Source organism: Anastrepha ludens, chromosome 3 (genome assembly GCF_028408465.1).
Source record: "Anastrepha ludens isolate Willacy chromosome 3, idAnaLude1.1, whole genome shotgun sequence".
Lineage (NCBI taxonomy): Eukaryota > Metazoa > Arthropoda > Insecta > Diptera > Tephritidae > Anastrepha > Anastrepha ludens.
Genome location: NC_071499.1, coordinates 2459116 through 2603294, shown reverse-complemented (window position 1 = coordinate 2603294; position 144179 = coordinate 2459116). Strand labels below are relative to the sequence as shown.

Sequence of the window (144179 nt, the reverse complement as noted above, 5' to 3'; positions counted from 1 at the left end):
ATTTTGTCCCCTTCAAAGTAATCTCCATGAGGTAACACTTCGAAGCACTTCAAAAAAAATTTTTTTTTATCTTGTTCAGCTCCTCCTTCGATGCCGTCTTTTTCTCGTCAATCGTAGCGTCCTTTCATGGGTCTCTTTAGTTCCAGGAACAAGGAAAAGTCACAGGGGGCAAGTCTGGGGAATACGGTGGCTGTGTCATCATTAGTGTGTTGTTTTTGGCTAAAAAGTCGCGCACAAGCAAAGATGTGTGAGCAGGGGCGTTATCCTGATGCAAGAGCCAATTTTTGTTCTTCAACAAATCCGGGCGTTTCTGGCGGATTGCTTCCGGCAAATTGCGCATAACTTGCAGGTAATATTCCTTATTGACCGTTTTACCCTGTGGCAAGAACTCATGATGCACAGCGCCCCTGCAATCGAAGAAAACGGTAAGCGAAACTTTTACATTCGACCGAACTTGGCGCGATTCTTTTGGTATTGAGATGATTGAACTTTGATTTCCACGTCATAACCATAAACCCACGATTCGTCACCAGTTATGACCCTCTGGAGCAAATTTGGGTCGTCGCGGACAGAGGCCAACATCTCATTAGCAATGCTCTTGCAATGCAGCTTTTGGTCGAAATTGAACAATTTTGGTACGAATTTTGCGGAGACCCATCTTATGCCCAAATCATTGAAAAAAAAACGAATGGCACGAGCCAATCGATATGTCTAGGTCCTCAGCAACTTCTCTGACGGTGATTCGACGATTGGCCAATACCATTTTCTTCTTTCTTCACTTCATACATTTTTTCGTCTGTTGTTGAAGTACTCGGGCGTCCGGCACGCGTTTCGTCGTTCACATCTTCTCGGTCTTCTGAGAACATTTCGTACCCCCGATAAACGTTGCCTTGGTCCAAAGTAACTTCTCCATATGACACAGTCAACATTCGGAATGCATCCGCGCACTTAATTTCGTTTTTCATACAAAATTTGATAAAGGTTCTTTGATCCATCTTTTTGAATAGGTAAAAGTCGAAGACGAGCCGAAACACGTCCAAGCAAAGCAGCTGTCAACAATGAACTGAACATTCAAAATGGCCGAACTCGTCGGCATGAGTGAGAGACATGAGTTCCAACATATCGTCACAAAAAAATTGAAATTTGAAAATACGTAACCTGCGAAAAGCGATTGAACAAACACTAAATTGATGATAATAAGATGCGGGCAAATGAAACTATTTGTGAGTACATATCCATTATTTTTATTGTTAAGTTTTTAACTATTCCGGATTTACTTTGTCGACCCTGCACAGAAGGCTTGCAATTAAGATATTTGTACGTTTATATTGTCTGTTTGATTAAAATGCCAAGCGTTTGAGATATTCAAAAACCTTCTTACACATCTATGTACATTTGAGTACTTGCATGCATGCGCAGAGTCCATAAGGTCTGCGTTCACTTTACAATTATTTTTAAATTGTTTAAAAACACAACATAAATTTATTTATCTTATTTAATTATCTTCCATTTCATTCTTAAGTTACAAGTGATTGCAACAACATGTAAATATAGCAACCAAAAAATATGCGTTCACTTTGTTTCTTTTAATAATACCGTTATTTTTTAGGTCTTTCTCGTTTTTGCTCAGTTTTCATTCTTTGTTGCCATAGCTTATCGGCTAGCAAAATCAGTTGCACATTTTATTTAAAAGTGGAAATAAATTGAAAACATGGAAGTCAAAGGAAAATAAATTAGTGTATCGAGAAGTAAAATTTCAAGCGACCCGCGATTTTGGCGTCCAAGAACACTATCGGTCCGAAAAGACAAAGGTTAACACTTGTATTACATCATCAAAAATTGTTGAAAGCGTGAACCGAACATTTAAAAAAAGTATTAGGGAGGAAACTACTAGAAAAGTCGTAGACATTTAAAAAAGATTTGTAAGAGACAAATATAGAATTATATAGAATTATGCAAAGGTAATATTCACGGATGAATCTTCTTTTTGGGCGAATATTTGCATACTTGGGTCGTGGTGTACTGCTCGGTTAAGGTCCACGTTTGAGGCTGCTTTTCCAAAAAAGGATTTGGCCTTTTATTTGTGTTTACCGCCAATTTGAATGCTTTTTTGATGAACAAAATTTACCAAAAAGCATTACTGTCGTCAGCTGCGAAGCTGTTTGGAAGAACCAGCCAAAGCTCCCGAGCATTGAAGCCGAAGGTTTGTGGAGTGAAAATAGCAAAATGGGATTGAAATGTAGAGCTGGCCTTCACAGTCGACTGATTTGAATTCTATTGAAAATGTTCGGACAATAGTTATGAAAAAACTCAAAGGAACACAAATATGGACGGTCAAACAGTTTTCAAGGAGCCGATTTCCTCCACAGCTTGCCCAGAGATTAACATAATGTATGACTCGGGGATGTGAAGGCATAATAGCTAATTGTGGAGACTATACATTTTCGTACAATTAATAATTTGCGCACAATGCACTTATTTAGAATCGAGTCGTCAAATAATCTAAGTTAGGCGGTCACGCTTCTTTTAGTAAATGCCGAAATTACAGTTGATTTCGATGTTCTTCTTTACCATTAAAAAAAATATAAAATTTGGTTATTTAATTAATTTTATTTAAAACAATTTTTTTAAATTATGAAATACTATTGATTTTATTTTTTATTTTTACTGCCCGATGTTTAAGCTAACTTGAAGGATCGGCTTTTTTGCTAAAACATACAGTCGACAAACAAAACTGAATTAAATATAAGTGGGAAATAAAAACTCGCATTTGACAGAATCAGTTGCTGGGCTGACCGTACAGGGGGGTACTAAAAAAATCAACGCAATGTTTTTTCGTTGCTATCTGAACAACGACTGATTGACGAGTGTGTGAATGCATGTGAAATGAACGACTGCCGAATCCCTGTGACTTGGCAGCCCAAGTTCTCCTCACAGCTTTGGTGACATAGTGACATATTGGCCAAAACTTGTAAATCTATCACCCTTGAACGCGATAAACCTTTCATGCACTTATTTTATTTTATTTGTGTAGTTAAACGGGGTTTTTTAGGAACATTTCTTTGTTTTGTTCTGTTAGTGGATTTTTTATGTTGTTTTTGCAAAATGAGACCAGTAAAAGGCGCTTTGCTCTCGTCTTCTTCAATTTGACTATCTCGTATTCGCTAATTTCTTCCGCGTTTGATTATTCAAGTCATGCTTACCATGTCATTAATGTATCACATCTGTATGTGAATGTAACTATGTATATGTATTTAAATGGATATGTCTCCCACTATTTGCTTGAGACAGAATAAAAGTGTAGGCATTTTAAATAACCGAATACGATAAAGGTTATAAGCATTTAACTTTAGATTCCATTACAATTGATAGCCTCTGGTCGATAACAGCACAGGAAAAGAAAAACAACGAGCTGCAGAGATACGAATATCGTTTGTGCAATCTAGTTTACAAGGAACACTCTTAGGAATGCCATGAGCAGAACTTTTCAACGAAAATGGAGTTTCGCTTTAGTTATCGAAACACTTCTTGCATCCGGCCAGTCCATCAAAGTTAATTTCTTTCGCACGGCAATATCGTTAGCAACAGACGAAAAATACATCCAAAAGCAACATTGCGCAGGGCCCGCGACACTAATATGCACACACATACATATGCACATATAAATAAGTTTAGATAACAATAATAAAACTAAGCACAAAAAGTGAAGAAAATGCCTGCACAAGACGAAATATATACATTTTTCATGAAACTCAAGGTTTTCGGTTGTTAGACATTGGAAAGTGTTGTATGAGCATTAAGATCCATCGACCATCGACCACTGGCCACTGGCCACCTGTAATAAACCGTTGTAAGTCGTATGTAAAAGGAACACGTGTATGTGTGTATATGTGTGTATGCAGTAAATCGAACTGTTTCAGGACTCGCGGGATGAGTTTGCTTTAAATCATACATTTGCTGAATTTTCTGGACTAGTTTTAAATCGGTTGAATTTAAGTCTACTTATAAAGGGTGGTTAAATTTCAAGGGCCGGTATTGAATGTGAACCACACCTAAACGTCAACTTTCTTCTGCATTTCATTTGACATTTTTTAATTTCAGACTAACTCAACTTGAACCATGGAAAGATACACAATCGAGCAACGCGGTAAAGTTATTCAGGCTTATTATAAAAACGGGCGTTCAAATCAAAATGCATATCGCGCACTTCGTGATCTTTTCGGTCAATTTAATCGTCCAAATGTGCGTACAATCGGAAAAATTGTGCAAAAGTTTGAGCAAACCGGGTCTGTAGGAGATGTGAAAACACCAGTGCATGCTCGTACAGCTCGTACTGCAGAAAATATTGCTGCTGTTCGCGATAGTGCGGTTGAAGAGCCGTCCACCTCAACTCGTCGTCGTGCCCAACAATTGCACCTCTCACGCTCGTCGTTGATGAAAATTATGCATAAAGACTTGCATTTACACGCTTACAAGGTGCAACTGGCTCAAGAACTAAAGCCTCTTGATCATTTCAAGTGTCGTCAGTGGTCAGAATGGTGGCAGGAAATGGCAACAGTGAATGACCAATTTTCGAAGAAAATCATCTTCAGTGAAGTTTAACTCAGTGGAGTCGTCAATAAGCAGATTTGCCGCATTTAGGCGAATGACAATCCAAGAGTGATTGCCGAAAAATCAATGCACCCACAAAGAGTGACTGTTTGGTACGGTTTATGGGCTGACGGCATCATTGGGCAGTATTTTTTCCAAAATGAGGCCGGTCAGGCAGTTACTGTGAATAGTGTTCGCTATCGTGAACTTTTTATGGACCGAATTGGAAGATATGGATGTGGACGATATGTGGTTTCAACAGGACGGTGCCACTTGTCACACAGCTAACGAAACAATGGCTCTTTTGCGCGAAAAATTTGATGGCTGACTAATCTCACGTCGCGGGGATGTCAATTGACCGCCAAGATCATGTGATTTGACACCGTTGGACTTTTTTCTTTGGGGTTATTTGAAAGAAAAGGTGTTCATCGATAAGCCAGCAACAATTCAAGAGCTAAAGGATGAGAATTTCGGCACATTAATGGCATAGAACCTCAATTATGCCTCAGCGTAATCGAAAATTTGGACCATCGGATGGAGGTGTGCCGCCGAGGCCGCGGCGGCCATTGGGCCAATATTTTATTCCATACGTAATTGAGCCATACTAGTATTATCGTAATAAGGAGAAATGACAATAATTTCCTAAAAAAATGTATTTTATTTAAAATCAACGCCGGCCCTTAAAACTTAACCACCCTTTACAATGACCTATACATTTTTGATGCACACATCGTTTATAAGTAAGTTGGTTTTTCTTGAACATTTTCTACACAGGATACTTTTGAGGAAATACCTTTCTATCGGGTGTTTCTTTAGCTGCATAAGCACTATCGATATCGATAAGTGTGGTTTGACAGCTGAGAAGGGCGAACTGTGTTGACATTTCTGTTCAGTGAGGTTTGGCAAGTTATCATAAATCGTTTAACGCCAGAACAACGCTTCTAAATTGTGGAAATTTACTTAAAAAGAAAAAGGAAAATCTGCGCGCGGAGTTCATTAGGCACTGGCGGCATCATCGGCCCTTATTTCTTTCGAAATTAAGAAGGAACTGCCGATACGGTGAATGGTGAACGCTACTGAGTTAAGCTAAGTGAATTTTTGCTTCCAAAAATTAATCAACTAAACATCGCCGACATTTGGTTCCATACAGCGCGCCTAAAAATCGAAAAAAAGCCAACACTGACGCCAAACGGCCAGATTTATAGGAAAAAGTAGTCAAGTGGCGGCCGTCGTATCCGAATGGGTTGGTGCGTGACTATCGTTTGAAGTCAAGAGAGAACGTAAGTTCGAATCTCGGTGAAATGTCAAAATTAAGAAGATATTTCTCGTAATTTTTGTTACCTCCTTTATGGCTTAGACTTCTGCTTGGTAGACGCTACAGTGGTCCGGAAGTCAGACAGCTTGGATGCATCGTTGTACAAAATTTAATTGCCGTCTTCTCCTTGGTCTTTGAGTTCGCAACTCTCTTCTTGACGGGATGTTAGTTTTAAGGAGTCTGTCGAAGGTGGTCTCGGGAAAGAGCAGTTGCTTTCTTGGTTATAACTACTCACAGTATGTAGTATGCATGTGTGGCCGCACTCCCTGGTCTTCCATAGCGTCATACTGTTAAGTCTAAGCGCTGAAGAGGCGGCTACGTGTTTTCCTACCTGATTTAGAACACCGGTTGAAATGTAAATTAAAACTGTCCGAGGCTGCTCAATATCTAAGGTGTAACATCCGTTGAGCACTGGTTCGAAAACCGCTATTAAGTGGATAAAAAAGAACTAGTATTTATATGAACCTTCTCCTATTTTTAGTGCGCATATTTGTATAAACAGAAAAAAAGCTGGGTATTGGAAATTTGAGTTTTTTTAAGTACGTAACTTTATGCGATAGCAAGGTGCCACAACAGTTTGATACCTCAGCACCAAAGTGCAATCGACCATTGACAATTACTACCAGTGGCAGTAGCAAACTGGTACAACAACAATAATAATGGCTAAAATAGAAGCTAACGGCAATAGTAATAGCAACAATACCAACAATTACATTGATAATAACAAATGCAATGGCGAAATAGAGTAATTTATTTGGTTAGCGTCAGATTTGGCAACAAATGCGGTTTGACGTCGCTGCTGCTATGGCAGACAGTGTTTGTGGAAGTGTTTTTGTAGCAATTTCAAAGGTGCTCTCCTATTGTGCTGGTCGTGAAGCTAGTGCAATTTTTGTTGTTGCCGGTAACTGCCAATGTGGTTGTGCTTAATAAAGCCAGCGCAGCAACAACCACAACCATGGCAAGGCTGTGTGCAAGTATAGTTGTGCGAATATTTTTGTGTGCATACTCGTATACTCGTGCATATGTACATATTGAGGTATGTTGTTTTTTTTATACCCGCGCACATGCGTCCAAGGGTGTTATAACTTCGTTCACAGAACGGTTGAATGTAAAGGCTTAAAGGAATCGAGGCAGATATAGACATAAACGTAATAGACAATATACCAAAATGCTCAGAATGATGAAAAAACACGACTGTCCGTGTGTTCGTCTGGGCACCATAACTCAAGCAAATGAAACTTGGTATACTTATGGACCTTTGCCCAAGATAGTTTGGTATTGAAAATGGGCGAAATCGGTCAATAACATCGCTTACGTCCCCTTAAATGATAAGTTTGAAAAAAGCCAAGCGCGTGATATCTCCATTATAAATGAAACCAGATTACTCAAATTTGGTACAAATGATGAACCCTCGCCCTGTTTTGGGTAAATGTATGTACCATATCAACGACTAAATAAAACTCTCCCAAACTTGGTACACGTATTGCCCGCCACCTCCGTTAAGGAGGCTAGGCAGTGCTGGCTGATATGTAAAAAGATCTCACTTAGACCTGTAGGGTCTAGTGCTATGTATTTGGAGCCGAAGATATTATTTTATGTAATTCTTAATCCACGTCTTCCCGAGTTTTAACAACCCGTTCAGCCTTTTGCAAGCAATAGGGATGAAAAACACATTTGTCAAGTCCTACAAAGAGCAGGGCAGTGGCAAACTAGGTGTTCTAAAGTACTCTTAGCATTCGCTTCGCTGTATGTGTTACACGCATCACTCTGAACTAATCCCATTTTGGCTGCGTTATGTGGGGCAAGACAGTGTCCTGTCAGTACTCCAACCAATATGTTGCAGTCGTTCTTAGAGAGTGGTAAGAAAAAGTTTTCAGCTCAGTTGTCAGAAAGAAGAGTGATGGGTATATGTCTGATATGTCGTTGTGATGTCGAGGCAAGCGAATACCTTTCTTAGCGGCTCTCTCTAACCTACAAATTATTGAGACCTGCCAACTTTTTATATTCAAATTAAATTCATCTAAGTCCTCTGATGTTACACGCTATAACTCTCATTGCCATTGAGCAGCCAACTCAAATTAAATTTTACTAAAATGTTCGCGGGTATATAATTTCGGTCCGGGCGGAATTTAGCCTTCCTTACATGTTTGGTTACATGTATTTGTTTATATGCATAACCCCGAGAAGCAATATGGGCCTGCATTTGTGTTGCACACAGATAAACACATACACATGTACATAAACCGTGTAGAGAAAACCTATGTCAAAGCGAAAAATGTCTAGTTTTGGATTCAGTTCCAAGCCATCGCAATAGCAAAGCGAAATGGAACCTGCACTAGTCATGCCTGTGAATCCACTAGATGAGCAGCAACGCGGAACCACTGGGGTTTCCTGCAGGATAGAAAGTAGGTGTGCAGAAATAGATATGCTTGCAAAAATGTCTTGTTGCATAGACACTCGTACACACCTATGAACATCCACATGTGAATTCATTTGCTTCTATGTGTCCCGGACGCAACGCCGCAACACCATAATTTACGGCGCAAGACAATGGGTTCCGGTTCGACGTGAACCATTTGAAATCCCTTGTTTGCTGTGTTTGCGTTGCTGTTTATCATGGGCACATGAAGGGGACACAACGCTATTCTACGCCTTCCAGTATGCTTCGAAATAGAGCTTGCACAAATGGCATAGTGAAGTATGGTAAGGTTGGCAACATTTGCAGCCTCGGCAGTCACATCCGATAACAAATTATATGCTTGTAGCGTGTTGCTAGCCACATGCACATTTCAAATGAATGCAAGTATGCATGGGCATGTGTATGTATGGGTTTACATACCAACTTAAAGTGCATAAGTATGCAGCTAGTCAGTGGCACATGTTACTTTGTTTATTGGCATGGGAGACCCAGCGTGGTAGTTGCACACACACTTTCTTACATAAGTACCTACATAAAAACAAAGTTACATCATGTGTAGAAAACGCGTGTTTGTCAGAATGTTCGAGATAATATGATAGTTATTAAAGACCACGCAATACTTCGGAGCTAACTGGCCCAGCGAATTAGTTTCATAACTAGGAGAAAAAACTGTACAAATATTTGTTTTTAAAATTGCAGCGATAATCTGAGACGCATGGGCTTGTGTGTGACTATCCGTCAGTATATCCTGCGGTCGAAGCCTACTGTGGGCGTAAAGCAATATATGATAAAAAAAAGTTTCTATCTAATAGCAATCGCCACTTGGCTAAGTATTCATCTTCTGAGGGTGTTCTGCTTGGGAAAAGTTTCTCATAACAACCAACTGCTGTTCGGCATACAACTTGAGACCACTCCTTTTGTTGAAGAGGCTCAAGACGCTCTCAAAGCATCATACTACACAGGCCAAACACCTAACATGCTTATATATATAGAAATGTATACTGTTCTTGCGCAGGTGAGAAGACGAGTAAGGCGTAGTTTCGCTCGCTGTTCCTGAACTAAATGCAGTTACGACAAGAAAAACAAGAAAAAGTCCTAATCGGGTGCGATAGGAATTTGTAAGGAATTTTTTTAAACTTTATATTGTCAAGTTTTCGAAATTTGTCTTACAAGTTTAAAAAAGGTAAAGCTCTAACACGTTTTGGGGAGACAAGTTCCCGCAATTGTAATAGTCTTATCACACTGATTTGCATTACAACCGGGCACTGTCGAATAGGCAGACACGCCCAGAGGATGGACGTGCAATCGCATGAATTCTGCAGAAGCTTTTAGATGAGGAAGCGGCAGAGACGATCTCTCGCCTTCTGTGTCATTGTCCTGGTCTATCGTAGACGTAGATTTACCATTTTAGGTAGGCAATTTTTCAATGAATTGGAAGACCTTAGCTTCTTGTAAATCAGGGATCTTCTAAAATTTTTGAAAAGTTTTCCACACTTGTTTTAAGAGAGATGAGGACAAGTTCCCCACGCGGCATCACAATGGACTATCAGCCTCAGTGAGTCCCACAGTGGCCAACCGCTTCAACCTTACCTAACCATGGATTATTATTTACAGGGCTCAGAGTACATGTAATCAGTTTATCACCGTCGATGAAGTAGGAAAAGGTCCACAATAATTTTTCAAACTTGTACACCTGTTCACAAGGCCTTTGATGAGCTTGTTCATTAACTGCTTATAAATGAATGTTTAGGTACATATACACACATGTGTATATGTATGTGTGCAACATGCAAATATGAGCTTACTTACATTGTTATACCCTAACAATGAGTCTTAAAAACCTTAAGATTCATAGTTTTTGACTCCACACTGAGTTTTCTATTTTATAAATTTATTACTTACTCACAGCCAATGTAGGTATGGCTTCTTTTTATTATGCATAAATAATATTTAAAAAATAAAAAATAAGGACACTTATGTTAGGTGTGACGCCAAGCTCACCCTACCCATTTGTGTTTCGAAATTTGTCTCACAATGTTGCCTCCCAAATGGAGAGACCTACAGTTTTAAGCCGACTCCGAACGGCAAATGGTTTTTATGAGGAGCTTTTTCATGCTAGAAATTCACTCAGAGGCTTGCCATTGCCTGCCGAAGGTAAGGCATCGTAACAAAATCATTTATATAACTATTTATTTTAGTATCATCATTCACAGCATTACAACGCGGGGTGCGTCAAAGCTTCCTTCACAAAACTCCTCCAAAGTGTTCTATCTCTTGCTTTTCCTTCGTAGGTGCGAATTCCCATTGCTGTGAGATCGCTTCCTACTGCGTCTATCCATCGGTTTCTCGGTCTTCCCACGTGACTTAGCCACCGTTTACGCTACGCCTTGACAAAACGCACAGCTGTCTCGTCTTGGATAAGTTCGTTCAATTCCGAGTTGTACCTAATTCTGTAGCTGCCATCTTCATTTTTAATGGGTTCGAACACTTTCCTTAAAATTTTCCTTTCGAAGTTAGCAATAAGCGCACTGTCGTTAATTTTCATAGTCCACACTTCGCAACCATATGTCAAAATTGGTCGTATAAGAGTTTTATACATGGTCAGCTTCGTAGATCTAGATAAAAGACGAGACCTGAACAAACTAAGGTGTGAATAGTACGCTCTATTGGCGGCGTTGACGCGATCTTTGATTGCGGGTGTTGAGTTACCGCTAGAAGTAAACATAAAACCTAGATATTTAAATTGTTGCACCGCTTCAAAAGTATATGCACCTACATGAAGATTCTGTGCATTTGTGTGCCGTCTTGATTTCAGCATGCACTTCGTTTTACACTCGTTAACGAAGAGGCCAATATCGTTGGCAATTTTGTCAATTTTTAAAAAGGTTTCATTTAAGTCGTTCGTGTTCCTCGAAAGAATGGCGATATCGTCTGCATAGGCACATATTTGCGTTGTTTTAATTACAATAGTAATGTACCACCTTTGTTGAAAATGGCAGAGGATAGTGCATCACCTTGTTTGACACCAGATTCAATTGCGAATGACTCTGTGAGCTTCCCTTGGATGATTAGCCTTATAAGTTTTGCTGGAATTCCAAGGCTAAGCAGTACGTAAAAAATTTTATCTCTCCTGACGCTATCAAACGCTTGTTTGAAATCCATAAAAAAGGCAGTGAATATCCTTTTCATATTCGTGGTGTTTTTCAAAGATTTGACTGAGGACAAAGCACTGGGCGATTGTGGATTTTCCCTTGCGGAATACACACTGATAGTCTTTAATAATGGTCTCTGCATATTCATTGATACGATGATGGAGGACATTAGTAAAAACCTTATAAGCAGAGTTAAGCAGTGAAATATAGTACCACGATAATTTTCACATGCTCTCTTGTCTCCTTTTTTGTACATCCCAGTTAATCAGAGGGTATAGATTCTCTTTCCTATGCACTTGTACACCTCCTTCTTTTAAGAGCTCAGCCGCTTTAGAGTCTTCACCGCTTGCTTTACCGTTTTGGAGTTTCTTAAGAGCCACAACGACTTCGTCAAATGTTGGTGGCAGAATACTGTTTTCAGCCGTAGCTATATGCTCCCAAGGTGAATTCACGTCCGGGTGATTCTTATTTAAAAGGTCGTTAAAATGCTTACGCCATCTTTCTAAAATCTCTTGATCTGTTTGTAATATTTCTCCGCTTCCAGATAAGCACATGTTTATTCTGGGTTGAAATGCTGCAGTTTGATCTTTAACTTTTCGATAAAAACACACTACGTTACACTTTGAATTGGGCTCTATTTCCTTGATTTTGTCTTTAAAAGATTCCCTTTTCTTTTTATATATAACTTTTCTAGCATTTTTTTCTTTATATTGCATATTCAGCATGTGCTCTGCGCGTGCCACATGCTATATAATTGCGCCAACTTTTATTTTTTGTATTTATAAGCGTTCTGCACTCCTTATCACACCAATCTTCTTTTGTCTGCTTCGGCAGGTAGCCAAGAATTTCTTTGGCAGTACTGGTTATCTTATTTGCTACATAACTCCATTCTTCTAAAGTATCTTTCGGATTAAGTTCGGCAAACTGCGCATTCAGCGCATCTTGAAAGTTGCTCTTAACTTTTGTATTTGACATAAGTTTAGGTATGTTATATTTTTGTTTCTTGAATTGATGAAATAGTGATCAGAATCACAACAAGCCGCAGAGAGCGTACGTCGAGTACTTATTTGAATAATCGCATAGTAAATATGCATCCAATCATCATCACCATCATAAATTCCTAGAGTTCCAATGTGGATCATAGGGCCACCTACATCTAAAAGTAGATGAAAAGTATTTCAATAACCTGCAAAATGTTATGCAAGTCTTGGCTCTTTGCGAGAATTTAAAATTAAATTATGACTTTCTTTAAATAATTTTTAAGTTTACGATTTATTGCTTCTAAATAATGACTTATGTTAGGACCAAACAAGAAGAAATTCAGAAGATATATCTAGTCATAAATTACTTTACTTTCTCTTGGAATTTGCAGTGAAGGGTATACAGTTGCTGCCGCTGGCTTAACTTTATATTCGATTCTTTTCGTTCTACTATGCGGTATCCGAAGCTTAGCGCCAGCTAACCGGAAGGAAGGAAGACAACGTAAGGCAACGGAAGGAAACACTAAAATGTTATTTTGGAATTATTACGATTGGCGCAAGTTGTGGTTTCTTACCAGTGCCAATTTTTCAAGACATGTGCTCACATGTATACATAACAAATATCAAATACATACATACATATATGTAAAAGTATTTGTAGCTATGTATATACCTACATTTCTGGATATGTATGTATCTGAGTGAGAATTGCAAAATATGCAAAAAATTTGGCAGTGAACAATGAAATAAAAATTTAATCTCTAGACCGTTGACGCGGAAGCATACTCGGAAGAAACATAACACACGCACAAGAAAAGATTTGAAAAGGTCTAAAAGTAACCGAGCTTATTTTCCATTTTTGAATATGTCCAACTCCAAATTTTGGAAAAAGTGAATGAAGCAGCGTAAATCACAACTTTACTGCGTAGAGGCTTTAAATGATTCAGTATGGAGTTTGATTTGGTTCGTATCATACGAAAATGCAATAACGAAAAGTAAAGTTGTATTGGTCTAAATCGCAATGCAAATTTACTGTAAAATGCACGAAACTATTCACTAACCATAAGAGTTCACTTTTATAGAACTTGCCACACGAAACAATAATTCGTTGACGTTGTTATCTAGGATTGTCTGTCGCCGCCGGTTGCATTGCGCGAAACTAAAAAAAACTTTCACAACCCTCAGCAACCAGAAATGTGTTGGGCGAGGTCATGACAGACGTGAGGATAAGCTGTTGGCCATGGAAAGGAGTAGTTCTGTAGTTATTTGAAGGGTTGCTCGATCCGCCATCTTTTGTGCATTTGTGCGTGACCGTATGTGGGTGGAATGTAGCCATGTGATGTGCGGTAGGTCGAACAGGGCGATTTGTTTTCGTGCGAAAAGGTATAAAGGCAGACATTTGCATTTTAATTTTGTTTCTATAAGTTTGCTTGGCTGAGGGAATGTGCCCGGTTGTATGCAACGAAATTGTAAACTTTGTACAATTAAAAAGGCGTTAAAGTGCAAAAGTCATTTAAGCCATCTTCTTGGCGCCTTCACCAAGTGTTCTAACCAACTCTAATTGGGTCGCCTTTTTGTGCATTCTTCGCGCTATTGCCGAGAATGCATTTGAATCATTTGCCTTTGGTGATGCAACCGTCGAGAAACAAGTGATAAGTGGCAAGTTGCGCCCATTTATAACACCCCCTTCTCTGAAATTTCTCATTGTCCTCTGTTAATTTTAGTCGAATTGCAGATAGAATCGCTTTGCAAACGGAAGTTGGCAATGTTTCAGAAAAACAGCCGTATGTTTCGCCTATTTTGTGTACATGTTCCGGAAACATGCCTCGTCCTTCGCTTCGGAGTGCATGTGGAATGCATGAAATTTTGCACTTGCCTAAAGTTTGTTTATGATACTTAATTGCCTTGAAGCTTGTTAGTAGACCAAAAGCCAACTATTTTCCTCGTAAATTTAACAGGTGCAATTAGCTTGCCAACTGCATTGCCAACTTACACTCATACGCTGTTTTACACACGCACACTATCATGAAGCAAACACTCACCTTTGCATTAACAACTTATCTGATTCTTTTATTGCCAATCTGTTTGTAGGTGCGATTTGAAAATATAAATCAGTGCGCCCTACGAAAACTAAAAGAAAAGCGCTCAAATTTAAAATTTTTAAATTTAAATTTTTAAAAGCTTAGGGCTTTTGAATTGTGAATTTTACCTCCATAGATGTAGTGGTTCACAATACATACAAGACATAAGACCCTCACCTATGTCACTATTTTTGCCCATATGGATGTTATTAGCGCTACAATTGGCATCCGGATTATACCTCCACAATTCCATTTACTACCGTAAAAACCAGAACAAAATGTGTACAGGATTGACATCACCAGACACCAGGTGCAATTTAAATCGGTAAAGTGGCGCCATTGGGTATTAAGGTCTAGACAGTCTAGAATGGTAAACAGTTGAAAACATCGGATAGAAATAGGGAAATTCCCAAATTGTCTGTTGAGCAAACATGTGGATTGGATTATCGACACGTTTAGTTCTGTTCTCATTGATTCACTGGCTAAGTCGCAGTAAGCATCCGTAAGACCTTTTGCCACACATTGAGTTGTTGTGACTTTATGCTATACCTACTGAATGTTGCATGACAACACTCAGTCCTCCGCTGACTTTTGATCTTTTGAGGTATTTTTGGTGTACTGCGATTTTAAGTGAAAATTGGCATTGAACGAGTGAATTTAGCTTGAACGCAGTTTGGTGTTTTTTCTGCCAACTTTCTTAGGGTTAAGAGTACTAATTTCTCATTTCTTAATAACGCCCATATAATTGAATACTCAATTAATAAAAAATATCTACCAACTGTTCATCGCTCTTCTATTGTCACTAATTTGTCTATTTTCAATGATTTTTACTGTATTTCTGCCTACCAGAACAGTTCTCAAGTTGATACAATTTATCCAGACTTCTCTAAAGCGTTTGACAAAGTATCGCACCCAATACACTTGTGGGTTCCTGGGTTACTATTTGAAAAGCTGCATATGTATAAATATATTATGTATCATTAATTATCTTTTTCAACAATTTTTTGATCAATTTAAATTCTCCCACAATTTAACGGGCGCTACCGAATGATAGTCACCCACTCACCCATTCGGCTACGGCGGCGTCCATGCATACATATATCAATCCCAAAAAACTAATGACAACCTAAAGAGCACACTTCACACCCAAGTATCCGATGAGAGAGTGCGCAGAGTCCTCAGGAGTAGGAATACTGACGGTGGCGTGGAAATGAAAAATAAATAACCCAACACCTATAAAACGAACAGCTTTGGGTTTTGGAAAACCGTAACCCTTACCAAAAAAGCAAGTGCAACAGTTTTGGATCGGATGATCGTCGTATGGTATGGCCGAGGTAAACTGAAGAGCTGTGAATCAATGTTGAATGCCATGTTTGTATGTATGTGGATGGCACGGACAAGCATCTTTATTTGTCCATTCTCAAGGAAAGTTTACATTGCAGTGCAGAAAAAATTTGTCTGCAACGTGACGAGTTTTTATTTCATGCGACCTCAAACATATAGCTTAGGATGCTAAACTGCCCATGCTTCTCAACACAAATCATCTGTAAACAGCATACCAAAGCCATGACATAAGCCGTATAGAAAATGTTTGGGCCGGTCTCAAGGATAAAGTGCCGGAACATAACATTTCATCAAAAAGTGACTTTGCTCGGGCAACGGGAAAAATACCTTCCTGCTGAATTTCGTTGAAAGTGGGAGAATATATACCGAGAACTTACAGGCTGTTTTCGAAAATAACTGTTATAATACGAAATATTAAATAGCTTGTAAATATGGTACTTTTGTGAGCAATCAATTCTGATTTTTTTAAGCATTGCTAAGTTTATATGAAAAACAACAATTATTATTAAGTTTTGCTGAAATATTTATGTAATGCTAACCTTTAGTTTTAGCCTCTAATATCGAGGATCGCTTTTTGGCGGGGTCAACAAAAATTCCTCTAAAAACTACAAACAATTTAAAAAAGCGGATTCCCAAACTTCAAAAATATAGGTATACTAGCATGTTCTTGTTTAATGCCCGTGGGTTTGGCTTATATCGATTCGCAGAAAAATTTGAAAGTCAAATTTGGCAATTTTTGGACATAAAAAAATAAATTTATTGAAACAGTGCTTTTTACAAATATAGTTAATAGTTAATTTCATTGTACAGAGCTAAAAAAATACTGGTGAGTAGAAACTAAAAAAAAATATTAAGAGGTGAAAAATATACTAGCATTTAGTAAATTAAATGTATCAAAATCGCGCCGACGATGAAACCGCCTAAAGGCGGAACTGGGCACTGCGCTCCAAATTAGTGGTCATTGAGTGCTTTGAAGTTTTCCTGTTTTTTTTTCATTTTGTTGTTTTTCTTAGAAATGTCGCTACAAAAATTAGCGGTCTATCTGAGGAAGAGATGTTGGCGATGGTGAATGAAATTCCAACCGATGGCAAAAATACAGCAAGTGAAGAAGAAAGCGATTCCGATGACGACGACGAAGAGGCTGAAAATTACTCAATTTTGATACGGACATCAACAAATGCCTCAATTCGACAGATACATTAATAATTGTATTAAATTTGAGCACCCTCAATGTTTGACTCCATGCCATCAAAAGTCGTACTTGAAAAGATCTCAGCAAACACTGTTTCGCATTTTCACGGATGACTCCATGACCGAGCATGGCTCCGGCTCTGGGGTCTAGGTGGAATCCAGCAGGACAAAACTGCACTTTGCTCTTGTAATGCATGCATCTGTGCTTCAAGCGGAGGTGTATCGTATGCCGTTCAAAAAGCGATGAACTTTGTTGTGGAAAACCGATGGAGAGGCAGATCTATATATGTCTGCAGCGACAGTGAAGCTGCGCTCATGGCCTTAGACAGCCCTCAGCCAAATCCGGGGTAGTCGAGTCCTGTAAGTCCTGCACCTGAACTATGTCGGTAGACATAATAGCCTGATGCTAACATGGGTCCCGGGACACGTGGGTATCGTGGGTAACGAGATCTCTGACTCCTTAGCGAACATGGGCTCTGAAGCCAACTTCTTTGGCCCAGAGCCCGTTTTGCCACTCCCTTTGGCGGCCATCAAAGCCACGGTTAGGAAATGGACTAAACTTATGTTACCTGTCATGTCCGATGGACTGTCGCAAACCCTCCTGTCATTAATCAGAAAAGTGTGCAGACGGCTGGTTGGACTGATGATGGGCCACTTTCAGTATACTTTGCCCAGCTTGTGAAGAGGAGGATGAGACGGCGGACCACTTCCCGTGCGTCTGCTCCGCCTTTGCTCGCATCAGGTTTGAGGTCTTTGAGGTCTTAGATTTAAAGAAAATTAAAAGGGAATCCAAGTGTGGTCCAATGGACTTAATTAATGTCTGAGTGCTGCACTTGCTAGTTGTCCCGATAAAAAAAAAATTGTTTTTGAAACACATGCAAATTCAACTGCATCAGAGGAAAAAACTGCAACCGCTTCCGATCCGGTGATTCTGTTGCTCTTCGGTCTCAATCAAGCAAACGTCGACATAAACCTCCCACCGAGCTTGGATTTGAGGGTGGCGAACCTGCTGTTCCAACGGGTGGTGTTTTTGTTGGTAATTCAATTGAATTAAGCATTTGTGTCTACATGCGAAAGAGCTCATGTTCTAATGCCACAAGGAAATGCCAGCAGGATTCAAAGTATTCAGAACGCCTTTTGATTGCTTCAAATAGTTCTGGACATATGAGTTTCTAACTGTACGGGTTTAGTAATTCCTTACTTGTTTGAAAACTTCATATACGCAAATGAACTTTTATGCTCGTCAAAAAGAGGTCGAAACGCTGTTCGTAACAGATGGACCGCGTACCGGTATCTAAATGGTCGTTTGTATTGGGGAAAAAATTCTTTTGAAAAAATAAGGAGTTCGATGACCCGAAAGACATTTAATTAACTTGGTAAACGACTGCATTTTAATGATAATTCGTTCGCCATTCCCAAAGATCAGCCGGGTTATGAGACCACTCATCAAGCACTTTCAAATTGCCCATGCATCAAAGACTGTGTGTTGATGAGCAAATGTGTTCGATAAAAATGCAAGGCAATCCGACCCGCCAATATGTGCCAGCTAAACCTCATAAATGGGAAGCAACATTTTTCTCGATTCGACAGGATTCTCATATGCTTTTGAAATTAGTCATTCTTGTGCAGACCATTGCTTCCACAACTACAGTTCTTCACTCCGATCGATCATCTGCTACGCCTTTCCGGCTTCTCATCAATCCAGCGTTTGTTTGGTCTCCCTCGACCTCTCGGCTATACTGGCGCTGGGGATCACGTCAAAGATACTCCTGACCTTGGTGCTGCATCAAATGTCGTTGTAAGACTTTCTCAAAATGTTCTGGACAACGTCAATCTTATATCTATTTTGATAATTTTTACACTTCGCTCGCCTTGGTTGTCTACCTTTGGAGCCGTATTATTTACAGTTTGCGGACTGTGCGAGTCAACCGTGTGCCAAACTGTAAGGTGTCTTCTGATGCTGCTCTTGCTACAAAAAATGCTTTGCATGGCAGCTTCCTATGTTGACATCTCTAATGTTCTGTGTTGCGACACAAGAACAGCGCGTTTGGTATCTTCTTCGAAATACAGATACTCAATCGAGATAGATTGCACAAATGCTATAAATGAACATAATCGCTACATGGTCAGCGTGGATTTGATGGACGGCCTTATGGGGACCAGAAGGGAAACAAGTCGCACATTTTACAATATATTGGATATGGCAATGGGAAATGCGTATATTTTATATCACCGCCTACATAAAGGAGACAGACGCTTTCAACCGCCTGACTTTCGTAGTGAAGTCGTTGAATCCATGTACTGTAATAAAAAATAATTAATATCCAATACAAAAAAATATTAATTTGAAAAATTTAAGCGTAAATGCTAAAATGCTTGCACAAGCTAAAATAAGATTCTAATAAAAAAACGGACTTCAAATTCATCATTTTGACTAAAAATTTGTGTAAAATTAACTATTAAAAAATATAAAATCTAAAGATTTATTTAATCATCTTATACTTACCATATGTGAGTTACTGTAGGTACAATTTTAAGATTTTAGTCAGACTAAAAGAACAGCGGCTCAAATTTAAAAAATCTAAGTTTAGGACTTCTTGAATTCGAAATTTCACCTCCATAGATGTAGTAGCACTCAATACAAACAAGACATAATGCCCACGCCTATGTCATTATTTTTGCCCATATGGATGTTATTAGCGCTACAATTGGCATCCAGATTATACCTCCACAATTCCATTCCAGGATTGACATCACCAGACACCAGGTGCAATTTAAATCGGTAAAGTGGCGCCATTGGGTATTAAGGTCTAGACAGTCTAGAATGGTAAACAGTTGAAAACATCGGATAGAAATAGGGAAATTCCCAAATTGTCTGTTGAGCAAACATGTGGATTGGATTATCGACACGTTCAGTTCTACTCTCATTGATTCACTGGCTAAGTCGCAGTAAGCATCCGTAAGACCGTTTGCCACACATTGAGTTATTGTGACTTTATGCTATACCTACTGAATGTTGCATGACAACACTCAGCCCTCCGCTGACTTTTGATCTTTTGAGATATTTTTGGTGTACTGCGATTTTAAGTGAAAATTGGCATTGAACGAGTGCATTTTAGCATGAACGCAGTTTGGTATTTTTTCTGCCAACTTGCTTAAGATTTTGAATACTCATTTGATTGAATTAATTATTAATTATAAATGACTTTGGTGAAGTGATTTTCATCATACATACAGTGACTCACAGATGATTTCATGCAGGCGAACTACTAAAACTTCGAGTGCTGTATTTTGAAAGGTAAAAGTTGTTCTTGAAAAAATTTAAATATCAAATAAGTAATACGCAATTGCAGTATACAAAAGTAGTTCATATATTGTTTTAAGCTTTACATAAAAAATTAAAAAAAACAAAAACGCAGAACAGCTGAAAATTTTATTAAACTAATGATTTAAAAATGATTCAGTACTTTGTGTGGTATCCTTTGGTTTTATTAACCTTTCTGGCATTGACTCCACTAGCTTTGTCGTTACTTCCGGTCCGATTTTGTTCCACTTCTGCAAACTTACGGTTTTTATCTGATCTCTATTGCTTATGAGATGTGTGCGGATTTTTGTTTCCATAAATTCTCGATGACGTTCATGTCAGGTGATTGAGCCGGTAGTTGCATTAAAAGTGAACAGTTCCATATGAGCCATATCTGCACGATTGCCGCCTTATGTTTAGGGTCATTGTCCTGGTAGAAACGGAAATCTTCAGGTATTCCAGCACTTTGGGGTAGATTAACTTTTAGAATATTGAGGTACATTGTTTTGTCCATAATACCCTCGACAAACACTAAATTTCCTACTCCGGCTGCTAACATACATGCCCATACCATTACATTGCCACCACCATGTTTCACAGTCGGTTTTATGTTGCTTTTGTGGAGCTCTGTATTAGGTTTCCGCCAGACGTAAGACATACCATCTCTCCGGCGAAGGCAACTCGACTCAATTGATTTTCTTTTTATTTATGAATGGCTTCTTTCGTGCTATTCGACCATTAAAGTCCTTTTCACGTAGTACCCGTCGCACTGCTTCGACGGAAAATGCCAATTTGTTCACTTCCTGCTGAATTTTGATTAGCAGTTTTGGAGCCGATAGCATTGAGTTTTCTTTTATTTTTCGAACAATTAAACGCCCATCACGTTCGTCAAAAATTTTAATATATGTGGGGCACATCGGCCTTTATTTTGCACGCGTTTTTCCTGAACGAAGCGTCATCCAATGGATGACGAAACCAACCGTCAGCTGGTCCAATAGCGGTTGGTGCGTGCGTGGGATGCTGCGAAACGTGTCAAAAAAAATGTTAACAGTTTATTTAATACAGGCTGAAATTTTTTTTGTGTATTGTAAATGAATCAAAATTACTTCAATGTTGTATAAGTGATAAGAACAAAAAACAAAAATACGATGAGAGAAAAATTTTGGAAACGAGCCAAACGCACTTTTAGGTAAATTTTACGAAAATGAGCGCGGGTATACAAAGTGCGATACGGACCGAGTTTGGCACTTCCTTACTTATTTATTTTTATTTTTATTACCACATTTAAGTATACATATTTCTTTGGTTTTTTTCTATTCAACTTGATAGAATCTTGAATTTCAAGTACAGCAGCCCTTCAATTTGCACGGTACTCAAATTACACGATTGCGCTTTTACGCTTTTTAAAATACAGCGAAAAATTTTATTTGGTTTTATTGCAAAACTACCGTCATTATGCCATTTATCAGTATCACGGAACGTACTCTTTTAAAAGCTCGTTCAAAGTTACCAAACGCACCCTATTTCAAAACGTCAATCGCAAATAATGGGTTTTCCAATATCAGGTGTTATTGGTGAATGGATTGCGTTATCGAGAGATGATTAACAATTTTTTATGTCCAGAATTTGTTGGTATTTATCTGGACAACGTTTATTTTCAACAGGACGGCTCTACGTGCCACACAAGCAACGAAACTATTGATCTTTTACGGGAAAAGTTTCCGGACCATGTTATCTCTCGAAGAGGTGATCACAATTGGCCACCGAGATCTTGTGATTTAACACCTTGTGACTTTTTTCTTTGGGGCCACGTGAAAGAGAAGGTCTACGTCAACAGCCCAGGGTCGAATCAAGACCTCAAAGATGGAATTCGAGAGGCTATCGAGGACATAGGGCAGCCACTTTGCAATTCGGTTATGGAAAATTTGATGAAAAAGATATTGTCATGTAAGCGTGGTCGTGGTGTTCATTTGCCTGATGTTATTTTCACTATTGATGCCAGACCTTTCTCTTTATATTGAAATAAGCATCCGATCATTTATATTAAAAAGTAGCATTTTTTTTTCGAATATCAAAATAACACCTCTTATTGGAAAACCCTTTATTAAGGTGGTGGCTTTGTGTGTGAAGAAGAAAAACTTCTTATTAAATTCTATAGTGCTTCAACTTTATTAGAGCCCTATAATGCCGACAAAAAGAAATCCCAAGGTAAGGAAAACAAACAGTTTGGGGGGAAAAAATTTAAATTTTAGACAAACTAGAATTAATAAAGGAATAAATAAATTTGAATTGTGAACTAAAAGAGTTGACTTTCTGAGAAATTGTCTACTAAATATGCAGAAAGACGAGTACAAATCGGTCATGAATTAAACACAAACCTGTATTTACCAAGTATAATTCTTAATTTCAACTCCAAAAGCGAAACCAAAATAGTTATTATTTCATTAAAGATTTTATTGCATAAAATTTAATATTTTCTAATGGTCAATATATTAAACTTACGCTAGATACAGTATTTTATGTAGAACATAATTTTTAACTAGAGCTTAGCGTTATTTTGTCATAACTCCATTTTTTATTACAAATGAATTTTCAATTAAAATATTAAATAAGAACAACTTATAAACGTATACATATACACACACATGTATATGTTCAGATATTTATTTATATTTATTAAGAAAGCTTGTAGTACAAATAATTATTGCAAATATCTTCTGGTTCTAGAAATACAAAATTTAATTTTTAAATACACAAAATATGCATGTATTGGTGTGCACACATACACCTCAACCGAAAAAAGCAGCGAGATTTTATTGGAAAATCGAAAACTGGCCCAATTGTATTCATGGGACGTCTTCCTAGAGTGAGGGGATTGCTTTTGAGACTTTGTCTATTTTACTAAAAGCTCGCTTACCGTTGCTAATACCGAAACACAACGAAAATATTGAAGTCGAAAAGAAACTACAAGTGGGTCTGAATAAATATAATCAGGGCTAAATTTGAACAGTACAATTAGGAGAAGAATGCGCCCAATATTTTGAAAGTGATCTGTTACGAGATAACTGATGGTTTTCATTTGAACGATGATTAGAATAATGAAAATATATCATAAAATGTAAGTTCTGTACTAATCTGGCCCAAAATTGCTTGTTTTCAGCTTTAAATGACTCAGACCATTTTCAAAACCAGCTAAATAATCAACATAAAATACAAATAATTGAGAGCAACAAAAGAAGAACTTTATAAAAACACAAATTTAATAAAGAAACGCAGTCAAAATGAATTATAAGTTTTATAGGAAACATATGCTTACATTTTTCATGCGATCCAGACCTCTTTAAAAGGATACTGAATAAACTCCATATAACAACAAAGTACCTCACACAATCTAGTTATTTAGGTTATTCGCTTTCAGTTAGAAGAGGAGTTGCCACCGTGTCTTTATCAGTATTGGCTGACTGCTATAACTAATTAGCTATGTTGGCCTTTTTTAAACTTAAGCCATTTTCATATTTACAAGAAACGATTTTCTGAAACAGTGTCCACAGCTTCATTCCCACCAACTATGCAAAAATGTTAGTGAAAATAATAGGATTAAGGTAATTTGATACAAATACAAATTGCATTGCTCTGAAATATGCCTGAAATTTCGTATGTATCTCTCGACAAAGTAGTACTCAGTTTACGTTGTGAAAACACCGCGCAACATGACGCCAGCAACATGATGCAGGCAACACCTATTTGAAATGCACATCTCATTTAAAATTGAGCGAAAACTGACGGTTCGTTCGCATTTTTAAGTGAAAAGTCTTCGCAAAGTGCATTAATTTGTTTAAAAATCTTTTCTTAACGAAATTTGTCAATTACTTCTGGGGCGATGCTCATAAATTTTACGCTTCTTATCATTTGGCAATCAATGATTCTAACAACATTTCACGGCAAGCCAAATGCATGTTGGTGGCCGTGAAATTGGTACTAGCCTCTAGATATTTAGATCACTTTCAAAATTGGCGTAACAGAAAGGCACGAAGGTGTAGTTCCTCGCTAGTAAAACTCGGCTAAGAAATTCACCACACCGCAACCAATTGGAATCGTAACCGATTTTTATTAGTTCGACTAGGAAATTCACCACACTGAAACCTATAGGAATCTTAACTTATTCTAATTAGATCTAATTGGTTTTTGGCTGGTGAATTTCTTAGCTGACTTTCGTTAGCGAAACGGACTAAAACGGGCCGAAACGGACCTTCTTTCTTTAGACATTCTTTGCTGTGAAAATATATTATTAAATATCTAAATGAACTTTTAAATGGTTGCGTCTAACGAATGCACCCCTGGAGTCTATAGTAGTCTACATAAAAAAATATTGACATTAAAAACACTTACGGCCCTGTAAAAAAGTTGATCAATTAATATTTGGTTTTTATCTCATCGATTTCAGTAAGGAAGTTAAACGAAATATCGTGGAATATGAATTACTTTTAGACATCCCAACTAGGAGTTGCAGGTATAAATACAGGTATATAGCGCAAATGCACTAGCCTGTCATCCCAGAGGATGTGGGTTCGAATCCCACGTACAGCACGGTTCTCGACTTTCCTAGTTTCTATAAAAAAAAAATATTCCTGAACCCCAACAATCTTATCCTTCCAATCCTTACTCCCGCTCAAAAGTCAGCGCATTACTTGCATTGTGGCTGCTAAAACAAGCAAAAAAAACAAAGAAAAAGTCATAGTTACACATTGCATCAGTGCCGCCAGCAAGAGGAAGCAGGAAATCGCGGTAATAGCGCAGACACACCAAATTTAGCGAAGTCCTCAACCATCTGTGTGATCCTTCTGCCAGAAAAATGTGACACACAGATGGCGCTTCAAGCAGTAAGAAGGCGTTGTTCGTAATAATACGTTCACATATGCATTAGTCACCTATAATTCCACCAAATTAATCCACCCGTTCATATGACAGATTACCTGCAAAATCTACAATCAGCTGTCAATACTGCTTTGAGAGGTTTTTCTTCATAGAAATTATTTTGGTGGAATATTTCGGTGTTTTTGGTTTCTTTAATTATTATTAACGATATGAAGAAAATGCAAAGAGAAGGAATTTAATAATTTAATTGCGCAATTGGCTGCTAATAAAGTTACAAATACAGTTGGAGGAAATCCGTATGCGACGTTTACTGAGGTTGCAAAAAATTATGGCAGTAATACGCATTCGAAATTCGATATTACATTTTATAGTAAGTAATAAGACGACAAAACGTTTATGGACACTCGCTTTTTTCTGTAAAATGAATCCATAATTAATAATATTTAATGAAAATTGTATTAGAATTATGTTCATTTCATTTAATTTAATTTTTATTTTGATGATTCTCCTTATATTCGTAATAATAATTATCGATAACACAGAAAACACGCGGTTGTATGTCAAAAGGTATCGTTATTATCTAGGATTATTTTATAATCTCAGATTTTGGGAGATAAATTTTGTATGGGAAATCGCGCTTTTTTATTACGGATTTTGAGTTAAGCGCGAAAAAGTAGATCATCAACTTATATGTGAACGTATTATAAGCAACGACAGGTGAGCATTCCCACTACTTAGGACTGATAGCGGCAGGCTAATCACCTACCCTGTTAGAAAGCAAAATATATTAACGAAACCAATGCAAGACTGAGTATTGTCGAGGCCCTATGCTCCCGAGCGGAGTGAACAAGGAAAAAAATACAATACACATATATGTACATATGTATATGTATTATTTTGGATGCTTTTAAGTATCTTTCTTCTTTTTTAAATTACAAAAGGCTTACATTCAATTTGTGTATAATTTATTAGAAGCCTTCAGACCAAACCTACAAATTTTTACTTCAATAACCAAAAATTACTTATTTGATTGATACCTAAATTCTCGCTGCCTTTCCTGCTGTTGCACACACATTCACATACACACCTTACGGTCCAGAATACTTTATCATAAATTTTTCTACGCGAAATCGAATATTAATATTGAGTACTACTCCCTTAATACTTTATATCTATCATATGTTGTTTCGTTCTAAACTCTTAAATTGTTAATACACGATTTCATAATTTCATTATTTATATTTGCCCCCACTTTTGGTAATATACAGGCGATTGTGGCCGATAAACGCAACTATCTCTTTCGCTCTAAAACTACAGTACAATACTCGCTATTTGCTAAATTAAAATTTACTCTCACATACACAATACATGTATAATAAGTTAATGAGCTTTTCTCGTCGCGTGAGCCAGTTTGTTTTTTTGTGTACATATGGGTTTGTGTGTGTTTGTATGTTTGATCACTAGTATACAATATTGCACCTCAATACATTGGACGCATCGACGACTCTGTCAGTCTTCGACTCCCCCGCTGGGCCACTCACATCTTCGCCTTTATCAGTGTCGGTAAGCCATCATTTCCGCGTAGCGCGTTGCATATGGTCATGAGATCCTTTCGGGCGTCTGACGTTGCGGCGGTGGTTGGTGCAAATGTGATGCGGTTGCACTTATTGGTATCGCGTTCGCCTTTTCGGACCCCGCCGGTGATTCTGCGCTGAAATCGCAGTCAGTCGGTGAGCCTTGGTAGGATCGTTCGGATAAGGTTTTTGGTTGTGGTGGTCCTCCGCTGTGTGGAGAACAGCGCGGTGAACGCGCTACAGTTGGTGGTGGTGGTGTGGAGTGTGGTGAGTGGGAATCGGATGATGGGCGTCGACAGAATGGATTAAGGCCATTGAAGGGCGCAGCCAGTAGATGAGGTGCCAAATGCGTGAAGCCTGGAAGCCCCGTTAGTCCAGGGAAGAGCAGTGGATTATTTGGGTGATTTAGAAGTAGACGCGGATCAGCCATAAAAGCTGTGTCTGGGAAATTTTGAGCGTGCGGTATTACCGTCGGCAAATGTGATTTCAGTGCGTCAAAGCTGAGTGGTGGCAAACCGTGAGAACCGGCATAGAGTCGAGCCAAAAATTCGGCTTGAATTGAATTCGGTATACCACAGGCCGGATTGGTAGTACTGCCGAAACCTTTGTTATTGTTCACTGCCATATGTTCGGCTAGGTTGTCGTGATGGTGATTGTCGCCCGTTGATAACAATTTTCGATGCAAATTAAGATTGGAGCTGTGACGGTCCCGGCTTCGTTTCGAAGGAAAGGCAGCATTGCAACCGTCAATATTGCATTTGTGGTGCAGTTTCAAGTGCACATTTTGGTAGTGGGTTTTTAAATGGAAGTGATTCTGGAATACCTCCCCACAAGCCGTGCATTTAAGCGGGTTATCTTTGTCGATGGGCACTTCAGTTTCTTCAGACAAAAAATCTCCATTGGTTTCATCGCTGGTTTGCTGTGGGAGAGACTCAACTGGCACCATTGGAATGTCGGGCTTGTCTCTACACTTTGTTGCATCATTTGACGGAACGATGTTGTTATTATTATTTTTGATTGGACATTCTAATTTGCTCTCATCTTCTACCAGCTCACTTTTTATCCTTAATAATTTATTTTCGTTTTCGTCTGGATTTATCTTTGTTTCTGATTCAAGAGGGTGTTCTTCGACGATTTCCTGTTTGATCGAAGCCAGTGGTTTTTCACTATCACCTGGAGAAGTGGCATTCAAAGTACTTGTGTCCATCGAATATTCTGACTTTCTTCTGTGTGTGGCGGATAAGTCTAATGAGTGTTCCTGTTCTTGTGGTTGGCTTGTGTCAGATCCATTCTGCAGATCTTGTTGTCGTTCATATTCTTCGTCAATCGGTTCTGATTTAAGTTGTGTGTTGGAAAATAAATGTGGGCGTGCCAAAGCCGTGGGTTCACTAGTTGAAGTTGATGGTGTCAGCGGTGGTGACGGAAGAACTTTTGTACTCTCGGTGGTATTCGCAATAGCCATCGTAGGTCCTGGACTCTCGGATTTTCGAGTTCGTTTGGACAAATCTAAAGATGCATTATCTTGAGAATCGTCACCCTTTGTTTCGTTATCCTCAGCCTCAGAACTCGCTTTTGGAACTGATTTTTTCAGCGACAAATCGGCGGCTACATCGTATTCGTTGGAGTTATCACAGGAGTTTTCATCCGATTGCACGGTACATCGAACTGGGTTCTGACTTTTTCGTTTGCGCTTGTTCGATGTGGAGCCAGGGGTGTTTGCAGTACTACTGCTGCCTCCACTACCCACGCCTGGAAAGGTAGAACTTTCGAAATCACCTCGAATGCTGAACGAATCGGTTACACTCAGTGAATCGTCGTTACTTTCGCTGCTATGCTGGTCAGCCACACCCGACTCGACATCGCAGTCACCGCTCGGTACTTTATTGGAAGGTGGTTCTTTGGTATGCTTGTAGTCAGTCGTAGGTGTGGTGAGATCCATATCGTGGCTGTTGTCTCCTATGTCGGAAGCTTCGTCTCCGCCACCATCAGTATTGTAGTCTTCTGAATTAGTTTTCTCTAAAATACTGTCACCTTCATCCCCCACCACCACAATACCCTCTCCTTCGTCATCATCATCGTCATCATCGTCGTCATCGTCCCCTATATGAATTCCACCATCTAATATGCTATCGTCTTCATCATCTTCCAAGTGACCTTCACTGCCTTGTCGATGACGAGAGCGTGTGTCATAACGCCCAAGCATGGCGCTGTCCATGTATGAACGGTGCATGAAGTCAGCTGATCCATGTTTGATATCGTGCATACTAGTCATTTGATGGTGTCTCATATCGGGCGGTGGTGTGAGTAGCGGAAAACTACCAAATGGATTGAGACCCGCCATTAGCCCGTTCGGTGGTTGTAAAAGCAAAGGATGAGGTTGAGCTGTGCGCCCGTCGTGGGGTGATATTTTACGCCTGAGGTGTGGAGAATGTAGCTTTGGATTCGGATTGGCACTGTGGCGATTCCTAGATCGGCGAGAACTGAACATCATACTACAGCCATCCACTGTGCATTTATGCATCTCTCGCAAATGTACCGCGGAAAAATGGATTTTCAGCGCACCTTTGTCACAAAAGGTCTTTAAGCAGACGTTGCATTGTACGCGTTTTTTGCCTGTGACCGGATTAATGAACTGTGTGCCCAAATTAGCTGGTAAAGTGCCCCATTGACGCTTGCCCGGCGAATGAGATTTCCGTCCGGGGCGCAAGCTTACACCAGCGGAAAATCGCGTAAGTCGCTGCGAGGAATGAGAAGACGAATGATCCATGTGACTTGATCGCGATTGACGAGATTCATGATGCTGACTTTGGTATGAATTAGAGATGGCGGTAGAGCCAATGGAAGTGGGTGGAGAAACCGAGTGATGATGGAGGCGATGGGAAGGTGGGTGTTGCCCGTGCAATGAGCCTGCCCCTTCGCGTAAGTGTCCCATATTTCCACTTTCGGTCTGATGTATAGAAAGCTTTGTCTCTTCAGTTTCTGGGGATTTAGATCTTATAGCTTGCTTCCCTATGTTAAGGTTATGATTGATTGTGGGAAAGTGTGACGCCAGGAGACTGTGGGGCATCGGATTACCAGAAGCTGCAGCCGCTGCAGCTATCGCCGCTACTTGATTACTAGTCAAGCCCGGAGGTAAGCTGGATGCTGTTGGTACACCCGTAGGAGAAGTGCCAGGTGGGCCGAGCGTGGGCGGTGGTGGTGGAGGTGGCGGTAGAGGAAATGGCAGCGGATGTCCCGACATAGCCATCGCATTGAAGAACTGGTTGCTTTGGGCTGCAGCAGCCGCAGCTGCAGCGACTGCCGCGTTCTTCTCGGATGGAGTGGAAGCTTCGTTGATACGTCGGCGCGCTTGGGCTAGCATTGCCGCTTGCTGCGCTGCCTGCTGCTGCAGGTGCTGATGATGCGCCAGCTCATTTGGACTCATCCGCGCTGGTGGCAGAGGTGGCAAAGTACCAAACGCCGCAGAACTTATTTTGCGAAAATCGAAAGGTTGCATGCTTTGCAAGTGGCTAAGTGGATTATGCGGGTTGTGAGATGAGCTCATATTTACAGACTGCTGAATATTTCCACCAGGTGTACTCGCGCTGGTGGAAGACGAACTGGCTGGTGAATGCTGTTGTTGCGTGCTTATTGTGCTAGAGCTAGAGTTGGATGTTGCTGGAAGTGGCGGTGGTGGGGGTAGACCACAAGCTGGAGAAGCCTGATTGCGAAAATAATTGCTTAAATGATTTGGCGGTGCCAAACTGTTCCCAACCGAGGCCGCTGCCGAAAGCTTCTGATGCAATTGGGATTGAAGTTGCATCTGCGCATGGGCCAATGAACTCAGATGCATATTCATGGGATGAGCTGCTGCGCGGGGTGGCGACGGACGGCGACTCGGTGACATAACCATTGACGCTGTGGAGGTTGTTGTTGTATTAAGCTGATGATGATGGGCGTTCCGTTTGTTGGACAGTTCGTGATCGGAGCTTGAGCGCCGCACAAGCGCTTGTTGTTGCTGCTGCAATTGTTGTTGGTGTTGCTGATGTTGTAGCTGTTGGCGCTCGTAGCTGTAGACCAGTGCAGCGGCCTGTGCTTGCGCATGAGCTTGAGCGTGAGCGTGCGCCTTCTTCAGATATTCAAGCTCGAGGTCTTGCAGCTGTGAGCTCGTCGATAGCGAATGTGGACCAGAGGCAATGGCGGCGGCGGCAGCAGCAGACGCTGACTGTAGTGTTGCCGGTAGTGGGAGCGGATAGTGTTGTGCTTGCGGATATTGCTGTGCTGGATGTCGCTGCTGGAATCCGTTACTGGACTTTTCCTGATTAATATTCATTAAGCCGCCGTTTTGCGCAGATTAGCGTTATTGCAGTGGTTGCAGTAGGTAAGACTAGAAGTACTCGCTCTACGTTCTTGCTGACGTTATTGATCTTACTGGAAAAGCAGTTATTGTCGTAATGAATGCTAATCGTACACTCTCGAGTGCATGGATACCGCATGGCGATCCCGACACTACCCACAACCAACTCAAAATTTGTTGCTGATAGAATCTGAAAGAGAAAAAAAGAGCAATCAAGTGTTGAATTGGAATAAAACTTTAAATTACATTCATATTAAAAACTAATTCTGCCACAAACAACACACTCAACAGTTCCTCAATTCCTCAGCTCAAACACACTTACGCTCACATACTCGTACATGTTCATAATTCGCATCAGGGCTGTCAAGTGGCTTGCTATGGACCCTTGTCATTGAGTAAACATGTCCATAAAATAAACTCAAACGCTTCGGATTCGACAATGTGATGTGTAAACAAGCGCAACGAGCCATGCAAGGACGCGGCTTCCTCGAACCCTCGTTGTACACCTTTACACCTTCCTGCATAGAGGCGTACGTATTTACCTATACTACCACCACACCTACTTATATATTTTGTGACGTATAAACGTATGCATACAATAGTGCGCATATCGCTTTCTACAAATGCATGTGTGTCCTGTGGCAATGCGACAATTTAGTGGCATTGTGTTCCGCTTGTGAGGAGCTCGAAGCGGCGTGTCACAGTATGTGTTGCGGCTAACACGGAGTGACACTGGAATCGTGGAAATGTTGCGTTCTCGCTCGAGCGCTTGACAAGCAGCAACATATGCCCCACATATTGCACGCACATACTCACACACACGGGGATTAAAAGAAGTCGAGGCTACTGGATGCTTGCGCGAACACTACAGCGCCAACTCGAAATACCGACTGATGAGGTTCCCCAGAGCTTGCGTTTCTTGGCATTGAACAAAAGTACGTAGAACCAAGTCGAATTCAGCCACCTTAAACACGCAAACATGACTACTTACATACACAATCACGCAGCATAGCACACCATGCATATGGGGTTCTCTGCTCGTGCATTGTTTGATCGGTTCGCATTGGTGTACCTTTGGAAATGTGGTTGGTTGTCTTACTCTATTTCGTCAAGTACCCCATCAGCCGCACTTTTGTTATGATCAAGTCTTCGAAATGACTGTTGGTGCGCCAGTTGTTCGTAGGTTGTTGCCATCTTGCTGACCGATTGCTATTTCTGTTATTGTTACAGTCTCGAGTGTCACATATCAGTGAGAGTTGAAGTGCCCATACAAAATTGTCACATCATTATTGTTATTTTTTGTCAAGTATTTTTTCAAGTGCATAGTTTATGAACTCCAGTAAGTATCACTTTGGGAGGTCTTTATACGTCAGTTTTCATATGAAATTCATTCAAGTGCTTCAGTTGACATTACCGTGGGGTCTATTAAATGATTGCACGGGACGAGGTGTAAACAAATAAATTCATATTTACTATCGCTCATTTACTTCAATAGTGGCATAACTCAAAAAGTAAAATGTCAAGAAAAATGGAGTCAAAGTTTTCAATTTACTGCGTCTCCCTAAGTAAAAGCAAATACATAAATATTTGTATCTAATGAGATGTTGTTGAAAGATGACCACAAGCATTTCTGCATTCTTATTTAAAAAATGCTTCTGGATTATGCCACTACTGGAGTAAATGAGCAATATGTATACATGCAAATGATATTTTGGACATGATTTTTAATTGAGAGAAACATTTTTATTTTCATTATTTGTTATTCATAGAGAAGCATTACAAAATGCCTAAGGCCTTTTATATACACGAAGTTAGTTTCTAAATTCTTAACGGAAACGAAATTGATGTTGATAATTGTGGTACATGTTAATAAGAGTACTCAGAGCGTGAACCAAATTCGATGAACTTTGGGAAATAATATCTTAAACAATGTATAATAAGAGTTGTAGGGTCGTAGATGAGCTAGACGCCGCTATGGGTGAGAATCCTGAGAAATCAAACTTATAAAATGGTCTATGTCCTAATGTCACTTATAAAGATTCCAAATTCCACATTTTGGATCCTTCACCACCACTAGACCAGTAACGGAGGAAAAGCATAAAGACGTTAGGTGCTTACTACCATACATCCCTCCACTTCTTCAAGAACATTTTAAAAAATTTCATAATTTCATAATTTCGGTTCATCAAGACGAATAAAATTCTAAATAAAAAGGTCGCATAATGGGAAAATATTTTTTTAATTTATTTAAATCCATTTCATTAAATCGGGAAATATATGACTTAGACAACTTTCATAATTAAGGGGACAAATATCGTCTCTCCATTAAAAATCACCTAGAAACAGGTGCGTACGTTTTACTTGCCAATTTGAATGTAGCTCTGTATGTACTCATGGTCACTGAACTAATTTTTTGCATGCATATGTATACCCACAAACAAACTGTGCTTCCAAGTAAAAATATTTGTTTGATAAAAATAAAAGAATGCTTTGTTTTGACAAAACTGACTCTTCAAAATGGTCCTCCACTGAGTACACAGCGACTGCATCTTTATATAAGCGTGAACATTGAGTGTTTTGTCCTTCAAGACTTCGGTGCTGATGTTTTGAATGACTTCTACGTAACCAATAGGGCTTACTTTAATCGTGAAATGCTCTTTCAGAAAAGATAAAAGCCACATAGTACACAAGTCAAGTGGTGAACACAAGTCAAAATGTCTTTATAGTTCTACAAGCGCCAGCTTCTTCAGAGCCACCTTCTACTCAAGATATCCAACCTATTCCATACTTCTTCTTCTTAATTGGCGCTATAACCGCTTACGCGATTTTGGCCGAGTTCAACAAAGCGCGCCAGTCGTTTCTTTCTCGTGCTAACCGGCGCCAATTAGACACCAAGACACACCAAGTGAAGCCAAGTCCTTCTCCACCTGATCTTTCCAACGCAGAGGAGGCTTTCTTCTTCCTCTACTACTACCAGCTGGTACTGCATCGAATACTTTCAAAGCCAGAGCGTTTGTATCCATTCGGACGACATAATCCAGCCAACGTAGCCGCTGGATCTTTATTCGCTGGGCTAGGTCTATGTCGTCGTAAAGCTCATACAGCTCATCGTTCCATTGCCTGCGATATTCGCCGTTGCCAACGTGCAAAGGTTCAAAATCTTCCGCAGAATTTTTCTCTCAAACACTCCAAGCGTCGCTTCGTCGGATGTTGTCATCGACCACGCTTCTGCACCATACGTTAGGACGGGAATGATGAGAGCCTTGTAGAGTGGTAGCTTTGTTCGTCGAGAGAGGACTTTACTACTCAGTTGCCTATTTAGTCCATAGCAGCACTTGTTGGCAAGAGATATTCTACGGTGGATTTCAAGGCTGACATTGTTATCGGTGTTAATGCTGGTTCCTAAGTATACGAAGTCCTTTACAATCTCGAAATCATAACTGTCAACAGTATCGTGGGTGCCGATACGCGAACTTGGCTGGTTTTTGATGAACCAGTTGTGATAGAATGGCGGCCGCCTTAGCCGAATGGGTTGGTGCGTGGCTACCATTCGGAATTCACAGAGAGAACGTAGGTTCGAGTCTCGGTGAAACACCAAATTAAGAAAAACTTTTTTCTAAAAGCGGCCGCCCCTCGGCAGGCAATGACAAACCTCCGAGTGTATTTCTGCCATGAAAAAGCTCCTCATAAAAATATTTGCCGTTCGGAGTCGGCTTAAAACTGTAGGTCCCCCCATTTGTGGAGCAACATTAAGACGCACACTAGAAATAGGAGGAGGAGCTCGGCCAAACACCCAAAAAGGGTGTACGCGACAATTATATATATAAGTTAACACATCCGGTCAGACAAAGTCAACGACTGCAGTTCTGCACGATCAGCAAAGCTGCAACAATGTTTAATGCCAATTATGCCAAACTCCACAATACGTTGCCGTCAACATTCCATGCGCCGTCGCGACGTTGAAACATAATCCATTCAGCATAATCGCTGACACACGGATTTGACCAATAAAGGAACAAGTAATAATTCTATTTCGCTAATTTAACTTCGTGCTAGAGATCACAAGTGAACAGCCCGAGTATATTAATTATTAACTGGCGCCCAACGTGGGGCCTGCTCATCAAAGAAATCTCAAGCAAGGAGGCAACATCGTTGGATCGACATCGTTGGACTTGCAGACGGGATAAACAGACGAAAAAGGAGAGCTACAATAACATATAAAAACCATAGTTTTAAAGAAATGTGAGTAGAGTGCTTATTTAAAGTAAATAAATACAAAAATTTAAACAAAAAGTGTTTGTAAAGTGTCTTTGCGACGGAAAATTTTTGAATTAAATTGAAAATCTTATGAGTAAAGAAGAGGTATATGACCTAGAACTAGAGGAACTAATAAAAGATTTAAAAAACAAACTAGTGCCGGAACAAACAAAAAATAAAATGGCAGTGAGTGAAGAAAATCTGAAAGCGCTGCTCGAGTATGCAGTAAACAGTGCATTAGAAAATCAAGCGCAATTATTTGAAAGAAAAATGGAGGAAATGAGAAACGAGTTTAGAAACGCAACAGTGTCCGTACCCGAGGTTGAAGTGTTTAAAGATGCAGAAATTATTGTAGGTATTAAATGTGACGAAACACTGGACATAATAAAATCAGTACCAGACTTTGAGGGAAAAATCGAGACTTATGTTTCGTGGCGGAAAGCTGCACACACTGCATATAAAATCTTTGAAAATTACGTAGGAAGCTCAAAGCATTATCAGGCGCTGGGTATAATTAGGAATAAAATCAAGGTCGTCATACGACACTCCACTAAATTTTAAATCAATTATCAATAGACTTGACTTTACATACGCCGATAAACGCCCCATCTAAATAATCGAGCAAGAGTTGTCCGTTCTACGTCAGGGAACCCTGACAATAACCCAATATTCTGAGGAAATTGAAAAGAAATTAACATTACTCATAAACAAAACAATTATGACTTACGATTCTACTTTGGCTGCTTCTCTAAACGAAAAATACAGAGCAGATGCATTGAGAGTCTTCATTTCAGGCACAAAGAAATCTCTCAGTGACATTCTATTTTCAGCAAGGCCAAAAGATTTGCCATCAGCACTGGCACTTTCACAGGAAGTTGAATCTAATCATGAACGCTTCCAATTCGCTAGTAGTTTTGCTAGGAATAATGAAGAAAGAGCTCAGCGTCAGGAACAGAGACAGCAAAGGCAGCCCACTGTAGAAAGTACCCCAAACCAAGTGAGAACTCCATTTTACAAACAAAAAACCCAAAACAATAGCCCGAATATAAAACAAGAACCACCACAGCCTATGGACGTTGACACTTCATCTCGGTTTAGGCAAACAACTCAATACCCAAACCAAGGTGGTTCCTACCAAAATCAGGTGCCAAAAAGAGCAAGTAGTGGAACAGCTAGAACTACCGGTCCCAAACAACAGAGAATTAATCATCTCTCACAAGATGAAAATTCTGAAGGTCAATCGGAACAAGAGTACCAAGCAGTAGCGGAGGCTGAGGTATCAGATTTGGAAGATGAGGATCAGATTCAAGAGGTCAATTTTTTAGAAATTGCTCCCTGTTACCGTTTGTAGAGCGAACGATAACAGGTAGACAGATTAAATTACTTATAGACACAGGCGCTTCAAAAAACTATATAAAACCAATCCCGGAACTTAAAAATGTAACTAAAGTTAAAGAAAAATTTTTAGTTAAGTCACTTCATGGCTTTAACGCCGTTCAAGAGAAATGTCTTATGCACCTTTTTAATACAACAACCACATTTTTTTTACTTCCCAGCTTATCAAGCTTTGATGGAATAATAGGACTTGATTTTTAAAAAAAAATTAACGCAAATCTAGATTTGAAAAATAACGTCTTAAAAACAAAAAATGGATCTGAAATAATTCAATATAAAAAAAGCCCAAATGTTAACTTTACCGAAGTAGAAAATATAAAAGTTCCGCAAGAAATTGAAAAAGAATTTAAGAAAATGTTACAAGAAAAAATAAATGCTTTCGCTGACCCTAACGAATCTCTTCCTTACAACACAAATATTATCGCTACAATTCGAACAGAAGACGAAAAAGCAGTGTTCTCTAGACTTTACCCATACCCATTAGGAGTATCAGAGTTTGTCAATAACGAAACTAATGACATGCTGAGAAACAATATTATCAGACTAATTATTATCTAATTCACCGTATAATAATCCGGTGTGGGTAGTAGATAAAAAGGGTCTAGACGAACAAGGAAATAGGAAAAAACGCCTTGTAATTGACTTTAGGAAACTTAATTCAAAAACTGTTGATGACAAATACCCTATACCGAACATTGTAGCTATTCTCTCAAACCTTGGTAAAGCCAAATATTTCAGCACACTCGATCTGAAATCAGGATTTCATCAAATACTTCTTGCAGAAAAAGATAGAGAAAAAACTGCATTTTCTGTAGGAAATGGGAAGTATGAATTTTGCAGACTTCCCTTTGGTTTGAAGAATGCCCCCGGAATTTTCCAACGAGCAATTGACGGCGTACTTAGAGAACAGATTGGGAAGTCATGCTACGTCTACGTGGATGACGTGATCATATTCTCTGAAAATATGCAAAATCATGTTCACCACATCGCCTGGGTACTAGATAAATTGTATAACGCTAACATGAGGGTATCACGGAAAAAATCTCACTTTTTTAAAGAAAAGGTCGAGTATCTTGGATTTGTGGTCTCCCGTGGCGGTATAACAACTAATCCCAGCAAAGTTGAAGCACTTAGCAAATTTCAACAGCCTACCAACCTGTTCCAAGTTAGATCATTCCTTGGTCTAGCGAGCTATTACAGATGCTTTATAAAAAATGTTGCATCTATAGCCAAACCATTGACAGACATGCTAAAGGGTGATAATGGTAAAACAAGTGCAGGACAATCGAAAAAAATTCCTGTTAACCTTGATGAAAAGCAGATAGCCACCTTCGAGAAATTAAAGAATATCTTAATATCTTATCTCCGAAGATGTAATGCTCCTATACCCTGATTACCAGAAGCCATTCGATTTGACGACAGATGCTTCGTCCTCTGGCTTAGGCGCCGTTTTGTCACAAAACAAGAAGCCGATAACCATGATTTCCAGGACTTTAAGAGGCAACGAATTAAATTTCGCCACAAATGAACGTGAGCTACTTGCAATAGTGTGGGCCCTAAAATCCCTAAGAAACTATTTGTACGGTGTAAAAAATTTAAGTATTTATACCGATCATCAGCCACTAACATTTGCAGTCTCAGACAAAAACACTAATGCAAAAATTAAGAGATGGAAATCCTTTATCGATGAGCACAACGCTCAAATTTTCTACAAGCCCGGTAAAGAAAATTTTGTCGCCGATGCTCTATCAAGACAAAACCTTTACGCTCTCGAAGAAGATGCTCCATCAGACTTAGCCACTATGCATAGTGAGTTGTCATTGACATACACTATCGAGTCTACTGAAAAACCGATTAATTGTTTCAGGAACCAAATAATTATTGAAGAAAGCACTATAGCTTCTGAAAAAATTATTATTATGTTCGGACAAAAAACAAGACATATCATACACTTTTCGAATAGAGAAAACTTAATAGAAAAAGTGTGTGATGCGGTTAAAAAAGAAGTAGTGAATGCAATCAAATGCGACCTGCCGATACTATATTAGCATTTATACAAAACAAGCTAGTTGAGACTTTCCCTTCAACCAAATTTTTTCACTCAAATAAATTGGTCATCGATGTTCATGATAGGAATGAGCAAAAAGAAATCATAGTCGCAGAACATGGCAGAGCACATAGATCAGCGCAAGAGAATATAAAACAAATTCTCCAAGACTATTTTTTCCCAAAAATGACCCGTCTAGCAAACGAAGTAGTTGCAAATTGTAAGACTTGCAGCAAAGGAAAATATGACCGACACCCACAAAAACAGTACATTGGCGAAACGCCAGTCCCTAATCAAGTAGGAGAAATTCTCCATATTGACATTTTTTCTACAGATAAAAAGTATTTTCTAACCTGTATTGATAAATTTTCTAAATTTGCCATTGTTCAGCCCATAGCTTCCAGAACGATAATAGATATTGAGTCCCCCATCTTACAGCTCATGAATTTCTACCCTAATACTAAAATTATCTACTGCGATAACGAACCATCACTGAATTCAGGAACAATAAGGTCTCTTTTAAAAAACCGGTTTAATGTTGATATTGTAAATTCGCCACCACTACATAGTACTTCAAATGGACAGGTAGAAAGATTTCACAGTACTCTTGCAGAAATTGCCAGATGCTTGAAATTAGAAAAACAATTAAATGACACTACTGATATTATACTTCAGGCAACAATAGAATACAATAAATCAATTCACTCAGTCGTTAATAAAAAACCAATCGACATAATTCATGCATCCCCACCAGAATTCGAAGCAGAAATAAGAGAAAAAATATCTAAAGCGCAAGATCTGCTACTGAAAAGACAAAACGCGGACAGAAGAAATATAACTTTTCAAATAGGCGACAAGGTACTTATGAAATTAAATAAAAGACTTGGTAACAAGCTAACTCCTTTGTTTGAGGAAGTCATTGTGGAAGCCGATTTGGGGTCAACGGTTCTTATAAAGGGGAGGGAGGTACACAAGGATAACATAAGATAAAAAAAATAATTATCCTTCCAGTACTTATTCTGCTCTGTATCCTATCTTTACTAGGGTTTGGATTCTTCGCCTTCTACTTCTAGTAGCAGCAGCAGCTGGAAAGATTATCAATTACTCGAACTCGGACTATATTCCCATCATGGACGGAAACGTAGTTATTTGGGAAAATTTTAAAATTTTAAGACATTCTTCTAATCTCACAATGTACTCGGATATTGCCAAGGAAACTAATTCACTTATGAAACATTTCCCACAGTCTCATATGAGACAAATTCTTGAATCAGATTTAGGTCATATTAGGACACTGCTAGAAACGGTTAATATTCACCATAGGCAAGCTAGGAGTATAAATATTTTAGGAACAGCTTTAAAGATAGTAGCGGGAACTCCTGACTTTGATGACTTCGAAAATCTGAAATTTCACCAGCAAAAACTAACTGACTCAATTGAACAACAGGCAGTTATAAATACAAAAGTACAAGAAAAAATTAATAACTTAACAGAATCCGTAAATAAAATAATTAGATTTGCAAAAGAGAAACAGATCGATACAGGAAACCTCTATCAAGCATTACTCACAAGAAATAGAATTATAATCTCTGAACTCGAAACATTAATGTTGTCTATTACACTCGCAAAGATTCAAATTATAAACCCAACAATTCTTGACTCTAATGACCTAAGTCAAATTTTAAATGAGCACTCTACAAATTTAACTATAACAGATTTAATTGAAATAGCTTATGTAAAAGTCTTTTTAGATCATAATTTTGTACACTTTCTTATCAAGTACCCAAATCCTAGCGTAATATGTAAGAAAATAACCATATTCCCCGTTCAACATAATGGAACGATACTTGACCTCGAAGAAAATAACAACGTCGCAGATTGTAGTAACAATATCTTAGCAATTGGAAACTGCACCGCTACTCTCACCTCTACATTCTGCAAACAGCTGAAATCAACAACTTGTGCGCAGCAACTACATTCTGGAGGTATAGCACACTGTAAGACTCGTCCCAGCCACCTGCAGCCACTGATGGTAATTGACGATGGTATCATCGTTATCAACGAAGCTACAGCTACAATACAGATGAATAACAACACGGATAGAGTCATCCACGACACACACTTGCTGACGTTTGATGAGGAAATCTACGTGAATGGGTCTCTCTTTGAAAATACCAAAAACATACTCAGGCGTCATCCAGGCCCAGCAATATCGGCAACCCTAAACATAACTGGCCACCGAGAGATTTTAAGCATGCCCTATCTTCAGAGGCTGAACTTTGAGAATCTTCAATATATTGGAAACATCGAAAAAAAACTGTCAATATGGCCTATGATGTTTGCAGCATCTCTTGTCACTCTGATCATCGGTCTCGTCGTCTTCAAGGTTCATCAAAAGTGCAAAGAGAATAAACAACAAATCTCGATACGAGCTGTCATCGACACTTTGAGGAAAACCGAGGACGGCCTTCAAACTAGTGAGGGAGGAGTTAACACATCCGGTCAGACAAAGTCAACGACTGCAGTTCTGCACGATCAGCAAAGCCGCAACAATGTTTAATGCCAATTATGCCAAACTCCACAATACGTTGCCGTCAACATTCCATGCGCCGTCGCGACGTTGAAACATAATCCATTCAGCATAATCGCTGACACAGCGATTATAGGTCAGGGCTAGCTTATGTTAAGAATATTTTGTCATTTATATTGCAGTACCGATTTGACCAATAAAGGAACAAGTAATAATTCTATTTCGCTGATTTAACTTCGTGCTAGAGATCACAAGTGAACAGCCCGAGTATATTAATTATTAACTTATATATATAGTTGTGATAGAATCTGTAGTGGCCAGATATGACACGTTTTGTACAAACGGCACAAAACTGCTGCCACTGACGAAATACAATTTTGAGCTCTTCTTGCAATATATGGTGTACGTCTTGATGTGCAACTCCGAACGGCAGATATTTTTATGAGGAGCTTTTTCATGGCAGAAATACACTCGGAGGTTTGCCATTGCCTGCCGAGGGGCCGTTTTCTATAATTTTGCTGTTTTATGCACGGAGATTCGAAACTACGCATTTCCGAATTGTAGTCACGAACTAACCATTCTGCTATGGCGGCTGCCGAAATACTCATTCTAAAAGATCTTTTTTAATTGCGATCGCGTTTTACACCAAAAATTTCTGCCGTGGCATAAATAAATTCAAGACTATTTCTTCAACTTAAACATTTTTATTTTCGATTTTTTTTTGCTTTGTTGAGTTGGTATAAATGTTCTGAAGATATGTTTGCAGTATCAATTATTTATGTGCCATATTTAGTTTGTTTTTAATAGATACAAGGGCTATACATATTATATTTTGGTGTGCTCGCCAGTTTTCTGCTATTCAAAAATTTGTTATTGGCATTTTTGGCCAAAACCTGAAAAAATACCTATGATTTGCCATAAATAAGAAGATAAAAACACCAACAAGGCTATACTTTGAGCGTAGAGGATTACTTTGAAGAGCAGTTGATGCGGATACTGATGAGACTGGTATTCTCTCTTCTTTATCTTTATTTAGGAATTTTTGCATATTATTACAACCACTTTTAAAACTAGAGACTGTGGAATAAATAAATATTTTTCGAGAAAAATTAAAAGCGACCTTAATTTCTGAACACACCTCGTATCTATAACCACGTATTGGAACACAAACTCTATTTCAAAAACATTAATGATTTTCTAAAACATTTACGTAATATTTATATGTAATTGTATAAATGTTCATATCTAAGTGGGTATCGACGAAGAAACACAAACAATCATAATGCAGTGGCAACTATTAAAAGCTTTATATGTACATACATATGAGCAACAACAAAATATATTCACATGTATGTACGTATTTATGAGTATGCACGCTCAAACGAGTAAATTCTCAGTCCAGCATAGTGACTTTCAAATGTAATTAACATTAACAATTGAAAAGCAATTTGCCGCAAATGACATTTGTCAAAGCACCACACACACGTCAAGCATCTAAAACGATAATGACGACGAATGATAGGTTGCCAACCAGTTGTCTCACCACGCATACACACACAGATCAGGGGAGCTCAATCTAATGCTGAGTTAGCAGAAGTTTGAACAAAGCAAATTTTTAAAATTGTAATTCAACTGGCTTAGTACTGTTACATGCTTTGGGATAATAAATATAAAAATTTATATGACTTGAATGTGGAAAATAGTTTCTAGGGAAAGACACTGTTCCGATATCTTTTCATTTTGGCTTTTTTTGAGCAAATTTTACATAACTGTTCCCAAGAGCTCAATTTTAATGTATCGGTTTTAACTGTGGGATTAATTGATTCCCAAAATTTTTGTTATCCATAATTCTAGTTATTGAATTAATCTACTAATTAAATTTTTCGATTAATCAAGTAATTCAACCTTAGGATAATCAAAAAATAATTATAGGAATAATCAAATTTTTCGCGAATAATTTCATTAGCGTGTATTTGAAAGATTTTCTTGAAAAAATTTCAATATATTTAGTTACATATGCACATTTTTCATTTTGAATTAATTTTGAGCTTTGGGAATTGAGAGCCTCTTTTTTAAAAATTATACGAAAATGTGTGCCGTTGCTGTTTACATAGAACTTCTGAACAGCTCACATATCTAAAATGTAGGAATCACATAAAGTGGAGGCCTTAAGTCTACATATAGCAGCATATTTTCTTATTTTCCAAAACGAATACTCGTACAATAATTGAAAAAAAATGTTAATGCAATAGTTTTTTGGAACTCATATTTATTCATAAATTTATAAAAATTAAATTCTTTCATTGGCCTTATAACAATATAATTGTCAAAACAACAAAACGGGGTATGACAAAAATTTACATATAATATAATATTGTATATCCATCGGATGTGGTTCACTCAAGCAAAGCAAAAATTGAAAAGCAGCTGTAAAATACCATTATTCGAAAATTTCAGTTGATAAATTGTCGTTGCTATTACATACATGTAACTGTTTATTTTGTTGTTGGTCGCTGGTCTTGTCAAGTAGATAAACGAGATGTAGGTTCCGCTCGACAAAAATCCGATACTTAGTGCTACGAAATTGGTCCAACATATCGTCGAGACATCCGGAAAAAGTGTTTATCCAAGTAGTACTAAAATATATCTTAATATTAGCTGATATTTCAGCAGAACACCACCAAAAGCCTCTCATTTCAGAAAAAATCGTCGCCTACGGCTTGAGTTTGCGCTGACAGAATTGATTTCTGGTCTAAAGATTTATTTACTGATGAATCAAAGTCGTCTATATTTGGAACTGATGGCTACACTAAAATATGTAGGAGAAGAAATGCGAATACGGAAATGAAAAAGTGTATACCAACTGTCAAGCACGGCGGTGGTAGTGCAATGACCTTATCGTAAGTACTATGGACCGATATAAATATAAAAACATGTCAGAACAACATTTGAAGCCATCAGTAGAATGCTTGGGTCTTCAGCAAGGTTGGATTTTCCAACAAGACAATGCCAAAGTGTGAAAGAATGACTCTTATATATATTACGTACCCAGGCAACTAAAAACACCGCCGCAGCATGTTTGGGAGCTTTTCAAGAGAAAAATTCGACAAATAATGGTAACTGACGCAAAATCGCTAAAAAATTTGATGGAGGCATGGAACCAAATACCGCGGGAAGAGCTTACCCAACGTGGATACCTTCTGAGAAATAAGAAAATATGTTGCTGTGTATAGACTTAAGTCCTTCACTGTGGTTTCGTATTTCGATTTACAATTAGATTGTTTTACAGGTTGAAAATTTGATAGCTTTTCAAGAGAAAAATTCGACAAATAATGGTAACTGACGCAAAATCGCTAAAAAATTTGATGGAGGCATGGAACCAAATACCGCGGGAAGAGCTTACCCAACGTGGATACCTTCTGAGAAATAAGAAAATATGTTGCTGTGTATAGACTTAAGTCCTTCACTGTGGTTTCGTATTTCGATTTACAATTAGATTGTTTTACAGGTTGAAAATTTGATACCCTTTGATCGCTTATGAAACAAATTCAGACGCAAACTTCCAAATCGCCGATACACTTAGATATTTTTTTGTCCTCTACCAGAATCCATTGCCGGAACCTCGTTATTTTTACTGTATTTTAGAGTCTAATTCATCAGCTGAGCAATAGATTACTCAACTTACTGGAATATATAATATATAATTGGTGCGTACATCCTTTTTGGGTGTTTGGCCGAGCTCCTCCTCCTAATTGTGGCGTGCATCTTGATGTTGTTCCACAAATTACTCGAATACTCGTAATTAAATAAACGCGCCGACCTAATTCGAATAGTATTCCAATGCACTCGTAAAGTTCTGAAGAGAGGGGATTGTTCCTTTAGTTCAACCGAACAGTCAATCCTTAGCTGTAAAAGTAAGTTGACAGTGAATGATAAAAACTCTAAAGGACATGTAACTTTATCGCATTCTTTTGATTCAGTTTCTTAAAACCATCACATGCTTTTTGTTTTCTAGTTGTTTCAAGCTAGCGAAATGCAGTGCATCGAAGTTTGTACCCCCTGACGCAAACGCAAATTCCAGTCGATGCAAAAATTATAATATAACTTTTGCTTTTATTGAAAACTTTATGTAAGCGCCAACAGTGCGAGACTAGTAGCTTAGTGTGTAATAGTAAATTCAAGTTGCAGTGGCTCGATTGAATACAACCCAATGTGGCCTACTGATGAATGGCTGCGCGTGGAAGCGGGTTGGTGGGGCCGGACGCCTCGCTTATAAGTGTATTAACATTCGTAGCAAACAAGCGGTAAATAACTAAAGTATGTGGCATTCGAAATGTCATTTCGTACAATTTTCATTGTCGCTGCAGCAAATGCCATGCAAATTCGAATACTCGTAGCAGCGCGTCGCGCCGCATGTTGATGACTCTCAAGAAGCATTCGGTTTATCCCGAGACTGTCGCATAACCCGAGGGCTGGCGGTGCTGCTAAGCGTACTGTAATTTGCCAATTACCTTTAACGACAATAATTATAAAATATAAATTCAAATATCTGTATATGCACATTTACGCTGTAAGCTATTAAAGTTTGTTAAAAGCAGAGAATTGTCTCCAGGGTGGATTCTTACTACTCGCAAACACATGCAAACCCATGTACATGCACATATATGTGTCTTCATATGCATGTGCGTAGAAAGATATTTATTTAGAAGAAACTAAAAACAGAGTTTTATTGTTGTCAATATAAGAAAATGTACATACATATGTACATGCATCCAATAATTTTTTAAAACGCTCCTTCTTCGAGCGGCACCGAACTCTGTAGAAGCAGCGCTCTTTTCAGAAATATGGCATTTCTTATCCCTGCAAAACGGGCGCATACTTGGTAGATAAAATTGCCTCTGTCCCATTTTATAACTTTTCAAATTCAGGTTTCGCTGATTGCGTTTGGTACAGAGCTTTTTGGTAAACAGATACCAAACTCGAGAGTTTCTTGATCAGTCAAATGTAAAATTCCCTTTGTATACCTATAATACTATATATGTACGTATGCATGTAAACATGTGCAATTATACAATTCCATATATACACACATTAATACAATCATGAGCATGTATGTACAGTTGTACGTATTAACTGTATATTGAAAGGAATCGATTGTCAATGTCCATTTGGCTGTTTCAAGTCGCCATTTGCCATTGTTGTTGGTTCTCAATTCGTTAACTGACAGTTGCATTGGACCAGATGCACTTTCTTCGTCATCGTCATCACCATCGCCGTAATTCCACTTAAGCTGCACTAGCCCCTCTTCCTTTACCATACTTTTTCGATGGCTCCAACAAATCAGGCCCGCTTGCTGTTTGATCTGTTGGGCCTGCAGTTACTTGTAGCAGTTTTTTTATACATACGTATGTATTCGCATATACATATTTGTTGTTGCTATTCGTTTATATGCACTCATTGCAAATCGCACATGTCAAGCGATGTATGGAAGCAAAGTGGCATTGTTGTCAAGTCATGACATATTCAAGTCGCCATTTACCCGAAAATGCTTTTTTCGATTTTAGTCATTAAATCACGTTGAATTCCACAATAATAGCGCGCTCAATTTGGTTTGAGTTGTGAATGCGCCACGTTGTACAATACGCCAAACGACGTTTTGAATGGACTTTGTTTGCTAAGGTGCTGAGAAGATAATTTAAGTTTTAGGGATACTCTCTTTTTGCTGCAAACAAAACAGCAATTGATAGTGTGGATGATCCAAGACGAGCTTAATCCAACCAAAGTTGTTCGCGGAAGAATCACCTCAACGCAAATGCACCTTTTTTTCGGAAAATCTGGTCATGTCGCAATAGTATCGCTAGAGGAACTTAAAACAGTCAATGAGTGGTACAAAAACATTTGTTTGGCAGAAGTTTTCGGAGAATTAAGAAGAACCAACCCCCGAAGGCGATTCACAAGAGAGTTTATAAGCCTTCAAAAGAAGAGAGTTTATAAGCCTTCAAAAGAAAAATATAATAGATAATCCACCTCTGATTTGGCACCTCATGATTTCTTTTTGCTTCCGAACATCAAAAAAATGCGAGGTCAACGTTTTTTAATACCTAAACAAGCTGTTGAAGCCCTTAAACAGCTTGTTTTGAAGGTATCCTCTTCTGAGTGGTAAAAGTGTTGTGAAAATTGGTCAAGGGAAAGCAGAGTACCGAATTTTGAAAAAAGGCCATTTTCAGTATTATTTTACGGTGTTTCCATTATTCAGTGCAAACTATGAAGGGCAACCCTTCAAATAATTTTCTCTTCAATATATTTAGTTGTTTCAAAGCTAAAAACAGCAGCGGATTACCTTTCGAAAATTTTCTTTTTTTGAATTCAATTCACACAAACATATGCACATAGATGCATACATACTCGTATGTATGTACGCAGCTTTTAGTCCATATTTTACGTCATTCGCAGCAAAGTAATAAATCGATTAAAAACCACAATTCCCAATCACGCATCGTTTTATGTTGACACATTTAGGACTAGGAGCCGATTAATCCAGTCATACATTCACACATGTCCAAATTCCGCGTAAAGCTTCAAAGCGTGACTTAATTAAAAACATACCCTTCAAATGGATTCGTGGAAACGCCACAAGCGCCCAAATACACACACACAAAAGTTGTAGCACGTATCGACTAAGTTGACAACGAATTGTGACACAAAGTAACCAAAGTAATTTGTATTTTGAACTTCTTTGTGTGTTTATATGTGAAGCCGTTGCCTGAATATGATTAACGTGGGATAAAATCAAATTATGCACACTTTGGTGGTCGCGGTTTATCACAGCAGCTCTGAGCGCAAGCCATTAAATGTACAAAGAAAATTTAACTTGATTGCTTATTTTTATTATCAACCGAAAACGTAAAGAAAAATACGTAAAAATAAAATAGAAACCCAGAAAAGTATTAAGAATTATAAAAGGTGTCAACGCGGTTGTACGAGTGATACTCCTTTATTGCTAAGCCGCCACATGCCGTCGCGCATCCACTACCCTTTTACTGGCTACTTTTCGTATGTAAATCAGTGTATGCGTTGCGGCTTCATTAAAGGTGTTACAGACCTAATACAAGACATCGATTTACTGCATTTGTCGATCTCAGCGGACCTTCGGCGGTGTGGCGACAGCAAATACGAAGAATACGAAAATTTAGATGGCGTGCTGGTGTTTGGAGAGCTACTGCTACAGCAAAATAAACAATTAATCGATTTTGCTCGATGCCCCTCGGTGAGCTGCTATTTATTTGGATACCAATTTGTTTGATTAAATACCCCGGTAGCTCATTAATTTATCTTAGGGACTCATTCTTGTGCGTGTATCTGGAAGCATTTACATGAGCATAGCAACCCACAAGCAGATAAGAAAATATTTTATGGGACACATGTGAGAATACCAGGAAGCTGTTTTAGACGCTTACTAATCTGGCGTTTTGATTAAAAGTAAAACTAGTTTTGGCCTCTCTAATTTAATTATCTACGCCACGCGCAATAAACTTAATGGCATTCAAAGAACTCAATGGACGATGAGTAGTGCCGATAGCGCTGTCGCGGCTTCTTAAGTTGGTAAAAAAGGTGACAGCGAAACCAAGTGGGCCAAAAGAAATAGCGGAACTAAAGTTTTAAAACGAGAAGGAAATGAAAGCATCAGCTGAATAGATTTAGCTTGCCAAAAGCGGGAATGGTCGCAAATTGCGTAATACAAAAATTTTATTTATATATGTATGTATGTATATCTGCACCAGCGGCATTAGCCGAGTTCCCTTATGTATGGAATATCAGCAGAGGTTATGGGTTCAAAGCCTGCGCTAAACATATAGAAACTATCAAGCAGAAATAAAGAGTTTTTTCCAAGTGGTGCTTCGGTAATAAAAATGCTATTATAAATGAAAAAAAAAATAAATAAGTGGGAAATGTTATTTACGGGAAATTCATGCATCCCGATTTTTGAAATCCATGACAATAAATCCATTATTTTCTCGGTAGATGGCTGTACTGATCGTTATCTCGTAAACTATCGATCAAACAATTTAAAGTTTATGCTCGTTGTCAAGATGACAAATTCTCAATTGCTGTTTTTTTGTTGTTAGTTCCATTCATTTGTGAGTTACAGGGTGTTAACAATATAAGTCAACAAAGAGAAGATTCGGTACATTCTACAGCTTTTCTTTGATAAAGTCGAAAATGCAAGGACTGGCTGAAATTATAAATGGTGTTTATAGTGCTAATACTGTAGCAATTAATTACGCGCAATTTTGGATTCGTCGATTCTGTTCAGGCATTTTTGAAGTTAAAGATGCACCTCGCACAGCCAAGCCCATTGTCGAAAATGTCGATAAAATTTCAGAAATCATCGAAATTGAAAAAAAATAAATAATCTAGTATCTCTAGTACAAACGAAGCAAAATCACTCAAATATGGTTAAAATGATTATGACATGAAAAGAAATGCAATGCAAGTAAAGTTTTAAAAAATGGGAGATGTCACGACCACATTTGAATAAATGCGTATGTCTCTATAACGGCTTAGTAAAATTCGTCCAAATTTTACGCATGCATTGCCCTACCTCTCATTTTGTTATTTATTTATTTATTCATGCATTCATACGTTCATTCGTCAATTAAAGTACAACTCAAATTGTGGGCAAAAAGTAACGTGAATTTATTTGTCAAACTTCGCGGGATTAAAATTTCGCTCTAGTTATTTTTTTCATGAGTTGGCAGCACTGTAAATAACATCTGGGCCAACTTTCAAGTGAATGTCATTATCAGTAATATATTTACGCTTGTGTTTACCAAACAACCAAGAGTGCATTTTTCGATTTTTACAATGTCTGATTTGATTGAGCAGAGAAGTGCCATCAAATTTTGTTTGCGGAATGAAATTTCGGCTGCGTAAACGTTTAGCATGTTGCAGAAGGCATTTGGTGATTCGACCATGTCGCAGAAAAATGTTTATAAGTGGTACAAAGACTTCAAAGAGGGTCGAGAACGTGTTGATGACTTGGAGCGCTCCGGACGACCATCGACGTCAACAGATGACCAACACGTCAATAAAGTGAAGGAGTTAGTGCTCAAAAATCGTCGGTTGACTGTTAAAGACCTTACTGATATGATCGGAATATCAGAAGGATCTGTGAAAACCATTTTGAAAGACCATTTGGGCCTACGAAAAGTCAAATCTCGTTTGGTACCGAAAACTCTCAATTTCTTGGAAAAAAGTCGTCGCGTTGATGTGTGTGAAACAATGCTTTCGGACTATCAGGACAAGCTCAAATGCATCATTGCGGGAGATGAGACTTGGATTTATGCTTACGACCCTGAAACAACCGACCAATCAAGCGAATATCGTGCTAAAGGCGAGGCCAGACCGAAAAGAGCACGTCAAGGTCTTTCAAAAATAAGGTCATGATGACAGTTTTTTTCGCCTGCCAAACTGTTAATACTCGTAAGGAATATTATTTGAGCGTTATACGTCGTTTACGTGAAGCAATTCGTCTAAAAAGACCAGAATTATGGGCCAACAACTCTTGGTTTTTGCATCACGATAATGCACCGTCTCACACTGCACTCGTTCTTCATGACCATTTCGCCAAAAATTCCACGCATATCGTTCCGCAACCACCGTATTCGCCTGATTTGGCTCCGTGTGACTTCTGACTATTCCCAAAACTCAAGAGACCACTCGGGGGAACGCGTTTCGAGTCGATTGATGAGATAAAAGCTGAATCGAAGAAGGTGCTGATGGCTATACCGAAATGGACTATTTTGCATGTTTCGGGGATTGGAAAAATCGTTGGCATAAGTGTATTTCATCGAGAGGGGATTATTTTGAAGGGGATGAAATTGATTTACAAGAATAAATAATTCACCTTACTTTTTGCCCACAGTAAAGGTGAATTTACTAATACTAAAGCTTAAATATTGTAATATAATTTTATTCATAATTCAAAAAGTTTATTTCCAGATTAAGTTTTGACTTAAAAGTCCCTCGTGAGTTAGAGAATATGCCTAAGGTTATACAAAATTGGTTAGACTGCTCTATACAACGCGTAAGCGACATAAATATTATTGAGATCGGATAAAATCCCCGCCTACTTTTTACCATTTTTTATAAAATTTCCGCCTGCCGTCTAATGCTACAAAGCATAACTCTCATTGTCTGTGAGTTTGTTTGGTTCTAAAAATTAACAGGCAAAAAATGAAATAATTTCCTTCGAGTTTTACCTTTAGAGTGTATAAAAACATTGACCCAAATGCATTCATTTAAATTCGCTTCAGACGTGTTTTTGATTATTTTCACGCAATAAGTTGACTCTAAGTTTTTTATTAAAAGTTCTTCAAAGAAATATTTTAATGATTACTCGCATCAATCCAAATGACAGTAACATCCTACGTAACTAATCTTGTGGCGAGACGAAACTATTTAAAATTTTGCATATTAGTAAGCATAATTAAATTACCCCAACTCAGTAAGAGATTATTTATGTTTGCGTGTATGTATGCGTGTGCGCAACCATTGGCATGTCCAGCTACAAAGCACACCTATCCCCCGCCAAAACCTTCAACGGTCTACCTTGAGTTAGTAGTGCCACTGGCTGTGGTAACTGCACACTTTTGAACCAGTTTTTACTAGACACTCTTAGTCAAAGGCTACTCATGGCGCGCGCTGTTTCCGGTGTTTTTTCAGCGCACTTTTAAAGAGTAAACCCATTTTCACCGTTTTGTTTTATTTTTTTTTAAATAAATTCACTTACTACAATAATATACTAAGAGACAATGACATATATACACAGGGCTGGCGCATAATCTTTTCACAGGAATTGTTCAATATATTCTAGACTGCTCAATAGATTAAGAAAAGTATCAACAAAAAATTAAGATTTGTAAAGTTTAGGCTGTGCCAATTTGTGGTGTACGCCTCATTGTTGCTTTAGGTGTACAAATTAAGAGATCTACAGTTTTATACCACCCCCGAGCGGTAGATGGTATTTATGGTTTTTCCTTGACAGGAATGCAGGCAGAGACTTGCAATTGCCTGCCGTGGGGGCGAGTTCTATTAGAAAAAATTTGTCATTTCTTGCTTCCTGTTTAGAGACTTTTAGTACAAAAACATTATAAATGAAAAACTCTGTGCTCTCGGCAAGTAGAATGCATTTGCTAGAGTTTGAGTGCGGACTGGTACCGTCTAAATTGGTGCGGTTTCAAATTAGCCCTGCAGCTCGACTTAGTGCATGGAATGAGCGTGTTGTTTTTTCTCAGACTTAGTTCAAGATTTTCATTAACAAAAATTACTAACGAACGGTCAAATATCTGTGCACATGGATAGCGAACAAAAATAGAAGAAGAATAGTTTAAAAGCATTATTAATGATGTTACTTTTTGTATATATTTCGTAAGATTTGAGATAGTAGGGAGTGCCGGCGTGAGGGTCATGAAGACGGCATACTCGTTTACCTCAACGGATGTAGATATAGAAAGTTTTCAATGATCGTAATGATCACAAAAACGCAAAAAAAAATTTAAAACAGCGCTTGAGGTTAACTTTGTTAAGCTAAGGCGATTTGTGTGCAGCGTATCTACTGCGGTATGCATGTCGCGGAGACACTTTTTGGACTAATTTGTTGTCCTAATCGCTTTTCTTATGATGTGATAAACATTTAGCCTTGAAGACAGTTGTGGAAATAATACCACAAAATTGCCCATGAGTTTATACAATTTAGTTCGCTAAACGTCAGTGGATAAGTATCGGGTGGTTTTTTAATATCTACGATTATTATAATCTGTTACATAATTTCATGGCAATTGTTTCTTCAATATGATTTCCGGCATTTGACCGCCGCAACTACGAGCTATATGGTCCATTCGATCAGTCCAATTTGTGTCTCCTTTTTCCAATAAATCTGGCCGTATGGCGTCGATGGTGACTTGAATATTGCACTAAATCGATTGTTAAGCGCGCTGTGCGGCAAGATGCGCCGTCTGGTTGGAGCCAAAAGTCGTCGATGCTTAGTTGATTCATTTTTGAAACGAGCGCTCGCCAGTCACCGTAACGGCAACTCCTTCCTCATCTCGAAATAAATAAGCACCAATGATGCCGCCAGTACTCTACGAGCTTCGCGAACAGATTAATATAATATTTTTCAAAGTGAATTTCATAAATTTAGCAGCGTTGTTTTGTGGTTAAACAATTCATGATGACTTGCCAAACCTTACTCACCAGAAATGTCAGGACAGTTGCCATTCTCAGTTGTCAAACCATAGTTATCGTTATCGATGGTTCTTATGCAGCTAAACAAATACCCGATATCAGATCTACAAAAGAAACGCTGATTATGGTACAGTTCACTTATGCTACGCAAGCTTTGCTTATCCTTTTTTTTAAATATTTAAAATCATTAAAATTCAAAAGCACCATCAATATTTTCGAGGTCGGCACTCAAATCCCTTGAACTGTCCTACTGTCTACAAAATACAGTACATTTCTCCTTCTTGACCATGTGGCCATTTAGGTGGTTCTGCTTGCATGTGCATATAGGAATAAAAAAAAAAAAATAGGCTTATAGTTACAACAAGTAAAATACAGGTCTTAGAGTTACGAAATATGTATTTAATTTTTATGACATTACTTATATTTTTTAGACATTAAAAATATTTTATGTTCGTCAGCATTTATTATTTATTTTTTACCGTAACTTTATTAAGATGCAACACACACATGTGCATATAAATAAATACAGACATAAAGGAAATCAAATCATTTATAATGGTTATTATAACCATTTAATGATCATTGAGTCTAACTGTTACGAGTGTCAACCGCATTATATTTGCTTCAAATGGTAAAGGTTCGTCCGATGAATGAATGAGCACACAAACCGAATAAACCGACTGGCTGAGAAATTAGTATACGAGCATAATGAATGAAACAAAGGGAACCACCATTAAATGGCAATTAAAATCGACCCAACAAATCTCATTAACATTTAACGATATCTACGAAGAGTCGATAAGTTACGCTCCCGCTCCCGCTCGCGCTCCCAACCACGGCAGTGCCCTTACAACGCTGATACAGCTTCTAGCTATGCCTTTTTTCATGTATTATATAATGCACGAGCCGTGTACGAGTATGTATGGTGTGATTGGCTTTTTTGCTTTACTGGCAACAGCTTTGAACTGCACCGCCAGCGTGTGAATAGCAACCACTTTGACTGACTGACCAAGTACTTATTCACTTAAGATGTCAGTAAAATGACAGAAAAATGCTTCAATCGGGTTTGTTGACAATCATGTAATGGCGGCTTTATTATGTCAGATTAACCTCTTCTAGCTGATCCAAGAGTTAGGTGCACAGTGGTTAAAAGCGTTTTTTACAAGTGAAGCGTAATCTCGATTTCTTCTTCTCAATTAATTTATAACATGATTTCCCGAAAACTTTCATCAGAGCCTCGCACAAATTTTTTATTATATAAATTATCTTCGGTGGGGTTTCACTCTGATGGCTGAAATCCTATTTGTGCGGAAGGTATTGATGAGAAGGTCCCCTGAAACTATCATTGACTACTCAGGAGTGTCTCAGCGAAGTGTTTTACGTCCCTTACTATTTATGTTATTTATCAACGACATTAACAACGGCTTCTCATTTGCTAATGTTTTGTTACGTGCTGACGACTTAAACATATAATATTTTCAGTTATAAATAATACAACTGACGTATGTAGGCTTCAAGCAGATATAAGGCTTCTTCTATTCGTCACTCCTCGCTATCTCTCTGCTCGGCTAACCAAGTTATCGAGCAAGATTCGCTGCCAGCGAGTACGGTTATATTTCATAAAACTGGTATAGCTCACTGTATTAGCGTTGCCAAGATATAGTACATATCGTCATATGAATTCAAAAAAGCCCTAAGTTACAAAAAATTCAAAATCGACTTTTTAGTTGATTATTATGCACCGTATCATTATACATGTTCCTTTAAAATTTTATAATCCAACAACCAATAATGACGTTGGTATAAACAAAATTCGAAAAGCCGGTGACGGTGACGGTGAATAAAACATTTTCATTTTAAAAGGTTTTTTGCTTCCCCTGTAAAATTTTTAAAATGTAACTTAGGGCTTTTTTGATTTCATGTGACGATATGTTTATTTATACCAGTTGCTTCATCTATTAGCCTAAAAGAAGAGCCTTATAGACAAATTTGTTCTGTGATGTCAAAAATCACCACTTTATTTAAATATCAAAAAATGCCATAATGTCACTTTTTCCAAAATCCCTATTGCCTTTCATACTTCGTATAGCATATGAAATATTGTACTTCAATCTGTTAAAGAAGCTAAAGATTTAGAAGTAATTTTTTGAGAGTCGTTTATCATTTAATAGCCACAATAATTTCAGCTTATCGAAATCATCTTCTGTCCTAAGCTTTAAACGAAGAAACAGCTAAAATTTTACGGACCTTTATACCCAGAAATAGTTTACTGTATTCCTCCGCTCCAGGTTGGAGTACGCCGAGGGAAATTTTTAAACGACAGCATCGAACGCGCGCTAAAAGTGACTCTGAAATGTGTACGAAGATCAGTAGAAATTTCTGATCCTATCCCATCTTACACATCACTTTTGCTAATGATCAACTTGAAGTCTTTAGAAACTAGAAGATTTCTTGTTTGTTTACGAGTACAATGCCATTAAAGGCGACATTGACTGCCCATTTCTGCTACAAAGTATTAATTTTCTTGCATCCCTCAGAATTCATCATAATGCTCTTCCTTTCTATTTAACTAAGTTCTATACAACTTAATGTCGTAATGCTCCTGTTGAACGCACCTTCGTGATTTTAATGAGATCTCCAATTTTTACCTCCCACATTTCTCAGTTTCAAACAAAGAATTTTCTGTACTATTGAACTCTATCTTTCAGATTAGTTAGATGTAAGTTTGTAATTTAATGATATATATATTTTCATTATTTAAATAAATAAAAAATAAATAAACATACATACATATATGCATCTAAGGTTGTGTGTGAATTCGTCTAAGTTGTTATCTAAATGGAGAAAAATGCTAAACTAGCGGAAAGTGTCGGTAATGCAGGGAATAGGAACAATCTAGGTTAGTTTTGGGCACTTTGTTGTAGTTGCTGTTGGCCGTGTTACTATCGTGCGATTCCGGTTTTTTGGTATGAGTCAGATCCAAGTGTAGCAGCAAACTTTTTATCTCTATGTCTAAGATCTCGTTAATTTGCTTTAGGAAAGGCTCACCGAAGGAGCGAAGACTTGCTCTACCTAGTCCTGGACATTCCCATAAATAGTGGAAAAGACTTTCTTCCACCTCCTCCGCTTGACAGCTTCTGCAAAGGGGATTGAAAGGAAGGTTAAGTCTGGCTGCATGACTGCCTAGTGTTACGTGACATCTTTGAGCGAGAGCATCCTTACAGGTGACTGCTATGGATGTTGTAGGACGGTCATGTTTTGCTTGCTGCAGTGCATGTAGTTAATTGTTTCCACCTTCTTCGGCTAAAGCATAGTAGTGTGAAGCAATGGATGTTTTTAGTTTGTTGAATGGGGAATCAACTGTGACCATCTCTTATATGGCTTGTTCCGAACCTTTTCTTGCTAGCTCATCTACTGTCTCATTGTACCTTTTAGCCAATTACCAAGCAATTCTAGTTCCTCTCAGCACTGTTATCCTAGTTTGCTTTACTATCCTATCCTTTCAAGCTACTCTTGCTCCAATTCCTAACAAATTTGCGTGGGGCACACTGGCATAGACAGGAAGTCGAATTGACTTGGATAAGTTGAGCGGCTCCGAATAGAGGCCAGCTCCTATAGCACAGTCATCTTATAACAGCCAGTGTAGATTTCAGTGTCGAATCTACCAATCACCTTTCCTTTCCTACATTCGGCTCTTGGTGGAAAACGTACCGGAAAATCTTTCTTGAAGTTAAAAGCGGGTATTGTGAAGTCTGTGAGGGTCCCTGTAGGAGGATCTTGCTGTGGCCGTGCGATCTCGTTGTCTAGCTGCCTATATCTGTGTCTCACTACATGCATTGTTTTTATATGTAAGTCTAATGGTAATAGATTTGTTAGCGCGTTAAGCTCGTCAGAAGGACTGGTGCTGGCGCTCCTGTGGTTAGGACACCCGCTGATCTTTGTATGTTGTTCAGCTTGGTTTGGTTGTGTTTATTTTCCATAGCGGCCCACCAGACTAGCACCGCATATGTTAGTATCGGTCTTACAATGGCAGTATAGGGCCAATTGGATAGCTTTGGTTGAAGACCCCATTTTTTACTAACATTCTCTTGCCCTTTCAAAGAAAGCTAATCTAGCATTTCTTTACCATGTATTCTACATTGGGCCTCCAGCTGAGAGTGGGATCTAGGATAACCCCTAAGTATTTTGCTTTTTGGGCTAGCGTAAGACTACTTTTCAACCTAAATTGAATTTTTTAGAGCTTCGCAATCGCCGTACGCAAAGATTTTTTGCAACTATTTGTATAATATTCGTGAGGCAATGGCGCAAAGCTATATATATTGCTAAATAGTACCAAATCCACTTCAAAGTTCTTCATTTTATATATATAATATTTGTGTATGTAGATACAAATTCAAATTTGGAAACAAACAATTTAGTTTGTCAAACAAACTCGCTCAGTTTAGCTGCTGTTTTCCGAAATTGAAGCAGTGCTGGAAACCTTCAGTGGAATATTAGTTTAGGTACTAAAATTTAGACTAACTCGCACACAGCCTAAGCATATCATTCATCTGCATGAGAACTGATATGGGTGTACCCTAATAATAACACCTCTAAATTTTCATTTTGAATGGTATTTGGGGCCACCACACGCTGACATTTCCAAGGCCTCGCCAATGAGTCCGCAAGCGCTGTTTAGTCATTTGTCAATTTTTGCGGTGTATTAACCAAAATACAAATGTGTTCCAAAGCACACATACAACCCGCCAGGTAAATACATATGCATATGCATGTATGGCTGTATGACCTCATGTATTTGCCAATCCAATGTGGTTTCATTAAACATTTATTTCTCTAGTCGCTTGTACCGTTTCATTGTTCTTCGGACTTAGCAATGAGTGTTTTTGTGCTACGTTGTCTCACTGTTGGTATTTTGATTGGCTTCATCTGCACCGTCAAATTTCTATGCAGGAACAATAAGGCCAACGTTAATGATAGGAACAATTGATTTTGTGGTTTCTTGCTTTTTGTTATTGCGATTTTAATAATTTTGATTATTTGTATATATTTATGTATGCGCTTTTATTGTTCAACACTAATTTGGGTATATAAGTATATATGTATGTATGCAAATATACAAACACACACATACACACAAATAAATGCCAGATATTAGTTGTTTTATTATGCTTCCGCATTTCATTTTGATTCTATGTTGTCAGCCGTTTCTTAATTATCACTATTGCATGTAGACATGCGAAAAAATGGCAACAAGTTTGCAACAAATGTGGGCGGAACTTGTCTCATCTTCATCAAAAAGTGTAAATAATATAGGAAACGATCTTTTTTTCAAATTTGCATAAATGGAACACTTAATAACTGTTATCGATGATAAAAAGCACTTGGATTTTAAGATGTTAAAATTGTACTCAAATTGTTTTTTGCCTATGAAGTAAGATCGAAAGTGTAGCAAAACAAGTTCAATGTCAAATCACTTGAGATGTTTTCTATATTTTACAGTTTACGTGTAGGCTTCAGACTTTGTCCGCGGTAACCTCCATATCTGTTTGTGTGTAAGTAGGCACTTAAATTCCAATCGGCAGGCAATTCGTTCGACTATATTCTGCATAAGACTTGCATGGGCTCCTCTGACCGTATTTAAGTATATTACTTTCGGCTCGGTCGAAGTCCGCAACTTGTTTGTTCTTTAGCTGAATGCCATCAAGCTCTAGAACCTAAGAACGCTCTGGATTTTAGAGGTGTTAAGCAATGCTATCAGTGTTACTTAAAATCGTTGCATTCATTAAATGACAGTGTCTTACAGTAACTGCAGACTTTCAGTTAATTTTTTTAATAAAAGCTGCAGAATTCTAGTCACTACTTTTTCTAGTTTTCCATCACTGATAAATCATTTTGCAGTAATTTGGTGGACTTTCCTAGAAAGATATTATTTATATAATAAAAAATAAGAAGGCTCATCTAATTATATTATAACCAAAACACATTGAAAAACTTGTACGAAAAGCTAACAAATATAACTGCGCTCATAGAAATAAAAACATGAAAATGGGTTTGTTGATTTATTTAAGATGCTTTCAATTTACTTCAAAGCTGTACTTCAATTATTTTCTTAAAGTACCTAAGCACAAACTCTTTGATTTACTTCGAACAACAGCAATTCTTCAATATTGTTGCCAGAAAGTGGGGAGACTAATGAGGCGTGGTCTCGTGGTCTCGTTACTTTGCTCTCAGTGAATTTGAAATATCAGCTGATTTTCGTGACGTCACTCTAGCCCAACTGGTGATCAATGGGACCAGATTACCATTTTTTTGTGCTCTAGCCTCAGAGTTTTAGTTCTTTCTTCCTGCCATTTTGTTGGCCTCTTCTAATTAAAATATGATGTTTATAATAATGTAAAACATAATTTTTTTTAAAGTTGCTTTAATAATTCACTCAGTTCTATTTAGTTTTATTTTTTTTTTTAACATTTGGTCTCACTTTTGGCGATTGCAATTATTCTTAGTGTTCGTGATTATTCGTGTGTTAAGCGTTAGGAGTTGAGTTTCAATGAGTTTAAAACTATTATTTCGATTTGAATTCCGTGTGTGGGGTGCTTTGCTGGTGTGTGCCGTTTGTTCGTTCCATATACGTTTATTTCCAAGTAGTTCTTCTTCTTCCCCTCGAGCAGTCAAATCTTTCTCTCGCATATGCAGTGTTGCCTAGTTTTGGATATCAAAAAGCATTTAAAGGAAACAAAATACCAACTTTTTATTGAATTACTTAAAGAACTTTGGACGCGGGACAAATAGACTGTATCGAGAAACAGAGTTTTAAAAATCAACCCTTTTTAAAAAAGGGCCGTGAAATACTTTTTTGTTATATTTGGAGTTATGTAACAGGATAAGGTACGCCTTTTTCAAAAAGGTGGTTATGGTTTCTTCAGTATTATCTAGCATTTTTTTGTTTTTGTTTTCTTTGTTTCCTATAATTACACCTCTATGGCTTTAATTCATATCCAGTAAATTTGTGTGATGTCACGCACTCTCTGATGGAGTATTGTTTCTATCATTCTTGGTATAAGCCGTTAGAACTTTCAGTTGAAGTTTTAATTTGATAATTTTTCGTGACAGAAAGACTCTCGGTGGTTTCTAATTCCCTGTGTCCATGCAACTGTTGCTGAGCTGTTTTTTCCATCACCTTAATATTCCATGTCGAAGTATGAAAAACATCTAAGCCATCCATGCAGCTAGCACCTGTATTCTCGACGTCGACAATTATATTTTTTGTGGAAATATCTGCGTACTGTCTTTTGTCAAAAAATGAGTGAAATTGTTTAGGCGGCGTATGATAAAATGAATTCTGTGAACTCGCATATGTTAATGGATGAATGAAACGATCCAAGTTTTTTCGTTGCCACGTCGGGGAGAGATCTTTCAAGAAAAAAAATTAAATCCATAAGCGATCGCATGCTCCACATTAAACGAATGCAGTTGCGTCGTGCTAATGTCATTTTTAATAAAATCAATAAATATTTAACAAACAGTTTTGTGGATCCACAGCGTAGATACGTAAACAAATGTGTCAAAGAGCACAATAAAGCGCCATGTGCCATAGGCTTATACATACATCCATACATACATACATTTCTCTGCATAATTCCATATTTTCCAATAAGTGACGCTGGTGGATAGATCAAACAGCCATTGATCACACTCACTTCATATCCATTATATTTAAATAAGAATGGAAGAAGATAATAAAATATTAGTTAACACTCTTAAGCAGCTGATTAGCAACTCTTTGCGAGGTTGAAATCATTTTTGTCATTTTTATTTACGCACAAATACAAATTCAAACAAGGCACGGAGGGGCCAGTGTGTGGTGCGCTCAAGTCACACCAGCCGCTTGACGATCACATTTTTATCAGTTCAAATATTTATGGGACTCATTAGCAGCGCGGTTTACACGCTTACTGGTCTTGGCTCTTGGGGTGTTGGATGAATGATCGGCAATCGGCGATAGATGGGGACTGTTCGGCTGCGGTATGGATGGCTGATCGGTATGGACGCATGTCAATGGAATATTACGTTAATCCGATGCTGGCTTTTAATTTATTGTTATTGGCATACGTTTATTGAGTGGAAAAATATTTGTTTTCATCAAAGCTTTTTTATTAGCCCTTACGAGCATTAATATTTAATAATAAAGGAGATATTGCGAAATGCTTTGATTTTAAGAAAAGTGTGTACTTAAAGAATTTCCAGCTCTTTGCTACCAGCTAAAAAATTCTTTTAAAACCAATTCGAAATTCTGAATCTTACTCAAATGCTTCTGAAAGTTAAAAAAGTACAAATAAAAAACAGAAAATAAACAAAAATTGTCAACGAATTTGCTCAAGCGTCATTTACCCCATGTCGCTGCCGAGGACGAAAGTTGTGTCATAACGCGAAACTGGACAGCCACCGGTTTGAATAGCAAATTCATGCGCCACTTCTGCTTCACCGCGTGTCGTGCCTTCTGGTGGTCAATAGGATTTGACAATGAACTGAGCCAGTGATGCGCGTGACTGAGCCGAACTTGGCTGCACAGAATTAAAGTGGCAGATACAACCAAAAAATAACAACCACAGAAATAACAAAACCTCGGTTAAGACTCGAACGCGTTGTCGTGACTCGATTTGAAATTGAGCTAAGTTGGGTAGGGCTTTGACTGCTCTGCCTAAAAACAAATAGCCAAATAGTTGGCCAAGTGTGAAGTGACCTTCCGTGTAAGCAAATCATTGCCGATTCGACGTCTGCGTTGGCGTTAATGGTGGCAATATAATTGGTGTTGTTATTGTTGCCCTTCGTTTGCTGAAAAGTGTTGTTTTTGGCGACGAAGAAGATCTTAGATGATGCAGTGCTTCCATGTGAGTAGCCCCATTGCAGTGGTCTCTTGAACGATTGCAGGTTTGACAGATACCTGAAGCGCATGCCTTTAAACGCACGCTTTCGTGTAATCTCTTCTCACCTTCAATTAAGCTTCCTTGGACTTATATCAAATTCTATTCTGTTCTCTTCTGGCACTTCGGTTTCTCACAATCGCATTTTCTTAGCCATAATTCTTTTCCTTTTCAGTGTTTGTTTTGTATGCTCTGAAGCTCTTGCTTTCACAGTTTGTTTGTATGTATGTATGCACATATGTAGTTCTGCACTCGGCTTCACATTTTAAATGATTTCAATGCCTCGCGCTTGTCATTTTTTATACACTTGCCCGTATTTACATTATTTGCCTTTCGAACAACACCCCTCCAGCCTTACTTCCCGATTGGCGTTTTCTTTGTTTTAATTTTTTGCGTCTGTGCCCTTTTTTTCGCACGCTCAAGGCCTGTATTCGCCATCGCCCCAGTCCGTCTTTGAGCAAACTGGCTAGTCGCTCCACACTCCACCGCTGTCTTTTACGCCCGCGTCGAACGACCCTGCCGTTGCCTTCGCGTCTGTCGCTGTTCACTTGTTGATCATTAATTTTCTTGGCATTTCGCATTTCTTTTTTCATACTTCTGAGATTCTATGCTTCCTCGCTTCAATATTTCAATATTTATTTCTTTTTGCTTTTGCGCTCGTTTCCTTGCTGATTTTCATAAACGACTGCCTTTGCTCGTTTGTTTTTAATTAATTTATAAAATTTATCAAATCATTGATTAAGCAATGAGCTCTCTTGCGTACCACCAAGCCCTTAACCAAATTCATGCAAGTGGGTTGCAGTGATGGTGTTTTTGCTGGTGTTGCAGACGTTCTAAGATTACGCTGAGGCAAGTAGTCTAGGCCAGTTTTTTGTTCGTCTTAATTTTTTGTTTGAGAAACCGACCCAGACAGAGTGTCTATCTGAAACTCGTTTGTGATTTTCTGATTCGTCGCCGTTAAGTGGTGTGTGGTGGAGAGGTGCATGGCAATGCAGAAGTCCGTTTAATTCGGTAGATGTCGATTTACATAGATTTTTGTTATTTTTGTTATTTTTTCAATTTTTTATTTCTTTTTTCTGACCCGGTGTTTCCCAGATGATTCAATATCTGCTAAATCATTTTACATTAATTCAGGAAAGAAATTGTCAGTTGCGCGCTTAACAGTTCAGTATATGGAAAAATGCCTCATCTCGAGAATGATATTCTTTCAAGTTTACTGAAAATCGCGTAATCAAGGAGACACTTTATTTAGTTCGCAAACTATTATTAAAAAGTAAGTAAGTGCACGTGATTGGTCATAAACTGCAGTAATCAACATGGCAGAAAACCGCTTTCCACTTATTAAATTCATTTTCCTGCGCTACGGCAGTAATTTAACTTGCGTGGTAGTGCAGTCAAGTGCGCGAGCATTCCACATTTCTTGGTGCCAAACTTCTGAAAGTCCTTCACATGTCTACAAGTATGCGGCACTCCTTTTTGTCAGCAAAATCATGCAACAAATAATATAAACTTCAACAACAAAGCAGTAACAACTAGAATTTTGAAATAAATTTTAAGTTCAATAAGGCTCAGTGCATAGTCCTCGGTTGAATGTTGCCTGTCGCCGTCGTGTCACACATTAGACCTCAGCCAACCAAATTGCTTGCATGCAACATCAAGTTGCCATATTGTCAGTTTGTCAGTTTGCCGCTGCAATGTAAGCACTTTAGTACTGAATATTCGATTTTCTGTTTGTTGTTGGCCACTTACCTGCCCACTAACCCACCATCCCAACAGCCCACCTGCCGGTCTGTTCCCCTACTTTTCGTTTCGGCACTCTGCTCCAATTCATTTCAGAGCTGTCCTGACAGCGCTGACATTTTCTTGAGTGACGTATAAAATGATGTCGTGCCGCTTTGTCGTTACTTTACTGTTAGAGTATTTGTTGTTTTCGTCGTTCGTGTTTTTATTTTCTCCGTCGATGACAAAGACGTCGCCTGGTTGAATTCTTCCAATGGCAGTTCAAACTCCGCCTGCTGGTCACCCACCGCAGCTCCTATCACGTACAGGCACATCTATTATAGCTTTTTCCACAGACATACAAACTAACATATGGAAATATTTCTTGGTACTCGACACTCGTCCATAACTCAACGATTTACACGTGTGGCAAGTCAAACAATTTCACAAACTACGTCCGATTTCGCTCGACCCATTCTCTACTGAATTCCTGGGGCAAATGCAACACTTCGAGTGGATGCAAAGCAGAAGAGACGGAAATATTTAGACATATTTATACTCGTATCTCTGTGCATATATATGTATATATATATATATATATATATATGCAGAGATATGTATAAGTACATACTAGTATACGTGTGCCATGTGCCAGCGTGAAGATCTTTTCATAAATGACCTGCTTGTAAGGCAAACGAATGATTGTTAGAGGAAAAACAAATATGAAAGGTCCAAGTTTACAGTTATCAAGGCAAATTCGGCTGATTTGGAGCCGATTTCCTCCACAACTTTCGCTGACATTAGCACAAGGTATGACTCGAGGATGTGAATCCGTTATAGCTAATGGTGATGACCTTACATTTTATTGAATATATTGGGTATAATAAATATTATTAACCCATGCCGCTATTGACACCGTCGGGCCTAATAACGGCGCTGTTAGTTCCGCCTTTTACAAACTGGATAAAGAGGCAAAGCGAATGGGTCTGGTGAACCAGGACAAAACGAAGTACCTCCTGTCTTCAAACAAACAGTCCTGACACTCGAGTATCGGCACCCACGCCATTGTTGATAGTTATGATTTCGAATTCGTAATGGCTTCATTTATCTAGGAACCAGCATTAACACCGATAATAATGTAAGCCCTGAAATCCAACGTAGAATCACTCTTGCCAACAAGTGCTACTTTGGACTAAGTAGGCAATTGAGTAGTAAACTCCTCTTTCGACGAACAAACCCAACACTCGACAAGGCTCTCATCATGTCCGTCTTAACGTATGGCGCAAAAGCTTGGGCGATGACAATATCCGATGATGGTTCCCGTCGAGTATTTGAGAGAAAAATTCTAGGGAAGACTTTTGGACCTTTGCACGTTCGTGACAGCGAGTATCGTAGGCAATGTAACAATGAGCTGTTTAGGCTTTGCGACGCCATGGACATAGTGCAGCGAATAAAGATGCAGCGGCTTCGTTGGCTGATTCATGCCGTCCGGCTCTGAAAGTATACGATGAGGGAGGCCTCCTCTTGGAAAGATCAAGTGGATAAGGACTTGGCTTGGTGCGCTTTGCTAAACCCGGTAAATCGTGTACGCGGTTATCGCGCCAATCAGGAAGAAGAATGCAGTTTATTAAAATCGAATTGGTCAAATAACTTTCAAGTTCTGGCGGTCACGCTTCTATTAGACAGACTGTAGTTCAAGTTAAACTTATAAACATTTTAAAACAGTCATGACGATTAGGTGGCTCCCAATTCCGGCACTCATGCGATAGGAGTGCAAACGCGGCTCAACCGGAACAACAGATTAAATCGCTTTAACGCATTAATTATGCCAGAGTGAGCGACAACCAACCAACACGCAGAATGGTCTATATATTTTATCTGATTTATTGATTGTAGCAAATTTGTCAATCAAAATCATAAATAAATTCTAATCATTTCAAAACATTTAATTTTATTTCATTACGCTGTTAACGATTTCCCCCTGAAATTGTAAATGGGAAATCAAATCTCATTTGCAATAAACCATAGACAATAGCGCAGCTCACACACGTACACTCGAACCAGGGGTAAGCTGCAGAAGTTGCCATCATGGTGAAATCCAGCCATGGACAGACAACTCAGGTGTGAGGTGGCGTTGGCGACGGTGGTTGACCACCAGTCCTCCACACCTCACTCAAGCACTCGAGACGAGACGCGACCGCCATCAAACGAGTTGCGAAACCAAATCATACCATGGGAACCACACGATTGGTTGTCATTTTGTCAACAAATTGCGAAGCGTATTTGTTGGAGTGCACGCATACACAAGCACACATTTATGCATACTTACGTACATACATGCACGCGCTCGCGAGTGAATGTGTCTGAGTTGAGTTTGACATGGGAACCAACATGGCTATAAGGCGACCATGTGGCACGCAGACGTCGACGGGTAATATGAGTGCCACTAAGCCATACGTGCCGCGCAGGCAATGGTATCGAATGTCGGTAAAATAAGGAATGGAAAAATAATATACAAAACAATGAAACAAAAATACGCAAAACAACATAAATAAAAACAATGAAATCGTAAAATTGCCTGAGGCTATAGTAATTGGTGGATTGGTGGGTAATAACAAAATGCCAAGCGTAGAAGACGAAGTGGCTGGTATATCGCACTAACGTACAACGCACCAACGCACCACTGCTAACATAACAGCCACCATTACATGCAAAGTCAGCGCCAACGAAAGCGGAGCTTACAGCGCCTTACACATTACCATTATCACCATAGCCAGCGCATCGCGAACCAATGCGAGATGTGCTCAAGCAATTCTTCTTGAGCCATCCACTGTTAATGGAGCGAAGGCCGGCCAGGGGAGGCTGCTGAAGGAAATGCGAGTAAGTGTCACTTAAGCAGATTTTTAGCTCTGAGTTAAGCGAATTTACATACACATACCATTCACTTAAGTGTCTACATTGGTGTGGTTCTCCATGCGAAAGTTGGGGCGACACCTAATGCATGGAACCGTTTGATGAAATTTTGTAAGTGCTGCCAAGGGCGTAGCTTTGATTTTGAGTTGGTTGAGGGAGTTTAGGCTCACTAATGTTGCTGAAAGCACTGAGAGTATTTTGCCATGCAAAAGTTCCTCCTAAAAACCATTTGCCAATCGGAGTCGGCTTAAAACTGTAGGTCCTTCAACTTGTGGAACAACATCAAAACGCACACCACAAAGAGGAGGAGGAGCTCAAAGTGTACGCGCCAATTATTTATTATTATATTTAATATTGTTGAAATACTATATATTACTGATTTTTTGGTGAAATCTAGAATCGAGAAAGAATTAAAGCCGTCAATGTGTGCCAGTTGCTGTTAACAGAGCTTTTGATAATTCGGTAGCCAGGATGGGCCTCTGCGAAGCTAGCTGAAACAGCGAAAGAAATGATTTTAGAAATAATGAAAAATATTTGCTATTTTTATTAAGCCATAATTATACTGAAAACTATTTATTTTTGTGAATCTTATTTTACTTTTGATAAGAAACTGGCTCTTAGGCTACAGAAACATGAACAGAAAATGAAAATAATTTTGAAAGTTTAGGGTTCTGCAAATGTATGTAACCTATTGTAAATATGAATATAGTTATAAATATGTTTTTTGGCAAGAATATCGAATGGAAGGCTAATCGAGTCCGCAAAAATCATAGTTGGACTGGAATAAAGAACTGATTTGTTAAAGAAAATTGTAAAAGCGTTTTGTAAAGCACACCCGATTAGCAGGGGTTACATTGTAGTACACTATAACTTCAGTTTCAACACTGCGAAAGGCTGCTCTGTTAAGCGGCTTCCGAATAACTCTTCCATATAGGGTAACTGACCTGATAAAAGCAGACTGAACGGATTAATGATTTTATTATTGATACGATTGTAAATATTTTTCCAAAAAATATGCAAGCTCCCCCCTGCCCTGCCCTGAATACACCCTCAATTGCTGCCGCAACTTCTGCTATCGAGACCTCGCACCTCAAGCACGTGAAAGCAAGTACCAATGGTATGTACGTTTGTAAAAACATCTCCCTTCCAAACCTCCCACAAGTTCACCTTATTTTACGAAAACCTCCACCATCTCCAACTACGCTTTTCGCTCACTGTGCATCCGCCGCTTCGTTCCGTGCAAAGTTGGTATCTCGCTGCTGGCCACGGCACCAATAAAGTATGACTGAGTAAAGTGTGACCTGGAGCGATGCATGCCTGCCGCTGCCATCATTTCTGATTGTGTTGAAAACGGCTCAAGTATGCGGTAATCGGTTTCAATTTCACCGATTTCGTTGTTACGAAATCTGCCGCAGAAGCACAAATCATTAAGCAAAAAAGAAATCAACTACATTTGCCGGCAGTGAAACAAGTTTTCTTCACTCTTCATTTTGTTGGCACGTATGCGGGTGGAAGGACGACAGATCAAGGATGCTGGTGCTGTGCATACCATGAGCGCAACTGCCATAGTTGCAACAACATGACACCAATAGCAGCACATTTCGCGCCCGTACCGCAAACCCCCCATAGGCAGTGCGGTGAAGCGCACGCGGCGGCGTATGTGCCTTGCGCAGGTAATTCAATGTAATTGCTTTGTGACTTATGTGCAATTTTCACTGGTGCTGCAACTGCTTTTGGTGAACCAGGGGGAATCTCAGTGCGCTGGTGATTGGAGCGGCTATGTGGTATCGTGCGGCGGCTAATATATTTTGACCTTGCAATGAAAAAGATAAAAGAAGTTTTGAGAGGTAGAAATGATATGGTGCCGGTGGCCTATGGAAGTTGGCAATTTAAGTTGTGAGACATCACAGACCGGTTCTCCGATCTACTATACTGTGCAAACATTACACGGTAACAAAGATACTGCGTAGGTACATCTTAATGTTGGCATTTTATTTATTTTAGACGTTTAAAATGTGCCGTAAATCTAAAACTGGAAGATTCTTCTCTTAATTTGCTCACAATATTTTATGCACACAAACAGGGTAGGTAGTAAATAAAAAAATAAACTTAATTTCTTATTAAATAAAATAAATTAATGTTGCCTCCAAAAAAATAAGAATAGGGGTCTTCCTTAATTATTTTCATGATGAAATTCAATGAAAATAATTTATTTCATTTCGAACAGTTTCATTTTAATTTATTAATTCATTATAAATTTAAATAGTTAATTAAAATTATAACATAATTAGTTTTAAAATAACAACAATTAATAAATTTACAATAAAATAAAAATTTACATTTAATATAAAAAATTAGTTTAATTTTTAATTTAACGACTAATATTTAAAGCAATTAAATAAAACAATGGGCCGCCGTAGCCGAATGGGTTGGTGCGCGACTACCATTCGGAATTCACAGAGAGAACGTTGGTTCGAATCTCGATGAAAACACCAAAATTAAGAAAAACATTTTTCTAATAGCGGTCGCCCCTCGACAGGCAATGGCAAACCTCCGAGTGTATTTCTGCCATGAAAAAGCTCCTCATAAAAATATCTGCCGTTCGGAGTCGGCTTGAAACTCTAGGTCCCTCCATTTGTGGAACAACATCAAGAAGCACGCCACAAATAGGATTGAGATTGTGTTGCTGATATACAAAAACAATCAACCAATGACACATCATTACCGTCTGAACAACGACTGACTCGAGTGTGTGAGTATATCAGAAATGGCTGACGAATCTCCCCTCACAATTTTTTTTTGACCATAATTAAAAAGCAAGCCTTGTAAATCTATCATCTTTGATGCCATTCCGCTAAGAAATGCGGCTAGGAATTCCACCTTCCAAATCACAATTGGAAATAATTAGAATGAGCTTAGTTTTCCAATTAGTTTTTGGATGGTGAATTTCCTTTTCGAGTTTTGATAGCGGAACGGAACGGGCCGGAATCTGTACCTTTTTGCCTTTATGTTATCTGCAGAACTGTAATGGCAAATGTGTTTCTATTGCTGAACTGCTTTAACTACTTTGCCTAGAGTTGGGCTATTATGTTGCATACAGTAAGGCGCGCAATTAAGAAAAAAAATTTCAATAAATATATTGAAAACAGAGATCAGAAAATTTTGTTTAAGGGCCAGTTTTTCAGTGAAAGTTTAAAGTTTAGTTGAACTAAATTTACTTAATTGGAATTCAAGTGCATTGATCGTAACAACGAGTTTTGGTCAAAAGTAATATTTAGTGATGAGACTAAATTTAATATTTTTGGGCCAGATCGTGGTAATAAAGTGTGGCGAAAACTGAATGTGAATGTGAAGTTGAGTTAAGTTCTGTGATGTCAATGTAATGTAGTGGGGATGCCGAGTGCAAATGGAGTCAGCAACATGCAATTTATTAGAGATAAAATGGACCAACGGCCTTATATTCAACTATAAAGGACAATTTGAAACTTGGGCTGCCGGTCATTATATCTTTCCAAAAACATACAGCTCATAATACGAAACTTTAGATTATATATATTAATATCCCGAATATTTTTGAAAAACGACCTCAGTCGCCGGATCAAATCCGATTGTGGGCAGATTTAGAGCGTTCCATTGAGAATCACGAAATTACGTCAAGGATTAAAGCAGCGATATCAGCTGTGAGAACGCGAAAACTGTTTTTTTCAATACAGAATAGATTAAGAGAAGTTATTAAAATGAAAGGATATGCCATGCATTATATGTGTGTATGGAATTTTTGAAGTAATTTTCTATAATTTTGAAGACGAGCTGGTAAAATATAGATAAAAAGCGAAGGAAACACCAGTCTTCCTGCACGCGCATCCACATAAAAAATATTCTTGCTTAGACAGGAATGGCGCACAAAATGTCACGGGGTCCCTGACGACCAGAAAGGAGGCAGTTTTTAATTAAGCGCCCTTTAAAAAATTTTATTAAGTCATACATATCAAAAAGTATCTCGTCTGTTTTATACTTTGAAATTTAAATATGAATTTGGCAGGTTTTAAGTATAAAATTTTATATATTTACTAAAATTAATTCAACTTCGCATACTGCATAAAAATAATTAAAATTCACAACATGAATCGAACGACTCAGTATAGTAAATTTTCTCTACAAAGATGCACTCAACGTTAACTGAATGCGATATCCAGTTATGTGAGTAAGGTTTTTCGGCCGTCTCTTAATATTGACTAGACTTGACGACTTGTGGTTTCAACTAGATGGATGAGGGCATGTCGCACTGCCACGTCGACATCTTAAGCGTGTACGCGGAGTATTTGGGTAACATAATTTATTTTTCCTAAATTGTGGACCCTCTACCGTGAATTCCCATTTAGAATATGTATGTATGTATGTGCATATTTAACTTGAATTAAAAAGGCAAATGAGACCTGTAAGACCTACACATAGAAATCCATAAATAAATTCGTTTGCATGTATTCCTCTGTAATTATGGACAAATTGTATTAGCGCTTCGGTCCGTCCCCATACACATAACAGTTGCCCTTCAAAGCAACGGCGACATCAATTTACCAAGCTTAAATAAACTCATTTCGAAACCAGTTTCCATTTTCCTTGCCCACTGCCCCCCTTGCAATAGAGTACTTATGGGTCTAGCTGCATTTGTAGTTGCATTTTTTATTATTACACATTCGTCATAATTATTTGCACATGCACATATTAATGTGTGTATAAAGTGTGCGTATGTGTATGTGCATATGTAGTACGTGCGTATTTGTCTGATCGTATAATGTTGGAGCACTCGACGCATCCGAATCTGTTCCGCAATTACAAGCAATACGCGAAGACATTTCCATGGCGATGAAGTGTATAAAGTGTCTCGCCGTAAGTGTATATGTACATATATCCATATGTGAGTATTTATGGCATGTACAAGTATATATGTATGTATGTATATAGCAAATGTACAAAAGTGTATGTACATTTGTATTTCTCTATGTGTTTTTGCCTTACCAATGATATAAATAATGAAGGGTAAAGCTGTGATTTTGATAGAACATGTGGATTCATATATACATACATACACACATACACTTGCACACATGTAACTGCACTTATAATTCATATTATTGCTGTGTGATTATGTTGATGATAATCACACCGGCATTCAGTGGCGCCAGTCGAGAAGTGTGACAGAGAGCAAAGAACTACACTGTGAAAATAAATCCCCCATTTGTCATCTATTGCAATACACATACATATGTACGTATGTATGCATGTACATGTGGATACATTTTCCCTAATATTTTATGCGCCCATTCCAGTTCAGGTATCGGCTACCGAAAAATCGGCTCACTTATGGCGATATTTTTGTTTTGTTGTTGTTTTAGGTTGGTGCTTCGTCCAATGTCCGCTTCGAAAATGGCTGTCGCAACTGTCGCATATGTGTGCACACACATGTTCACATATTTTTGCTTTCGTTTAGATTTGTATGAGTGTGCACGTGTGTGTGTTGGTTCACAGTTGTTTGACAAGCAGGAAATTATATGCAATTACATTCCGTTCGCGTGAATAAATGCAATTGTGCGACAAACGTGTCCCCGACGTACATGTTTTTATTGCCAACACCGACTAGGTACAACAATCCCCATTTGTTGAGCTTTCTGACAGCCAAGCTCGTACTGGCGCTGCATTATCCTTAATTTTCTTGCACGCTTTTTACTGTTGTATTTATTGTATATTGCCGGCTTCTTTTCTACCAAGGGGAAATTTGTAAGGCAGTTTCTATTTCTAAAATTGATTCGTCTAGTCTTTGCTGCCATAGTCACAGTGACAGCTCTTTTCCGCTAAATTTCTCGATGCAAAAAGCCAGTATCATAACGAGTCCCTGTACACTTCAACAACGATGTGAAATAAGTTTGCAATAGTTTGCTCGGAAAATCATCTTTTTAATATAGTTCTCTTGGCAGCTATAATAACAAGCAAAACTATCGCATCCGGGGATCAGAAAACCCGAACGTGTTCGCCGGAAAGCCTGCATCCTCAGAGATGAGCTTTGTAAGGATTTTAGAGCGGTGGCTTCATTAGCCTATTTTTCTTTGAAAACGCTGCTGGAAACGCGATTTTGATCAATGGAATTGGACGATTGCCATATAACCCAGACGTTTCGGAGATGTTAACTGGCCACCTCGTTGCCGCCATTAGCCCTTTTTGTGGGACGCCGTGAACGTCCGATAAATCGAGCAGCCCTTTAACGATTCAGGCCATATGCAGTGCAACCTCTTCTAACGGAGCGTGTGCCCAAGGTACATGTACTAAAAGCCTGAGAATCTTGAGAAGAATCTATTAGGCCGTTTCTCTGCGTCTGTCCGTGCGTTTTTTACCTCTAACAAAAAATGATATATTTCAATGAAACATGGTACGCTTAACACTCTTTGTCTATGGTAATTTGATATGGGATATAAATGGGAAAAATTGGTCAATAACCACGCTCATGCTTAATGTTGGCGGAATCCTATTACGCGAACAATTAATGGTGCGAGCGCCAATCAATAGGACTAGTATTGACTACAACTAAACCAAGTAGTGGGACACGTAAAGTCTTTTGGTCAAAGTAATTAGTAAGTTAACACCGTTACATATTCTCTCCTACGTGTTTTGTGTATGCCTTAATATATCATTAAGTCTTCTTATATAGCATATTCTAATGTTCGAATGTGGATATGTATGTATGTAATTGACATAAATGCTAAGTATAAAAGATTCTGAAATTAATATATTTATCACAGTATCACATCAAATTATTATATCTTTTTAAAACAACACTACACGGAGAACATCTCTGCAAGCAAAAAGTAGTACTTAGGCCAAACCAAGATGTCAGCTACAAATTGTAGCAGAAACTCAGCTTTCACAACTGCATATTTAGAATTTATGCATCGCACTATTTGTGTACTTATTGCATGTAGTATTAATATTCGTTCAAACATCGAAAATATAATCCACTGCGTTAATGTGTATTTTTAGCTTATTTTCTCAAGTTTACAATGAATAAAGAAATTAGAAATATTTAAGCCTTAATTATTTAGCATGTGAAACTTTCTGAGATTCGTGCGATTATCAGCAAAATAAATACACTCAAATATGAATATGCATTAAAAGCAAACTTCCGAGTGCACACCCATACATATACATTTGTGCTTTGCAACATATGTATGTATACAAGCGTGTTTATATGTATAGGTATGTTAGGGCGGGCTAATTTGTGTGGAATAACTGTTTTCGATATTCTTCCCAGCAGATTCCGATTCTAGATAAAAAATCTTAGCAAAGATCCCCCCAAATATTAAAATAAAGCTATATTTAACCCTTCGTCTTAAAGCAACGTGTGGGAGCCGTGATCCTACTTCCGTGACTAAAATGAGTACCTCATATCAGACACGTGATGTCTTGTTCTGGTTATTCACGCAAGGAATTCTACAGGGCAAATACTTAAATGACCAAAATCACAGCTTTCATCGAAAGTGGCTCACACAATCGTCACTCCTTTCAAAAGGCAAGGGATTAATTAGTACGATGCATTACTGTTATTATTATTAGACTACTGCGCACTGCTACCAAAAGAGTTCTATTGTGCAAATCTGTTGAGTTACCCTATATTTTAAAGCTTTTTAAAAATTTTAGCACATTCCTGGGTTTATTGTTCCATAATTTATATGGATGCACGGCACTACCACCGAGGTATAACCGGTTTTTGCCTTGTTCAGGGCATTTAAAAAGTATGTGTTCTGAATTTTCAGTGTCCATTTCACAGTATCAGTGGCAGATGGTCTCCGAGGGACCAATTTTGTTTAAGTGGCATCTCAGGCTGCAGTGACCTGTAAAGTAATCAGTTACTCTGCTGAGCGAAAGTACTTTATCAGAAATTCCTCCGGCGTAAGAAATTGTTTCGCTTGTCGCTGACCGATAGAATTTCGCCTGTGTTCAACTGAATGTCTTCTTGTTCCACCTCCTGAGAAGTTAGTTAATGTGGCACATTGTAAGTCCACAGAAAGGCTCAAGACCAATTAGAGGCATGTTTGCCCCTTTTTTGCTAGATGGTCTGCTATTTCATTTCCCTCATATCCCTCGTGTCCATTCATTACTTATTTCAATAGAAACTTGCATTTAGGTAGTTTTTGGTACGAAGAACTTTTTTTTATATAGAATCACAAAGTGTCGCTGCAAAGCAAATTCTATGAAATTTTTGTATAATGAACTTTTATATATATACGAGGTGTGTTCAAAAAGTATCGCGAATTTTAAATTTTCGCAGGTTACATATATTCGAGTTCCGATTTTTTTGTGGCGATATGTTGGTACTCATGTCTCTCACCCATGCCGACGAGTTCAGCCATTTCGAATGTTCAGTTAATTGTTGACAGCGGCTTTGCTTGCACGTGTTTCGGCTCGTCTTCGATTTTTTCCTATTCAAAAAGATGGATCAAAGAACCTGTATCAAATTTTGTGTGAAAAAAGAAATTAAGTGCGCGGATGCATTCCGAATGTTGACTGTGTCATATGGAGAAGTTACAAAGCCTCGTTTATCGGTGATGCAAATGTTCTCAGAAGGCCGAGAAGATGTGAACGACGAAAAGCGTGCCGGATGCCCGAGCACTTCAACAACAGACGAAAAAATTGATGAAGTGAAGGAAATGGTATTGGCCAATAGTCGAATCACCATTAGAGAAGTTGCTAAGGACCTAGACATATCGAAGCTCAATCATCTCAATGGAAGCTGTCGCACGAACCAATACCGAAAGAAACACGCCAAGTTCGGTCGAATGTAAAAGTTTCGCTTACCGTTTTCTTCGATTGCAGGGGCGCTGTGCATCATGAGTTCTTGCCACAGGGTGAAACGGTCAATAAGAAATATTACCTGCAAGTTATGCGCAATTTGCCGGAAGCAATCCGCCAGAAACGCTCGGATTTGTGGAAGAGCAAAAATTGGCTCTTGCATCAAGATAACGCCCCTGCTCACGCGCCGTTGCTTGTGCGCGACTTTTTAGCTAAAAACAACACAATAATGATGCCACAGCCACCGTATTCCCCAGATCTTGCCCCCCCTGACTTTTTTCTTGTTCCCAAAACCGAAGAGCCCCATGAAAGGACGACGCTACGTTACGATTGACGAGAAAAAGACGGCCTCGAAGGAGGAGCTGAACAAGATAAAAAAATGATTTTTTGAAGTGCTTCGAAGATTGGAAAAAACTTTGGCACAAGTGCCTGATATCTCAGGGGGATTACTTTGAAGGGACAAAATAGATATTAATGAATAAATAAATAATTTTTGAAAAAACACAAAATTAGCGATACTTTTTGAACACACCTCGTACTTTACATACATAAATCAAACTAAAACTTGCAAAAAACTATAAACAATTAAATTTAACATCTGGAAACTTTTTTTTAAATATTTTTCGAATTATATTTTTTCTTACAAGAACTTTTTCACTTTCGACTACTTTATATTGCCATAGCCATAACTATGTTGATGTGCTTCGAAAGGCGTGCCATAAGGAAAATATATGGTCCAGTTAAAACAATAGACGTCATCTACCGCAGTGGCCACAACAATAAAATCGAAGAAGGTCTTCAAAGACAAACTGTAACACGTTTTATCAAAGTCTATCGGGTTAGATGGATTCGACCGACACGTACTGCGTATGCCGAAAGAGCGAAATGCTAGGAAGGCTTTTATTGTAACAGCGATTGGAGGAAGGAAACGAGAAGGCCACGAAAAAGATAGTTAGAAGACATCGAATCAGATCTTAAAGAAATGGACGTACACAAATGGAGAGATGAAGCCAATAAAGTTGAGAAAAATTGTTGATGAAGCTATGTTCCACCACGGATTCTGAAGCTAAGAAGAAGAAGAATCACACTGTCACTTCGTACTGGTTAAAAATAGTTACTTTTAAAATTTGTAGGCTCGAAATGGGCTTCAGATCTATGCTCTAATATCCTTTTTTTCTAAGAATTTTATCTAGAATCAAATCTGTCGGGAAGGATGACGGAAAAAAAGTGGCCCGCCTTAATGTTCATATATATGTATGTACATATACATATGTATAAATGTAGAGGCTTATTTGATTACCAGTACAGCCATTCATGCCGCTTCTTTCCGAAAGTAAGCGTGTAAGCACGTAAAGGTTGTGACACATCGTCATTATGCCGGCTAATCTCAGCTAAAAACGTGAATTAAAAATGTGTTTAGTTTACACTCATTTATATGTATGTGGAAATGTCTACATACATATATAGATATGAGCAAATACACACATACGTACGTGGAAAGAGAGAGAGAGAAAGATTTGCAGGTAGCTGCTTGGAATTAAGTTGAAATGGGAAAAAGTCACAGCTCGGTTCAACCCATTTGCGATAACTAATTTGAAGGAGCTATCAAGATGCATACGAAATGCGATGCACTTGTTAACACAAAGTCGAATGGCAACAAAAACAGCGTAACAACAAAACAGCATCGACAACCTCACCATTCCAATGTAATCGTAATCGTACCGTAGTTTAGTGGCAGTTGCGATGGCTTTGGCGGGGAAGCCAACATCACATTTCTACTTAGTCGTTGATAAACAAGGTGAACCCGATGCTGATGTAGAGATAGGTTCGCGCTATTCGCCGGAGCGCTACAGCGACATAGCGACACTTTGCCAGTATGCCAATTTACACAACAGCCGCGAGCTGCCAAGTTCGTTTTATGCGGCAGTTAGAAGCGTCACAACGATGTGAAGATCATTTGGCGAAACGACATTTGCCACACGAAACCAATTTGAAGAGCACAAAACGAGAAACCAATAAAAATCGTCGCCGCTGTCACACCGCTCGGCAATGGCCGTGGAAATTGCAAATGGCATTCATAGTACAGCTACCAGTGGCGTGTTGCATGTCGTCGCATATTACAGTCTAACAAGGGAAAGGTCAGACAAGCGTAATGCGATCGGATCAGTTAGAATACAGGAGTTGTACTTCAGTGCGGTGTAACAGGGTGGCGGTGCCGATGGCGGCAGTTGTTTAAAGAACAAAAATCTCAAATACATAAATTTAAAATAATTGAATTAATCTTTTTTTGTTGCACGCCAGGGCTGTCGGAAGAAAGTGAAAGGGAGCTGTGGGGAAAGTGCAAAAAGCGATGAACGTTCGGCGGTTAGCCACAGCTGGCGTTCGAATACGAAGTATTGTTAGAGCAATAGGAATGAGTTATTTGCAAAGAAAATGTCATGCCTGTACTGCATATGTTTGTATGTATGTATGCACCCTCTGCTAAAAAAAGTGGCAAGAATTGATCATTTGAAAATCGCGTTTGTAGGAAATGTTGAAATTCAGAAAGGTCACATAAAGTGTAGTGCAAGTAAATCATCTGGGCGTTGTGTGACGGATGACATAATGCATTTTTCGAAAAAGATTAGATTTATGGAAAAAATGGTCGTGTTTGCGCAACAATCACGCACTGATCATTTGATTCAAAACTCAAAACGTGTATAGTTCTAGAACCTTCCTATTCATACGATAGGGCCCCAGCTGAGCTTTTTCTCTTCTCAAAACTCAATTGACAATTTCAATACACCCATTTTCAGTCGATAGAAGATTTGAAAGGAAATGCGCAGCGATAACTGAAGTCGACTACGGAAATGGTTTGAAAATGTTGTGATATTCGATGGTGTGTTCGCGCCACTTTGTTGACAGAATGTAATATATAGCTGGCAATAGCATGCGAAACTAAGAAACTGCTCACATAAAAAATAAAGAAATAATTGGCGCCTGCACTTCTGTTACGTGTTTGGCCGCGCTCCTCCTATTTGTGGTGTGCGTCTTAATGTTCTTCTACAAATGGGGGGACTTACAGTTTTAAGCCGTGCCAGTAAATGGTTTTTATGAGGAGCTTTTTTTTATTATCGTTGTTTTAAAAAAAATATTCTTGTGATCATTTAAAAGGCAGGAGGTAATTGATCTAACTCTATCAAACTCAAAACTTGGGTGGTCAATCAAGAACTGGAGGGTCCTTGCCGAAGATTCGTGCTCGGACCACAGGTACATTGAGTTTCAGTGTGGCGAGGAGGCACAAATGCCATTGCCCTCTAGAAACCCAAGAAAAACAGACTGGCAGAAGTTTAGGGAGGCGTTGCGGGACACTGGCGCTGCGCCACCAAGACTTCGAAAAGAACAGGCCATTGAGGCGGCTGTTGAGAAACTCAACGCTGCCCTAACCGAATGTTTTGAGTCAGCCTGTCCAATTCGACCTCTCCCCAGCCGGACTCCCGTTCCTTGGTGGAATCGAGAGCTCCAGATGCTGAGGCGCGAGTCGAGAAAATTTCTAAACCGGGCCCTCAAGACTAACCTTGCAGAGGACTGGGAGCGATACCGTGATGTTCAGAAAAACTACAAGAGGCTTATTCGGGAATCGAAAAGAGCCTCATTTAGGGAATTCTGCAGCGGTATTGAATCTCTGAGTGACACGGCGAAATTGGTTAGGATCCTGAAAAGGGACCCAACGGCAAAGCTGGGGTCACTTAGGAAATCTGATGGCTCCTTCACGGAGCGAAAAAGTGAGACACTCAGCTTGCTGATGGAGTCTCACTTTCCTGGTAATCAGATAAGCATCAGCCGGCAACAGCCCTTATTGATAGAGGCAGTTCTCAGAGCTGCTACACCTTCTCGGCATGACTGGTTCGTTGCCAGATCTGTGGTGAATGAGACCGCCATTCGATTTGCCATCAATGGTCCGGACCCGATGGCATATATCCTGCCATGCTGAAGGAGGGTGCAGAGTTCGTGACAGCAGCCCTGAAGAAAATCTTCTCGGCATGCCTGGCACTGGCTTACATACCACGCTCTTGGAGGATGGTGAGGGTCGCTTTCATTCCAAAGGTTGGAAAAGACGACTACACCAGCCCCAAAAGCTTTAGACCCATCAGCATGACCTCTTTCATGCTGAAAAGTCTCGAACGACTGGTGGAACTGCGCATACGTCAGAAGTCGCTGAAGGCTCACCCTCTGTCTCTATTTCAGCATGCCTATCAGAGTGGAAAATCCTGCGAGTCGGCACTGCAAAACCTTGTTGCTAGGGTAGAGCTGACCATCGACAGGAGGGACTACGCTGTGGGTATCTTTTTAGACATAGAGGGGGCGTTTGATAATGCCACTTTTGATAGTATGTGTAACTCTGCTAGTAGGCACGGCGTAGACCGGGTGCTAGTAAATTGGATTCGTTCGATGCTGGCCCAAAGAATCATTTCGGTGCGAGCAGAGGAAGATCTGCTGGTGTCATCTGGGGTTAACAGAGGCTGCCCCCAAGGCGGTGTGCTGTCTCCGTTGCTCTGGTGCATGGTAATCGATCCTCTACTCACCACCTTAAACGATTCGGGAGTCTACGCACAAGCATATGCGGACGATGTTGCTTGTTTGGTAACAGGCTCTTCGCTTATGAACATCTGCAGGAAAGTGCAGAAAACTCTGGATCTGTGCGAACGGGCTGTCGGCAAATCCCGCCAAGACTGGTATTGTCCTCTTTACCAGAAGGAGGAAGCTTGATGGACTCGTTCTGCCAAAGCTAAAAGGAGTCACAATCCAGCTATCCAAGGAAATCAAATATCTTGGAGTAATCCTCGATAGTAAGCTCCTATGGAAATCACACGTTGAAACAAAGGCATCAAAAGCGCTGACAGCTTTCTGGCAGTGCAAAGGTGTCTTTGGGAAAACCTGGGGTCTCTCTCCTAGCAAGGTCCTATGGATCTACACGGCTATGATAAGACCCATTATCACCTATGCATCAGTGGTCTGGATGAGCAGACTCTCCCTAGTGGGAGTCAGGAGGACCTTATCGAGACTACAACGCACTGTGGCCATCTGTTGCACCGGAGTTTTTCCGACTACTTCAGGCCCGGCACTAGATGCTCTGATTGGTTTACCACCACTTGATGCTTTCATCCGAGGAGAGGCCTTGGAGGCCATCTGCAGACTGAAACACAGTGGGAACTGGTACGGCCCTTGTCCGGCATTGGAACACAGAGAAGGCATGGACATCGATCCAACGATTCTCTCCATGCCCCTTGACTCCATGCCATCAAGGGTCGTACTTGAAAAGAGATACAGTGTAGTGCTACCAGAGGCTCAGTTGTGGGAAGACTCAGAAAATGAGCCCGGCAAGCACTGTTTTCGCATTTTTACGGATGGCTCCAAGACCGAGCATGGCTCCGGCTCTGGGGTCTACGTGGAATCCAGCGGGACAAAACTGCACTTTGCTCTTGGAATGCATGCATCTGTGTTTCAAGCGGAGGTGTATGCAGTTCAAGAAGCGATGAACTTTGTTGTGGAAAAACGATGGAGAGGCAGATCTATATGTGTCTGCAGGGCTTATGGCCTTAGACAGCCCTCAAACCACATCAGGGGTAGTGAAGTCCTGTAAATCCAGGCTGAACTATATCGGCAGACATAATAGCCTGATGCTAACATGGGTCCCGGGACACGTGGGTATCGCGGGTAACGAGACCTATGACTCCTTAGCTAAGATGGGCTCTGAAGCCCACTTCTTTGGCCCAGAGCCCGCTTTGCCACTCCCCTCTGCGGCCATCACGGCCACGGTTAGCAAATGGCAGGCTGAGAGAGGCTGCAGATGGACAAAACTGATGTTACCTGTCATGTCCGATCGACTGTCGCAAACCCTTCTGTCATTAAGCAGAGGGGAGTGCAGACGGCTGGTTGGACTGATGACGGGCCACTTTCTGTGGGCAAAGCACATGGAAAGGTTGGGCATCTCTGACAGTGTACTCTGCCCAGCTTGTGAAGAGGAGGATGAGACGGCGGACCACTTCCTGTGTGTCTGCCCCGCCTTCGCGCGAATCAGGTTTGAGGTCTTTGGCACTGATGTGTTAAGAAGCGACCATCTTGGCTCCTTGGCACCACAAGATCTACTCAGATTTCTTCGGAGATCGGGTAGATTTAAAGAAAATTAAAAGGAAATCCAAGTGTAGTACAATGGACTCAATTAATGTCTGAGTGCTGCACTTGCTAGTTGTCCCGACAAAAAAAAAAAAAAAAAAAAAAAAAAAGATCATTTAACAACAATAACAATCATTTAGACATTTATAACGAAAATATTCGAAATCAAAGTTCCCCAAGATATAAATTTAATGTGCAACTGCTTTTATCAAGCTAACATTTTTTAATAGAATATAATAATACAATCTGCATATTTTTGAATAAATTACAGACATGTGATTAAAATTATTTTATTACGTTTAAACTGGTTTTGCCTTTGGACATTTTTCAGTTAGTAAATATTCCTTGATATTCCCAAGTGGTCATTAACGATAATGAGCGATCATTAATAGATACTAAATTCCTAATGCGATGTGAATATATAACATTGCAATGGATTGTGGTTTTTAGGACAGCAATGAATAGGTTATACAGTTATCTAAAACTGAACAGGAGCCAGTAACTTGGATTTCTCAGCTCTGTTAATCTGGCAATTGATTTACGCGCATACACACATACCACCCAAGGAAGAAAGATTTACCAGGTTTGGCCAAAATTGTGGGGGGAACTTAGGCTGCCACGACATGGGGATGGTTCGGTATTTCACATACTCGTCCAATCAGTCGTTGTTCAGACGGCAACGAAGTGACATTGTAGGTTTCTTCATTTCGTTAGCACAAGCGTTAGCAAGTGGCGCATAGAAAAAGCAACTGGCATAAATGAACATCTGTTGTGCCAAAAATTGCATTTGCTTGTAGGACAGTGAATTATACCAGTCTAATGAGGTGTAACCGTACTCGCTAGCGGAAAATTTGTTGTTGCCTTCGCAAGCAAATTTTTCGTTAAGTTAATCGTTAAGTGGCGAATAGAAGAGGCCTGAAGTATGTATACTTTCAGGCTGCTTTGTGTTTGATATGGGACAGTTGCTTCACCTTAACTCTTAGAACGCAGTCATCTTCACATACCTCGAAAAAATCTTCGGTCTCTGTTTATGTCTCGAAAGCATCTTTGATTAGAATATTCATATTTCTAGTTGGTTAGCTTTTGATTTATCGCTATCTAAATTTAAGTTCAAATCATCACTTGATGAATTTTTCACGAAGTTACGAAACATGTACATATGCATATATAATTTTTACAGGCACTGTTAGTTCTATGTAGTCTGTAAGAAACGATGTATACCTAGATTTACTAGATGAATAAATGAAATGAATCTTGCTCGATAACTTTGTTGTTGCTTCCACATGCAAATTTTTCCTCATGTTAATCGTCTCTATGTTCGATTAACAGAGCAGAGATGTGGCAAATAGAAGAGGCCTTATGTTAAATTTTTTCGTTTATCACTAACACATTCTTAGTTTTTTCGTTTCATTTCCCCTGCTATGTCAGCCCGGCAAACGATCTGCTATTGGCCACACCATTAATCATCTTTTCACCAGGCATATCACTCATAACATATCATTAGGGGACTCAGATGCTGTAACGCCATAAATTGATAATATTTTCCAATAGTTTCAAAAATTTGTTGGTGTTTTATGCAGAAAAAGGAATTAAGCAAATAAAGCGTATTACCAAAAGACGCGCCTAGATGTTGTTTTAAAATAAAACATAAAAATTTAAACCCTTTTAGGTTTCATTATTTGTATTGTACTTAAAATACGGTTCTTCTCATTTATACGTGGAAAATGAGATCATTTAAATGCCCACCATCCGTCAAACAGTCGATTCATGAATTGTTGAGAACGTCGAGATATCGATGTTGAAGGTTGTTCAGAAACACTTACAGGGCTGCAGCAGAACGAAAAAAAAAAAAATGAAATTGAATTGTTTGAAATTTTTTCATCAACTATTGAATTGTCTAGTTCTTCAGATGATAATTTCCACCACAAAAATCACGAATTTTGCTGTGCTGCTCTTAAAGATCGACCATTTTGACAATAATTTTCAATAATTTTAAAACGTTGTTCTATCGAGTAAGCATCCATGGTTGAAATTGTATATCTGCCTACACGACAAATACTAAAAATAACATGAAAACAAGGTACCCTCTAGGAATTATTCGTTATTGACATCTACGCATCACTTTTGAAAGACCCTTTAAAACAGTGAGTTCTACGAATACACGGGGGTCTTTGCTACGAAATGATTTCCGTTTACTTTAATTGTGCGTCTGTGCTGTGTAGAGCAAAAATTTCTTGTGCAGGTATAATTTTTGGAGCTGATTTATCGCACAAAAAATAAAGAGCCGTTCGACACTGAAAAAACAAGTGCATAAACCTATATCAAAGGAAGGCTAATCACCTACCCCGCCAGAAAGCAAAATAGATTAACGAAACCAACGCAAGACTGAATATTGTCGAGGTCCTATGCTCCCGAGTGGAGTGATTAGGGGGAAAAAAATGAAAATGCATTTATCAAATTGTATATAGAGCGCGTAATCTCTACAGTTTTCTCCTCTTAAATTCACTTTTCTATTTTCATTGTACATTTATTTTATATAGTAAAAGTTATCTTCCGCAATTAAATTAGGGGAAATTTCTATACGGCATTTACTTGTATTTTTTTTTTGTTGTACTTTCTTTTGGTTTTCCATCTTTTGGTGGCTTCAGTTTTAAATTTACCTTAAAGAGTTGTTTGTTACAGTTTTTGTTTGAAATTAGTTTAAATGCGACTAATTTGCGACGCGCGCATTCGTTTTAATGATAGAGCGTTCACATCGTAAAAAACACACTGCTCAACATTTAGATCCAACTTTCTGAGAATTAGGAGGAGCTAGGGGGAAGAGGAGCAGGGGATGTTTTGTGTCTCATTTACTGTTTAAAGTTCATAAACTAGAGTTGCTACGCAATAAAATTTAAAATTAACCGTAGGGAATATTTTCATGAGACAACGCACATATTCACACAGCCAACCATAAATATATATGTATGTATATACATAGATATATGTAGATATGTATAGGCGCGAAAAGTTCCCATTTACATACAGAAATTGTATGGCGTTCAGTAAAACTTAATAAAAAAAGAGAACCAACACTCTCTGACCGACCCATATTTGATACAATATTTTTCTTCGGCATCGTCTTTGACTGTTTCAAACATTGCATTTTTTTAATACAAACTCAAACCATAGAAGATTTATCAAATTCTCGAATTCCTAAAAATCGGATGAATTCAATCTAAATAACGTAAGAAGTTTTGCTGTACTGAAATATTTCGTTCATGTGGAAAATTCGAATAAGTAATCCAATTCCTGCGTTGTCAATAGATGTTCATTTATACCAGTTGCTTCATCTATTTGCCACTTGCTAATGCTTGGCTAAAAGAAGAGCTCTATAAACTCTGTTTAAAAATTCATCACAGTTCAACAAGCAGTCTAAAAGAGGTCCTTATACACTAGGGCGGGTCGATTTAAAAATCGCTCATTGCTCTATAAAAACGTATTCTAGGGATCAAAATAAGAAACTTTGCCGAAGGAACCATACCTCTAAAAAGAATTCTGATGTCCCCCAATTTCAAAATATCACCATTTTTGGCCTTTACATGAAAAAATCATAAATGGCTATGTTTTTTCTTTATTTTTATTTATTTATAAAAATATTTATTATTTATTTATAATAATATCTATTTTTTCTCTTAAGAAATTTATTTAGTCAGAACATACATATGTAAATGAAAAAATTAATTTAAGTGAGTTATAGAAAAGAAACTAAAAAGTTCGACCCAAATTGGGGGACATCAGAATTCGTTTTAGAGGTATGGTTCCTTCGGCAAAGTTTCTTATTTTGATCCCTAGAATATGATTTTCACAGAGCAATGGGCGATTTTTTGCCTCCGCACAAATCGACCCGGCCTATTATACACACTTACATATGTCATCGATAAAGTTTCCGAAAACGTATTTCGGTTTCATAACCGTTGCATACTTTTAAGCATATTTGGTGTGTTAGCTTGGCAGCATTGGGCAAAGGAGCAAGCAGCTGTTTCGCTTTATGATGAATAATGAAAAATTGCCTATTCTCACTTTACCGGTTGAGTAATTTTTTTTTACCTGTTTATAACACCGTCAGCGTTATTTTTTAGCCTGACAGCGATTATGTGTCGAACAACTGATTAGTAAGAATTGATTTTTATTTCCGAAGACGATCAAGGCCAAGTAGTAACAGTAGAAGTATTTGCTTTTCGATTTATTTAAAAAGCGTATATGTACATAGTACATATGCATGTGTAGGATTGTGTAGGTGCACAAATAAGTTTGATTAGCAATTTTAAGCAGAATAACGCCTGGTGCAGTGTGAATTTGTTAAAAAATGTAATTCCTTATGTGAAAGATAACATAAATGTACTATGTATTGTTACAAAGATATTGAAGTGAAGGAAATGGAAAAGTAAAATGGGAATTTACAAAAATTCAAATAAATCAGATTTTCAATGCTGGATAGTAATAGAAAATATAAGTGAAGATTTTTAACTATATTTTTCGTCTTTAAAATGATGAATTCGCCCGTTTCTGCTTTCTACTCTTATGACTTTGAACTGGGTAATAAAGAAGATACAATCCAATAAGCAATCCGCTCAAGCTTTTCTGATGTAATATTACAGTTTTGAGAACTTTATAAAATCTGATATTTACTTCCATCATTCGATTATATGGACATATACATACATATAAATGCATGATGGAGCAACCTGTTTCAGTCAGCGAAATGCAGCATTAGAATTAGTATTATGGAAATTTTGTAATTTAAGTTTGCTATTTTTTGGCAAAGCGAAAAAAATCAGTAAATTTACGGAACAATAATTAGCTTTGACATTTAATTAGCGCAAACTTAAAAACCAACCATTAAAAATTGCGAGGCGTAACGGTGTGAAATTTGAGCAAACATGGTTGTGTATGTGTTCGTAAAACAAATAAAATCCTTTGCTAGCTGCTACATGTGTGTGTGTGTAATTTTATGAACCTAATTAGATAAAAGTGTGAAATTTCAAATTGAAAACGAAAACACGGTAAATATTCGCACTTGCATACATATGGATATGTGAGTATATGTAAGTGCATGCGTATACATACACCCAATAATATGTAAAAAGTATGTATGCGTCTAAGTACTATATACCTATGCATAAGTGCATATATTTATATGCAAGGGCATAGGGCAACGCAAACACATGAGATTATCTACTTTATACATACAAATGCATGTATGTGTTTGCTTACTAAAAATAACTGTACTTAAAAAAATGGATCGTACGTCTGTATATACATGTGTAGGCAAATATTATTCTCGATTACGTTCCTAACTGCAAATAATACAAAAGACAAGAAGGTGCATTTCTCGTCCCGTTCCTCTAACAAAGCTGGGCAATTCGAACTAATTGGAATCAGTTTATACTCCAATTGAGTTTTGAGTGGTGATTTACTTTATAATAACTGAGTAACACTGAAGGATCGGTAGACGTACCAGGTGGGTAATCTGTTTTTAACTCTTTAAGCGTTTATGCAGAGTACAGTCGTCATGAAATAATGGCATATTTTTGAAAGAAAAAAAGAAATTTTAATATTTAAATAAACAAAACTATATATTTATAATTTTAGCACATTTAACAATACACTGCATATGTAATCGAATAAACTTAGTTAAATCATTCTATCAAATTGCTTTTAACACTTATACATATATAAATATTGTAATATTGGTTTTTTAAATATACATAAAAAATAAATAATTGGCGCTTGCATTACTGCTAAGTGTTTGGCCTAGTTCCTCCTTCTATTTGTGGTGTGCGTCTTGATGTTGTTCCACAAAAGGAACACAAAAAAACATACATAAAAACATAAATTAGTTTTGAACGCATATTGGAATGATATATTCAATCATTTTCAGCTTCCCTTAAACCAAAAATAAAAAATGTATGTAAAAGGGGCTGTCAAATTGTAATACAACAGATATACCTACAGCCGCACTCTGTATATAAGTAACTGAATAAAAAAAATTATCCGAAAATTGGACAAGAATATTTTTAAATTATATTTTATACTTCTGAAATGACAAAACGAAACTTAATCTTAGAGGAATATTAAATGAAATTAAGATTAGTCCTTGATTACAATTCTTCAGTTTTAAGTTTGCATAAGTGATTTTGTAGTTTAAACCTTCATTCTTGAGACTACATAATATTTGAAACTGTGGTGGCGCTTTCATTATACTCGTATACATCTACTTTTTACCTTCTAAAGTGCCATTAGGGGGACCACCAATGTGAACGCGTGAAAATTAAGTGATTTTCATGAATTTTTTTTATAAGCAGGGAAGATTATTTGAGGATCGGACAAACTATAATTAATTTAACATATACTCCACTATACTGACACAAATTTTTATTGAAAAATATTAAAAATTACAATTGTTATTAATATTAATGCAAAGACGTCATAAAAAATTGATGCCACCAGGGCTACGATAATCTATACATCATTGGCTGTCGTTGTACGTGGTGATTTTTTTATATTTTTTTTGAGAAAATGGTGCAGGTTTGAAAAATGAGTTGGTGTTTTTGCCCTTTTTTTTGGTTTTCGAAAGGCTTGAATAAATATTAATGTTTGGAATTTTTAAAAACGGCTATGTACGACTGTAGCCAATACATGTACAAAAATTAAAAAAAAAAAATTTAAATCGGTTCATAAGTTATAATTCATTAACTAATTTTTATTTGCTAAACTTTTTGTGTTTTTTTCGTATTCTGACTACTTTATTTTAGCTTATATATGAGTAGTTTTCTGAAGCTTAATATAGTTTTCCGACATATTTGTTTTTCTTTAGTACGCAAAGCCGATATCTCAAAATATGATTCTTTATGTGAATAAAATCCAAGCATGTTATTATATTATCTGGTATCCTTGAGTAAATTAAATTAAACAATTAATTTTAAATTTATTTTAACTAATTATAAAAAATGTAAGTAAAAACTTGAGCTATGGGGGAAAAAAATTTATGAATTGGAGTGAAACTTTCGTTTCCTTTACTTTAAAAAAACAGTTGGGTCTACCGAAGGTTTTATAAACTTCTATTTAAAACAATCTCAAATTGAGGTCTAATTTATTTAAAATAAATAACAGCATTTGCAACGAATTACAAGAGTACATGAATCAAAAACAGTTTCACTGAATTTAAATTTATTCTATATATAATATTAATGTATTTTTGTATTAATAATCTCAACACTAACTTAGACCACGCCAACAAGTGGGCCCGTGACAAGGGGTTACTTTTAAATCGGAGTATCAGAGTGTATCGTTATTCATAGGAAGGCTTTTAAACTCGAAGGATACAGTGAAGTGCAATTGAACAACGCTGCTAATGAACTTGTCGACAGTGTCAGAAATCTCGGAATAGTTTTCAATAGAGGTCTATCGTGGAATAGTCACATTTACAGAGCAATAGGCAAGCTCTGTGGCATGCTCCGTTCATTATGGGCTATTCAGCACTTTACCACAGTGAAAATTCGATTGCTTTTAGCTCAAACATGTCTGCTACCAACCCAATTAAATGGATGTGAATTGTGGGTCAATTTTGATGGTCTGTGTCCTTTACAGCAACATTACCAGATACGTACATTGTATAAAATGTCCTGCCTTAAAAATATTTCCTATAAAATTTGATGATTTATTAATATACGGTTTTCCAATAACAGATGTTAGGTGTTCAACAGGAGAGATGATTAACGATTTTTTATGGCAGGAATTGGATGGTATTGATCTAGACAACGTTTATTTTCAACAAGACGCCGTTACGTGCCACACAAGCAACGAAAACTTTGATCTTTTACGGGAAAAGTTTCCGGACCATGTTATCTCTCGAAGAGGTGATCACAATTGGCCACCGAGATCTTGTGATTTAACACCTTGTGACTTTTTTCTTTGGGGCCACGTGAAAGAGAAGGTCTACGCCAACAGCCCAGGGTCGAATCAAGACCTCAAAGATGGAATTCGAGAGGCTATCGAGGACATAGGGCAGCCACTTTGCAATTCGGTTATGGAAAATTTGATGAAAAAGATATTGTCATGTAAGCATGGTCGTGGTGTTCATTTGCCTGATGTTATTTTCACTATTGATGCCAGACCTTTCTCTTTATATTGAAATAAGCATCCAATTATTTATATTAAAAAATGACATTTTTCTTTGAATATCAAAATACTACCTCTTATTGGAAAACCCTATAGTAAAATATCTAATGCTGCTTCACCATTAACGCACGTGAACACAAATACTTTGTCGAACGAATTCAATTCGCTAGATCACTTAACCTGTTTAGTAAGAAATACAGTTGTCTTGAACGTCAGTTCTTTGTTTTTGCTGTTCGCCTTTCAAAGCGCTGTCACAAAAGCTCAAAACCATCCGAAGTACATTGCGCTTTAGAAATGAGCTCCTGCATTACTTTGCTCACTAAGTTGCTAAGATGCACGAACACATATTTGCTCTTTCAATGCTTCCTTGCCAAACACCTAACAGAAGTATTTTTTTTAATGCTTACGTTTTATTTATTAATGCTTACTTTGTTCTTTTCTTCCTACTTCCACTTTCCACTACATCCTACTATTTCCCCTTGTCAAATCGTTAGCCCAACAAAATCGTTTTTCACTATTATTTTTAATTTTAAAATTTAGTTCAAACACTGTAAAATAACTTATTGTTAGTTAGTAAAGACCTCTAAGTAGTTCTGAAAAGCCTCAACCGAATGTAGACAGACCGAACTAGTGCAGCTCCATATTATCAGTCTCAAGCATAAATTTTATTAATTAAGATAAGAACAAAATTAAATTTAAGTGCCAGAAGCGGGAAAATGAGCAGTTTTGCATTGCGTAATCGTATTTTTTTTTTGTATATTCAAATAGGTGAAAGTTTCTTACAGTTTTTCCAAAGTTAATAAGCGAGAAATGCTGAATTTAGAACGGAATTTTCCCTCCATTTGTCTCGGTTTAGTTTTAATAAGAAAAGCTCTACAGTTGGAAATTTTTATATTGCACGATTGCAACGGTTTGCCACACCAAATTCAATTGATTTTACTTTCATATCGTCGTTTAAAGTACAAAGGCGCGAAGCAAAGTTAAGTGAGGTTAACCAAATTTTACAGGAGAGAGTGAAAACTGTCTTTTTTTTAAATGGTTCTCTCTTTTATCAAACGAAGCAATTTCAGGCTAGTTATACAATTTATTTTTTTATAAATGAATGGATAACGCTTGATGCCAGGAGAAACCGGTAAGCAAATCTCATTTTTGGCACAAATTATGCGGTTACGGAGTTTCACACTTCGATCCATGACATGTATGTACCGCAACTGCAACCTGAAAACTCTTAAGTCATTGAAATTGAAGTACGATTATTCAAATAAATGCTTTAGTGGTACATCCCATCCATATTTACATCGAATGCCGTAAATTTCGTTAGATTATAAAGGGTCCGTTCAAAAGTGACGCTTAGATGTCAATAGTGAATAATTCCCAGACGGTATCTTTTGTATGTCATCTTTGACGTTTGTCAAGTAGACGGATGTACAACGCTTTGAAACTATTGAAACTTTTATGGTCGTCCTTTAAGGAAAGCATATCGCTAAATTCGTAATTTTTTTGGTGGAAATAATCATCCGAATGAGTCCACAATTCAAAAGTTGGTGAAATAATGTCAAGAAACTGGTTCTGCCGAGTATTCAAAAAAGGCTGGCAGACCAAAAACTGGCTGTTCTGTTGAGAATGTTGTTGCTTCAGCACCAAGTGTTGCTGAAAACCTTCAACATCGATATCTCGACGTTCTCAATTAGTCATTCATGAATCAACTGTTTGGCGGATTTTACCTGTAGACGTGCTTATGGGATGTATGATGTAATTTTTCTGTAAATTCAGATAGATTCACTTCTATGTTAAGATATTCTTTACATTTGTAGGAAGCTAAGTTTTCGAATCGAAAAATGTTCTACATTTTAATGGAAGATATTTATCGTTGTATGCACATTAAATTTGGCCAAATTTTCCCCAGTTATTCATTTTCGAATTCAAGGTATATTTTGGTACCCTTCCCACTCAAAAACTTAGAACATAAAATTTGAGTTCGACCAATTTAGGTTTGGTTGGCGCGGCGTGAGCTTAAAAACTGAAAAAATAGAAACAATCGTTGCTACACCATTATTCATGCAAATAATTGATCCATATTTTTTGTTAAGAACCATATTATTCAATTTGGTTGATTCTATAAGAAATAGAAAAACCGACATGTCGCCTATCGCAGTGTATTTTGTATTTTAAACCTCAATTGAGAAAACCTAAACCGGAGTGTTAAGGATATAGGAAACAAGAAATTCGCGGTAATTAAAAATCGTGAGAGCTTAAACGTTTTCCACACAAATTTGAGTACCTCAAAGGAATTAAATATCGCAGAATTACATAGCATCTACAGCATCTACTAATAGCATCTAATTAGGGAAAATATTCATTGTTGTTACTTAGAGAGCTGTGTATAATAGGTATACTCGTATATGAGCAGAGATCCGTCCAACCTCCCGTTTTGCGTGTGTCTTGATGTCGTCCTACAAGTAGAGCGACCGACAGTTTTATGCCGCCTCTGCAACGCAAATGTTTTAAGTTTTATTTTTCAAAAGCTTTTCATAACGGAAAATCACTGGAAAGTTAGCCACTGTCTGCTGAATGGCGTCCGCTTTTAGAAACACGTTTTTCGGTGACCAAAATGGGACACCGGGGCAATCAAATGTCAGTTAGGCACAGATCAATAACGATTTTTTAACTTTAAAGCACCTTTCCCTCATATATTAGCATTTTCGAATATGACACCCTTAGAGAAAACACCCGATATATGATTTCCGATAAGTCAGTGGCATTGGCGGTTCAGCTTGCAACTAGAGCAACAACACTATATAAATATATGTCAAGGCAATAGCTTATTTCGAAGGGGGATATTGTTCAGCTTCTTGCAGCCTTTTAATTATATTGAAAATGTACTGAACTTTCGTTTAAAACTTTCTCAACGGCTTAGCCGCTAAAAGAAGAGGAGACACTGTATAACTCAATTCACTCATTACTGCAGTTTAATACCTTAATCCTTTTTTTTTTTTTAAATAAATAACGCAGTAGACGAGGCTTGAGACGTCGAACAAAAGAAAAAGTTTTTTTAATAGCGGAGCGATCTATTGAATGGGCAGTCGCTGAGTAGCGTTCGTAAGTGACATGAAACTGTACGCACTTACATATGCAGACAATATTATATATTTTTTTTAATGAAAATAAAGAAGAATGTGAATTGGTTAGTGGGTTCAGAGAGGAGAACAGTTAACTTTCATCACAGAATTTTGTAGCCGAGAAAAAATATTTGCTTTACGGCTTAAATTATTAAGTAAATAATTATTCTTTTTTAAGACCTTTTGCAAAACAATTAAGGGGGGTTTAGTCAACGAAATAGTCAATAAACTTGAAGCTATAACAGTGATGAATCTTAGTTCCAAATGCTCGAACTCGGATTTGAAAAATCTTCAGAGCATTAAAGTACTACCATCTAAAGCCCATTTTACTACTATTTTTTTTAAATAAAACTGTCAACGCCAAAGAAGTCAAATTTTAGTAAATAAAAAATTAAAAAGCATCGAATATGACCCGGAAAAACGTGTAAATTTAAACGTAAGTTTTTATGAGAAATTAAAAAATGGTTTGTGTTTTATTGTGCAAATTCTTAGTCAAATTTTTGTTTCTCAAATTAGAAGTTTTTAATTGAATAGTTTTATAGTTGAGTGTATTGAGTCTTGAGCGTTTTTTCAATTGTTATTTTTTCGATTTGTTCTAATTAATTTACCAATCATTTGAGTTCGAACACTAGCGGGTACGCTGGAAGTTTTACTTCCCACTTGCAGCAGAAATTTATTGAGCGTTAAACAGTTGAGATGCATGTAATTGCGTAATTAAATTCTGTAAATTTCACGCAACACGAATTTAATTACTGCAGTTGCAATGGACCATTTTGTGAAAGAAAAACATTTATTTAAGAATTCTTGTGCGCTTCATAAGGATAGCACAGTACAGTAACGGATAGTGTAAGGGAGAAATGTGTAAGACTTAGGAACCACTTTTTTCTAACTGAAAGCTTTCATCACATTGCCGCATTTCCTCATAAGCGTACATAGAGAAATTTAGCTTCCATAATTCCTATCAAATGCTTTAGAGTATGTTTGGGTTTAAGGCAATCATCCGCGATGCTACCTGACAGGTTTTTGACATTTCTTTTAAATTATTTCATTCATTCAGTGCGTCAGCTCACCTGCAATGTAATCTGTGCCCTTCTATCCAAAATTTTGCAATATTAGATACAGTAATTCCACATTACTCCGCTTGAAAATCGTTCCGATCACGTCGCTCACTTTTTAAATGATGTCTCTTTTTATAGTTGATTTGTTCCCGCTTTCGTTGATTAAAAAATTTTAATTTTTTAGTTGCACGTTTGTTCGGCTTAAAATACTTTATACACTAATGTTTCATTTCATTTTCTATAAACACGGCATACATTTTCGATGAATTATTTAAAAACGAAACCGCCACTTTAGAATATGTTTTATAACAAAACATATGTATGTACGTGGGTATGGGCATATGTAAGTAGATATTTTTTCTAATGTACTTCTTGATTAGTACTTTTCCTTTATCTTTATCTTTATTCTTAATTTTATTTTTATTTTTAACAATTTTTTTTTTAGTTACATTCACACACATTAATGCACCTTAAATTGTTTGTGTTTGCTTGCCGTTGTTTTGCTAAATAGCTGCAGTGACAGAAGAGAGAAAATTATCGAATGCCTTGTTTGAGCAAATACCGTAAGTACCGTATTAACACGTAGATACTTATTAGTTAATGTTTGTTTAATTCTTTGTTTTCATTTTTCAACTTTTTTGTTCGTTAAATGTTTCGCGGAATTCTGCAGACCACTGCCGTTGGTGGAAGTGAAACTCGAAAAATAGCCAGCAGGCATCTTCAACAACAGGCACAACAACAAAGCGCAGCGGTCATTGGCAACATTATCGTATCACCGTTCTCGTTCTCGTTCTCGTCGCCAATTGTCGTTGTCGTGGTCGCAGAGTTGCTGCTGTGTCGCCATTGAATTGCGCGACTTTTGTGCAATACCAGACCAGACCCGCCGCTACTCACACCCAGCCAAGCACCGCGAACACACGCTCCCATGCTTAGCTGCTACCTCTATACATCGATGTTTTCCCATATACATGAGCACATATGTATATGCATGCATGCATACACACATATTTGCCCATTCACATTCCATGCAAACACATACATATGTGTTGTATAATTTGCTCGCATTCGCACAGTTTTAACGCTTATACCCTCGCATACCCTCATATACACACACGTGCACTCGCATACAAACCGCTACTCGCAAAACTCAAACACATAACACCCATCACACGGATACCAGCGCCCGGCAAGGCAGTGCCATATATCCACCTACTAAAGCACAACAACAACACAACATCATCAGCAAATGCGACTCAGCCAATGACACTCGACGACAAAATTACGAAGAGAAAAGACGAAATAAAAAACTAAATAAAAATGCAAGTGCGACAACTGCGACAGCAGCAGTGACAGTGGCAGTGGCAGCGCAGCTGCAGAGCTACAGTGAGCAAAGTGAATAAAAAACTCTATCACACCACCTTATCGGAAGAGTAACAACAAGGTTGAGAAATGTGAAAAGAGTCACCAACCGACATTGGGTGAAAAAATATAGTAATGACGAAGACGACGTTGGTAAAGGGGACGTTGGTGAGTATATGAAGAGCGTCGACTTGGTGCAGGTTTCTGACGCCGAGGTGGGTGATGGGTGGTGGTAGGGATTGAGCCTTTGCTGCTGTTGTTGCTGGAGTTGTCGTTAGCCGTTGGTAGATTGGCGGCAGTAAGGAGTGAGCTCGATTCGGTCCCCATTTACTTAAAAGCTGCTTGACTGCGTTCTGGGGCGGCAGTGGTGACTTTTTAGGGGACGTTTTTTTGCGTCCAATGTTGTTTTGTTCCTGTTGTTGAGTTTGCGAGCGAGAACGGTATGTCGGTAGCGTACTTCCAGCAACGTTGGGGGTGTCACACGTTTTTCGTTTTATTTTGCACGAACTTGTTTTTGTCTTTCTTTATTTGCACACATTTCTTCCGGAAACCAACATACTTTTTAGTGAATTACTGAATAGTTTCACAAACAAAAATTTATGTATTCCATTCTTCATAAACTGTTAAAAGCAGTTAATTCAAACAATTACATTTCTCCACTTTTAGAAATCTAACAAAACTTTTATAATTTTTTAAAACGCCAACGAGTATTTGCATTTTTGCGACGGCAAATCACATCAAACTTCGTAGCCACGCCACTCAATGCGAACAACGTTTCGCTCCCGTATCGGCCGGACCGTGCTGTGTCTGCCAGCCAGCCTGCCTAGCTGTCCGTACATCTGAACAAGCGGCGCTATTACGTACCGTGCTGTGTTATGCAGTGCGACTACCAAGTAAACACACCGCATACGGATATTTTTTGCGTTTTTTCTGGAGCTTGAATGCTCCGCCGTGCTGATGACTGATAGTCTTTGCGGTCGCCTGTTGGTGGTTGAGTTGCGCAGACAGCGGAGCGCGTATGTTTAGAGTAGAACTGGCGAGTCGGCGAGTCGCAAGCCACTGGAGTGACTACTGGCAATACTGTAATGGACGACCGGTCTGCTGTGCTGTGCGACCACCGAAACAGACGTGCGAATGAGCCAGCAGCGAAAAGCTAAACCATTTCGTCTCCAACTGCGCCTCAATCAGTACACTTTGGATGGCTGGGTAACTGGTGAGGGGTCGATTGGAGCGACAGAAAAGCCAAAGCCGTAGCCATAGCCGCAGTCACATCCACATTTATTTATCACAACAACTCTGACCACAGTCGCAGCCACAAGCACAAGCAGCGACAACATAGTGACTGCTGCTTTGCCCAGGCAGCTAGCTGTTGACTCAGGTTGGGCTGTAGTGGCTGGCGACTGAGAAGAGCGCATCGAGAGAAAGGGCAGTTTAACTTCTCTACATTCGTTTAACATTTGTTTGGGTGCATTCGATTGTAAGAGAGTGAGTAAAATGTTCTGAAAGTCAAAAAGTCTTGCAACAGAATATTCCGAGTATTTACGTGTGAACAAAAATAACATCCGACTAAGAACTCTTGAAACAGCTGCGTGAGAGAGCTCTCGCGTGAGCGCCTAAGAGATGCAGACCATTTAATAATTCTCTTAATCCAATGCGAGCAACCTTTTATATCCCCGCCAAACATTTCTTGGATGTGAACTAGCTTATGAGCATTTCCTAATACATAACAAATGTATATATTTATGCACATACATAAGTATGTTTATCGATGGATTCGCGTGCATAATTATCAGAATTTTATTTAAGTAATTGACTTACAAGCTTTGTTCACAAATGTTTACAAACATTCATATGAAGTTTTAGTTGTTCATACGAATTTTTGTATTTTTACATATGCAATATGTATGTGCATTGAAGGTATTCATCTCAAAAATTAAGAAAACCAAAAATGAAATGCATTTTTTATAAACATTTTCATATATGTAGCTAACATTGCATGATGCTCGTTGTTACAAGAAAACAGATCGCCCTGAAATAGTGTTATTATGCTGTTGTCTCCTCATATTTGTTTACCTAATTTGTTATTATACAAATTCATTAATAAATAATAATAATATAATATTTATGCAGTACTATTCCCATAGAGCTTTTCCTGACTTTTTTAATTTAATTAAAAAGGTGGCTAAACATCCAGCGGCCACCGTAGCCGAATAGCCATATAGAATTTAGAGAGAACGTCGGTTCGAATCTCGGTGAAACACAAAAATGAAGAAATAGTTTTTTTTCTAATAGCGGTCGCCCCTCGGCAGACAATGGCAAACCTCCGAATATATTTCTGCCATGAAAAGGCTTCTCATGAAAAACCAAGGAGCTTGGCCAAACGCCCAAAAGCCCCACCCGCGCCAATTATATACATACATATATAAATATAAATATATCCAAGTACTGAGTTTACATTGAACTCTTTTTACGTAGATACGTTCCTGGGAACATCGTCCAAAATCAAAGTCGTGTAAAAAAATGCATGCGAAAATTTGTTACAGACTTTAAGAAATCGTGTAAGATGAAATGACTTTAATACATTTGCCAAAAATTAGTGCAGAAGAAGTAATAATCACATGCAAATATTTCAAAGCCAACATAAATAGGTAACATTTATAAAACAAGAATAAATCATTTTTATTACAAAAAGAAAAATCAAAGTTTGCGTTAAGTTTGATTTCAATTACAAAGTTCAAACTGAAATTAGGAATAAAAATATGTTTCGCAACTTGATGGCAAGCGTACACATTTTTCCGTACTGGATTAAAAGTGTTATGTATGTCAGATACGAATGTGTAGCCCATCTGTTTGATTACACAAAAAATTAATGTTGTTATTAACGGCTTCTGTTGGTACAACGTTTTCAATTAGCCAATGTTCTTTTTTTTAGTTTCTCAAGTTGCTTATACAATTCTTGATATCCACTTAATTCTAAAATGCACTTGTCGCATCATTTTCAGGAATTAAAGTATGTATGTATTATTATGTATGTATGTATAAAAATATTTTCATCATGGTTCATTACTTTAGTTTTTTTTGTTATCGTAGACAAACTTTTATATGGCGGCCGCCGTAGCCTTCGAATCTCGGTGAAAGCAAAATTAATAAAAACATTTTTCTAATAGCGGTCGCCCCTCGGCAGGCAATGGCAAACCTCCGAGTGTATTTCTGCCATGAAAAAGCTCCTCATAAAAATATCTGCCGTTCGGAGTCGGCTTGAAACTGTAGGTCCCTCCATTTGTGGAACAACATCAAGACGCACACCACAAATAGGAGGAGGAGCTCGGCCAAACACCTAACAGAAGTGTACGCGCCAATTATTTATGTTTTTTTTTTATAGACAAAATTTTATTATATATTCGAAAAAGGAAGTTTCTTGTAAGAAAATTAATTAGTACGCTGTTCAAGGTTTGCTGTCGCATAAAAATGTAAAAACCTGGGTTAGGTGAGGTTATGGTGGTGGTCGGTCTGTACGATCAACTCACTTAGTTGTGATGCCACTGTGCGACACGGTAACCCCATTTATTTTTCTTCGTGTAACTATTGTGCGGCTGTTATGAAGCGCAGGTTTGGTCCAATCCCCACGCCGAACAGTTCCGTAAGAGAACTGAAAAATTATCTACCTAGAAACCTGCTGTGATTTTAGCCAAGGCTGGACAATTGCAAAGGAAATGCTCTTCTTTCTTCCTTTTCGTCCTCTTCTTTCTTACTCTTCTTCTTCCTCCTCTTCCTCTTCCTCATCTATACAACTTCTATTCTTGGGAGAAAACTTTTAGTCTCAGGGAATGCCAGCCAAATAACCAATTACCGGTTATACAAGCCACGGCCTTCGAGATATCCTCTCTTGAAAGGCTAACCAATTCCTTTGTCTTTCTCTTATTCCTTATCCTATCTTATCCTATTGACCTCTTCGATAATTTTTAATTTTTAGTTAGCTTTTGGCCATATGTATCCCAATGGTACTTCCCCCAATAAGCAGTTGAAGAGTAGTACTTTTCCTGGCTAGCTTTTCGTCTTTACAAATTTCCCTCAATATCTCTGTGTCCCGGAACACAAATAAGGCTGACCTTGAATACGATTCTAATATCACTTAGGACTGCCTGACATTCCTGTGCAGCACGCCCAACGTATTTGCTACCTTCAAGACCTTGGTACTGTCTGTAACCGTGAAATTTCACGCATAATGCGTTAAGTTATAGAACAGGGGTTTCTTTTAAGAGCAGTTGTTCCTAGACAAGCAATGTCCACGTCCATAGGAAAAATTAAAGTAAATATGTATATACATATTCACACTAATGTGAGCTAAATACATATTTATGTCTAGAGAACTGTTGAATACTCTGAAAATGATACTTATTGAGAATTAAGGAAACTCTCGGTATTAAAAAGAAGGAAGAACTAAAGTAGAGGAAATCGACTTGAGGCATAAAATAATAAAACTTCTGTTGCCAACAAAAAGCAACGTAAGATATTGGGATTAAATAGCTGAACAAATTATTGTCCATTATCGAAGCTTCGATTCCTTATCCACAATACACCGTTTTTGAATACCCCTCAATATCAAATAATTAAATCGCTATTAAAACTATGCATCGGGTGTTTTTTAGCTGCATGAGAACTATCGATATCGACAACTATGGTCTGACACCTGAGAATGGTACACTGTGTTGTTAACTGTAAACTCTGTTCAGTAAAGTTTGGCAAGTCATGATGAATCATTTAACGTCAGAACAACGCTTCCATTTCGTAGAAATTTACTTAAACAAAAAAAAAATCAAATCTGTTCGCGAAGTTCGTAGAGCACTGGCGCATCATTGGTCTTATTTATTTCGAAATGAGGAAGGAGCTGTCATTACGGTAAATGCGGAACACTGTCGAGCCATGCTTACTGAATTTTTGTTTCTAAAAATTAATCGACCAAACATCGACGACACTAGTTAGGCATTGGTTCCAACAAAATGGCGCAACTTGCCATTCAGGGCGCTTAACAATCGATTTATCACCATTGACGTATGGCCAGAATTATTAGGAAAAGTAGTCCAAAATTGAATCGAGTAGACCGCGGCGGACATATGCCAGTTATCATATTACAAAAACAAAATAAAAATAAAAAAATGCCATGGAACATCTACGAGTACAAGATTATAATAAAAAAAAAATCATTCCAAAAATATTTCTGTTTTTATTATCATTTTAAATTTTCAAGCTCTTAAAAAACACCCGATGCAATAGATTACGACCTCAACGTACCATATCTTTACTTTTCATTCAGCTGACACATTTTTTCTATAACTGAACGTTTTTCGACCTCGACGCTAAGGGGGGAAGCTGGTCTAGAATTTTGAAAAAATCGAAAAATTTTTTTTTGTCTTAAAAGGTGCTTTAGGGTCTTAGAAATAATATACCAAATGAGGGATGCCAGCAAAAATGTCTAAATGCCCAAATTTTTCATTCGACGGCAGTGCCTCGCAGGTATGCCCCGAACGCTACTTACAACTTTAAACGCGTATTTCTCGAAATCACTTTTTTTAAACTGGCCGAAGACATAACTCGAACAAATCTTTACCGATTCTTACGAAATTTTGACAATACATTCGAAATACCTTTCTCCGGAGACGTACGTAGGATTTTTTATTTATATTACATAGTTTTTTTTTTAATCAACAATTTTATGTCGTTCTTTATAGTGAAAATTGTAACTTTTTGTTCAAACGTGCACCATTTCGCGAAAAAACAAAATATCGAAAAAATCCTACGTACGTCTCTTTCTGTTGTTATATAGAAACTAAAAAAATTTTATTTTTTGATCCAGGACAAAAATTAAGGAGTTTACGTCTTCGGCAATGGACCCACTAGAAAAAAAGGCGCCTTAGGAGAACTGCTGGACAGCGGCCATTTTGAAATTAATTCAGACGAAAAATTTTGTATTTGTACCATGAAAGCTATATTATTAAACCTATTTCACAGATTTTCGATTGATTCCTTTGTTGAGTCAAAATAAATTCATAAAATATGCCCATTTTTTGCGCTCTAGACCAGCTTCCCCCCTTAACAAACTCTTGCCTTTCTTGGCCCAACGCCAAACTGAAATGATCCGTGCGTTATGCGTTTTGTGCCTCTCGTGTCGGTTGGGCGGTAGGGGGACAACCGCTGGGTTTATTATTATAATAGACCTAAATTGAAAGAAAGCACCAGGACGATTTCTATGACCTGTTGAACAGTGTTTACGCCGGCCATCACCGCCCTTCGAATTGGAAAATGGAGGATTTTTTTTTGTAATTTTGTAAATTTATCTAAAATATAACCAAACAATTACATTTAAAATTAATAAATATTATTTTACTATCTTGCGTACATTATGAACTACGTATCTTTAAATTTATAAATCTTAATTAAATGCAACTATAGGCTTACCTATGTATGTATGGATGCACAAAACGATAGGTGAGTTTGAAATTTAAATTTGGGTTTGAATACCATTAAAGGCCAAAATAAACAAATTAGGGATCCTTGAAAATAGTAAAATATATAGAATATAAATATCAGTAAAGTATTATTGCGTAATAGCTCTACTTCGCTTTGAATTTTCTTAACTTTGATTCGCCATGAAACAACTCGGTAACTGTAACCTTCTTCAAATGATTTCAAAGAATTTTATTAAATCTCTTACCTCAGTTATTCATTCACGCTACTTAATATGATATCATTATCCGAATCATTCCCTGATAACAATAATTACGACAATACTATTCTGCAGTGCATTTAAAGAAACATTTTATAAAGATCACATATTTTAGGAACGCATATTTTTGAAACGATGAATTATTCCTCATAGCGCGGCAGCCCAACAATCTTGATATTTCGTTATAGATATTGGTAAATATATTTACTAACTTGTATATTGTACATACACACATATGCAATGTAAATATGTATGAAAAACAATCCACTCCAGTAGGATTAGGGTGACATTGACGTAAACGCATAGTCTTCCGCACCCGCATAACCATCTACATCCACAGTAACTCCACTAATTGCAATTCTTATAAGCATTTACATATAAAATACTTATGTATGTATGTGTGCATGTAAATATAGTATACGCATAGGTGAACATCAATACTAGCGCGTTCCATATAAACAGTTTCATATGCGAGTGACTAGTGCCCAGCGTGGCTAGTGGCCTGCGTGTACTTAGGTACCTGTGCAGTCGAGTTTACCCGTCGTCGCTGCCGTTGCTTTTATCAATGATGTTTGTGTCGCCATCGTCGTCGTTATCGTCATAGCCGCAGCCACACAGCTCCATTTGGGCTGAGTTTAGTGTTTCTGTGCAGCAGTTTTCCCTTTCTCGCTTGCAGCGTTACCAGTTGTCGTTGTTGGTTCAGTAAGTTGTATTCGGTGCTATAGGTCCACTTCGGATTTGTTTCGGTCTCTTTTCTCATGCGTGTGACACTGTAAAATTTGTGTCGTCCAACGTTCAACCACAATATTAAAGAAAAAACGAACAAAGACAACAAAAATTATAACAACATTGGAACTGGTAACACCGCCCGTCCAGCGACTGCTGGTGAATAAACTTAGTCAGTTAATATGTTGGTACATGGTCACTTGAAGCTCCAAAAACAGTGAGAACAGTGAGTATCCCTAACTCAGAGAGACTGTATTTGTACATGCCTATAAATAAATGAGCAGGGCTTCGCTGGTGTAGAAATGTTTGCGGTTGGTAAAGCAGTGCAAATGTGTGCAATGCTACTGCAAGTTTCGAAGAGAGAACTGAGAACCGCTGAAAGAGCGCCAGAGATTTCAGTATACTGCACAAACAACGCACACATTCATCACGGCAGCAAAGTCACACCATGATTGTATGTATTCGCGCCATCGCTACTGGCATCAAAATATTAACACAATTATATTAGCAATTATAATACTTACGATCTCATTTAGAACTAAATTTTGGCGTTACTGTAGACATATTTTGTTTTGGGTTTTATTTTTATTTATTTGAGAGCAGCTGACTATTCCTCCACACGCATATACTCGTACATAGGAATATACGTGATTTGTTTTATAAGTTTTAATACGCAAGTTTTGATTGAACATGAAAATGCCGTCGGCTCTTTGAATATTTCAAAAAATTCATTAAAAGTAAATTAATGGGCGCACAGGCAAAAAGTTAATCTTCACCATTACTCAACAATTACCAACATTTTAGTAAGGCAATTAGTCATATTAGAAGAATTTCTTTTTGTTGTTATGCTACCAATTCTTCAATACAAATAAACGAATTCACACATAAATAGCTCATGAAATTTTGTTATATTTGGTAAAAACCTAAACGTATTAACTAATTTTTTATCTAAACGATAAGTAAGGGTATTGTTCAACAAACGCAACAAGGCGAGATACTAATTTACAACTAAGTTGCCACAGCCCATGAGTTTGTAAGGGAATGGTAGGGTAGGGCACGCGTCTGAGTCCTACTCTGAGCATGAAACACCAAATTATGGAAAAGATTTGTCTAATGGCGGTGGGCCCTCCATAGGCAATGCCAAACCTCCGAGTATATTTTTGGCATAGATGGGCACTTTACAGTAGCAGTAAATATAATTGTTTATAGATATTGAAATATAGTTAGCATTACCAGTAAATATTTACTGATTACTAAAAAATTGCAGTAAAAATATTTTTTTACTACATAATACCTGTAAAAAATTGCTGTTCAGTAAAATATTTATTAGTTATCAAAATGTCAAGTTAGTCAAAATCTATTGCACTCTCATCAGGGAAATTAGATCAATAAATATTTTTAGTTTTGACTTATCTTCTTTTCCGCAGAAAAAGAAAAGGCACTTAAAACCGAAAATATTCTTCAAAGGTTCAAATAAAAATGATGTGAAAATATGTTTAGTATTGCGAACGAATTAAGATTATCATTAAAGAAAGTCCATCTTATGTGAAATATATTATTAAAACAAGTTTTTATTATGACTAAGATTTAATAGATATAAAAAATGAATTACTATGCAGAAAAACCCCATTGAAATCTTGAGTTGTGACTCTTTGATTTTCGTGTACGATATAACAAACTCATCACCTCATAACCCAAATGTAACTGTCGTACAATCCAAACAAAAGATTTGCATGAAGAAGCAAAGAGATTCAAGAAGTACTTCCTGATTCAGTCTGATGCTAGGCATGCTGTTGGTGCCGTTTTTTTTTCATTCGCTAGGATTGTAAATCGGTTTAGAAGGCAAAAGCTCAGCGATTGTTTTAAGGAAAGCGAATTGCTAATGAAAAGTAAAAAATACATGTTTCAATGGAAAAAATATTTGTATTTTCTTAAATAATTCATTGAATCTAGTAGCTGGGTATTGATTTCTAAGGTCCACATTTCAAATGTCCACAATTTGAGAACGACGACGAATCGACATTTCGGCGTCTTCTTCAACTGTTCGTTCTATGAAATACGCGAACAGATTTAATTATTTCTTGTTAAGTAAATTCCCACAATTTGGAAGCGTTTTTCGGCGTTAAGGGGACAGATACCTTAAAATTATTTAAAATGAAGAAGTCAATATATTTTTTTCAAAATTGGCGTACAGTTTATTTATGCATTAAAATAATATAAAATCTTTTTTTTTATTTCAATCATTTAAAATGGCGGATGTACACTCAATTATTCCAGGAAGGTCGCAGGTGGGCTTCTCAATCGGCGGGCATTGTAGCATCGGCGTCCGTGACCTGAATAGAAAAAACCAAAATTTTTTTTGTTTATTAATGTCATAATTTCGATATGAATTAAAAAAAATGGAAACAAAAAAAATTCGCGGAATAAAATGCTTAAAAAAAATGAATTTGGGACGAATATTCCTACTATTTTTGCTTCGAAAAAATTATTTTTTCGAAAAATATTCGAAATTGTAAATTCACATAGAAAGTAATATCATAAAAATGATTTGTGGAAAATTTCAGGGAGATCGGTCAATAACTCTTCGAATTATCGTGCACTCCAATTCGAAAAATATAGTTTTGAGAAAAACGCGTCTACGGTTTGAATAAAACGTAACTATACCTCTCCCAGCGCTGGAACGCAAAGAATAGAGTCGTCACGGTTGACGATCTATAATATAAGAAATTTCAATTTCAATTTATTTGATTTGTTTTGTACATAGTAAGACAGAGTCTTGTGGTAGTACATCTTCTTATAATTCTAGAATACGAGGATGGTATACACAGAAATGCTACTTAGATTTAAAACTAGTTTAACTATTAAACTTATAGACTAAAACTTAGAGTAGTAAGTGAGAAGAAGAGAAAGATGGTGGGAATGGGAGAAGGAAAGGGGGATTTAAGGTTAGAAGTAGTTAGAAACTGCAGTTTTAAATACTTACATTTACGTTCTAAACATTTTTTGACATATTCTTAAAGGATTAGATTAACATTTTGTGAAAAAAAATTTGTTTTTTCCAAATTTTACAGGTATCTGTCCCCTTAAGCGTTTCATGATGACTTGCCAAACCTTACTGAACAAATCAAATCATAGTTATCGAAATCGATAGTTCTCATGCAGCTAAGAAAAAACACCCGATACATATGCCAAATACAAGGGCCTTACATATTTTTAATTTATAATATCCGAATTTCTATTTTTGGCTTTGCAAATAAATGCAAATGATACAAATAGTTAAGCAAATGTACTTTCGATAGCATCCTTACAGGTGCGTCGGCATGTTACATACATACATGCATACATAATTGGCGCGTACACCCTTTTTGGGTGTTTGGCAGAGCTCCTCCTCCTGGTTGTGGCGTGCGTCTTGATGTTGTTCCACAAATGGAGGGACCTACAATTTCAAACCGACTCCGAACGCAGATATTTTTTATGAGGAGTTTTTTTATGGAACTAGAAGGTTTGCCATTGCCTGTCGAGGAGCGACCGCAATTAGAAAACAACTTTTTCTTAATTTTGATGTTTCACGGGGATTCCAACCTACGTTCTCTCTGAATTCCGAATGTTAGTCACGCACCACTCGGCTACGGCGGCCTGTTAACTAATCCCATTATTCGCCTCCAGTTTTGGCCTTGCAAATGCGCATTCAACTCTCACAAAGCGACAAAGCTGTACAATCCTCTGTAAACTGTAGAATACTTATAAAACATAGGGCATAAACTACTCGCACAATGGGAACAAAGGGCACGAACTCGATAATCACCAATGATGCACTTCAACAATAATGAAACAAAGGCACATTCAAAAGATCAACTGTGCTTAGCTTAGATGTCGATAGCGGAACTTATTGAATCGAATGCAGAACCTACTAATCTTGTTGGCATTTGCCAGCTAACCGCTTTGTACAATTTTGAACAGATAGATAAAAATATTTTTTTTAATATTCGGATTCGGCATTTTGTCCTTTTTGTGCACCGCCACCTAATCGTCATATTATATTTTTTACACAAAAGCGAACAAATGGGGCTCAACCGAAAAATGCAAATCCTGTTATTGTGTCTTTATTTCCAAATGACATCTACGGCACAACAAATTAGCTATATTTGTATGTACGCCCGTTTTTGCTTGTTGTCAAAATATGTTGGAATTACGTTGAAAGAAAATGTGCGCCTATGCAGGTGGAGGGGGAAAAATATATGCACATACCCACATAAATTTATGGATCTGCATATGTTAAAATATATTTGTGAAGATATTCTTATGAATTGTTTTTGTATACTGAAGATAGAATCTTATGAAAGTGAAATGGTTTTGAGCTGAAAACTTGATGCGGTGATCCATCTTTCTTTGCGTTTGAGTTTGCAGGATTCTCAATTAATCAATTTGTTGTCGCTGCATTTGCAGTAGAAACGCTTTGTGAAAAATAATTTAACTAACGGCGATCGAAAATTAAATCAATCCCTTGTAAAGCCGCAACTACGACTATGCAGTGAGCGAAGTGTAAGTGCAAAATTTCAATGGGCCTAGAATTCCAGCATTCAAGTTGAATCAATCAAGAGGTTTAGAATAGAGACTGACAGGCGTTGAAAAACCAGTATACAAAACGGTTTCAATAAAAAAACTCACATCAGAACTCTGCTCTCGCTTTCGTGTGGTCTACAACAAAAACTTAATGAAGAAACGTTCAGAATCGCAATTCTAATTTATATTTTCACTGCTCATTGGAGCGTAAACCTCAAAACTGTGCTCATATAAAAAATAATTGATCAGAGATTAATGATTTTCGGACATTTTTTGTGCGACACTTGTAAAAGTTTGTTGCTTCTCTATTTTCTCTATAAGAGGGATAATAATGCATAGCACCTCGCATTAGGTTCTTCCTTTGTTTGTGCCCGTTTGTTGAAGCCTGCATGTTGTGTTGCGGCAGAGTCGCAGGATCAAAGGAGCAATTATTGTGACACAGCACTAATTATCCTCTCAGCTATTAGTTTTAGATGTTGCTGCCAGATAAAACTGTCATCGAGATAGTTTTTGTGCTAGAAGTATGCCCGATAATAGACAATTGGGGAGTGGCGCTTCATCTCATAATTGTTCTTACCGATTGGGAATACTTACGAACGAAGTATTTTTTTGACGTTTATTCTTGCGGCATGACTTTTGTAGATATTTTGGAGATTTATTTAAAAATGACTTCTTTCTGGTAGATGGAGAGTAGGTACATTTGTACATATGTAAATATTTGTATGCGGCTACAGCAATTGCCAAGAAAAATTTGTTTTATTTATGAAATTTAATTTGCATTACCAGTAAACTTTTTCTGATCACTGAACAAAATTGCAGTAAAAGTACTGATAATATACTTTGATTTGCCGTACCAGTAAAATATTTACTCTTTACTGAATATACTTATTTAGTAGTTACTGGAACAACAAATAATAGGAAAAAAGTTTTTCTAATAGCGGCCACCACTCGGCAGGCAATGGCAAACCTCCGAGTGAATTTCTGCCATGAAAAAGCTCCTCATAAAAATCCATTTCGCCGTTCGGACTTGGCTTGAAACTATCAACTCCACATCAAGATACACACCACAAATGGGAGGAGGCCAAGGCGAATTTATTACAGGTGACAGCAAACACATATAAGTAAAACCCTACATGTATTTGTTGTTGCGTTTGGGCCAACCATCACGTCAAAATCAGCAAGCAAATGTAAACATACGAATGTAAACATACCAATACATACAAACAAAGCATATCATTTTAACGTAAGCCATACCTACGGCGAAAAATTCAGCTGGGTGAATGCTGTCACCTTAATAAATCCACCTTGGAGGAGGCCGAGCTAATTATTTTTATGTGTTAATATGTCTTCCCACATTAAACAAAAAAAAAGGGGAAAACAAACAATGTAAAAAAATTAGCGAAGTGTTAAATTCGGTTCGGCCTGAAATTTTTAAACGAGCGCATTTTTTAGTTAAACTTTTAATTTATAAGTATATTTAACAAAAAGGTTAATAACATTTTATGTACTATGCGTCTGAGTTCAGATTTACTTATGTGCTTGTAATAGGTGCTTCTATACACAAATAAATAAGTATATACATGTGTAAAATATTTCTTATCCATTCTAAAAATTTAGAAAAAGTTCACGATATCGTTAAAATTAATCCTAGAATTACAGAATTTGGTCAGCAATAGAACTGCGAATTCCGGGCCATAACTCCCATGCCCGTTTCATATGTATAGGTATTTATTTACATACCCGAACTACTGAGGTTTAAAAATGCCCTGCCAATTTGCACACCTACTGGCGTGGCGGAATTTTCTAAACCTAATAGAGAACCACATTCGTTTTTTTCTAAGCATTAACTTCTATCCTTGTCGAGCACGCAAAAATATCTAAATATTTTCTCGAGTAGTAGAGAGATTAATCTCTACTTAGCTTGTAACCAGTGTTGCTGTGTTGGCCCTTATACTTCAAAAGTGATACGTTCTTTGCCAATTCTCCACAGATACTTTATTTTTTCGTTCATTTTGTAAAATACTTAAATTTTCCGCATAGTATAAGAAGTAAAAATTCAAATAGTTTCTTTTCCATTTTAAAATTTCGTTCAAGTATTGAGTCTATCGAAAATATTGAATCATTTCGGTGTCAAATAAGCCTAATAATGCACTGAAATGAGTTGAGTACAAATATTTTTAGTTTACTCTGTTTGCCTCAGCCGCAGAGCTAAGTTGCAGAGTGCACATTTTTGGATTTAAATTGAAAATGAAACAACAGATTTTTGCTAGAAATGGTTGAAAATATATATAACGTTCTCAAAATGTATAAAAAAGTGAGTTTAACATGAAATGTATTCTTTATTAACTGTTATGGTATTACGGTTATTCGTTATTCGAATCATTTTTGCTTGGAATAAACTGAGTTATTTGCTACTTAGGAACCATGGAAAAAATGTATTTATTTGTCATTCGTTATTCGTATAAATTTTGCTCAACTCTGATGGCTTCAAAGCCATTTACTTGAAAAATTCCTGCTCAAAGCCAAAGAGGTGATAGCTTCTAAAAATGTTACACATTAACGTTTCTAGGTATTAATGGATGTTGGTGAAAAAATTAGCGAATTTGCCCGTACCCCGTAAATTATGGAAAGGTGTGGTCGAAAATCGTTGCAATAATAAAAAAATGGAAATAACCCAGAATTGCATAAGATTTACAGTCAAAATTAACGATTATGCGACTTCTTTAATGACCCTGTTTGATTTTACTTTAATTGTAGAATTCTTCATGTTTTAGCATAAAACATTTAAATTCCCTATAGTAGTTGAATATTTTGAACGATAAGTAATTAAAGTTACATAAGTGAAAAACACAATCGCACAGAGGTTACAATCCTTTATCAACAAATGCCTCCGCATCATTGCAGAATATTCTGGTCAAACACCATCAGTAACAACGCACTGTGGAAATTAATGAACGAGGAACCCATTCTTAGGTAAATCAAACGCAGAAAGTGGCGATGGATAGGTCACACACTGAGGAAACCACCTGATAGCATCACGAGGATGGCACTTGACTGGAACCCGCAAGAGAGCAGAGGTCGCGGTCGACCAAAAAACACTTGGAGAAGATCGATGCTGCGCGAACTAGCAGATGCCGACATCTCATGGGACGGTGCAAAAATAACAGCACAGAACCGTGTACGATGGAAGAGTCTTGTCGAGGCCCTAAGCTACCGAGAGGAGTAAACAAGGAAAAAAAAGTAAAAAAATTAGGTTAGATACATTCAGCCCAATCACTGAATCCGTCGTAGTACGATTATCGTAGATTTTACGGAAAAGGTGTCACTGAGTGCAAATGGTCACCTCGTAAATTCGAAGGAGTTCATTCGTAATGACCTTTCGTAGCTATTTTAATAAGAGAATTTGGTTGTCGGTGAAACGTTTCAAAATAAAATTTACAAAGAATAACAATTTTTGATTTAGTAAAGTAAGAGCATTCAATTTAATACAATTTTTAAGAAATTTGTTTGTATGCGATCTTTCTTTTGAGGCCAAAAACCATCAACAATACGCTGAAGTTTTGAAATTATTACAAGAAAATGTTGCAAAGAAGCTTAAAAGTCTAGGACCGTCAACTTCCAAAGGAATGAAGGCATCTTTCAATGTTTTCATTTTATTTGAAGTATTCTTAAATTTTACCGCCTGCCTTCAATCAAAAATATTATTACAACACTACCAATAGAACTCATTTCATTCGCGTGGAAAGGAAAATTACTGCGAAATAAGCCTAAAGAACCAATTTTTTAAGCAACATTTTTTTTACATTCCGTAGCATTACTAATATTTGGAATATGAGTCTGATAGCATTTTTTTAGAGTTCACATAGGCTGAGTCATAGCAAATTTTACGTAATCGTAGCGGAGGGTTGCATTCATACATTTCTATGACAGACTCAGTGACAAGGCTTATGACTTTAAAATTACAAAGGAGTGCAAAAAATAAATTTCGAAAAATGTTTGTATAAAGCGTTGTGTAATAAAATAAAGTATTCCTGGTAGCAATGATATTCGTTATCAATACGCACACTTGGCAGTTATACAGTCAATTTTTTGTTCATTCTGGCTTATTCTTCAAAAAATATTTAACCCGTTTGCGAAATTTTTTTTGGTTTATTTAAACAATTTATTATTTAATTATTATTTATTTTAAACAATTTTATTATTTTAAACAATCTGGACCTATAATGAGTTAAAATTAAAAATTAAAATAAGCAAACTTCAAATGTGTGTACATCAAACCGTCTGACACATTTTGTGTTATTAAACAATGCTATAAATGAAATTTTCTATATTTACTTCGCCCTTTCAATATTCACATAAATACAAAAAATAAAAAATGTAAAGCGAAAACTCACTATGTTGCAAACATGCCAAGCTAAGGGTTTATGGAGCTCGAGTTGTCCAACTTGTATTTTTCTCTTTTCGAGGACTTTATTCAATTTGCATGTCTTCCATTTCCAAAAAACAAACATCAGTGATGAAATAAAAGATACGAAAGTAAAAAATGTATGGTTTGAAGTTAACAGCAGTTTTGTATTGTTTCACAAAGCGCACAAAATCAAGTCATATTTGTTGTTGTTAATGATTGCTCGTGGGACAGCGCGAATCTGAAATCGGCTGGTGTCAGCCACTTGTGCACGGCGATCTGCACTTGCGGCGCAACTTACACATTTAATTAAAAGTATCAGTATTTGCTGGCAATTCGAGGTTTTTAACATCCATAAAATAAAAATAATATACAATAAAAATACCTCTTCACATACATAAATAAATGTGTATCATGAGGTTAGGCAAGAGCTGTGGTGCCATTGTTTCAAATATCAAATATCAAATTTTTTCGATTTGCGATATTTTTCGCTGGAGGGCCTGCGTTGAGTGGCCGCACCTGCTACAGTTTCAAATCTTATCTTTTTCTGTAGTTTTATTATTTTACTCATTGTTACATGTTGCATTTTTATAAATTGTTTTTTGTTTCTCTTTTGTTTCTGTATATCAAACGTAACCATTAAGTATAGAGGTTATATCGTTGATGGGAGCGAATGATAGATTAACGTGGTCACAAAGTTTCTAACGCCTGCAAATATATTTAACGAAAGAATAAAAAAAAAAATTGATTTGATTTGATTAGCCACGCCCGTTCGAATGTTTAGTGATCGCCTACTAGTTTATAAAGTTTACTCTACTTTCGAGTTGAATGCTTTATATCAGCTCTACTTGATATAACATCAATCGCTAGCATGAATCCACGATATAATGGGTGCGATACCGTTAGATATCCTCCTCCATAATGTGGTGTGCGCCTTGATGTTGTCCACGGATGGAGGGACCTATATGTTTATTACGCCTTCGGCAGCTGGTTTCTAATGAGAAGCTGTTTTATAGCAGAAATACGATAGGAGTTTCCATTACTTGTATTTTTTTGACTCGATCAATTAGGAAAAAAAATCGCAGGGAATCGTGGATGAAAAATTACGGATAATAATGGCACTGTGCGACGGTGCGTTATCATAGTTCAAAATCCACAAGTTGTCTTTCCACAAATTCTTTCTAATTTGGCGAATTGCTTCACGTAATACCCAAATAATGGTCCCTTTTAACTTTTTGGCCTTCTGGCAAAAATTCGTGATGTAATCTATAAAAAACGTGAGCATCGCTTTCTTTTTTGACTGAAAATGATGTGGTTTTTGGAGCTCTCCACTCGCCTGATGTCTGAATTGCGTGTCGTACTCACGTCTCGTTTCCAATAATAATGCTTTTGTGCGTTTGATGAATTTTGGGTCGGATAGAGATTTGGAAATCATGTCTTTGACGACATTAACGCGGCCCCTTTTTTATATGAAATTCAGGCCTTTAGGAACAACTTTGCAGCAACATGGCTCAAGCCCAAATCGTTAACCACTATATCCTGAACGGATCCGTGAGCAATTTTCAAGTCCTCTGGTCCCTCTTGATCCACTTGTTCTTACTTATTGATGTCGACGGCCTGCCACTATGTTCGTCATATTCGATGGACTCGCGATCTCTTCTGAAGCGTTCATCCACCTGTAAACGGCGGTTTTCTTTAGAGTATCATTACTGAAACAGTTTTCCTGCGTTGCTAAGGTCTTCGCACCATTGAAAATACTTGCAGAGCTAGAACTCTTAAGCAAACTGAACTCAAATTAGTTATCTTAGAGCGTCACCTGGCGGTTGTTCCGGAAACTCTGTGGTCAAGGTGGTATTCGGCTTTTCATGCTAAGATTAGTTTTGTATTGAGTGGAGATCTTAACGATCTATTGAGGTTATTTCTAAGTTTTCATAAAGATTTCTTTTTAATATTAATTTTAAGCTTAAAGCTTTTATTTCTGTTTACGGTTATGAATGATGGCCTTCAGCACAGCGAATAATAGTGAAAACCTTACCAGTTACTTTCTTTGTTTTTAAGTAAAAGTATTGCATTTGGATTTACCGTGATTTTGGAAACTCCTTTAGACCGTTTAACCTCATCAGTGTCATTAATAATTTTAATGGTTTAAATAGAAAACAAAACAAAACAATTTGCATCGTAGCATTCACATAATTGCCATAACCCGTAATTCCATGCGACAATTATCACAGCTGGGCCAACATGCAACCGGCGCGGCGCACATCGAGATGTGGTGTGTTGACTCAAAACTCGTAGCTGTTGCGTGTCACTGCAAGTTGCGGCCCCGCACATGTTGACGGTGAAACACGGTTGCTACTTAATAATTTTCCAGCCGCACTATAGCATTCGTACAGATAAGCAATTAAGTATTCGTTTGCAATCCAGCTGGAGATGGTACGAACAGGAGGAATCTGGGCGAGAGCAAAAACGCTGGCAATTCGTTAATTAACAAGCGCGATAACAACGGCAACACCGGGTTGACAGAAAGTCTCGCAAAATGCAACGCGATATGAACCGCGGATGAGTAAACGCCACAGGTGCATGCTGCATTATCACACAGTCGTGTATGCAACAATATATATACATGCATGTACGAGTATATATATATACATACATACATACTTACAAGCGAACACAAAAAGTCCAAGCAATGAGAGGACTTCTAATGCCAGGCCACCAAGCTTTGGAGGTCTGTTAAGCTGAGGACAACGAATTTCGATTTTTCAGCTGCTGGCATTGAATGATCCCTTACGCCGCTTGCACCTCACCACTTCTTCGGACCAAATCCGAGTGGAATGCAATTCTACACCTTCCTAAATTGCCGATGGGGATTTCTGCGATCGCATTCAACAGCGTTTGATCAGCACAATTAACCGCCCCTCCCCACTCCACCCATAGTTTTCTGGCTCAAGTCGTGGCATGTCGTTGTCTTTCTTGTTGTCTACCCATTTGTCCAGCGCACCGAGCAACCGCATGCACGTCCGTCCATCTGCTGGCCGATATCCAACGTTTGACTTTTCGTTTGTTTATGAAAGAAAATTGCATGTCCTCATATCTAAACACACATTAGCCATCAAGTTTGTACCAATACGGCCCTTTCCGAAATGGGCGGACTTGAGCGTATGAAACTCGCAGTTTTGTTTTTCCTCTTTCACTTTAATCGATCGATTGATCACCAAAGCTCACAGCCACAACCGCCAAGATACATACTTAGGTACGTACATACATACAGACATACATCCAAGCATACGTACAATCGTCCATATGCGTTACATTGCCTGCAATGGGAGAGGGCCCACAAAGAATGCGGCCCCAAGGAAATTCACACAATGAACGCCGCTGGCGAAAATATTAGTGTGCATTATTTCTTATTTTTTTGTATTGTTTTTGCAAAGTTTATTTTTACAGTTTGCAAAATTTTTTAGTGCCGCAGAAGAATTCGTTGAGTCATTCTGGCACGTTGTGGCACACGGCCGGCTGAGAGTGATTTGCGGAGTATGGGCCGAGGGGGACTTGAGCTGGCGTAAGTATTTGCAGTTAGTATTTGCTATACATATCGTTGCTTTGGAGCGCCCAACGCAAGTGGACGGTCGCGGACACGCTTTTCGCCGCTGGGCTGCACTTACAAATAAACGATGGCAGACCAAATAAAAATTTGATACCACAATCGAAGCCGCACAAAGAGCGAGTGAGTGAATTTCTCAACGTAAACATGTTTCACGTGAGATTAAGATAACAAGAATCCAAATGCGCATGTGCAGCCACTCTCCAGTCTTTAGGAGCACTGACTTCGGCAGCAGACGGCAGACTGCAGACGGCAGGCGGCTGCAGAGACATTGTGGCGAATGTTGCATGCATGCAGCAGGATAATGCGCCACATGCGAAGCCGACGAAAAGCAGAATGCGAGACAAAAAAAGAAAATAAATACAATTTTGAACATCTGGACCATGCAGCATGCAACGAGGCGCGATGTGGCTGCGATTGCGCGTTGGCGCATTGGTGCGGAGTGTTGCACATGTGACCGAAATGCTTGCAACAACATATCACAGTTTTAAACGCGATTTGATAACTTCAATTGCAGCAGCAGCAGCAGTCACCGACAGTTGGACAATTGTACGCACGGCTGGTCGACTATGGGCCATGAGTATACGAGTAGGTTTGCGTGTATCCGCATAATCGTCCTATATCTATTGGGCTTGGACACTGATGTCTGGAAAAAATCGATATTGGTAAAAATATATGGTATATTATTTTAATAAGCAAATATTTCCAAAAATTTAACTGGGCTGGCAAATCACAATGCACTGACCAGTGCTGAACAATTCATGCCGATGACAATCGCGCCACGGTGACTTATTCTCCAAGTACCCAGTAAGGGTCCCCTAGCACTATACACGTACTCTCATATACATATGTGTGTATGTATGTCTGTATGTAGACAGGCTTTAAATGGATGCGCGCTTGCCCTGCTCTCATAAAGCACAAATTAAGAATTTCAATTGGCAGCGAATGAAGATAATGTTGCACTGCCAACGAAGAGATGCTGTTTCTTTCAGAATGCTGCCGTTGCCACGATCGCGCTGCGTCGCCAATAACTGCTCAATGTCTCGCCATATTATTGCACTTTTGCACCGATTATGTTGCCAACACTAATTTCCTGTTTACCAGTCCATCAATCACACAACTGTACTTACAGCGTAGTTGATATGTGTGAGTACATGGGTGCATATAGTATATGTGAGCGTGTGTATATGCATGTGTGTGTATATAATGCAACTCCAATCGTTGAGAGCATAAAGTTGCTGTTGTTGTTGTGGTGTTGGTGTTGCAGCCACATGTATTGCCATTTGGAATTGGAAATTTCATTTGCGCCCATACGCCGGCGCGTGATCTATTGAATGGATGCGTAACAAAAGCCGATTGGCCACTTGCTGGCCAACAACAGCATTCGAATCAAGCAATCGTCGAATCGATCGGTTGCCTATTACACACATCTCTGCTGGTTTAAGTGTATGTGCATGTGTATGCGTATGTGTATGTGTATGTGTATGTGCGCGTACATCCATAATGCTCCATGGCCGTGTGTTCCTAAATTACGTACGCGCATACGCACTTTACGATCTCATTTCGCTGCGCAACAATGCTAGAGCGTGTGGAAATCAATTAAATCTAATTCTCACGACCACAAGTGACACGCCACACATTGGCCGCCTTGGCCCAAACGGCACGACTTCTAAAGCCCCATTCATTTCAGAGTCTCAGACACTTATTCCAGCCAGCAATTCCAGCCCATTTCATAGACAATGATCAGCAAGCGAACGCCATAGCCATAGGCGTGAAGCTAGTCTGGAGAAGAAGCTGGCAAAGAATCGTAGAAGCCGTGTAGGAAACATTTAGGTGAAATGTGAATGCGTAATTATTGCTCCCAGCTTATATGCCTTACTCACTAGAACTACTAGAATTGCTAGAATATCCGCCTGCTATTGGAAGGTTTCAGTTCATAATTACTATTTTGACTATCGCTGTTGGCAAACGAGATTAATCCCTGATTGATTTTCCAGTTCATTTCAATAAAGAAATACGAGGGTAGTGCATAGTAAGTAAGTAAAATGGCTAAAGTAAGTTATAAAGGATCATTCAAAAGCAACGCCTAGATGCCAGTAGTGAATAATTCTTAGACGTTGGCTTTTTTTACGACATCTTTGACATTTGACAATTTTACACCATAGAACAAGGCATTCAAATTATTGAAACTCATTAAGAAAATGGTGGCATTGGTATTGCAACATTCTTAATTTTTTTATGTAAATAATCGTGCGAATTTGTCGATAATTCCAAGATTGGTGAAAAAAATTTAGGAAACCGGTTCTGTCGAGTATATAAAAGGGACTGAAAAACTTGAAAATATTACTGCAAGTGTTGCTGAACAGCTTTCAACATCGATATCGTGACGTTTTCAACAATTTGGCATTTATGAATTGACTCTTTGGCGGATTTTACTTGTAGACGTGCTCTTGGTGGACATTTAAATGATTCCATTTCTCCCATAATATTGTTAAGCGCCGTGTTTTGAATACATATAGTGAAATCTGAGAGATTCTAAATTTTTACATTTCTTATTTTAAAACAACATAAGACGCGTATCTTGAAAGACCCTTTATTTAAAAATATATTACATTAAAATTTAAAGTTTACATTAAAATTTAAAGTTTACATTAAAATTTTAAGTTTACATTAAAATTTAAAGTTAAAATTTTTGCTGACGATATTTATATACATACTTATAACTATAACCACATCTTCTTCTCCAATTTAAGATGGGCATAGTGGTGTTGCTCTACAAAGGACTTCTAGTTTTATGCCACCCCCGAATGGTAGATGTCTTTCATGAAAACATTTTTCATAAGGGAAACATATCGGAGGTTTACTATAGACAGCTGAGTGGCGACCGTTTTGAATTGGATTTCTTAATATAAAATGTTGAAGTATTATGAAATTCTTTTAAAAGTTTATCTTTAGCCTCAATACATACTTACATATACCTATTTTAAATGTCTTAAGAAACTTTGGATTAGAATAAACAGAGCGCTGCTACTGTGTACTACCGATTTCATGCGCCCACGTTTCCCTTGAGGCGTTAACTGTTCTAACTTAGACCATAAGTTCAAGGTCTTTCCTATGGAAAAGTATTTGTTGAAAAGGCAAAAAAATAAAAATTCATCTTCTGTGACTGAAGTGACATCGAAGGCCGGTGCCGCCTACTTCACCAGCTGTGACAATCGTGGCGCTATTCATCCAACAGAGCCACCTGCCAGCTGGCAACCGACGATGAGCACAAAGCGTAAAATGCCTTACGTCAGCTGAACTTGAAAAGTCTGAAACAATAGCACATTTTTTGAATATTTCGCTGAGTTAATTAGAAGCAATGTTAGGGAATTCTCAGTCGAACAAGTGCAAACTGCTATGCGGTAAGTGCGCAAACATAAATTATTCATAACCGCATTAGCAGCGACCTTAAAACTACTACCAACACCACCGCCACCGCTGGCTGCTCGCGCAACACGATTGTGCCCGCATGTCCATGCTGCATTTAGTGACATTCGCCAAAGGAGCGTTGCAAATTTGCCCCTCAGTTGTGTGCGTTCGCGAAGTCGGCGCGCTGATGAGTTCTGCTGAAAATTAATAACAAACAACTGCTATAGGACAACGCGGCTGCTGCTGTGACAGCGCCGTCCCCAGCAAAACAAAGGTCTCCAGCATTGTTATGCAAATGACATTTGGAAGCACGCAAGCCCATTACGTCGTTGTGCAAATGTGCTCGTCTCAACACTCCGCATCTCATGGCATCTCACTTTAACGCGATAATTTTATTCGAATGCCAGACCGTGTACTTTGCCAATAATCAGCACTTAACCGGCACTACTCCCCATGACCCGACTGACGACCGATGACTACGACCGAGGAGCAACGTACCCGTTGCGCGACAAGTGGCAATCGCTGCAAATTGTTGCATGCGAGGTGACGCGTTTCCCGGCCAAGCAGTTATTGAAGCTTGTCGTTGCTTTCGCATCTCTGAGACAGTTGGAGCGAGCGGTGTCCGGAGTTGTGAGGGTGTCGTCGGGGTGAAGATGTGTCTGCCATGCGTAAAGCTGTGCACTTGCAACGCATTGTTTGACAATAATTACCCGCACCCGTTGTGTTATGCGACCTGTGGATATGTGTTCCGTGGCAAATTCACATGCGTGCCTCAGTGCTGCACAAATGACGACATGACGGCCTTTCTGGGCGGCATTCCGCAACGAAATGCAACTATAAGCCCTTTGTTGACATGCGTTCGTCCGTCCGGCGGCACATGCGTTGACGTTGGTTGACATGCGAGCCGCGCATAAAAAGTGTTTGTGTGCGCTGAGTTTTGCGATAATTGTAGCCGCATTACAATGTTACAACTATGTTGCCGTAATCAATTAAAAGTGGCATCACTTTAATGCAAATCGGTGCGCTCGACACCGCTGCTGCCCCTTTGGCAACCTTAATTGTGCAGAGCGCATGGGCAAACGTTGCTCGGGTCATAACTAGACGAGAATACAAAAAGAGCTCGCGTACATGTACATATAAATATATATGTAAATGTATGTTTGATTTTCTGTTTTCCCATCGCATCGACAGCGTTTGCATTCATTGGCAATTTCGCTGCAACTGCCGCCGCAGAAATTGTTGCAAGTTATACCTCATTCGCTACCATTTGGCAGCACCGCATTCGTTGCAAATAACATACAGCTGACACACATACATACATGCATATATGGGTGTACTCTACTTAGCTTTTATCTGTACACCTTGTCCTGGTGGGGACGAAAGAGACATTGGATGCTTGGCTGATTTTTCTCATACCAGCCGTTGAAAGGTGAATAGCACGGTTTTCATTACCACACTCAAAGTATGAAAAAATCCATAAAACTATAATATATAACAACATTTACTCACATTAGCAAGATTATACTGTTGGGTTGAATTTTCATATAAAAATGCTTGGAATCGAGTATTAGGCAATGCCAGCCTCTATGCTACCTTGATCTCAGGCGTTCAGAGCAACTGCAGCAGCCGATTGTGCTTGCATATCAAAAGTGGCATAACGGTCAGCCCACGGTAGACAATGCCACCTTCCCATATGTATCCCTGCCAAGTAAAAGCTTCTCAATAAAAATCATCTGCCGTTCATGAAACTGTAGGTCCCTCCAATGCAAAATACAGCATTAAGTGACCATTACACTCGCTTGCGGTGATAATCAATCCTGCGTTTAGAAGGACCGTACTACTATTTAAACATCTGTCCTGCGTACTCTTTTTTTAATTTTAATTTTCCCATATTAAAACTGGATTGTGTTTTGGGGCAGCACTTGGTCACCGAACAAAAACAGTTTGAAGTTGTTAATAACTCCGTTGATATGTCATAACTTTTTTGCTGACTGTGTTTTGTACTCTCATCCATATAAAAAACTGTAATAGGCTATAGAACTGCATATTCAAAATTTTTCAAGAAATTCCTATTAAAAAGTTTGAAGTTCTGATTAAATTGTGTAGATTTTTTTTTAATTTTTGTGCAAAGTTCAAAACTTGGATTTACCCGACTAGAAATTTTGGCAAGGCGGTGATAAGCGCAAATAAGGCAGACCGCATTCCAAATTTGCGCCTAATAAGGCAGCCAAACTAGGCCCAAGTCCCGAAAGCTATCGCCACACATCTGCCTCATTACGCGCAGGTTCGAAAAATCGAACTTCGGTAATACTCCGGATGCCCTTCTACAAATCAGTTAGGGATTCCAATTTATGCCTAAGTGAGACACTGCCACAGATTTTCGTGACCACAACCAAATTTGGTATTGTTCTGGCATGCCAATCTTTGCCTTGCCTACGTGGGCCTGGTAAGGTAATAGTGAGGCCTGCCTAATTCGGGCCTAACTGATTCTTCGGCATGCCTCACTGTAATTCTAGACGGATATATGGTTTTTGTTATGTGATGAGCTATACTTTTTTATAAACATTTATTGAACATTAAACAAAAAAAAAAAAAAAAAAAAAATAGTCAAAACTGGTAAAAAATTTGAGGATAATGCAAAATAAAAAAATTCCAACTACTTTTTTGCAACTATTTCTACATGAAATCGCTCGTGTAAGTAATGATGATCATTTTGAACCCAGAATTATTAAAATCGGTTCATTTTTGACTATGTTATGGGAATTTAAAAAAAAAAATTTCTTATATAATTAAAAAAAATCGAGTTTGAGGCGAAAAACAAAATTGCCGATAACTCTTGAAAAAAATGTTTTTCGGGTGAACAAAAAAATACGTGTCTCATTATTTTGACCAGAGAGCAACATATTTAAGTTACATCGAAATCGAAGAACATGACCCGAATAGCCCGGTTGAATTGAAATGGAAAGCATCTATAACAAAAGATATAAATTCACGGTTAACAAAAAAATAGAAGAGGTCATATAAAAAAAGCATTTTGACCAAGTTTAAAAAAAAAATAAAGAAAAACTCCATTGACAAAGTTTGCAGATATAAAGTTGTAACTAATAGTTAATTGAATTTCACAAATTTTTTATCATATTACGGCAGCACAGCGGCGGGCCATTGAGTTCACCAATTGCCCACATCGCTGCTCGGAATCTTCAGCCACGCATCTTTAACGATTTCTCAAAGTTCAACTTTAGTTGCGCGAAACCAGTCCGGTCCTTCCGACTCGTGTGTTTATATCGATGATGGTAGACTAATTTTATTTGCATTTGCTCTCTTCAAAACGGCAACATAACATTCTGCATTATTTCCACACAAATATTGGTGCCCATTACGCCATAAATTTTGGTATGAGGCCTTCGCCATAATATGAGAAACATTGTCAATTTTTTTGAGCTCTTTTGTTTAATAGTTTTTTGAGATTATTGTGGCTGATTTTCGGTACCAGGTGGACGTGTAACATATTTGTTGTGAACCCGTGATTACTTAGACTCGTCAGTCCATAAAATATTACGCCGCAAGTGAGTTAGCATGTTTTCTTGTCCAATTATGTTTTGGTGTTATGAGTGGGTTTTTGTGACTTGCAAGCTGTTTATCCAGCTTTCCGTAGTCTTCCCAGTAATGTCAGAAACATTTAAATTTACCTAATTTTCAATTTGTATAGATGACTTCTTGGGATTCTCTTTGCAGCAACTTATAATTCTGCGATCGTCTTGCATGGAAGTTTTTCGATTTGATTGTAATTGAAATTATTTTTGCATTTCTGTGTAAGATCTTCTGTCTGCTCTCAATTTCAGAATCTGCTTTCGTTCTTCTGTGGAGAAGTGTTTCGCTTGATCCACTATAGTCAAAAAATGAGAAATATTTGCATGACACCCACCAAATTAAAAAAGAAAACATAAATAAAAAAACGTACTTTCCTCCTTGCACAACCCTAAAATACTGAAGGCACTGCTAATTCAATGTTGCACATAAAAAGGTGCAGTCGCCAATAAAGAACAGTTATTTACGTAGTTGCTAGATGTATTCAGATCTACACATCTGAAATTTCTTAACACTTCGTAGATATATGGTATTTAAATTTTCTTTTGTATGATTTATAGGAAAAAAATAAATGACTTCAACTAAAAAAACTATGTACAATATAACAACAACAATTTCTTACCCCACAGCCTAAAGTATGTATGAAGTTACCTGCGTTAATATTAATATCGACATTTCACCAAAAAACACATTCATCCTCATGATTTTCATTTAAGCTGCGGGATTTTAATATTTCGGAAAACTTTCGCATACTCACTTCCGACCACCACCATAAAATTCTGTTTTGGGAGTTTACGGTAATATAAATTTACTAGTGAAAGATATTCAATTAATAGTTTTGTTATTTTTGGACTGATTTCATAGTTTTGGGTTACAGAGCGACATGAAGAGGATATTATAATTTATTCTAAGAACCTCTACTATCTAAGTAAAATGGTCTGGGGAACACAAACTATGTAGCCGACGTTCAATAAAAAAACCAACGAACAGGAAAGTCAGACTTGTATTTGCCACAGTTTCTAGTACAAGTAAAGACTTCGTATAACAGAGCAAATCTGCTTGACCTGCGACACATTAATACGGATAATAAAAAACAATAAATTCGAATGTTTAGGGGTTTTTCAGCTTTGAAATGACACCTAACACTAATATTATTATTATAATCATTCAAAGTCATACTCGTATAATCGACATATCTGACAACGGAAATGTGACAAGTATAATTACCGCATTTAAGTATGCAGTAAATATGTAAATATATTTGTCAAGTTCCTACGTACAAATGTAGCTACATACTCGTATGTATTTATAGACGAAACCGTTCGCCCTTTGCTTGGTAGAAGCAATCTGAGCAAAAGTATTTTCTGTCGTTGTGACTTTTCTGCTGCTGCAGCTTTGTTGGAGCTGTTTTTAACTGATAATCCAACTGCCAATCATTAATATTCTAAGCACAGTGACATTTGCTATAATTATATTTAATTCATGCCAACATTTATTTACACTTCACAAGCTGTTCATAATTCTTTATGTTGTTTGTGTGGATGTTCATATGTCAATGCGGACGGAAATTGCAACTGACCAGAGAAGTAAAAAACATTTAGATGCAGTAAGCATAGCACTGTGAGCACACGAATAAACACATATAAGTAGTTGTATACGTATCTCGGTCCAAACGTACGTACGTCGCAAGGACACTGCGCTGCTGTGATTGCGGTGCAATCAATCAAGAGATACAAACATATGTAATTGCAGTTGAAATTAAAAAGAAAAACAAAAGAGCTGACAAACACGTTTCGATAATTACGCTGTGTCACCAACGCTGTGAAGTCATAATAGGCGAATATATACACACGCATATATATATGTATATATATTTATGTATATGAACATACAAGTAATTGCTCAAAAATTATACTATTTGAGTGCACATACATATGCATCTACCTGTATGTATGTTTTCACGAGCATTATAGTGGAACGCGAATTTTTCCATAGATATCATAAAGCGACAGGAGGCAGCTTCAGTTTTAAAACTTTGAAAACTGTTTTTCCCCCATTTCGAGCTTTTAAAAAATGTGACTTTATGCCCTATAGAATACCACCTAATACTTATCTAGATTTATCTCAGAAAAGTGTGTCTATGTATTTGCCAATTTGATTCTTCTCTGAAAAAAATGCACTACAAAAAAAAACATAATTTTTTTAACAAACGTGCGTTCAGGATTATAAACTAAAAAATGTTAAGACAAAGTTAATTTTATTTTGCAATCCGTGGCATCATTGATGGTATCAGAATTCATCCATATGCGCTCCACGGCCGTGCTTCAACTATAAAACCTATTGAGCCAATTTTCGATCATGTTTTCATATTTGTACCCTAATTTACACTAACAATAATGCCTCAGTTGTGGCTGGTCTGCCGATATAAACAGATCTCCACAGAATATATTCCAATGACGTCATGACGCGATCATGAAAATAAACGAAATACTCTATAAGTTTGGTCCGCTTGATAGCTCAATGATAAGACACGCCTAATAAAAACCCGTTAAAGTGCATTGTGGGGAACTACTTGGAGAGCGAATAGCAACTGTATTGCAAAATGCCTCTTAAAACAAGTAAAATTATCAATGGCAAATTGCTTATTAGTAACATTTTATATACTCGTATACCAGGTGCAATTGTATTACGGTTCTAAAAAATGAATAAGAATCGTAATTAAAAAAAAATTAGGATATACAGGAAATACTTGACATTTAATTTCTCATATTCGAAATATTAAAATTAAAGGTACTAAGAGCAATGGACTGAAAAATTAAATTTTCGCTAGAACATTGAAAAGTAGAAAAATAGCTGGAAAAAAGAATAAGTAATCAAGTATCTGTAGTTAAAAAAAAAAATTTAAGTTTTTTTGGCCGTCTTTGGCGTTCGTTTTGCAGTTTGTGAACTACAATAACAACAATAAGTTTGCGCCATTTTTGAACTAAAATTTCATACCAGTTCCCCTATCCTTTGCTTCAGCTCTGCCTAAAAGTTTTCGATTGAGTTCAAATCAGAGGGCTATTCTAACCTTTTAAGAGAAGTCACGCTGTTGTCCAGGTATATTGAACACAAATCAATGTTGCATTCGTGTAACCCATAAAATTTAGTAAGTCAAGAAATACGAAGTTTCTTACAGACTACATAGAACTAAGAGTATTTATATAGAAGTAATTAACAAAATTAAAGCTTAGGAAATTAAATTAACAAATATATACTAGGTAATTATTTAAATTTCTTACAAAGAAAGAAATTTTTTAATTAGGTTTGAAATACATGTTTCGCCCTAGAAAAGTCAAAATCCAAAACGTAGGCGAGATAGTTAATGTCAGACAGCGTTCTAACGAGAGGCGCATCGGCACTATATAATGTCCTACTAAAGCCAACATGAAAAATTTTGCAACGGCGAAAATTCTTGCAAGGAACATTAAAATGTATTCTTTCTAGAGGAAACGGGCAGTCAATTTGTCCATTAACGAGATCAAAGATAAATGAAGCTACCTGAAACGTACCTCTGTCACTTAATGGACAGAGACTAATCAAACGACAGCGTGAGTCGTATGATGGTTTATATATTATATATATAATTGGAGCGTACACCCTTTTTGGGTGTTTAGTCGAGCTCCTCCTCCTATTTGTGGCGTGCGTCTTAATGTTGTTCCACAAATGGAGGGATCAGTAGTTTTAAGCCGACTCCGAACGGCAGACATTTTTATGAGGAGCTTTTTCATGGCATAAATATACTCGGATGTTTGTCATTGCCTGCCGAGGGGCGACCGCTATTAGAAAAATGTTTTTCTTTTTCTTTTAATTTTGGTGCTTCACCGAGATTCGAACCAACATTCTCTCTGTGAATTCCAAATGGTAGTCACGCACCAGCCCATTCGGCTACGGCGGCCGCCTTACGTATGATGGTTTGGGGTCTGAGAAATTGAGTGAATGTAGCGCGAAACGCATAAAAATTTTTTGAACCCTCTCCACTCGATTTATACGGACTGCATGATAAGGTCTCCAAATAAAAGAGGCATAATCTAATTTGGACCGCACAAACGCAGAGTATAAAATCTTAAGAGTATATGGGCCAGTGAAGTGCGATGAGTGACGTCTAACAAAAGCGAGCATAGCAAGTGAATTGGAAATGGAATAATTTAGGTGCGCGATAAAATTATGCTTAGGATCAAAGAATACCCCTAAATCTTTTATCACATCAGACGAAGCAAGATATGTATAACTGAAGAAAGTAAGGGAGTTGATAATATGTCCCATGGCAGGGAACTTGGTAATTTCGTTGTAAAAGTGGAATGCTTTTGTTGTTGTATTTTTCAAGAAATTTTAATACAAAATTCGTATAAGCCAATACCGCGATTTATAGAACACAGGAGGTGGCGCTTTCCGGAAACCGCTACCTTATTTTTGGCGAATTAGACAATAGAGTAACGTCAGTACAGAAAATAGTGAAAGCAAATGTACGAACGTGAAGACGCACGTGTTTGTGTCCACGATTTATTCCATATTCTTGGCTTTCCACTCATTGATGTCACGGCACTTGAAAAGCGCAGGCTTGTATTGTATCCTCCTTGAGCCAGTACAGCGCTCAACTGATCGCATCAAATCCTTTCAAATGCGAGTTGTTCATTTTTAAACTTCCTAGGAAGTTGCTGGCGGATGCGTGTTTTCTGTGTTAGTTATTTCCCCGAAAATATGTTTTTTTGTTTCTAACAACCGTCCTCGTGCTGACTTTCAAAAATCTTTTGTTTTCTCAATTACTACAAATTCAGTTTTCATTAGAAAAAGTTGGAAGTGAATAGTAAAATTAGAAGGTGAAGTCAAAAATAAAATAAAAAGTTTATTTATTTATTTTCTTTAGAAGAAATACAAACGCAAGGCTGCACCAGAAAGAAATATGGGCGAGAACTTAAAAGTTAATGTAAAACACAGAAAGTTCTTCAAAAAGAAATCAACAAGTTAAACTTTAACCAAATAATGAGCTGCATGAACTTTGCGACGACATAGGCATAGCGTAGGAAATAGAGATCCAGCGCTCCCATTGGCTGGGTCATGTTGTCCAAATGGATACAAACGCCCCGGCTCTGAAGCAGAGGAAAAGGCGGGCCTCATCCGGGTGGAAAGGTGGAGAAGGAATTGGCTTTACTTGGTATGTTCAACTGGCGTCGGCTAGCACGAAAAATAAATTACTGGCGCGCTTTGATAAGCGATTTAGTGCTAATCAAGAAGAAGAAAAATTAAATAATTTGTGCAAAAATGTATCTACCTCTAACGTTCATTTACGAGTGGATTTCATTGAAACTTTCAGGAAATTACATTCAGATTCTCTTGGAAGTGAATTACAGAACCTGCCCGTATATGAATTTGATTTCAGTTCTCAATGCAAAATAGCAAAACAGATTGCAGTACGTATTTTATGCTCTCCATTTACTTTTTAAAAATAATTATTTTAATATTCATGCAATCGAGAAATATTTGATATGAAAATAAGAGCAAAGAATGTGCATGTGATTAAGTATTGCCTTATGTAACTGAGTGTCGTGTATAGGCGGGTAATACACAGAACTGATCGAGTCTCGTCCATGGGTATCTTAGTCGGTTATGCACATAATATTGAACTTTCATTCCAAGGTATGCGATTTTCTAAGATACACATTTTGTAGGACATTGCCCGTGTTGAAATTTAGCAAAGAAATCAGTGACTAGCTATCCACTTTGGTATTACGTATTTATTTCTCAGTTATTTCCTTTTGCTACTGGGTTATTCTTCTATTTTATGGAAATCGGCATGGTCGTACGTTCATACAAACATATGTTTGGATGTACGGTTATATGAAGCTGGTATATCTGTGACTGTGGCAGCTTAGTAATGGGCGACACTCGTCAGTTAATGAGCGGCTTGGGACAACTCGCTTTGGCGTGAATTGAACGCTGCAAATTACTGGAATTACGCACTAATGGAGGCGTATTATTGATTACAAAAGAAAAACTAATAAAAAACAAAAACATGTAGAGCAAGAAAATGCACACTCTGCGGTGTGCAGCTGCAATTGCTGTGATAACAAGCTGCAACTTGGCTAAGCCGTCCGACATTGATCCAATTGAATGGTGATCATCGACTCGCTTCGAGTGCCAAGGAAAACGCTTTCATAGAATGTAAAAGGATATGTGCTTAGAAATATTACCGATTATTGCATTGTCATTCAACGGCTGGCATGAAGATATTATTTTCCCAATGGCTGACATTGAAAAACGCGCAGCCTGCTGTCTAAGCATTTCATTCGTGTGCGTATGTGTTGGTTGCAAACCTTCTTACATGTGAGCTCAAGTACTTGCTGCTACCCTCGAGAATAAGCGCGATTGAGGCCTGTATTTGGTAATTATATAAATTTCAGAAATTTCATAAAGTCTTTGGGTGAATGCAGGAGTACATATGTACGTACATATGTGCAATTATAATCCTCAGCCATAAGTCTCACCCCGCTTACCTAGCAGTAATGCACATCTGCCCAAGTGCGTATAATTAAATACTTTTATGTAAGTATGTACATACATATATACAGATGTATGTACGTTTGTGTGTTTTTGCATTGTTGTCGTTGCCTGTTTGCACGCCCAGAGCGTTCTTAATCCACCGACCGCCATCATTTCCATTTCCATTTCCACTTCCAATTCACGTTCCCTAGCCCTGGCTTTAAATCGCTACAACATTTGGTTTCGAGTGTCATGCGGCATGTCTGTCGTCTGTCTGGAACGAATGTTGATCTGTTTGTATTTGTCTAACATTCCCCACCCTCGTTCGAGGCACGTCTATTCAAACCGTCAAACTACGTGTATGCGGACGCATCGATGGCCGCGGAAGCGTTAAGTGCTCATATTGTGTGTATTTATTATATAAGTGTCTGCGCCTATTGTATTTGTACGTTCGCACATATGTAAGTACATAGTCACATATACATATCTGTATGTATCCGGATCGTTTTTAGATGTAAATACACATAATTGTAAATATCACTCGTGTAAATAAATATTACCATCAACCCCCACATTAAATTTAAATGGCATCACAAGGATGTGAATTGAAATGAAGCGAATTGTCCTTATTGTGCCCATACAGTCATTGTGTTGGCTTAAGTATCTCATTATTATCCCTGTGATCCTGTGCAACAACGCTAGCGGCAATAACACTGCCTTTTGTGCTACTGCAAATTTAGACAGTCGATCGCATGATTTGGCATAGTATCACCAACCCCGGCCACAGCAGCTTCGAAGTTACGCTCAGGTACCAGAATTCATCGGATGGCATGGGAAGTGACGCAAGTAAAGAGGACACACCAAACGCACATTTGTACGTACATTTGCGATAGCTAAGCTGTAAGGGATATTACCACTGCCACTGTGCTATGGGAGCGTTCTTCATTTTTGATTCCCGACTGCTTCGCTGACATTAACGAGTCGCCCTTGTGAGCGTCATCCGGCTGCTATTGACGCATAGTAGTTCTGTGAGCATCTTTGAAATGTGACGGTAGGTAAGCGCGCATAAATCCTTGTGCGTAGGTACAGCCTTGCATCAATGAAAATTTCAGTTCTCAGTGTGGTTTTCAGGAGACAATTCTCATATATATATGTACGTATGTGTACCTACTTGTGTATGAACTTAAGTACTCGTGCATATTTCCTTCTTTTGATGCGCTCAATTATGTCTTACTCTGTGTTCCATTCAATTTTTATGTCAATTGCTGCCCATGGGCAGATTGTACAATAAATTGTGTTCGCATCAACCCTCCCGTTCGCTGCCCGCAACGTAGTAATGCTTGCCCATATATTTGTGGTTGCTTCTCCCATGCTTTGCGCTGGCGCGACGATGATTGGTTGGTTGACACTTATCGTTAACAATATGGTGACACAGTCGCAGTTGACAGCGTTGACATGTTGACATTTGTGTCGCTACGCCCTCCGATTGGCAGTCTTGTGACAACCAATGACACTTCAGCATGGCCAAAGGGTGTGTGCGTGTGTACGTGTAGTAAGTGCCTGAATGAGGAAATATTTTGTGTCTTTAATGATTCTGAAGTAATCAATTTTCATAAAGCCGTATTAAATATGTGTGGAGCTAATAATGTGGTATACGTCGTTAATGAGTGCTGTAAGGGCACAATCCTACATATTCGGACAGCGCGTTAATTTGTGCAACGAATTGGGTTGAAAAGTAGGTTTAGACATCGCTTTGTAGTGAGGGAAGTAGTTTCAATCTGCTGTTTTCTCCAGTGCTCCTTGTTTTCAATATAAACGACAAATGTGTCGGGATCAAGGCTTGTGAGTCCTACATAGTGCTTCCCCTAAGGTGCAGGTCTCATATATGAGCAAAAACCTTACCTTCCTTAAAAATAATCTCATGGATTATCTTAAATACTTTAATTCAAAAGCAGTAGCTTTTTAGTTTGAGAAGTTTATGAAACAATTCGTAAAGCGGGTTAATTATGAGAAGAAATTGATTTTGATAGGGAAAAGGTTCTTAAAATAAAATATAAACAATAATTCAATTCAAATAAATTAACCTTGAGTCGGTTAGCCTCGGATATAATTTTATCCAAGCTGAGACTAAATAGTTGTGGGGTTAGAGAGTCCCCCTGTCGTATTGCTACTTTTAGTAGATTTGTCATTCACCATGACTTTTGTTGTACAATCGGTATTGAGGCCAAATAATAATTTGGACAATTCCCGACAGAATCCCCTTCTTTTTTCAATATTTCTAATACACATTCCAGCTTGACTCGATCGAAAGCTTTTGAAGGTCGACAAAACACATACCTTTCGTAAAGATAGGGATCGTTATAGCTATTTTCTTTTAACATGTAACTGTCGAGTCAATTAGGATTATTATGCATGTTTTTCGAAACTGAATATTTTTTTTAAATATATATGTATGTATTCTTTTATGATTTTTCAATCAGTTCGGCTCATTGGGTTCAAATATTCGAAAGGGCTGCCGACTAAAAAATTCAAAGCCTGACATATCCTTAAGCCGAACAGGCTATCAGCTAAATTTATTTGTTAATGCCATTAAATGTCTTGAAGTAGCCACTTTTTATATCAATCGCACGGGCGCGTCTCCACTAATAGGATTCAACACGATCAAAGGATTTTTTCCAAAATTTACCATTCGCTACTTAAAAAGTATTCGTATTATTATAACATTATAGCTCCTTGATGAAAAAGTGCCCGGGACAACCCCCGAGTGACGCTCTAAATCTACTGATTTTAGTTCTGCCTTTGTAGTGACTAATATTCATACCAAATTGTGTTTTCGATTTTTTACAGTTTTTGATGGATCAAATGGAGTTGAATTTGCAATAATGAGCTTGCATTAAAAATTACACCATCGATAACTTTTGAAATGATGTCAAACTTTTTCGGTAATGATTCGCTAAAGAAGACAGTCGCTTACGAACGCTTACATGAACGCTTCAGAAGAGATCGTAAGTCCGTCGAGGATTGCGACGACATCGAAAAACTGATGGAAACATCAATGAAGTGAAAGGAAAGTTGATCAGTCACCGCAAATTAATCATCCGAAAGCTGGCAGGACGTTGGAGTTGATGATTTGGGTTTGTGGCTTGCTGCCATAAAGTACCTGAATTTCATGCAAAAAAGATACCCTGTTGATATCGCCAAAGACAGGATTTCCAAGGCTGAAGCCAACCCAACAATCATCACTCGAATCATTACCGGAGGCGAGATGTGGGTTTATGATTGCGACACGCAACTGAGACATCAGGCGAGTGCGTGGAGAGTTCCGAATGAGCGAATGAAGTAAAACCAAAAATATGACGTCATTTTCAATCAAAAAAGGAAGACGATGCTCACGATTTTTATGGATTATGAAGGTCAGACAGTTAATGGGGACTATTGTTTGGACGTTATGAGACGTAGATTGTAGTGACGTGAAGCAAATCGCCAAAAAAGAAAGGAAAATTTGTGGGAAAACAACTCATGAACTTTGCCATTATTCTATGTGGATTTTTGACCACGAACGAAATTAATATCATTCAACTCGATGGCTGTTACTTTTTGTTTTCTGATATGGCACCCTGCGATTTTTCTTTCTGTTTGATCGAGTCAAAAAATCACGACGGGGAACCACTTGGGCGTTTTAATAATCAAAAGAAGTAATGGAAGAATCGCAGACGGCTATAATGGCTATACCGAAAATAGAGTTCCAAAAATGTTTCGACAGCTGGATCAAACGCTGGCATTAGTGCGTTGTAGTTGATGGGGACGACAATACACTTTGGAGGAATAAACTTGTATTTGCAATTTACTTAAGTGGTATTTTTCTCGCCCTATGCTTATGAGTATTAAATTGTAAATCACCACTGTGTTTGTCCTATACTTGCATTATTACTGTCACTGGCTAGTCTTATTTGTAAGAAAGGTTTACATTTAAATTAAAGGGTAAAATTGAAATTAAGGGTGGGATCCTATTACCGTTTTAGGACGAAACTGTGCAAAGTAAAAGCCCCTATATTCGCTTGTAATGGTCCCTTTTTCGCTATTCGCAAATTTAATTTCTCACCTATTGCCAACGCTCTTGGCTTATCGTCAATTTTTTGGATCTTTTGAAATCTTCCTTAATTTAAGGTATTATTTTGAACTATTCTAAGTTTATTTATGTTGTATAAGCATTATAGTATGCAGAGGTAATGTAATCCGAAGGAACAGAAAAATAAATAAACTAAATAACCTCCTCACCAGTTTGTGGTGCGCTTTAATGCTGTTCTACAAATGCAAGATTCTGCAGTTCTAGGGCGCCTCCGTACGACAGAAGGCTTTGATGAGTGGCTTTCTCATGGCATGAAGTTTACCTTCGCTTACCGCGGGGGCTTTTAGAAGAAAACTATTTCAATGATGGTTCATGTTCCCAGTGGGCGTCAAACTCGGCACCAACCAATTGTAGTTACATACAAATGCACTTGACCATGGCTGCCACTTAGTATTTTACTGCGTATAAATGAATTCAATTTTAAATGTTTTGTGATTTAATTATTGCTTGCTTTGGATTTAAAAAAAACCCTCTTTACCTGTACGCAGAACTTTGTGAGTTGGTGTAAATATGTATAAGTAAGTATCTACTTAAGTGGAAATCCTCTGCGCGCTTCTGTGACTCAAGAGCTCTACTTTAGCGCGTCAAAACGACATGGAGCGGATCGGTGCACAGTTATGACGATGAGCGCGATGTCTTGTGGCTTGTTAATGCAAAATTGCCATAAATAAGCTTGCTTGCAGCGGGAAATAATTCCAAGTTAAATTGTGCAAAACTCGGCGCGTCATGATCGCGTGTTGCAGCTGCATAACTGCTGTCCACACGCCGCTTACTCACTCACTCATTGCTCACGTGCCGCTGCAACTTGTTGCTCACTGCTGGCGTAAATAAGTTGTTGGCGCTTTGTGCCGCTTTTGCTGAATTCGAATAAGTTCTACCAGGTGACTCTATTAAATCAACGCTGCGTGCGAAGCGTTTTGCGTTCTGCGTTTGCATTCTAACCGATCCAGCCGAGTAACTGATCATTGCAGCAGCAATTGCGTCCGTTGTTGCACGAACAGATGCTTTGGCAGCTGCGTCTAAGCGATGTGCCGCATGGCAACCAGTTGCCCAGTTGGCTGGCGGTTGGCGAGTTCGCCCGTGTCGAGTACGCATTTCTAATTATCTGCGTTCCTCTTTTGGTTGTGAGCGCTACCGGCAACACCGGCCACAGTTCGGACTTCAGCACAGAACATACATACTTTCATGGATACGAGTTCACAATCAGCCCTCGTATGTGAGTAAGAGTGCGCTCGACTTGTGTGAAATGAGCTCATCTTAAATTCTAATAATATTTCTAAGAAAGTTCCAACCATTGTTACCCTCATTGTAATACTTTACTTCATTTACTTCTTTTTCGCTTATTAACTTTGTGGTAATTGTGGGTATTGCTATTGCTGCCATTGCTGCTGATGTGTTGTTTTATTTGTGATGCCATATAGTACATTACGCGGCAAGTGGCAAGTGGCAAGTGTAGTGACGGTGAATTGTGCGGCTAAGCAGCGTTCCGCGCAACGCGACCAGTGTAATGACCATTGGCTGCCCAATAACTAACTGGCTGGTGCAGAAGCGACGAAGAGGTAACAGAGGGCGTGCAAGTGGTTGTTGGATGAATGAATGTGCGCACGCGCGCAAGCGTTCATTACGGTTTTTGTCTGTTAATGCTCGTACCCATGAGCTGTGAGCATTGCCCTGTATCTGCTGCTTACGAGTACGCCGATATATTTGTGTATTTACATACAAATGTCTCAGCACACATACAAACATACATATGCATGTATGGGAGCTATTTGTAAGCAGTTGTTGCTGCTACTTGTTAGGGGGGTGCCCTACTCCTGTTAGGTGTGCGGCTGAGCGCAACAGCAGCGGTGGGCCAAAACAGTTTGGACCGGTGGCACAAGCAACTCAAGGGGGAGCAACAGTTTGAGGAAGGAAAAGCAGAAATTAAATCACACCGCACTTACAAGTGACTGGCTTAGGCTTTAGTAGCTACAACAACACTACAATTTGAGTGTGTAGCCATGTATGTATGTATGTATGTAAGTACATAAATACGTTTGCATACTCATAGGTAGATCTCATGGAATGACGGCGTACCATTCGGGCAACTCGTTGTCTATAAGGCGGTAATGTGCAGATCTAGCGGATCTTTTTGGGGGCAGTCATTGCGCATCGGAATATGCAATTAACATTTTTCAAAAGCAAAATAAGAAAAGGCGCAACTAAGTGAACGAGTGCGGTCAATTGCAGTTACAGTTGTTACCCGTTTCGCTTTGGTCGCTACTACTTACTGTACTGCCATCGTTACCAACTGCTGCTTTTGATTATGACGATGGTGACGGTGTCCGCAATGGCGATGGCGATGGCCATGGTGCTGCTAGCGGCGATCGTCCTCAGTGAACACGCGCATAAAATTTTGCTTTAATTAAGCACCGCAAACACAGCAGTTGTTAAGAAGAAGCATTCCATAAGCAACAAGCTACAATCAGCAAATATCCGCTTAGGTATTTCCATCGAAACTCATTCGAAACTTGGCACATTCTTACATACATACATGTGTACACATGCACGAATTCATGTATTATATTTATGTTTATATTTTTATAAGTGACTGCACGCAGAGTTTTGAAAAACTAATAACATTTTGGTATCTCTGATAAAATATTAAAAATAAGACTACAGGTGGCAGTTGGCATTGGCTTTTATTGAAGAAATCAATCTTAGCTGCACTTTCCAAACTTTAAACCACGTTGTCAAACACTAAACTCGACCAAAGTCAGCTAGCCAAACACACAAGTTCGATGGGTGTGGGCTAAAGGGTAGGGAATACAGCACTAATTTCAATATTTACGAATAGCACTGCAATGCTGCATTTAGTAGTTGCTAATGGATCACTCAGACTTTCTTTCTTATACTAGATGGCATAACGGATTTATGATCCCATTATGTCGAAACGTTATTGAAGTTTACATGTCATGAACGGCTAAGCCTCTGATTATAATCGTTCTGCCAGATGGGCGGTGCGTACTTTAATGGATAAATTCAAATCAATATACGAGCATTCTTTATTAGTTGTTTCAGTGGGATACTCATCGGTAGAAGTACTTCGAGAACTTTGCAGTTTTACTTCAAAATTAACCCAGTTAGAAGATTTCACTTTGTTGATAAGAATTGGGAATCTCTCAGGCCACATTCTGCCAAATTTTGCGAAAAAGTTAATGGCACACACTCTAAAAAAATCAAATCAAATCAACTGAATCAACTGGCATCTAGAACTGTAAGGGGGTATGGGGCCTTGAAAACGAAGGGAACGTAGAGCAAAGTCAATGGAGCACTTTTGGACATGTACGTTCAATTCGAGTTATGTGACAGGCGTGATAAGGTCTCCAGATGAAGGATTCATTTTCCACTTTACAACGAACAAATGATGTTTAGAGCAATGTAAGAGTATAAAGACTTATAAAGCCTGTATGTTGCGTCCTACAAGCTCTAATTTATTTATTACACTGCACAACAGCATTTCTGATGATTGGGTTATGATACATGTTTTTGGTCCAATTTTTAATGACAATTTTCCAATCTGTAACTGAAATTCCTGTATCAGCTCTATATGACACATTTGACTTTTTGTAATAAAACACTATAGATTTAAAGATTATTTTATTTTATTGCCTTCTTTAGTTTAAACAAATTTTCTTTTATATGATTTCCTCGCTGAAGTTGAAATCATAGAACTGTTGTTAATGCTCCAACAATAGTGGGCCATCATGTGTGTGTTCCAGTAACCTTGATAGCGTTCCTCCATCGTACGAAGGTCCTGGTGGAATCGCTCGCCCTGTTCTTCGCTGAGATCCCCAAGATTGGCTGGAAAATAGTGAAGAAAAAGTAACTTATTGCTCATATTACATCCAACCCTTTGGAAGTGACCCATTAGTTGTTCGACGTGCTGAGAATAATCAGAACTTTTTTTATTTCCTAAGAAATTTTGAACAAGCCAAACAAACTCATTCCATGCCATTTTCTCAATCACTGTCATTGTGTCTATGAAATTTGAGTCTTTTATTAACGACCTAATCTGTGGCTCGTCAAAAATACCCACTTTTATCTTTTCTGCACTCAATTTTGGAAACTTTTTACACAGGAAAAGAAAACAATTTCCATTTTTGTCAAGAGCTTTAACAAATTGTTTTATAAGCCCCAGTTTTATATGTAACGGAGGTAAAATTATACGATCCCTTGATACTAAAGGTGGGTTTATCACGTTCTGTTGTCCTGGTACTAACGCTTCCCGAGCAGGCCAATCTTTTTTAATCCAATGTTGATTTTTAGCTCTACTATCCCATAAGCAAAGAAAACAGGGAAACTTTGTGTAACCACCTTGTTGGCCTAAAAGAAAGTTTACCATTTTTAAATCGACACATATGACCCAATTGTGTTCCGCATATTTAATTTTGTCTAAAACCAGAGCAATAGTTGTATATTCTTCTTTTACTTTAGTAGAATATGCAATAGGCAATGAGCCCAATTTGTTCCCATTGTGTAAGAGAACACATTTTAAACTCCGTTTTAATGAATCTATAAATAAACGCCACTCACTAGAAACGTAATTTTGTAATCCCATTGCAGCCATTAAACCAGATACATTTTTACATTCTCTTCTGCGATAGTAAGAAATTTTAGTTTCTTTTGTGACTAAGTTTCTTTCTTTTAATCTAGACGCCAAAATTTCTGAACCAGTCTTTGACAGTCCCGGATCTCTAATGAGGTCATTTAAATCATCTTGGTTAAATGGTTTTGGTGTTCCCAGGTCACAATCAAAGTCATTATCGCTGTTGTCTGTTTTTGCCTCAAAATGTAAAGGTTCTTCCTGTGAAGCACCAGGTTGGGGTTCAGATGACATCGTAGGGCTCAAAACACGTCTATGTGCCGATCGTATGGAAGGATATTCCCATTTGCGTAGATTTTTTCGGTTAATGCCAGTTATTTTTACCATACAAAAATAACAGTCGTCGTGGTGGTTCACACGTTCAATCCAGATTATAGCAGTTTCGTATCTAAATTTATACCTTTTCTTATTCGTCCACAAATGTAGAAACTCAACGCACGTTTTGCATACCTTTTGTGGAATCCAAGGCTTATTTTTCATTTCCATTGGGTGACCGAAGTAATTTTTGTACGCCTCATTTACGAAAGATGTCACTTTCAAACGGTTTTTTTGAAACATATACTCTCCGCAAACAAAACAAAAACTATTCCGGTCATTTATACAAACTCGTCTTGACGATGCCATAACAAATAATATTAAGAAAACTTAATATTTGTTTAAATATTCGTCAATTAACACTGAAATATAGTGATTTTTTTGTGATAGCTATAACTCGTAAACAAGAGCTGTTACAAAAAAAATGAGGGTATATTTAGAACCAGCGTTGTCAAATTAGTAAACATCAAGTATCAAAAGTAATTCATCAGACAAAAAGTGCGATTTTGTTTTTTTGTGTTATCATAGTTAATAAATAAATTTATAAACTATTTATTAATAGGGCACCTGGTTACTGAGACCATCAGGGAACTATCCACCAACAGGGAACCATCTGTTGTTAAAGATTATGATGAGTGTATAATATGTATTTTCTTAGCTTAGTGGATTGTGATATTTTCGATGGAGTGTTAATAAACGTTGTGGGATTTCAATGCGTTATTGACAATGTTGATCGTCTCGATTTTATTGCAGTCTAGGGCAGAAGCCATTGGGGTTGATACTTTTGTTAATGGGCAAACTTGCAGCATGTGTTCGGTTTTCAATGGCTTAGAGCATATCGAACATTCCAATAGGCTATTACCATTGTAATAGTGAACAGAGTGGTTCCAACTCTCATTCTGGCTATCTTTATATGTATAATCGTCCCTTGTAAAGTTGATATTATAATTAGGCCTCTTTATTTGCGGGTTGTGTGACCGAAGAAATGAATATGAGGTTCTCCCTTTTTCTAATACCTCCTCTTCTTGAGATTTATAACAGTAATTTGTTATGCTTATTCCATAGTGCATTTCTGTAAAAGGTGATGCCCAGTATTGAGATTTTGGGTTTTAGTCGAGTTTCCAGGCTGCTTAATTTTAGCAAGGTCATGTTACATTTTTGTTTTTTGTTGGTGTGGACTTCACTCAAACTGCTGTTTATTTGTTCTGTTGTGCCTGAAAATACCAAAAAATGTTGTCAGCATATACACCAATAAAGTTTACAAGCGCTAATATAACATACGAAATGACTAGTAAACGTGAAATTTGCGTCAAAAATGACTCTTAAGTCCAATATTTTAATGACCGATCCCAGGCAACAATAAAATAAGATGAGGAGAAAAACATTTGGCCAAAGTAATGGGGTAGCATTTCGGAATATTTAAAAGTAGTTGATTACTAGTACACCATGAAAGAACTTTATTAACCTCATTTTGGAGGATTTGTGAATCGGAGGAGTTTTTTACGCCTTTCAAGTAGACCCAAAGATATTATATTATGCGGAAGATATTATATAGGGTTATTGAATAGGTGCGCTTCAACTTTTTTCCGATAGGGAGGGCGAACGACGCAATATTTTTTATTTTTCGCTTGTCATTTGTAAACTTCATTAGTATACATTTTTTATGAAAATAATCGTTCTGTTGCTGCTACTTTAAGAGCATTACGGCCATTTTACGGTCCATTTAACAAGCCGTCCCGTTTTGGGGTTTTGTGAAGTCATTGGTCTACAGTAACAAGCCGGCGACGATTTGTGAGCTCAGAGCCAATATTGAACGCGAAATTGCTGGAATTTCGGCCGATTTATGCAAAAGAGTGGTCGAAAATTGGGTTCAACGATTGGACTTCGTAAAACGTGCACGCGGTGGTCATGCAAAAGAAATCGAATTTCATACTTAAATGTATATGTTCAAACTCGATAATAAAAAAAAAAATAGTTAAAAAAGTCAAACCGTTTGTGTTTTATTCAAAAAAGTTTAAAAGTTGAAGCGCTCTTACTGAAAAACCCTATACTACATACATACATCCTGAACTTCACTAATGTATGGATTGACTGAAAAACTCGGTGGGTAAAGCCAAATATGTACATTCCGCCTCTCGAGGAAAACTTATCGAGGACGATGAACTGATCGGCACTTAGTTCGAAGTAAAGTTTCACACTGACAGATGCGCAGGCTTCCAGAAGAGACAGCACCTCATAACAAATTTTTAACTTACTGGCAATAAAAGTACGGAGAACAGAGATGGTAATCCATGACAGGAAAACGGAGTTTAAAGGCGACGGATGTATTTCCAATGTTTTTACCGAAGTCACTAACTTACTCACCGTATGTAGTTTATGAAACTCATTTAAAAAAGGAGAAAGTTGGAAAAGTATATCACGTACATTGGTAGGTAGATCGGTGAAATGGTTGAAGTACCAGTCTGGCACTTTCCAAGTAGCACTGTTGATGTAATCGAGAATATTGATGGGATTTAGGTTGAAGCACTAACGCAGACAGTCGAAGAAAGGAGCACCGAGTGACCTTAATCATCTAGCTGCCAAATCCGAACATTTACAAAGAAAGTGTTTAACAGTCGCTTTCTGTGAAAGGTCCCCACAACTTCTACAATGGGGATTAAATGGTAAACCTAACTTTTCCGCATATGTGCCGATAATTCCATGACTCGTAAACTACAAGTTTGGAGTATACATGGCGTGGGGTCTCCACAACATTCTGAGCCCTGCGTCAATTGCACTAGGGCCATGGGGGTTTCGAAATGACGCACGAAGAAATAGGGCTGCATCTCTTATGCGTTTTCCTGAGAAAAAAGTTAACCGGGTAGGATATCTCTGAGACAAATTCAGTTGACCCCTTCCTCGCAAACCCATTAGCAATTTCATGTTTCTGTAAGTTCCTTTTTCCCGGGACCTAGTTCAGAGACATGTTATCTACACATCTAAGATATTTTATCATCTCCTTACATGAGTAGACTATTATCAGAGCCTTGATCGGGACTTGATTATCGGACGAAAATGTTAATATATTTCTTGCTCCCACGTTCCCTAAGCATTTTGCATGCTTGCAGGATCACAAAGACTTATGCCTGGAAAACACTAGCAGTATTCGACAGTTGTAAGGAAATAGACAAACTGGCTGATTTAGGGAAAACCCCTGCTCCGACTTCCGATCTCATCTCGATGGTGTCAGTGAAGACAGAGGTACCAGCATCGGTACAGATCTTCCCCTCGTTCCAATCCTTTCTACTTGGAAAGATTGCCGTGGCACGATCCTCAAACTGCAGTTTGCATATACAGAGTTCTGTACGAAGTTCAGAGAAACTGCCTAAAAATGCTGATATGTCGCTTGAGAGATTGTCTCCACAGCCCAACCTCTTTTAACCTGATTGCACTTTGCGCAGCGATGAAATTAACATAAAGGTCGATGGGATTTGTACGTTGAGCGCGAGAAAATTTATAGTCATAATAATTTAGTAACGTAGCGTATACAATTTCCATAGGGATGATGCACGTTTTGTGCAATCTCAGAATTTAGCTGCTTAAAGAAGTTTCATGTTCAGGGATCGAATGGACCCTATTTCCTCGAGAAGGTGTTGAGAAACGCAACATAAAATTATTCAAAATTTTTTTTATTAGAATATTTAAAGTTAAGTTTTACTCTAATACTCCATTCAGATGGCACCACAGTTAGTTAAGATCATGTGTTGGATTTCCTTCTTTGCGAATGTTATTCATTACCCCAAGGAGCGTTCTTGTCCTGAAAGAGGGGGTTTGAAGAAATTGACCCGACGCTATGCTAAAATGTTATCGAAAGTTTCGTGTAATATTGTGTTCTCTTACCACGGCTCATTCCTTGCTACAGGAAAACATCTGAAATTTTCATACAAATACGTTACGTTATGTGTTACGTCATACGGTGTTAAAGGAAATCAAACTATCGTGGCGACTAGTCCGAATCTTTGCAAAGCTGAAATTCCTTAGAATTGCTAATATGTTTCAATTTACATGCAATGTTGATGCCCGTCAGTATCCACATCAATTAATCGCAAACTGTTTGATGACTTACTTTGTACGATGATTGAATAAATTGACTCATTTGCTGTTTATCAGCTGAATTAGACTTGGCATTCGTCGTGCATTAAAAAATACAATTTTCTTTCGACTAATAGCTCGCACAAAGGAGACACTTGAGCGCATTAAAAATACGAATACAGGCAAGTAGAAGCAACCAGAATAGATGGCTGAATAAATATGTATAAAAAGACATTTAGATTGTTACTCGTATTGCCATCAGCTCGCCGCGCAATTGCCTTACAAAACGTCATAAGAATTAAAAGCAACATCGCTGGTTGAGATAAAAAGTCGGAATTTCGGAACTGACTGGGTCCCCGAAAGCGGAATGGATGGATTGGCATGCGTCATTTGAACATTTATCAGATTAAACCACTTTAAATTAATTAATTTGTGCGCGCGTTCATTTCGATAATCCAATTTCGTGGGCATTTCAATGCGGCTCCCTCTCCTTTTTACTTATTAAAATTTTAATTGAGTAATCGATGTACTGCGACAGGGTGGCGGGGCGCGGGAGTGGCATAAGTGGTAGTTAGGTGCATATGTATGTGTGTGACTGTTTCCGTTGAGTGTCGCACGGGCGCTTTGCTATTGAGATTGCGGCGCCTTGGAGGCACCTGAAGGCTAAACTAATTATTGGTACTGCGTCTCAGAGCTTTCTGAATAACTTCACAGGGTGCCAACATGTTGCCAACCGCAGTCCGCTTCCCCTTATGAATCCGCACTTACTTCCTGTAAATTGTTTATTTGCTCAATGCATAAAAATACATAAAAATTGGAAATTTTATGATTAGCCAAGAATCCGTTGCAGCGATGGTGAAATGGTGCCGCACTTTCTGTTCAGTTGCTGGTGGTTCCTCTTCATCGATTGTACACATTTTTTGGAATCTCATCAACCACGACATCGCCGGCAAAGGGAACACATAGCAGCCACAGCAACATTTGTCCATCGACTCTATGAGGTTGCGGGGAAATTGTTATTGTTACCGTTGATGTTGTTATGGACATGGCTGTGTTTAAGATGTTGTTTTAATTATTTTATTATGTTGCATCAACAAAAACATGCCTCGCGCGCTGCAACATAGCACACATAACAGCAAAAGTCATTGGCCATTCGTTTGGGGCGCTCACCTAATCGCCCATTCGCCTCCTTGCTACTTCAAATGCCTATCCTAAAGGGGTGCGGCAGCGAAGCCTTCCGAGAAGTCGTTTCATGCCCATGTGTGCTTGCACATACACACACACAGGCCTAGGCTCTTGCGTATACCAGCATTGGATTGCATGTTGCATGCAGCATGTTGCATAGCGCATACAGCACATGAATTGCACCAGCATTGCTGTTGTTGCAAACGCTTCAATTATTTTACGAGTTCATTTGGCTGTCGCGTTACCACGGCTGCTATAGCTGCTGTTGCTGCCGTTACTCCTACTCTCGGCTACGGGAGTTGCTAGTTCAGTTGCAAGTTGTAGCCGCCTGCAGCCCATTTCTCGCTAAACTGCGTCGCTGCAACCATCATTTACGCTACCCAAACACCCCAAACTAAATACATTGACA

The 144179-nt window shown here is 38.1% G+C and overlaps 1 protein-coding gene across 1 annotated transcript; it reads right to left on the bottom strand.

Moving 5' to 3' along the window:
• Positions 1-22864: 22864 nt before the first annotated feature.
• LOC128856821 (uncharacterized) lies at positions 22865-97040 on the bottom strand. Its single transcript, XM_054092180.1, has 3 exons — positions 96750-97040; positions 94539-95037; positions 22865-31351 (listed from the first exon to the last, which is right to left on the bottom strand). Exon 3 carries the CDS (start codon positions 31135-31137, stop codon positions 26851-26853), a length of 4287 nt encoding a protein of 1428 aa, XP_053948155.1. The 5' UTR covers positions 31138-31351; positions 94539-95037; positions 96750-97040; the 3' UTR covers positions 22865-26850.
• Between the last annotated feature and the right edge of the window lie 47139 nt (positions 97041-144179).

What these genes read in the sequence shown, in the direction of transcription:
- LOC128856821 (XM_054092180.1), bottom strand. Translation starts at nt 31,137, where the DNA reads ATGAATATTAATCAGGAAAAGTCCAGTAACGGATTCCAGCAGCGACAT.